The 144,179-nt window shown below is 37.4% G+C and overlaps 4 protein-coding genes and 1 pseudogene across 8 annotated transcripts; 2 read left to right on the top strand and 3 right to left on the bottom strand.

The window, feature by feature from the left end:
* Positions 1-39,288: 39,288 nt before the first annotated feature.
* On the bottom strand, positions 39,289-40,487 carry LOC149945689 (uncharacterized). The gene is made up of 3 exons (XM_090176679.1): positions 40,231-40,487; positions 40,037-40,186; positions 39,289-39,670 (listed from the first exon to the last, which is right to left on the bottom strand). The coding sequence occupies exons 1-3, from the start codon at positions 40,485-40,487 to the stop codon at positions 39,289-39,291; spliced, it is 789 nt and encodes a 262-aa protein (XP_090032805.1).
* A 63-nt stretch (positions 40,488-40,550) lies between these two features.
* On the bottom strand, positions 40,551-41,219 carry LOC149945688 (zinc finger MYM-type protein 5-like). Its single transcript, XM_090176678.1, has one exon. It carries the CDS (start codon positions 41,217-41,219, stop codon positions 40,551-40,553), a length of 669 nt encoding a protein of 222 aa, XP_090032804.1.
* A 22,506-nt stretch (positions 41,220-63,725) lies between these two features.
* LOC149945687 (cubilin-like) lies at positions 63,726-99,178 on the top strand. Its single transcript, XM_090176677.1, has 23 exons — positions 63,726-63,738; positions 63,921-64,178; positions 66,947-67,198; positions 68,143-68,268; positions 72,806-73,081; positions 74,358-74,738; positions 76,850-77,299; positions 79,572-79,743; positions 81,311-81,594; positions 81,680-81,805; positions 85,301-85,564; positions 86,086-86,202; positions 86,890-87,171; positions 87,911-88,039; positions 88,680-89,207; positions 90,260-90,433; positions 91,029-91,163; positions 91,576-91,730; positions 94,380-94,569; positions 94,636-94,776; positions 95,462-95,782; positions 98,474-98,722; positions 98,856-99,178. Exons 1-23 carry the CDS (start codon positions 63,726-63,728, stop codon positions 98,864-98,866), a joined length of 5,034 nt encoding a protein of 1,677 aa, XP_090032803.1. The 3' UTR covers positions 98,867-99,178.
* A 9,914-nt stretch (positions 99,179-109,092) lies between these two features.
* LOC149945686 (tubulin beta-2 chain-like) lies at positions 109,093-112,657 on the bottom strand (annotated as a pseudogene). Its single transcript, XR_016480880.1, has 8 exons — positions 112,560-112,657; positions 111,763-111,889; positions 111,378-111,497; positions 110,618-110,850; positions 110,207-110,560; positions 109,887-110,026; positions 109,602-109,744; positions 109,093-109,256 (listed from the first exon to the last, which is right to left on the bottom strand). The product of XR_016480880.1 is annotated as a tubulin beta-2 chain-like (transcript).
* A 10,085-nt stretch (positions 112,658-122,742) lies between these two features.
* LOC149945685 (uncharacterized) lies at positions 122,743-126,995 on the top strand. 4 transcript variants are annotated; one of them, XM_090175494.1, is made up of 6 exons: positions 122,743-122,769; positions 123,325-123,358; positions 125,811-126,000; positions 126,067-126,207; positions 126,278-126,667; positions 126,741-126,887. In XM_090175494.1, exons 3-6 carry the CDS (start codon positions 125,811-125,813, stop codon positions 126,794-126,796), a joined length of 777 nt encoding a protein of 258 aa, XP_090031620.1. In that variant the 5' UTR covers positions 122,743-122,769; positions 123,325-123,358; the 3' UTR covers positions 126,797-126,887. The 4 variants fall into 4 exon arrangements, with proteins under 4 accessions (XP_090031620.1, XP_090031619.1, XP_090031617.1 ...); XM_090175493.1 differs by having other exon boundaries at positions 125,811-125,976; positions 126,278-126,995; XM_090175491.1 differs by having other exon boundaries at positions 126,278-126,995.
* The last annotated feature ends 17,184 nt before the right edge of the window (positions 126,996-144,179 follow it).

Raw genomic sequence — 144,179 nt, 5'->3', positions numbered from 1 at the left:
TTTAGAACTTGAAGACGGCGCCGTATTTCTGTAGAGTTTACGTGACCCGTCACCCATCAGTAAGCATTTAAAGTGTTCAAAACCAAAATATTTAATTTTTGCAATTATCCGTCTCAGCAATTCGAAAGAGAGAAATAGGGTAATTTGTTCTTTTTCATACGTGTAGAAAAATGTAAATATTGATTGAATTGAAATGCGTCTAAGCCTAGTCTAAGAAAATTGTTTTGCGATAGCCGGGGTACATGAAATATGCAGTTTTCCCCCCATTTTCCAAGGATGAGTTAAAAGAGAGCCAGAGAGCTTCAAAGTAGGGCCTACCAGCCCCAGCAAGTAGGCTGCAACAAGCGCAAAAACAAACAGCTGGGAAATGCGAACATTAAGGTATGGGTTCGTGTGATAGATAAAAAAGGACTTGGTAAACAAATCGAGGTAACTAGCGTAAAAACGTAAGCTAAAACATTATTTAAAGTCCTTGCTGCTTGGTTTGCGCTTGTTGCAGCCTACTTCCAGGGGCTTATAAGTCACACTTTGAAACTCTGGCGCTCTTTTAACTCATCGTAGAAAAATGGGGGGAAAAGAGGCACACTTCTCAACTCCTTAAAATATTTGCCAAACCTTTTGAAACACCCTTTATAGCTGTAAGGATTTGCTAACCACACAATTGTCATCGTGTAACCGGGCTTTTCGTTAATGCTTTTCTTGTATGCTAACCACATTTTTTCTTAAAGTATACCAGATCTGAGCATGTTCAAATTTTCATACTCCAAAGAGTGTTTATAGTCGAGAAACGTCGCTTTATTTGTAAGCGAGTTATTAAAGACGTTCAGCAAACAAGTGAGCTTGCTCAATCTGAACAAAATTGCCTCCGAAGAGCGGGCGAGCCTTTTCTAAGCGAAGAAGCACGATCGGGATTTGGTCTTCTAAGCAGAGGATTCAGCATTATAAAAACACTAAGTGTCAGGCTGGACTCTAAGTGGCTCTATGTAAACTGAAAAGTCTAATTGACAATCTCGAATCGAATTTTGTTTTAAAATATGACCTAAATGGTTTCATAAAATTGTCAAATATCATATGGACTCTACTAGAATGCAATTGTTACCTTGAATTAAAAGCGTAAGAGTTGGATGTTCTTGTAGCCTTAGATAATGGTAACGGGTTAATTTTAGTAACGTAGCCAGAAAGTCGTCAGGGTGATGTCAGGCTTTGTAAGAGCTCACAGGTGGATCAAAGCTAATCTCAAGGGGCGGGGGGGGGAGTTAAAACGGAAACTCCCTTGTCTTTGCCACAGGTCTATCTCATGGTGCAGGAATCCATACCTCTACTTGGAATGCTTATCGCGGCATATATTCGTCTCGATGTGGCTGACGGTTTTTTGTACGTCACTATGTGAACTTAATAAACAACTGCGTGGGAGGAAAGCGCGAAGGGGGGTTTTTTTCTCTCGTAGGCGGAGCCAAACACATCAGAGTGATCTTACCATACCATATTCGATAGGATAAGCATTCCAAGTAGAGGTATGGATTCCTGCATGGCGTTAATACGCAGACTTTTAAGGCAAGGAATTTTGACGTCGATAGCGAGTTTCGGTGTATGGTTTATTTGAATAATGATTTAATGACGAGTGATAATTCGAGATATGTTTCGGGCTGCCAGTTTAAAATAACTAGCCTTTCCCTCTTTCTCAATTTTTTTAATTAAATAAGTAACTTACAATCGTAGATAATGAGTAAATAGTTTTTAGAAAGAGTATTTCCCACGAGACACAAATTTAAGACACATTGGAGCCTTTCAATGTCTCTCTCGGCAGTAATAAAATTTATATTAACTAAGTTCGTTGTGGAGTTAAATATCAATCTCAATCAAAAATTAAAGTCACGATTATTTTAATTCAACTCGAATTTAAACTTACAAGGAATTTTGATAATTACGGTGCCCAAAGTTATTACAAATATGACCGCAGCGGTGGTTAACATTGCGAAATTGAAACTTAAATGATTTGGTCCCCTGAACGTACCGCGTAGACGATAAATGACGTCATAAGTAATCATACTTATTAGGACCAAAAATAAACATTTCTTGTAAAATTTGCAGCTAATCTTTCAAATATAAAACTTTCGATTTATAATTTATTATAATTTTAAATTATTATTTAAAATTTTAAGTGTAGCCCCCGGTGATTTATTTTAAATTTTTTATTTCATTTTATTTTAAAATTTTTATTTCATTTTATTTTAAAATTTTTATTTCATTTTATTTTAAAATTTTTATTTCATTTTATTTTAAAATTTTTATTTCATTTTATTTTAAAATTTTTATTTCATTTTATTTTAAAATTTTTATTTCATTTTATTTTAAAATTTTTATTTCATTTTATTTTAAAATTTTTATTTCATTTTATTTTAAAATTTTTATTTCATTTTATTTTAAAATTTTTATTTCATTTTATTTTAAAATTTTTATTTCATTTTATTTTAAAATTTTTATTTCATTTTATTTTAAAATTTTTATTTCATTTTATTTTAAAATTTTTATTTCATTTTATTTTAAAATTTTTATTTCGTTTTATTTTAAAATTTTTATTTTATTTTTACTTTTTAAACTAATTTATTGTTTCTAAATTTCATTAACACTGGGAATTATGGGTTCTAGCGAAACTTAAAACTTTCTGGGAATTTACGGTTCATTTAGAACCTTACACCAAAACACTTTCTTAATTCCTTTATCGGATTTGGGTCTCCCGTGAAACATTTACTACTTTTACTTAATAAATTCACAAGGGGAAAAACTAAGGCGAATTAGGGATTAGTTCTATTCAATAAAATTTACATAACAACATACTAAGTCTGTCCATAACAATAACTGAGTCACTTATAATTCTTAACGAATTTACATAAAAATTTCATCTTACCAGGAATGTTGTGGAAGCAATATAGTTCCGGTGTTTAAGGAACTAAAACGGCCATTCTGGCCAACTGGAAGACAGTGGCATAATAGTTTTGGGAATCAATTAGTGAGTTAGTTGAGCCAGATTAAATTTATTCAACAAATGGAGGCTTTTTCCAGAATAGTCGAGACTTTAATGTAGTGTCCGATACAGGCAGAGTCTTAGGACACCCTCCATACCAAGGAAGTGCTTTTGCGGACATAGGGTTTACCTAGCTACAGAGTCTTAGCGGGCATTTTTTTAATTTTTAGTTTTGTGGTTAACGTTGGATTTAATTGGGTTAGCTGAAAGATTAGTTATTTTTCGTAGGGCGTCTGCTTATATTCTAGCTAGAAACACGATAAATAAAAGTCTTTAAGGAAGCCAGGACTAGTGGCCTAGTCCTGTAATCCCGAGCGTCTTAGGAGACAGATAATTTGGGACGACCACCAATAACCCAACGGGTGGTTGTCATACTTCTGCCACGGGTGTCCGGTCCCTATCCCCCAGTTGGCGTGGCCTTTACACATATCTCACCCCTGATTGATCAGATGGACGACCGAACTAATTTGTCACAATCACTCATACAAAAAGTCGTTAAGGGATTATTTTAAGTATAAATTTAACAAGGTAAATTTTTAATTAATAAAATTAAAAATATTTTTATGGGAATTTCAAAAAAAAAGTTTTAATAATAAACAATAACATGGCTTTGTAACAAAATTTAAAAAAGGATCTTACCGATACGAAATAAAACTGTTCAGTCCATTTTTCTTGATCAATACGATTTATATCTCCAATCTTCCTTTGTCAGGATGAAAAAGCCATTTCTGAAAATCCCAAGTTCCTTCTACGAACGATAAGGGTTTTGCGTACTCTACTATACTGCAGAGGTAACAGCGTAGCATGCAGAGAAGCAGACGATTCGAGTCTAATGAGGAATGACCTGCCAAAGAAAAAGCTTCCCAATCAGGGTCAGAAATAAGGATTTTTTTGGTATTATCAAGATAGAATATTCAACGTTCCGATGCTGCTGTTTTCTCGAAGGGAATGAGAGCATTAAAAATGCGTGTTTCATTTGGAAATCGGAATTTGAAATTTCTAAACGTCAAGCGCGGGCCGCAATACATTTATTTATCGATTAGTTTCGAGGGACGTTATATTCAACACGGCCCGTTGGCCATTAGTGGCTTTAAGGGAGCTCTAATAACTGCGAAGTAAAGATTAGTTGTAGTCGAAGCCACCGAGGTGGTCATGGTAGCTGGGGCAATCGAAGTGGTAGCACCGGTCACAAAAGATCAAACCCTCTTTAGCATGCAGAGAAATTGCACACTATAAGAGAGAATGTCCTAAATACAAAAAAATTATTTAAAGTTTATTTTTTTCGTTAATTATTGTTATTTTAACTGTTTGTGCAACCTTAAATCGTCGTTGTAATGGGGGAATAAATTGATATATAAGAATTTTACTTGATGAATATTTCCTTATTTTAGTATTGATAAAATTGTCATATCTCTTGAACAAAGTTCATTTCTTTTGTCTTGTGACTTGAAAACTACAGCCTTACGTCCAGCTTACTCATTTTACGGTGATTCTCAAGAAATGTTTTCGGTGTCAGAACTATAATAATGCATGGCCACACAACAATTGGAAACTATTCACACGAAAATCTACCAAGTAGCTTTTAGCGCTATAATTACTATACTTTTATAGCAGGGCTGCTCACAACAGAGCGATGACGTCAAATATAGCATTAAAGATAATATAACCTGCAAAGTAATCTTTATGGAAGACTCCTGCAATCGATCGTACAGTGGCGCTAAACATTTTTAAGCCAAAGGCAAGAGTGGGCAGAGCTGCAAACGTTGGTGTTCCACAAAAAATACCTGGGGTTATATTCCCTTTAACGTCTCTAAAATTGGCACAATGAAAATCGATATTCTTAAGTTTATATTAACTGTCAACCAACCATCTTTAAGGAATGCAATACTGGTATGATTTGGATTGGGTTTTACAGCAAAAACCAAGCTGAGTAGCTATATCTCTATTGTCAATCAACACTGTTTAATTAATGTTATTCTAGTAAGGTTTACTAATATTGTTAGCAATGAGAATAAAGTTACCACTTTCAAATGGTGACAGTTTGGGTTGACAGGCTATTGAAAAGGGAAATTGGAAAATTAAATATTTGAGCTGTCCGACTAGTTTTCTGCCTTTATAGCTTCAGAAAATTTCCCCGTTGAAACGTTCGCTGAGTCTTTAAATAACTGTGCCCTTTCCTTCATTAACCTTGCCTTCACTTATTGGTCACATTAAAATTGTGATAGAGACCGAAACCATCTGGTCCTTTTCTCACTTGGCTTTGGCCTTTTATAATATCTTACACTTTCCTAAAAGCGTAGACTTTTTCTCGAACTTACGGATTTTATTGACGGGCCGTCTAATGGTGGTCATGGCTTGTCGCATTGTTATGACTCACAATGTCACACATCAACGACTAATCTGTTTTCGCTTTTGAAGAGTAATTTTTATGACAATTGGAAAAAAATCGATATTTATAAATTATGGGGAATTGGAAGCCAGTGTACTGGACTGGGTATACTCAGTCATACATACTGGTGTTCTATTGGAGGTCTGTTGAATATTTGTTTCTTTTAAAATACGGGGGCCCTACAGCAGTAAGGGGGAAGGGTTTTTCAAAAGCATTACTAAATGTAACGGCTAAGGGGAATGGGTCACACCTTCAATGTTACGTCACATATTATTCTTTCCCTCAGCTTAAATTATCAATTATCTTTAGATACACTAACAGTTTAATATTTTTTTGTAATATGTAAATAATCCCTATCAGTGACTCCATTTGGTTAAGGTACAGGTTGGATAATTTCTCTAAGTTGGCCAAATGAGGTCCAGTTGGCGTAATGAAGAAACCATTTTATTTTCAAGAAAAATAAAAAATAATTAGGTAAGTGATCGGAAAAATTAGGATAGAGTAATTAAAATCACGGCTTATCCACCCTGAAAATAACTCCCTACAGGACGCGCCCCCCCCCCGCGCGCAATTTATCCAAAAGTGCGCACCTTATTTTAAAGCTACTAAAGTTTTACGACTAAAATCCTTTGAAATAAAATATTTTCATTGACCACAAGAACGCCTAACTTTTTCTGTTTTAATATTTATTTTAATATTTATAACTCTTAAATATATCATCTAGGTACTTCTATTCGTTACATCAGTTTAAAAAATACGATTTTTTAAACTCAGGTAACGAACTTCTCTTATAATTATACTTATTTATATTCAATCAAAAATATGTTTATTAAATCGTCAACATAAAGTTGGTCTTAAGCCTCGGTCATAAGACTTAACGTGTTAAATATTAAAGACTAGTACTTTAATGCGACGCCGGTGCCCCATGGCAAATATACAGCTTATATTTAGTCCCTTTGCGTCATCTTTGACAATCTCAACAAATCGGATAGGTGGCCAAAAACGACCTCTATAGTACCATCCAAGTACTACAATGGACCCAGCACTTGTTTTAAAAGAAATCGATGAAGTGGAAAATGCCGCTATGGCGAATGGTTCTAAAAAATCAATAACATTCAAAAATCATCTACTTGAACAAAGTCTTAAAACGTACATCTGTTGTACCTCTTTTAACTACATAATTCTATTGAGACCGAATAGCAATGATTGACAAAATATTTTCAAACTAATTTCCGTGGTATTTTATGTTGATTTGCCCGATTGGATTTCACGACAGTGGTGGAGTAAGAGGTATTCTACAGCTAATGTTTACTTGGGGCTAACAAAGTGACTTGTATGGGGCCCTGAATATTGTAGCGCAAGGCATCCCTACCTATACCTAATCAATAATACTATTTTGGAACTTGGAATAACTTAACACTACATTCGTCGAACAAAAACTGGCCCGGGTTCAGGTGAGCAATTTCATTATTAAGGTTGTCTAGGGGATTAATTGAAGGTAAATTAAGGTCAGTTCTGGTTTCTAGGAGTAAGCTTAAAATAGAAATTACAACTATTTGAGGTTTACCATGGAAGTAAAACATTTTATAACCACACTAAAACTGTTAAAAAAATAAAAGCATTGCCAAAACAAACTAAATTACTATAGACCTTGAATTTGAATATTGGGGTAGTCGGTAGACGGATAAAGGAAAGCTCCCATTTACGGGTAACTTAAGATAAAAGGGTCAATATGGTCCCATAATCACATTGCAAAGATTAAAATAAATATTGTAAAATAAAAATATAAAGAAAGATTTTACGACATTGTCCAACTGATGGCGTGTAACGCCGATGACTATGATCCGAAGACTGGATTCTGGTGGCGATGGTTTCGTATTAGCGACGTTTTTTGAGTGGATCCAATATGAGGTAAAAACACATTTTCAGACCACGTTCCTTGGTTCAAAGTTCCTTATTTTATTTAATTTTCGTCGATTCGGGGTTATCTCTCTCGGCGTAATGTTTTATATCTAGAAAAATATTCAAAATCCCTGAAAGCGAAAGGGGACAGTGGCCAGTAGTCCCAGACAGAGGGGGGCGCGTACTGAGCACCAAAGAGCAAAAAAGAGAAGAGCGCGAGCACGAGTTCCACTCTCGGACGAAAAGAGAAGGGCGCGATCCGAACATCTTTAAACACATTGTCCGCTGTGCCTCGCTCGAAGGGTCATTAAACCTTCCCCGTTCATGTAGTCGATTTTCCACAACTAATGGTCCATTCCGTTATAGTCCCAAATGCAAATATTTATATATATATATATATATATATTGTAGTTTAAATTATATCGATAGAACGAGATGGCGTGTGGTCTAGGATTCTAGAACTAACAGACTATACACATGACGCGGAAGAGAGCTTTGTATAAGATTTAATAACTAGCATGATAATAAAGTGTTATGTGTATTATATTTACTTACTCTTACCAGGAAACGACCCAAGGTGATTTTGTTCAAACTCGGGTATAATGTACAACTGCATGTAACTTAAAAAACCTGCAATGGAAAGTTGCGACGACCTTTCGTTTTGCCATGGCAACCGAAAAGTTTTTTGAAAACATGTTGAAAATAACATGGGAATCTCAAGTTTTTTAAGGCCGTGAAACGTTTTTAAAATTAAAAAAAAAAACACAAATTTCAAAAACTTTATTAAAATAAATTAAAAAAATTAAATTTTATGGAGTTTAAATGCAATTTCGTCAATTTAATCAGAATGATTAAAAAATGACAAAAATTAAAAAATTATTTAAAATTTTATGTAAAACAGTAATATTTTCAAAATTGCAAAAAAATTCAAAATTGATCAATTTTGATCACAAATTAAACATTTTTATAAAAAAGTTATGAAATTTGATAAAATGGATTGAACTTGACTATTTAATTAAATTGGGACAAAATGGATAAATTAAATTTATTCGTTTAAATATATATATATGTATATATATATATTTAATTTATCCATTATATATATTTATATCCGATTTCGTACTTTCCCCATTGTTCTCAAAGTCTATATACTTACAAGTGTCCGTTTTTCAAATTTAGTAATTTATATTTTTACAAAAGCACGTGAACAAACCCGAATTTTCGATACATTCTCCCGGATGTCAGCGAGCAAATTGTTCCAGGGTAAGAGGAAACCGATTTGTATGGCATCTTGTGTCACAATCCTCCCACCAAAGCCGTTTTAATACATTCGTAGAAATATTTTTTTCACACTCATAAATTTTCGTAGGACCCTTCAAACTTTCCTAGGCCCTGGACACAGTGCCCATTGTGCCCATTGGATAAAACAACTCTGCCTCACACTGGCTATAATCACCACGTTTGAGCCGGGTTTCGGCACCAAAACAGGCACGGAATTAATTGATAAAAACCAACTGAGTCTTCTGTCCATCTGGGAGAGTCTAAATGTTTTATAAACTGAAAGGCGAATATCAATTTCTTCTAAAAATTATAAATATTAATTAAGAAACAATTGTAATACAAATTATCCAAACAAATGAAAATACACAAAAGTAATACATTAATTAATATGCCACCAAATACCACAATCATTAGATAACTTGACGATTTGAGCGCCACCAATTGTTCTGTGACTAACACAAGAATAAAGACGGGGTCACGGGGGCCAAGAAAGGATCGTAAAAATCCTTCTCCGAGCAAGCATTACAATAATAATAAGCTTGACTAATACCCAGGACAACACCTTAGGTCAAAATTATCTCGCAACTTTAAATTCCTTTAAATCAGGTGGCCTAGTTACAATGCGTAGGACGGTGGTGGAAAGCCCTTCATGCCGCGCTACCCAACACCTACTACTAAAGTTAACCTTAACAAGTTTTTATGGAAAAAGAAAACCGAAGAGCTCGGAGAAAATCAATTTAACCAGTGGGGAGATAATTTGCATACTCAGAAGGAGTAGCTCTACGTTTTCGCCCAGTTTCTAAGCTGGGATTGATCACGGTCATAGGTCATCGCCAAGAGCTGGGCTCGTGCTCACCTCACTAAATTCGTATATGAGCATACGGATGATCTCGGGTTCACCTTGGTCTCACCAATTATTGGCCGGGTCTTGTGCTAGAGCTCACAATCTAAATTTCCCCGCCGATGTGAGGTTTCGAGCTCCGTAGATTTAAAATCTACAAACCGTCTTGGGCTCGGACTCACTGTAGTTATAAATATACGGCCATGCTCGGGCTCGCGCTCACTATAGTTACAAATAGACGAGTGGTCTCTGGCTTGGGCTCGCAAGAATTACAATTCATCACGTGATCTCGGGTTCAGGCTCACTATAATTACTTACAAATATAATGGTGGCCTCAAGCTTGGTCTCACTATGTTTTAAAACAACTAAAAGCTCAAGCTCGAGCTCGATCTTTCAAAAAATACTCAGACAAGCTCAAGCTCGGGGTCACTATACTGTAGCTCTGCTCAATATGATATAGTTAAACCCTTTCGACAGCTCTGGACTCTAGAGTTGCTAGAGTTGTTCAACCAGATTTTTCGTTGCGCAATTTATATATCAAATAGTCCAATTAGTGTTTTCGAGCTCCATTCCGGCATCACTGGCACAGCTGGAAGACATGCATCAGATATATAACCCAGTGTACCGGTAAGATTGAAACCACACCACCGGAGGTCCATCATCAAATGCCCTACGCCAGCGTCCACACGCCCGGACCGGTGACAAAACCAGCATGTGTAGCAGAACCCTACTACTGATGGTCGCACCTTCAACGCAAGCCGCTCAACCCAGCAGAAGGTGCAGCAATGGGCCGACCAACGCGCCACTTCGCACACAGCAGTGGGAATAAGAGCGGAAGCTCTGGCAACGCCAGCCGACACCCTACCTATAAAAGTAGAGAGCCAAGCCCATTGGAAAGAGCGCCTAAAGGGGAACGGCGGGCACACAGCAGCCCGCATAACCCGGCACAGCTGGCACCGGATATCCCGGCGGAACTCCAAAAGGCCGGGAGATGGGTCCACCGTGCCCTCATACGGAGGCCCGCAGCCCCACAGCAGGCAACGCAATCCGCCGAGACGGCCAGGTTGCCCGGCCCCTCTCCGTTAGCCTGGGCCGAAGCCCAGTTACCAGCCCACACCGGACCGAAGTCGGAGGTGGAGATAGGACCATTTGGACGGAGCTAACATCTCCCAGTGCGCCACCGCCCGTGCTGGGTTACAAGAGGCGGACCCCAACTCCCCGGTTAAGCCAGCAGTTATTGCACACTCCGACCCCTCGTGGGCCACACAGCTGGAAGACATAAGTATATGTATTTGTACCCCGCTGCTCCACCTTAGGAATCCAGATAGAGCTTATTGCGGATTATTGGCGCGAATAGCTTTGGGAGAGCTTAATTTTAATTGGGTTTAAACCGGCGGACTGAAACACCGACGTTAACTTTAGCACTTAAATTTTAGGGACCTAGCACGTAAATATCTCGCTGATAAATAAATAAATGGACGGAACACTTATTTAAAACATAACAAAAAAACTGATTTAATGGTAACGCACATTGTTACAAAATATTGAGGCGCACATTGCCTTAACCCGCACAGTTGGGCTTTTTCAAGAAATCTGAACAGGAATGCCGAGGAAAACACGATGTTCCCTTTCTTTTTAGTTGTTCTCCCCACTTTCGACGCCAGCCTGTCCCGCCGCTGGGACGACGGAAAATTTCCACCACGTCGGAAGATTTCGGGGAAACCCGCTCGCCCAACAACTATCGAAGGAGCCCCGGTGCGCTCCTCGCCTTCCTTAGCGTCACTCTCTTTATTATTAAATCTAACGCCATAAGTACATAAAATAAGTAATGAAACAGCAAATAAACGCGAACATACAAGAATACAAAAAATAATACACTAAATTAAAATACACTAAAATAGAAAACAAAAATACCCTAACAGAAATTAATTAATATACAATATACAACTGATTAAATTTATATACAGATAATTTGATTTTTAACAGAGCTAGGCCGTGCTAGCTTCTAACGCTTCAAATCGGTTTCGGCCCTTACGAAAATGGTGGATCAAAATTTGACAGATCAAACGGGGATCCAATTACAGACTTATCTGGATTAAATTTTGGATTCAACTATTATCTATTTGGGATCCAAGGGTCTTGATCCAATGATAATTGGTTCCGTTCTTGATCTAATGCGATTTGGATCACGACTGGATCTAAGGATATTTGGATCAGCTCTTAATCCAATGATAATGAGATCCAGTTGGGATCCAATGAGATTTGGATCCGGTCTTGATCCAATGAGATTTGGATCCAGTTGGCATTCAAAGAGATTTGGATCTAGTTTGGATACAATTAGTTTTGGAACAGCTTTTGATCCAAAGATACTTTAATCCGGTCGGGATCCAATTCTATTTGGATCCACTCTTGATCCAATTAGATTTGGATCAGCTCTTAATTCTATGAGAATTGGATCCAGTTGGGATCCAATGATATTTGGATACCGACTGGGACCAGCATTAAAAATACGGAATCTGAGCGGTAAACAATACTTTGAAAACAAGGTAATTTTAGTGTCAAGAATTATATTTAAACTACATTAACAGCAGATACTACACTCTTCACTTGGCCGTGAGAGTAACTCGCAGTTAAGCACATTGCCAATAATTATGGCCACAAGGACAAAAACATCACCAAACTTCGTGGAAAAATTTCTTACACACATAACAAATCATGCCAAGAAACGATAAGGTACTATAATTTTTATGACAAAAACCTAGGAAACCTACGATATCTGCCATAAGTAGTCTACTTTGGCCTAAAATAAAGAAACTGGTCAATAAACGGCACGTGCATCACGTATTCCAAGTGCTCAAAACGCGGTAATCGAAAATAATTGTGGTAAATATAACAACAAGTTAGCAAGCCAAAATATACCTCTCCTCGGAAGAGTTTTTAATATTCATTAAACCGTAACTGTATCCGTGGTTCTGCGGTAGAACGCTCACCTGTCGTTCAAGAGGGCTCGGGTTCAAATGCCGGCCGATTAAAAAATTATACTACACCCAATGACAAAAAGGGGGCGCTTTTGGAAAAACCTTTTCCCTGATTCTAAGAAACTGGGTACGCAGTGATTACGCTTTGTCCCGAAAATGCGAACGCGTTCACAGGCCTGACAGACAGACAGACACGTTGGTTGTATAACCCCTCCTAGGGTACAAGGTCCCCTCGGAGAGGTAAAAATTCACAAAAACTATGAATTATATCATCGCCCAAATCCCTTGTTTTTACCCCTGCTTCCGCTTAGATGGTAGATTAAATAAAACAAACAAATGTAATTGACCAGAACCGAGTGACGTCACTGTAACTTTGAGAAGGCTAACTATTAGAGAACCGACTAGATTGTAGAAGGCAGGGGACAGACTTAAAATAAGACGACGCATAAACCAAAATCACCCAAACGAGGCTACCTTTTATAGCATTTTTACTAACCTAGGGCGTTACTGACTAATCCGCCAGTTTCAAATCGGCGGGTGGTCCATTGCAAAAATCGTTCTAGTTACATTCTGTAGAGCAGTGTTGGGCATTAATCAATTAAATTTTCAATCTATTAATTATTTGACTAAAATATTATTGCAATTAAATTAATTGTAACTAAGCGATTATTTGCACATTGCAATTAATTTAATTGCAATTAAAATATTTACAATTAAACCATTAATTGCACGTTGCAATTAATATAATCGAAATTTCAATTAATTTAATTGCTCAATGCAATTAATTTAATTGAAATTAAACCATTAATCGTCCATGTAAATTTAATTAATTGGAATTAAATTTAATTGAAATTTAAGCATTAATTCCACATTGCAATTAAATTAATAGCAATTAAAATTAGTTGCAATTAAACCATTAATTCCACATTGCAATTAGTTTATTTGGATTAATACCTGTTAATTTACGTTTTGATTGTTAAAAGTATCAATTAAAACTACCAATTAAGTACCCTATTTAACATTACGGATATCAGATGAACACGATTACTATATATTTATGCATATGAAATTGCTCTTAGATATATTGCTTCATTCATAAAATTTAGCACTAATCCTTGGTAGGAAACATTACTTTCATAATATCAAAAGTGACATAATTACCTGTATTTTAATATGCTAAAGGTTTAATGAATGCTCGACTCGAGATCGACCACATAAAAGACTATTTATTTTGTCCTTCTGGATCTTTTTTAGTCTATGGTAGTATATCGTAGGTAGATGGCGAAAGCATCTCCACAGAACGACAAAAAATACAAAAATACACTAAGTTTGACAAGTGCTACTTAGTTCCTCCGTTCCTCACTACGAGGCGTTATTTGTTGGTTTTAGATTAATTCCCTCCCCAAGGCATACTTTCCCTTCTCCCCTTCCAACTTGTATTTCGCCCGTAACATTCATTAAGATATAGGTCCGATTGACAGACTTTTGGTAATTATGTCAATTTTGATAATATTCATTTTTTTAATTATTTTTTTGTGTGTCGTTCCTATTTCTTTAAATTGTCGAATGTAACTATAAACTAGCAAAAGTTACAAGTCGTGACGTGTTTGTTTGTTTTGTAGGCGGTTGGCACGGCACGCAGTGCAAAGGGTACTTGCCTTTCGCTCCAGATAGGCCAGATTAATTTTAAGGATACCGCACACTCCAATTGGACAACTAGAGCAAAATGGCGCTCAATCAAGCATCATTCTCTCCTCAATACAGCCAAATAAGATCACGCCTAGCGGCCCTCTGAAACAAATTAAGAAGTGTTGGTGATTTATCGCAATTTATTGAACGCTAATTGGGCAAAAATAAAGAGAGCAGTAAAATACTTCTTCATAAAGCATATAGTTTACATAATTATGATAAAAGCAAACATTGGAATCCTATATTGACAGCACCTCTCTACTACGTAGTTTTTTTTGCTTCAGTTTAATCATTCTGCGTCATTTTGTCTTTAAATATCATTATAAAATCACCCTAAAAACTAAACCGGATTAACACTAATGGGGGCCCTGTGCCAAGTATAATATAGGGCCCTTATTTTTCGACTTTTATAATGTGTAAACGCAAAACACCAAAAGAATAGGTACATTAGCTCTGAAAGCATTGTAGGGTCACGTCCCTTGGTTACTTTCCATCGATCTTACAAAGTCCGTAGCGCGCGCATTTATTTATGAACGTGGCTCGCGCAAAATCGCAAGAGTTTCTTTTGTCTAAGAAATTAGGAATTAGTCCACGGAACACCTCCGAGGCTCTGAATAAGCCCCAACCTCAGAGACCACTAAGTAAGCCCCAACATCGGAGGTCTCCAAATATAGCCCCAACTTCGGGGGCCCTGTACCATAGCAACCTTGACACATACCTTAATACGGCCGTGCCTCCGCCCGATTTTTTTCCCGCAACAAAGTGCCTTAAGTAGCCCAATTTGGCAGGAAATCACCCATCGGGCAACACTGTTTCGCTCCCACTTACTACGCTACGCATTTTCCATCGCTCTACACATTGGTTCGGACGCCACTCTCCAGTCCGCGCCCTTTACAATAATCTGTTTTAATTGTTAGTGTTTAATCAAATGTATTTAAAGATTGAAAATTGATTAGTTGTTACTTATGAAAAGTCACGATTAATAATTGGTTGGTTTTTAATTGTGAATACAGTATATAACAATTAATCAATTGTTAATCGTGAGTTTTCGCAATCACAATTAATTAATTGTTAATTTTTATAGTCGTGATTAACAATTTATTAAATGTTAATTGTTAATTGTGAAAAGTCACGATTAACAATTGGTTAGTTTTTAATTGCGACTACAGTATATAACAATTAATAAATTTTTAATCGTGAGTTTTCACAATTACAATTAATTAATTGTTAATTTTTATAGCCGTGATTAACAATTAATTAATTGTTTAGTTTTAGTTGCAACAGCAATTAAAATTTGCCCAACACTGCTGTAGAGTTTCATCAAAATGTTGCCAGTTTGATAAATTTAACCATTGAAATAAAAATATTTTTACTGAGATCGATATTGTTCTGACGGTCTCGCCAGACATAAAAAGTAGTCATCTAATCTCCTATCGCCTTCTATAATTATGTTTATACCATTGAGTTAGGAATATATACTCTAGATCAGCGGTTCCCAAATTTATTTTGCTATGGTACCCTAAATTATCCACCTAATTCTGGTGGAACCCCAACTAATTTATTTACTTATCTTAAAAGACTCTTGTCACAAACAAAGATGGGCGAGCTGCCAATTCTCGGAACCCCTGTGATCCTTCCCCGGAACCCTAGGGTTCCGCGGAACACCTTTTGGGAACCGCTGCTCTAGATTCTTGAACACTCAATTGATATCCGCTATGGTGTCTCGGTTGGGTCCACTTTCTAGAAACACTTACGGCGGCTGTCATTTATCATTATACGTTGTCGTCATCTATTTTAGAAATAATATATTTAAGCCACCGGCTTAAGTTATTCTCAGTGTTTCTAACCGCTGGCGGTAGATGACGACACCGTACAAGATTCCATATACGATTCCAAGAAAGTGTCCCGGCGAAATATCAATTGGTTCCAAATTTGATACAATTGTTTTTGATCAAATTAATTTGTATGAAACTTGGGTCCAATTCTTAATTAAAGATTTTTTGGATCCAAATTTGATACAATTTTATTTGATCAAATTAACTTGGATCCTACTTGGATCAAATTCTTAGTTAAGATTTTTTGGATCTAAAATTGATACAAGTTTATTTGAACAAATTAATTTTGATCCAAATTTTATCCAATGCTATTTGATCAAAACAATTTAGATAAAACTTGGATCAAATTCTTAGTTAAAAGATTTTTTTGGATTCACATTTGATATAGTCTTATTTGATCAAATTAATTTGGATGAAACTTGGATCCAATTCTTAGTTAAAAGATTTTTGGAATCTAAATTTGATACAATTTTATTTGATCAAACCTATTTGGATATAACTTGGATCCAATTCTTAGTTAAAAGATTTTTTGGATCCAAATTTTAGACAATTTTATTTGATCAAATTAATTTGGATCCTACTTGGATCCAATTCTTAGTTAAGAGTTTTTGGATCTAAAATTGATACAATATTATTTGATCAAATTAATTTTTATCCAAATTTGGATCCAATGCTATTGGATCAAACCAATTTTGATCAAACTTGGATCAAGTTCTCAGTTAAAAGATTTTTTGGATCCAAATTTGATAAAGATTGTTAGATCAACAAATAGTTGATCCTTATTTGATCCCTTCGGAATATAGCTTGATACAAATTGGATCCAAAATCCCAAATGGGATCAAGTCATTTTCGTAAGGGGGGCTCGGTCTCATTCGTAATCGTGAGTTTATCTCTGGCTCATCTCAGATATGAAAACTACCAAAATCAGTCTCGAGCTCGGGTTCAAGGTTGAGCTCTTAGTAGGTTAATTTAAAATATGGGATTGTGCTCGACCTCCAATGTGAATCATGAAAAGGGTTCAAGCTCGAGCTCGAAGTAATTTCTATTTTAACAGTGGCTCAAGCTCGGGCTCACTAGTCACAATATTCGTTTCACAATACCTCAGCTCGGGCTCGGTTTTAACGTGAAAACTTATCGGTCTCGTCTCAGGCTCACAATTTTAATTTAGAAATATCTGAGCTCGGTTTCAAATTGAGATCGGGCTCACGCTGCGAGGTGAAAGTGCCAACCTACAACTCGTAGCCAACATCCTTCAACTTTCAAAGAATTTTCAAAATACCTTAAACTATACTATCACACAAAATCTTTTTAAACACAATATTCAGCTTAAATTTATCATAACCTAGGTTTCTTATAAATAAAAAAAAAACTTATAATAGGTAATCCTTCCCTTCCAGACACAGCCTTACAATGGCTCGCCAATTGATAGCACATCACGGCTTAACTGATATTATTTCTTGAAATAAATTGCCGAAACAGTAACATACAAGTTCACATTAAAGATATGCTCAAAGTTCTAACTTTTATCTTGGGTTTATATCTTATCCTTCGAAAGGGTGAAACAATTTTCTTTATAAGAGCTTTCCGGTTAGTTGGATTTGGACATAAATCTAATTATTTTGGAAACTGATACTTTCCTTTGGATGACCCTATAGCCAGAGTCTTTAGAAGACAGATAATGAAACGGATATCCGCTTTTCTTCTGTACATTTTGAACCATCCTAAGATAAAACTAAAAACTAGAAACCGTCTCGCTATGTAAGTTTTATTGACTTTTTCTATTATTATCTTGATGCCTCTACGTTTACAATGATATTTTAAGAGAAGATAAAGGGTTTGAAGTGCAGGTTTTAAAGATATGTAGAGCCTTCACTTCGCAATATACCATCTTAGTCTTCTTTTACGAGTTAGGTTAGGTGAGGTTAGTGGCTGAGTGGTTAGCACTTTCACCTCGCAGCAAGAAGAGCCGGTTTCGATCTCAACTTGTGGAACTGGGTTAAAACTTGGCGCTACTCCTTCTGCGTAAAGCTTGCAAGTTCTCTTCCCTTTTCTATAGAAACTTTAGAGGATGGAGCTGTTGGCTCGCGTGGCATGATGGCTTTGGCCCACCATCCTACGCCCTACATTTATTTGAAAAGTTAATAGTTCTATAATTTGTATATGGTTTTGGGTAAAATGATTACGCGAAAAAGAGTCATTTTGAGTGAAATGGGGTAGGGAGATATGACAATTTTCAGACTTCAGTTCAATTTCAAGTCCTAGTCGGAGCCGAATTGTTCGAAATAGATTTGGGTAGAAAATTGCCAACATAGCAAAATAAAGTGTTATGCTTTTTTTATACTGTTATTTATGGTTATACGCTGCTGCGGCATTGCCAGACGTACGATAATTATCGTACGCATCGAAAATCTCGACAGTATGCTATTTTCGATAATTTGCCACATTTGTTTTTAATTTTAGTCAAGATATTTTTCAATATGCCCAAACTCGATTTACGTGGTATTAAAATGTTTTAAAGATATAACGGCAATAGTAAGTGTAGGGAGCTGTTGGCTCACGTGGCTTGCAGGGCTTGCCACCACCCTCCTACGCATTGTATTAAAGGCTTTAAAAGTCACTCGATGACTTAGGCCTAAGGTGGTGCCTTGGGTATTAGCCTAGCCTAGCTGATAATTCAAATATTCCGAAGAAATTCAATTTTACCACCACTTGTTAAGTAGCTGTCGGCTCTATCAATGCCACCTGCATTATGATAAGGCCCTTGTTATTAGAGATGGCAATGAATCTATCCGATTCTGAAAAAAAAACGACTTTACCGAAGAGCTTGTGGCCATCTATTAATGGCAAAGGAAGCTAAAATTCAAAATATCAAACAATAACGTCGTCAGAAAACCATTGAGGAGTACTATAATTAGACTCTACTTACAATTATTGGGGGATTTGAACCTAAATTATATAGCCCATATAAAATATATTGTTCAAAATTACTATAATTTAAGATATTGCCAAATTTAGAAACGAGCCAATCAAGCCGAGGGGTACTTAATTTAGCTGCAGTTGGTCTGCATTGAGTACAGTCAGGAGACTGTACAGTCTAATTACAGTCCAAAACGTAAACTGCAAAGTAAATGGAATTGTTTGGAATTACAGTTGAGATTTCCAAAACAAAATTGAGACTGTAATCGAGCTACAATTACAGATTTTTAACTGCAATAACAAAGTTTGTAATATGACTGTAATTTCGCTTAAAAAAGTTAAAAATTGCTATGATGAATTCTGCAACTTGACTGTACAATTGTAGCGACCGTTAGACGGCTTTCAATAGTTCGTGATATTCTTTGGCACAGACGATCGCCATCTATATTTACATTTTGTGATTTCAAAGCAGACGATCTTACACCAACATTGTAGGGTTTTAATTTTTTTGCACGATCTGACAACGCTTCTCTGTAGTTAGTGAGTCCTCGTGTCGTCGGCTTCTAATGCTATTAAGTGTCCTTTTATTAGTGTAAGATAACGTAATTCATATAAATAAAGTAGTAGGTTTATTACAACCTACTTTAGTACGTAAGCCATTTCAGGCCTGCCTTTTTATGAGCTATATAAATCATATTGGCAAATGCCAGCTGTAAAGTTCTAACTTCACAGCTCAAAGATGGCAACGATAGGCTATTACCTTTCCCTCTACAGTTTGGGGGTTTTGACCACGTACCTTTCTTTGAACTTCCCTAAGCCTTGGCGAGCCTCCTTTCCTGTTTCTTTGCCTGTAATTTTCTTACGAATTACTAATTTCTAAGAAAATTTAGTTTTCAAATAGTCATGCTTAAGCTGATCTGATCTTTGCCATTATCCAGTATCTCAATAGAACGGTGGCGTAGACACGGGGCGAGGGTTCGGTTTACCCTTCCATAAAAACTTGCTGAGGTTAACGGTAATAGTTAGTGTAGGGAGCTGTTGGCTCGATCGCGTGGCCACCACCCTCCTACGCATTGTAACCCGGCCACCTGAGTTAAAGGCTTCAAAAGTCGCTTTATGGCTTAGGCCTAAGGTGGTGCCTTGGGTATTAGCCTAGCTGATTATTATTATTATTAACCCCATCTTGGGCGTTACTTTGGCGGTACTGAAATTCCACCCACTTCTCGACCCACTCAGCTATTTAACATAGTTTGAAACCCTTCCTTGGAGGATTTCTGGCTACGCTTTTCCATAGCAGTCCCAGTTTCCAATAAGTAGGGCGGGTTCTTTTGGTAATTAGTCTAAAATGTCTTTTGAACATGGATCCTTATAGGCTTTTTTTTTCAGAATTATGGACATCTAAAAAACTAGCCCAAAACCCGGTAAACAACCTTCAAACTGACAAACAATATTCTTCCTTGAACCAAATGGTTTTATAATATCACCATCTGTCAGAAATCCTAGGTATGCCTCTCTCTTTAGCCTGAATGGTAGAAAATAAGGGCAATTGATCACCCACAATGTCAAACCACTCAGGCTAAATGGTGAGGCATACTTATGTTTTTTGCAAGATACTAAACCCGAGTTACTCGAAGACGTGTCGTTAAAAACCAGAAGGCACATGTGGTTTTTGCACCACGGGGCTCCAGCTCATTTTTTTCATGAAGTTAGAGCTCATATAGATGCATCGTTTCCTTAAAGGTGGATAGGTCGACGCGTAACAGTTGAATGGGTGGCCCGATGTCCAGATATAAATTTACGTGATTTTTACTCTAGGAGATATTGAAGGGTTTAGTGTACAAGACAAAAGAACATGGCATTGATTACTTGCAACAACGCATAATTGAAGGTTTTGAGACTATACGTAACACACCTTAAATGTTAGAACGAGTACTTGAATCATTTCTGTGACTGGCCCACGTTTGTATTAGAGCCACAGCTGGTTATTTTTAACAGTTCTTGTAAAAGTGTGAACTAAGAAATGCCTTTCTATCTTTAATATTATTATTTAAAAACAATTGTGACAAATATCTGACAAAAATAATTTGACTTTATTTGGAACAGTATTCATACTTTGAATTAGCTTATATTCATTGTCAGACGTATCTTACTTCTAAAAATCATTAATTAACGTTTGTCACTTGTTATTAATTTTATCGCTTCACCGATAAGAAAGTACTGATGACTTTATCCAAACAATTTGGTTCAAAGAAGAATATCGCTCATCAGCTTTAGGCTCTACCTGTTTTGGGTTAGGTTTGTTTGGGAGCACATAGCTCTGCAAAGAAGCACTGAAAGGGAAAATAAGCTGCAAATCCATCTTTATGGTGGACCAGTTCAATTTTTCAAATTACCATATACAGAGACGTTAAACATTTCAAAAGCCAAAGGCAAGAGTGGCCAGAGCTGCAAACGTAGGTGTTCCACACCAAATACCTGAGGTTATATTTCCTTTAAGGATTCGTGTTATTTAAAAGAAAATACTAATTAGGACACGAAGAACACGCCCAAGTGTTAACAACATAATAATCGGAAACACCCTGTGTAAGCTGAGTAAACGTTGAGTTCCATTTCTTACTATACGCCAGCGGCATAGGAACCGGGGGGGGGGCAACTAATGTTAAATGTTTAAATCTTAAAAAGGCTCAAATTTTCATTTAAAAGCATATACAGCTTATAGAACCTCAACTGTGTTTAAATATCAGTATTTTCCCGCTAATTTACAAAGTAGTAAAAAGTAATCATGCATTCGGGGAAGCTACACTCTATTAAAAAATCAAAACCATTCTTCAAACCCCTTTTCGTTTCTCCTTGCCCTCTTCAACTTCTAGAACGTTCCTACGCCCCTGCTTCTTCACGTTTTCGGTTTTAACATCACGTTGCTCATCTGTTGCTCAACGAAGTCAGCGGCAGTAAGAGCAGGTTTAATCATTGCTCAACTATAAAGTGACGTCACCAAAAGCAAAAAATGGCGCGTACATCAATTTAATATTCGTTAAACTTAATGTTTTATCATAAGACTATCAAGCCCCCCCCCCAAGTTTGAAACGAATGGGATTTTGACATTAGGCTAATGACTGGCCAAACTGGCTACATGAATCCATGTGGTGGTGAAAAGTTTAACCTTATGCACAATCCCTCAATGCATGCTACCGAATGGCAAGAGGTAGTGTAGGTGGTAGGGGTGGGGTGGGTGGCGAGGAGTGACTTTTTTCTCCGCCAGGTAGCGTAGATTCTATTATTTTTCTCACGCGCTTGTGTAATGCTGAATATATGCGCATTAATGCCCAATTCAAACTTAGTTGGGCCTTGATAGTTTTATAGTTTTATGTATAAAAATTAAAACGGAAATGTCTGCGCATAAGAGGTAGCCTCAGGTATATACGGCATCAAGGGGCTAACTAGTACGAATTTGCCTGTACACCGATTACGTAATCATTAATGAGAACAGATGAGTACACATGATTACGCAATGAGTACAGAATGAGTACAGAATGATAACGATGAGTACACAAGCAACCCAGAACTTAAAAATTGTTACAGATGAGTAATTGAGTACGGGATAATTCCAATGAATACACGTGATTACAGATGATTACGTGCTATTACAAATGATTACACGTGATTACAGACGAGTAGTCGTAATTTCATAGTGATTACGGTGATTACAGATGAGTACGAAGATTACAAATGATTACGGGATTAAGAATGAGTACAAAAGGTTACGTAATCATTACAGTTAGGGTGTACACCGATTACGGGAAGTGGCTAGCCCCTCGTACGGCATTTCGAAAAATTAGCTATGGCCAAAAATGTGTTAAAAACGATTCTGCATCACATTATAAAACTGTAGTCTGCCTATAGGTTGCGCTTAGTGTACATTTTTATACCGATTTTGGAATACAATTTATGGGAGCTATATCTTTTATTGCTAGATTTGTAACCTAGCTGGGAGTTCTCTAAGCAGACGACGCATTCTATTACTATTTTGAAATGATGTCTTGTCTGTTAGAAGACCACTAAAGCTAAGATTTCGATTACACCCCATTATCCCAATATCGGTTAGTAAAGGGCAACGGTCCCAAAACCAAATCTTCGATATGATATTTGCAAATATATTTTTACACAGGGATATGCGAGGGGTCCGCCACTTCAAGGAATCATGTACAGGCCCAGATTCCCCTATTCCGAATAACAGGAATCTGTCGGGGGATCTTACATTTTTCCGGAATCAAAGAATAATCTTCGGATCTGGAATGATAACCGAATCATAGAATCTTACAGGGTATCAAATTCGAATCGTTGAATCATCTCAGGAATCTGGAATCATACCAGAATCGTGGGTATCACCTCGGGAATCAAACTCTAGTGATGGAATTTTTTCCGGTTAATCACGGATGATATGAATCAGAATCGCTCGATCGCGGCACTGAATCTTTTCTTCTTCGTTTATTTTTTCTTTTGTTTGCTACGTAGTTTACAAATTCATAACGAGGTCGGCGTGGGGATGGGGCGTAAGCCTTCCAAGGCCGGTGGAGATGGGGGGGGGGGGGGCGGGGGGAAGGTGGCGTATGTCTTCCGAGAGAGGTGAAGTTTGACCCTACGTTTTATTTTAGGAAGTATCATTTTCAATTCTAATTTGCTGAAATTTTTAAAAAAATGGGTGTAGTTCGAATACGTAGTGAATGCTGAAGAAATTAATATACCGGTGCTGCAAGCGAATCAAAAGCCTACTACTCCGGTGGTCTCATCAGAATGCCCTACGCCAGCGTCCACAAGCCCGGACAGGTGACAAATCCATCATGGGTAGTAGTACCCTACTACTGATGGTCTCACCCTCGACGCAAGCCTCCCATCCCGACAAAAGACGCAGCAAGGGGGCGACCAGCTCCACTTCAGATAGAGAGTTGATGCTATAGCAAATAATGCCGACCCCCCCCTAACTACGTAGGTAGAGAGCCACACCCTTCAGAAAGAGCTCCTTAAGGGGAACCACCGGCACACAGCGGTCCACGTAACCCAGCACAGCTGGCACCGGACACCCGGTGTTGCCCCAAAAGCCCGGGAAAGAGGGACACCGTGCCCTCATACGGAGGCCCGCCGCCCCACAGCAGGCTACCCAATCCGCCGAGGTGGCCAGGTTGCCTGGACCCTCTCCGTTAACCTGAGCCGAAACCCAGTTTCCAGTCACTACCTGACCGAAGTCGGAGGTGGAGATAGGACCATTTGATCAGAGCTAATATCTCGCCGGTAAAGCCACCAGTTATTGCACACCCTGACCCATTAAGGGCCACGCTGATGCTGGTGGAGGGATACAAAACATCATCATCAGACGGATAATTTCAAATGCTGCAATAGGAATTTATAATTACTTGAGTTACATAAATTTGGCCGATCACATTTTTTTATTTACGTACATTTTTCACTAGTAAAATTAATAGTGGGCACCCAGATTTCGATTAATTTAAGTAGTCAAAGCATTTATTTTAGTAGTCTAAGGCCGTGTTTAGTGCCTTATGTCCAACCCTGTTCGGAGGTCGGTAAGCCGTTGGAATTTATTTGACAGTCTATACATACTTTTTCCCGCTATTTCGCTGGGCACGTCCATCTTTAGTTCCCCTATTTAGCCCTCGGACCAAAGACTAAAGCCTGAACTTTCCAAAGAGGGTGGAGGTAATGGCGAACGCGCGGGGGTCATAAAAGAGAGGCCCTGGGGATAAGTTGGTCATTTCCCCATTTTAGTGCTTTTGGCGATTTTCAACTTAAAATTGACTTTTGTTTTTTAAACTAAAATCGACTTGCCTGTAAGTTATATTTTATGTCAGTATTGGCCATTTCCGAACTACTTTTATTGTTGCATTAAGAAATTTTAATTTTAATTGAGAACTCTGGCCAATTCGCAAGACCCCACAACCCATATACGCACTATCGTGATATTTAAATTTTGTACCAATTCAAAATTCAAAATCAATCGCCATCTATTTCTTTTAAACCAAGGAATATATATATATATATATATATATATATATAATGATGTGTGTGTATATATATATCTCTCTCTTTATGTATATATATATATATATATATAATAATGACTGTGTATATATATCTCTCTCTCTTTATGTATAAATATATATATATATATATCTGCATGTATATATATAGCTATATGTATATTAAGAATGGCCGGTAGGCCCTTCTTATTTAAGGGGTCAGCGCGATTTCCTATGGCTAAAATTAATACAGCCAAGCGCAGGTGAATCAATAGTCGGGTCGCTAAAATTTTTAAGACTTTATTTTAAGCGATTTTCATGCCCAAGATGCAGTATTGTGGATGCCTACTTGCCTTTTAAATTTTAAAGGATTACGTGTACAACATTTAAATTGCTGAAACTCATTATAGAAACTAAACTAGTAAAAAATTCATCAATAAATGGATTTGCAATCAATTTAATCAAGAAAGTTATTAAAGTTAACAGAAAATTTGGGTGCAGCTATAGAGCCTCTATTTTCACCATCAACAGATGATATTCTCTTCCTATAGAGAGAGCCTGCAAGTGCAAAGAGAGCCATGTGTCTTGTCCTTTAGCTTAGAAAAGATAAGTCATGAATTTTCTTTTATTTAAGAGACTTTCAAGAGACCCTCTAGTCAATTTAAAATACGTAATTCAGTTGCCGTACATTGTGAACCCAAAGTTACGACTGAATGACTTATATTCAACTAGGTCGTTCTTGAAAGTCCCTTTAACAATTCAAACCAGCTACTGCAGTGTAACTGCACACATTTCATCAGGCCTTTCTAGAAAGAAATGTGGTCATTTTAATGTAACTCTAATGTCACTCTTTTTTACTACCAGCGGGTACTTGACTTGTGAGGATCTTCAGTTTTTCATGATGCATGCCAAATTTAAATACTGATGTATAATTCTACTTTAAACCAGAAGTTTAAAATAATAAGTGCAGACTTGAATAGATAGAATTTAGTACATGTCTTTTTTAAAAATTCATTAAGAGAATTAGCTTACATAGAAAGTTTCAAACTCCTTTGACCGTTTAATTTCATATGTATTTATACAAAATTTTAATTTAACATATAAAACAGCATATTAATTAAGCTTATAATATTTTGCGAGTAGTAGTTTGAAACACAAAACTGCAGAATCCAGTTACGACATAGCAGACGTCTATACAGGGCTTCCACATTTTATATCTAAAATTTTCCTCTTGCGATAATTTCATTAAATGAAAAAATCCCGTTTTTCTCATTTTTTACCTAGAAATTTCCATTTTTATCCCTCGCTCTTAATACTAATTTATATAGATATTCAGATTAATTCTGAAAATGAATCCAAATTTAAGGTTTTACTTATTACAAAATTACTTACATTTGAATAATTTTGCATAAACATATCCTCAAAATTATTTAAGATATTTAGATCGTGACTTTCATTACTTTTATAATGACCCTTTATTAAATTTCCATCGTTTTCCCCGTTTTCCCTCCTAAATTGCATTATTCCCTTTTAGCGTTTTTAAAGGTTGAAAAATTCCGGAAAAGGGAAAAATTCCCCGCATATGGAAGCACTGCGTCTATAGCATTGAAAATCAATGAAGAAATAAGCGTTTCAAAAATATGGTGTCTTATCAAGCAGCATAACTCAGCTCGTAGTATGTCTTTTTCTTTCGAATTTTTTTTCCCACAACCCTATTTTATATCCATGGCGGCCGATTTTTAAATTCATTTTAAATATTTCCATTAGAATATACATAATTCTGAACTAAACACGCGTACTCCTTTACAATTTAAAATTTTCTCAGTTAACTTTTACAGTTTCAAGGCTCAAATTTAAGGAAAGTGTTTTAAAATATATAAAAGGTGAGAAAAAATTGATGGAAATTATTTTAGAAATAAACTTTGCTTTTTAACATAATTCCAAAAAATAACTCTTGCATTCTAAAAGATTTCCAATATCTGTGCCTTAATTGATCCGAACTACCCCTTATATCAACCTTCCAACTGCTTTGATGAGAGCATTTTTTATTTAATATATATATGTATGTATATTAAATTATCTCATTAATATGACTACAGGCTATCAAGGTCCTGTTATAAAAAGTTGACTAGAAATGCTACGGCATCGTCAACAACGGGTGAACTGTATCCCGTCAATAAACAAACCCGATCGAGTTATTTATAAATTGGATGTCCGAGACCTGCTCTCTCGGGGTCTCGGTAGTCGAATGGCAGTGGCGTTGGGACGGTAACTCAAAGGTCGTAGGGTCAATGCCTGCTCGAGGTGATTTGACTTTACTCAGTCACTCTGGTATGGAATCATGGGCAGAAGTATTAATTGCATTAATTCCTGCGCATGGTATATATATATATATATATATATATATATATATATATATATATATATATATATATATTGTATAATTATCTCATTTATTTCTCCAAGTATTTGAGATTCGATCTTGGAAACCTGTACAAGTTGTGTCCATTTTCTTCTAAAGGGTGTTGGGTACTTTTGGCGTGCTTTTTAGGGAAGCACACGTTTGCTTTTCTACGTTATGCTATCATGGCTATAATTGCTAGATAAGGCTATGCTATTATACAATATCTTGGGTATTGCTATATTGAGTACTTTATGATTATGGGACCTCATGTATTTATTCCGGGTGTTTGATATTGATATTTCACTGGATGAATGACGAGGTGATTGGAAATGTTGTTAATGCATTAGGTTGGTGAGAAAGTGTTGCTTTTGGTTAAAATATTATTTATGTTTTTATTACAGGGTGATTGAGATATTGTTCCTAATTAATAGGGTGATTGATAAAGAATTGTATTTTTGTTTTTTGTTTTAAAATTAAACTTTTGTTGTTAAGAAATAGTGCCCTGATTATGTTATTGTATAGGGAGGTTGATATAGCACTCATTTTGGTGAAATTTACAATTAGGTGGTTATAAATCTCTTCTTCTAATGTACAGAGTGATTGAAATATTTTTTATAATTAAGGGGCAGGTTGATTAATAAATAATGGTCATGGATATTTCATCGAGGTAAAACATTTCTTGGGTGGTTTGTTAATGCTTAGTGCGTGATGTTTAGCTACAGGGTGATTGAGATCTTATTGAATATACAGAATGGATTAAAATAGTAGGCTTATTAATTTAATGTACTAGTGATTGAAAATTTGTCCACATTTAGATTTAATATTATAAATTGTTTTACTTAAATGTCTGTGACATCTTGTTAAGACATCGTAATCATACCATTCATTTTCCTTTTGGAATTAGACGGTAAAGTGATCAGAATTTTTGCTATTTATTTATACTTTTATGTTTGTCTTATACGATATCGTGTTATTTCGGTTATTACAGCTAGTTTAAATTGGTTCTATGATAGAAATGATGTATCATTTTAAAATTAAGACTTGGATGTAAATTAGCGTATTTCATCAAGACCATCGTTTCTTAGCTTGAGTAACTTAGCCTACTTACAACGCATGACGTCCTTGGTGAAAGGCTTAGTGAAGAATTTTATTATTGATCTGTCAAATTCTGAACGGGTGCTTCTAGAAGAATTTAAAAACAAAGTTAAATATTTCCCCTCCTCGATGACTTACTAGCACAGATCTCAAGAATCGAAGATTTATCATTCAGACGAATATTTCTTTTCACGTCGCCTGTTAAAATTGGAAAGTCTTGGAACCCGCCCACCAGAAATAATAGTCAGTTAGTCACTTTATTCTTCTAACTTAGGTGGCTTCGGGGATAGCTCGTTACCGAAGAGAAGACAAAGAGTCGTTGAAGCGAGACCAACTGGCTTTCACCTTCCCTTCGGAAAGCGGATAGCAAACATCCTATACATTAAGGCTATTTATGGTTGCTTGAACTCCGCAGCCTTTTTCACTGAATTTTACAAAGAGTCATCTTTATTCCTTTCTCGGCATTCAGAAACCAAAACAATGATATTCTGAGAAACAAGCTGGTTAAGACTAACAATATTTCCCAAAATAAAGAATTAGAAGGCCGAACAGTGTCTTAAATTAGCAAAAAGCCGATGTATTTTATATTTATTATTATATACATTTCTATTGATAATTTATGTAATCAGTCTAATATTATATAACAATAGTATGACGAACTAATAAATTTTAAAAAGATTGAAGAGTTTTCTTAATTAACCTTAGCATTACGAGTATTTTATTTTTAATAAATTTTACATGAATTATTTTTCAGGTATTACGTAAAATCATACTTAGCCCCGATTAATATTACCATTAGTATAGGCTTGTTAAAAATTAAAATTTTTGTATAATTTTCTTAATCTTTTCACTCGGCTATTACCATTAATAGTATATATTTTTTATACATATTTTGCATTTTTTCTTGAATTATTTTTCACGTGATACAAATTAAAATAAATAAAAGTTCCTAAGATTACTGATAGAACGACATATCACTAGCACCTTTTAGTTGTTAATAAAGGGCTTAGAAATGTTCAATAATTTAACAAATTTCCTATAAATTGGAGAGCATTATTAAATTCATTTTATAGTTCATTAGATTAAACTCTTTTTCGTTCTTAAATTTTATGTTTTTTATCTTTCCAATTTTTTGCCGTGAAAAATCCGATTCATACTATACTGCATTTTTATGAATTAAAAAATTAACTAACTATGTATCTACAGATTTCCAAATTAAATTTGTATCACGAATGTTTTCGAATTTTTTCAGAAGATTTTATTGTTTTTGTTTAGTTTTATTGATTTTATTTATTCATTTTGTGCACATTTCGATTCACATCTCATTTCAAATATTATAGATATAAATGTTAATGTTTTACCAAAACCATTTTTAGTTTATACATTATACAGTTGATGTTTTAAAACAACTTCTCGAGCCAACAACATGTTACGCCTTAAGTAGCTTGCAATTCCCCCAAGAGATGGTAATCAAATGACAACCATTACTAAAATTAAAACGAAAAGTCCTCCTTTTGTACGAGTGGGCTGAAGGTGATATTTGAAAAGCGTACTTTCCCTTCTTATTATTCCTTTTTGTTAATGATAATTTTGAATTTTTATTTCCTTAAAACGGAAAGAATTTACAAATGAGAAATTTTATAGTAAAGTATCATTTCAAAATGCTATACACACGAATGGAGTAAGCTTTAATAAATAAAATAACGCGTTTCAAATATTAATTTGACGAAAAGCAAAAAGAACGGACAAACACGTTGACGAAACTTTAACTTTTCGAAGAGTGTGAGAAAATCGCCGACAGCGTTCGGAAACCCGTCGGGACAATCTAGCTGGCGAATTTTGGAAGGGGCGTGTGTTAAAGGGGTCGCAAAAAGGGAGGGTAGACACCACAAACCTATCATCTGGCTTTGCTCGTGCTGTTATACTTCTTAAAATATATAAGAGATGCTTACAAAGTTTTCGGAAGCTTATTATACAACGGAAACTATGGCAATGAAGTCGACGCCGAATACATACAAGCGATTGGAATAGTCAAATATTTTCCAATCTTTATACCGCGATTTAAACCATTAATGAGGTGTATTTATAGAAGTAATTATATTTGAAATATTATAATTATCCGTTAGTTAAAACAATTAAGAAATTATTTTCGTGATATTTAAATTAAACGGTGATTTGGAGTGAAAATGAAGAACGGGTTATTAAGCGCTTTGCTTCGAGCTATTTTGGCAGGAATTGTCTTCTGCCAAAGCGATCATAATTCGTCGAGTCAATACACGTCGTACGTCACTATTTCGTCACAGGTAACTCTATTTGTTTATTTATTTAGTAAACATAGCGAATATAATATTTATTATAATATAATTATTTTTATAACGTACAAAACTATGCGTAAAAAAGGGTGCCATTTTATTTTGATAACTCTATTTCGATGAAACTTGTGAGCAGCGTTCAATGTCTAGGTCGTTTCGTTAAAAGGGCCTCGGGCAACGGGTCATCAACCACAAATGCTGATAGCGCCATTCTTTCATAGAAAGAAAATTGATTTGGAAAATACCTGTTACGAATATCACGCTTCGTGTCACTAGGTTGGGGTTCCGGAATTCATCCCAATTGTTGAGATAAATTATACACTCTTTAAAGAAATATATAATCATACGAAGGGTAAGAAGTTAAATCCTTTCGGTACCAGCATCTCCGAATTCTGAGACGCGTAGAGTTATAACGTCACTCCTAAATAACATCCCGTATAATAATATCAAAATTTGAAGACGTTCATTGTCTCTGAAGATGGCCAGCTAAGCTAGCCGAAACTAGTCAGACTAAGGCTTAAGCCTTATTAAAAGTTTTAAATATATGCAAATTTAACGAAGTTTTTATTTTAACCTACAATCCCGTATAATATTTTTATTTGAAAAATATCATATATTACTTTTATACTAGAAATTATATTATAAGGATATCCAATTTTCAGATATTTTTTAATTAAATGATACTACGAAGTATGCAATAATCTTATTGAACTCTACAACCAGTGACACTAAATTAAAATTGCATTTGCACTCATAAAACTAATGTTCATGTGGGATTTAAACTCTTGCCTAATGCTTTTAATAGTTGCGGTAATATGAAATGCTAAGATATTTTTATCGTAAAAACGTAACCACACCCACAGTAGGTTTAGTCTTGAGTTTTGACAGTATGCATACTATATTTTATTCACTACATTAAGTGTAAATTTAAAAAAATTGTATCTCAGGATCTATTTCATCTCTATCTAGAAAAAAATAATTATATTATATTATTTTATTATTTTTATCATCATTATTATATTATAATATTTTATTTCATTCCTATTATAATTATTACTATAATACTATAATATACGCTATCTATGTTATATTATATTATATTTTATATTGTGCATTATATATTTCATATGTTACATATTATAAATTTACGAATATAAAATAAATAAATGTAAAGGTGTGACACTAAAATTGAAAAACAATTTTCCCTCGTTATAGAAACCTTTAATTAATATGTTTTATTATCGGGCATTTTTCTAAATTAACAAGCCAATCATTTCGCGTTTCAAAATGACAAATTTCAAAAATATCTGAAATTTCAAAAACAATTTTAGGAACTACAGTGTAGTCAAGTTTTGGAATTTAGTGATATCGCTCCTAAAACGCAAATTTTACAAAAATCGCGGTAAAATTAAGAAACCTATTGATGTTTAGTATAACGTTTTTCGTATTGTTATCATCATAAGTCATATAACTGTCCGAAGAATAACACTTCCGAATTTTTATTTACTATCGAAAATAGCGCCGGTAGAAACTTTGTGCACTATATCGCAGGGAATTAATGATTAAATAAATAATTATTTTATATTTAACGCCTATGCTTAGTGAAATTTTTAACACTTTCGAAATTCACACTATCGCATATTTTGTAATACTCAAGCAAGCTAAACTTTCCGAATTGTATCGAATTTAGCTGAATTGGAATTTGGCGGCCCATACAAAATTAGAAACCCACCAAGAATACCTAAATTCTAAATTAAGGAATTAAATTATTTTTGTACTGTCAATATTTTTTTTTGGCGGAACAGGGTGGTAATAAGTAAATTTTAATTAAGTGTCATACTAATGGTTTTATCATACTTATGTTATCAGACTATTATCAGTACGGCATAACAGAACGACAGAGTCACAGCAAAATGAAATAAATCTGTTAAAAACGAATAAGACTATAAAATTAATATTCAAAATCTAATGTCGTTATTTCTAACATGTAGGTTAGTATATGCTCATTTTTTCCAAAGGGTTTATTAACACCGCGATCACAGTAACTACCTTTGGAAAAAATATCGAAGTCATTGTATCGTATATCCGGACTTCTTTCATAAAATTAACAAGTCATACAATCGAGAGTGTTGAGAGTTGTCATTCTCAAGTTTAAGATGATTAAAACTGTCTTTGAAGCGAGAGCAGTGGCGCGTGATTGGGATTTTGTGACGCCGAACTAACGAATACGTTTACATTCTTTCACAGAATCTGTATCCAACTGACCATAATTTTGGTGTATATAATAAAGCCATTAATAAAATAAGTGAAATTTTTCTAAAAATTACATAACATGATTATACAAGAACCAAGTTTTATTGGTTTGGAAATACAATATCTTCGAAAGCTAAGAATGATTTGGGGATTATAGGACAATATGATTATTCAATGAACTGATAAAAATAAAGCATTTCTAAAAGGTTGGAAGAAAACTAATTTATCATATCATCATTGAATGGTTATACTAAAGTTGCATTTTCAAATAAATAATTGCAATTATTATAGAAGAGCCAAAAAATTTATTTTGAAATTGTTGTTAAAACCAAATTTTTAAAATTTATTTAAATTCCTTCGAAAATGTAGAATGATGAAACCCAGATTGTATCGTTCTTGTAGGCAAATATCATTATTCAGTAAGCAGTCAAAAAATAACCATAATGTAATTTTTAGAAAAACCATGTAATATATCCTGTCATCTGTTAATGGCAATTTTTATATTAAAATAATATGGCTATTGTATACGCGGATGGAAAAATTAAGGATATAATAAAACTGATTTCGTGATTAATTGCATCACGTTGAAAACGTTACCCATTCCTAGAAGATTTAGACACCCGAGAAACGTGAAAGCCTAGTCTATAACTGTGCCTTATTGGTAGTGTTATAAACCCTTTACTGAAGTTTCCAATGAGTCGTTTACAGGGCTTTGCTTAACCTCTTGATTGTTTTATCTCAGGGAGGTATTGGTCACGTTTACCCTGAGCATTAAAGTTTCAAAAACGTCTACTATATAAAGAACAAACCCGAGGAATGTTTTATGGTGTTATACCATTCATATTGTTTCGCAATTTTGAACGAAATAGCCGCCACGAGATAATCAAGTCATTATAGACATGACCAGAACTTTGTGAAAAGTCGGGGAAAGTACCCAAAAAACTTGTCAGTCCGGTGTAAACACCCAAAATCTACGCGTAAGATGGTCACCTACATAAAACTAAATTACATTAAAATATCATCGATGCAAGTTCATTTCAATATTTCTTGAACGGTAAAATCCCCATGGCGTCGATAAATGGTTCTTGTTCCCTTCGATGTGCTACTGCTATCTACGTATATCCCATAATGGTAAGATAGACTACCACTTTTTTGAAAGACAGTCGTGAATTCATTAAAGAAACAGTACCCTTACCAATATCCACGTTAAGCGATTCGTAATTTAAATAAAACGCTTAACTTCCAAAATTTAAATTTTCAGAAGAATTTTTAAAAATTTAAAAGTTAACGATAAACACTTTTAATTTATTTTTAATTTTTTGGGGGTCTCAATTATCAAATCAAATCCAATTTATTTTTAAATTTTAAACATATATATAGTATAGAAGAAACGTGTTGGCCAAATCGTACTCAATTTAAAGGGGGACACAATATTTTGGATTTCAAGGGAAGGACTAAACAATCACGTGTTTTGAGACTCTGCTTTAACCAGCAGACTGATTCTAAACAATATGCAAAATAATGCATGGGTATTTTAGATTGTTCTATTAGTTTTATAACATAGCCGAGTAAGACGGATTTACTAATTGAAATTTGATCTCAAAACTCGTATTAAGGTTTTGCTAATATCCTGGGGAATTACTTAATTGGATAAAATAATGACAATTATATATGATTTAAAAGCAATCAATACTATTTTCTATCTTCGTCATTACAAACAATACTTTTCATTTCCATTAAAAATACATGATTTTAGCGAAAAAATGAACCCCGATGCTTTCTTAAGAAAATAAAACTTTCCCATATAGATTTATGCCTAAATAATTATTGCGCATTTCCTGTTATTTTCTTGGAATTTGATGAAAGTTTTACCTATTTTTGGTCTTTAAAAATTATGAAGAAACTTTTCAATTAAATATTTAAATATTTAAATCGACAAAATTAATTCAGAACAATTTATTTAATAAGGATCCAACTTCTATACTAGACGTTGAAAAACCATATCATATTAATTTTTTACCTTATCAGAAAGTGAAATGCATTCTTTATGACAAATTAGAAATTTTAATTTTGTCTTTTTTAAAAGTACAAGATATTTCAATGGGTTTAATTATACCTTGCGTAATTGCATATAGTATTCGTGAATTCCACGAAATAATAGTGAAATTATAATAATAAATTAATTGATACTATACGCGTAATTGCATTAGGTTCTGGCGAATTCCTATTGCTAGCTGAAGTCTTTCTAAAAAGTCTAGATATTTATTGTAAAAAGATAAATTTAATAAAATGCTCTGGACGAAATTAATTAAACAAGGGGTAGAGAATTTATAGAAGAAGAGCGATAAAATTAATTAATAAGCACTGAAATTATTAATAATAATTGCTTTTTAATATAAACACGTTTAACTTTGAAATTTCTGACAAGGAGAGTACCGGAGGTTTTTATTTCTGATTTTGTTCAAAGTCGGGCGTAATGTAGACTAATATGAGGTATGAAATTTCCCAAAAGTAGGCGTTGCACTACCCATTCGTTTTACCGTGGCAACCGAAAATGTTTTGGACCACTTAAACCAACAATAATATTTTTTTCTTATTTTAACCAAAAACTGTTATAATTTTAACCCAAAAATGTTCCAATTTACCCAAACTTGATGAAATTTACCTAAATGTGGTGCAAATGACCAATTTCGTGATTTTCATTTTTTTTTTTAAATTTTCGTAAAATTTTCCTGTAAAACCGAAAAAATCCTATCCTTTTTTAAATGGAGATTTTTTGTTTTAAAGTGGTCAAAACATTTTTGAATGGGTAGTGCAACGTCTCCTTATGGGAAATTTCAAATCTCATATGGGTCTACATCACGCCCGACTTGGAACAAAATCGGCAATTAAACAGCTTGGGTTCTCTCCTTGTGAGTGAATGATGAGAGCAGTGGCGTAGCTGATGGTCCGCAGGGCCCGCGGTGCGGGGGGGCCTCGAGCTTCGGGTGGGGCCCCCGCTAACCATAAAAAAATTAAAAAGGGGGGCCTCATAGAGATTTTTGTGGGGGGGCCTCTGAGTTCTCAGCTACGCCACTGGATGAGAGTACGTGATTTCTGTTCGTAGTGCTACGATTTTTTTTAATTTTGTCGGATAATGTTTTCCCATTTCACTTAAGCATAGTTTGAAAGAGATGACAACGATAAATTCTTGTTAATTAAATAATTTTCCCCGGATTTCCTTATCTACGTCAGTCACGCCAATAGGTCTAAAACAACGAGCAAATGTCAATCATGAGGAAACTTTAGTGCACGTGAGCGTAGAGCTTGCTAAAAATATTCCAACGAAGTTTTAGCATTCTTGTATTGTTGACAAAAATATTTTATACTTCTATTATTACCTACTATAATTACTTTTTTATTTTATGTTGGCATTCAGTACTGTTTTGTTCTCATAAAGTACCGCTTATTTATCCCTAAAATATTTCAAAGTATTCATTACAATAAACATTCTTGAATGTTGAAAGATACACTGTAATTACTGTGTATATATTAATTGTTTGAATAGATAGGTCTTATTCGGTGTAATAATTAGTTTTAATATAAAGATGGTTATTTACAAAATACAAGATTTAGATTTGATGAACAATTAGACATCATAATAACATTCCCATAAACTGCGTGTTCTGCTTAAGATATTACCTAACGAAATATCTTCGCAATTACGCCTAGTAGACCTTCGTTCTCACATAATTTGGGTGATAAAACAAATGTTATCTCTAGCGAATACAAAAAAGGGAGAGACTGACTCATCCAGAACGTCCTTGTCTGATATCTGCGCGAGGACGAAAGTAATCTTCCATGAAACGCATCAACTTCTTCTGTACGCTGCAGCGTCAATCACAGACTGGGAGAAGATTAACACCGTGGCTATAAAGCAGATAGCAACCCTTTCTTAGTAGAACGTAACCTTGTGAGACATGTTAAATAAAAGCTAGATTTAATGGGAAGAAATTAAGCGCACAACATCTATTTATAAATGATTTATATTACCATTACATTTCATTGTCCTTCAAATGTATGTTGTATTGTTGATATCAGTTTTAATTTGAGACCTTACATTATTTTTTAAATAAAAGAGATAAATAAAAAGGTACTTGGTATATTTTAAAGATGTTAAAAATAATCAATAGTTTGAAAGGAATATAACTGGCAGTATTAATGTCGCCCTGTCCAAAGGGTTCCTTTTTTGTCAGAACTCTCCTGTAACTTTTGGCATAATCGAAGCTGTTTAATGGTGTGTTGCAGGGGTAATCCCTCAAATTGTGGAGGTCTTCCGTTAGGAATGCATTGGATGTTTTATTCTCTTGGAATTTTCTCTATTTATCATAACAACATAATTACTTTAAACTTTATTGTTGTTATAGGTATAAAATTAACGAATATTATCTCAAAGAAGTCAAAGAAAAGTAGAAACGGTCATAAATAATTTTAGCCTTTGGAGTTGAGCTGCAGGTTATTTCTATTTGTTACGCTTCGATATAGCGAAATGTTGTGTAAATTGGGAAATAGTCATCAAACTATATTTTTGAATAAGGATCTATTAATGTATTTATACTTAAGAATAATGAATATGTAAAAATTATTTTAGTGTTTCTCCTGCAATCCACCTCACTGCTTATCAGTATACTCCCTTTAATTATAATCAAATCGACTACGAGCTGTGCTTAGGTTTTAAGCAACCCTTGGCAAAATACTTTTAATGACCATAGTAGTATTTGAATTTTTGCTTACTATTTAGGAATTTAAGTGTGGTATATTAATTTTAGAGTGATAAGCCGGTTTAGGTCGTGTATCAATATAGTACGACGGTATATAAAATACTTAACATTAAAATCTTTTAAGTAAAGTACTCTAAAACCTGACTTTGGTAAATATATCCAATATTTAGTGGCCTTTAAATTGTTTTAATTTTATAGACCCTAATAGGCCGCCTGGCTCGCTAACCACTAAGCAAAACCACAACGGTGCCCCGGGTCATCTCAACATACCCATTCTCCCTAAATATAAATAAATACATTAAATACAGAATTATTAAACGTTTGTGATGTTCTCAAATTCAACTTGTCAGCGTATTATTACGCAATGATTTTCTGAATTCAGTGGCCATTTTGGGGGTTCAAAATTTCCAAATCCGTTATTGTCTCCATCGTTCGACGGATATGTGAGATAACAGGTTTCAATTTTTTCAGATAATTTTTACGCACCTTTTCGATGAAACTACTTTCCATGCTTTTACGAAACTAGTATCGGCAAATATCGAAAGTTTACACATTACCTTAATATATCTAATCCTTTCATTTTCAGGACAAAACAAATGCATCCACAAATTCTAACTCACCGTCATCGTCCACGATCTCCGAGAGTGGTACGAGGGTTTTTAAAACCATCGCAACGGCCAATTATTCTGTGGAGAGTGGTAGCAAAACGGACATCGATGTCATATCATCGGTGACCATACCCATAGTGGCCACAGTAACCGCCACGGCGAAAACTAGCGTGGTCAATGATCTCATGCAAATGTCCAGTAGATTAACGAGAATCAACGAAACACTTCCTTCCAAAGTGCCAATTTATGGTGATGGTAAGTTCACTGTTTTCTCTCGCGCCACAGTTCATGGACATTTTTAAGGGCCCAGTTTTGAAAAAATATATCGTAAGTTCGCAATTGATACGTCAGGATTTCCATAGTACCCTAAAAACCTGGAATTCCCGGAAAAGTCAAATGGCTCTCAAAGTCAGGGAATTAAAAAAAAATTGTATAAACGTCAAAGAAAAATCAGGGAATTTAAGTTGCCAAAATGAAACCTTTACTAAAATAGTTGAAAAATAAATACGGAATGTCTATTTACCCCCAACTTCTGGGGGTAAATAGTCACAGACTATTTATCCCCAACTTTCGAGGGTAGATAGTTGATGCTCGGATCAGGGCTATTTACCCCCAACTTTAAGCGCTCATTCAATGTCGTGGACAAAGCTATTTTACCCCAACCAGAACGAAGGCCCGATAAATGGGGCTAAATAGTAACATCGAACGTTGCCGGCAGTGCCGGCCTTACGCTTTGCGAGGCCACATGCAAAGTCACCTTGCGAGGCCTTAGTTTTGGCCAATATTTTTGGCGCATTTTTTAAATAGTTTCGTTAAATGACGTTTTATTCTATTAATTATTAACACTTTTTATCAGTATGCATTTTTATTTATATTGAAGTATACAAATACAACTAAAATGCAATCTTTCTCACTTTTCTGGCGGTAAAATCGTCAATTAAGGTTGAAAAATCTAACGAATGACTTATTTAATTTTCAATTGAAATCATTGCTAATCCAGATAGTTTTTCTTGAGTCATGGTGGTTCGAAGGTAAGTTTTGTTCAGCTTAAGCTTAGAAAAGCTTCTTTCTGCACTAGCAACTGAAACAGGCAGTGTTAGCATAATTCGAAGAGCTACCATCAGATTTGGGAAAATTTCAGTCAACGAATTTTTATGTATATATTGCACAAGTTCTAAAGCTTTCATTGAATTTTTGGCTGATCGCATTCTAATAAGAGTTTTAATTTCTGAATATAACTCATCCGCAGTAATATCAGCTTCATTGGTGGCAGAATCTGTTAAAGCAAGCTCTAACTTATCACAGGATATTTTAAATTCTTCGTCTTTAAATTGTTCCATCTGCTTAGTGCTGCACAGGAAACCAAAGATATCACAAAATGTTTTCAAAAGTTAGAAACGTTCTTCAAGGCATTTAACGGCCACATCAATTAATACATTAAAAAATTCGATTTTAAATTGCTGTTCTCCACTAAGAGGCACGTCTGCAGCCTCATAATCGAATTGTCTACGTTTTCGGCGAATTCATTTTTCAGGAAATGTATTAGTTGTGTTTAGTGTGGACGCTACGACTTTAGCCTCTGCAATAATATAATCAAATGATCAATCACAACGCATATCTTGCAGAAACAATTTTGTTGCGGAAATTAATTTGGTGACTTCACTTACTACCATTGATGGATTTTGAACTTTATTAATTTCGAACAATATTTTATACCATATAATCGTTGATAGAATAAACTGAAATGAAGAAATTTCCTTAGCAAGACTTGTTGCCTCAGAAACAGCAACACGGTCATTACTACTATCAGCAACGTCCTGAAGTGCTTTTTGAACGTGAATCAGGTTTTCTTTGAGTACTTTAATGCTTTTTATTCAAACAAAACAGCACGATTGTTGATTTCCTTTAACCTAGCTTGAACGCCTTTGTACTGCCCTCGCATATTGGATCCGTTGTCATAGGACTGACCACGACAGTTTTCAATGTCCAAACTCATAGTTTTAAGAAAATCAAGGAAAACGTTAGCAAGTCCCAGTCCAGTGCTGTCGGTAATATATAAATAGCCCAGAAAATGTTCTTTAATTGCAACAGAGTCGTTTTGAATTATCACACATCGTAGGAATATGGAAAGTTGTTCTTTGTGGCTCAAATCTGGCGTACAATCCATTATAACTGCAAAATATTTTGAATCTTTTACGTTTGACACGATCTTTTTTAGAATCGCGTTAGCTTACGAATCAATTATTTCATTCTGAATTCTTTTCCCCAAGTAATGATCCATTGCTTCTTTGTTTTGTATACGGCGTACGTGTTCTGAAATAACCGGATCAAACTTGCTGATCAACTCTACTAGCGCCAAAAAATTTCCGTTATGTGGTGAAAATAATTTATCCGACTGCCCCCGAAATGCCAATGACCTTTCTGCCAAGGTCTGGACAATAGCAAACAAACGCTCCATAACAGATCGCCAATGTCGTTTTTCAATGTCTATAATTCGTTGATGATGATCATCTAGTGTAGACTCTTTATTTAATGCCACAGCCAAAGTTTTCCATTTCTGTAAGCTCTGAATATGATCAGAAGCGCTGTCATGTTCACATAAGGATTGAGATAAATGACGCCAATCATTATATCCGGTACTTGTAAGTTTAATATCACGGTTTGAAAACGACTTGCAGCAGAAACAGAACAGAGAGTCATTACTAATTGAATATACCCACCAACCATTGCTAATTCTTCGATAAAAATGCTGCTTTGAAAATTTTCTACCATTGGTATCTTCCGGAAAATCATGATCAGTGATTTGCACGGGTCCGGTTTTCACCAATTCAGTCCTCTGGTCATCCCTTAAATTAGTCGGCCACATAGCAGGGTCACTGGGCAAAAACGAAAGCGTCATCGTCCTTGGGGCTACTGTCTCTACTAATGACGAATTTTGTTGCCCAGATAATCCAGATTCATCATGGTCTGACGGAAATAGTTCGATTTCTGCTTCGTTAAAGGAACTAGAGCTTTCTGCAGAAATCCCTGCAGCAGACGAATCGATCTTTCTGGCAAAATAATTACTAAGGGGTTTGGTTTTTTTAGATCATCTTCGAACTTTTTACGCTACTTTAATTTTGATCCTCCGGACTCCCAAGTCCGACCAGAATCACGTTCTCGATGACTCATAGTAAATTAATTGTTAAAAATTACTGCTGTTTGTATTATGAGTACTTTTCATGTAATTCGAATTATCCTGTTTGGAAATTAATGGGAAACTACGTTACGTCCAATATTTTAAAACTTGAAGACGAAGCCACATTTTGTACGAAGCTAGCTTACCTTTTTTACCTGGCACGTTGTGTAATACTAAAGCAACGTTCAGACTATGTAAAAATATGACGTTTGCGTCGATCGTGTCGGTTCTTTCGATTTCTTACACCGTTCAGACTTCTCAACAGAGACTTTAATTTTTCGCGCGTGTCGTTTACATTTTTTCATTTCGTTGCGTCTCGGTTTAAAGCTCAAAAAGTTCGTAGCAGACAATTAGCCTTATGCCTCATCATTGCTGTCTGTAGGAAGTGGCGACCTTTAGAACCATCGAAATACTATAACTAATCAGAGGCAAAATTATTTCATTTTTTCCGCCGTTATTACTGAGCTTTGATTGGATGAACAATCACCTTTTATGTTAATCTCCGTGCAAGCTTGGTTCCTTTCTGAACAGTGAAATGAACGAACCGACGCGACCAACATAACCGAAACAACACGACCGACGCTAACGTAATATTTTCACATAGTCTGAACGCAGCTTTAAAGTATTTCAATAAAAATACTAATATTATAATTATATTATATTGTATTATAATTATTCAGCCGAAAGAATCAATAGTGAGTCATGGCAAGGTATTTTTTCTAGCAGAACGATTTTCGGAAAAGCGTAAATACTGTTCTAAATTGACGGCTTTTAAAATTCATTTTGCGCGTGAAAATACCTCTACATGTTATGGTCAAAAAAGCACGCAAAGAAGGCTGTGTGCCCAAGACATGTACCTGTAGTGTCTCGCGCTAAAACGTCATTTCAAAATCCGTCCATTGAAACGGGATTAAGCCGGGTAAATTTTAATTAGAAATCGTTACGAATATACAATGGTGGATATAGCGGATACACGAAACGACGAAAACACACATTTTTATTTTGACAATACTCAAAGCACGTTTTAGTTCATATGCGTGTGTACGGATAAACCCGGGTGCGCTAGGGCTCGACCTGAAATATATTGAAGGCCGCGAAGTTGGAGTCAAAAGTACAGAAATTGTGTATTATGGTTTTAGAAATAAAGAGCACTCCCTCACTACTTTTTGTGATAAAGCAGAATACATGAAGAAGAAAAAATAATTGAACGATACTACAGCAATGAAAAAAAAACCCCCCATTGAACTACAGTCCATGCTTAATATGACGATAATGCCGTCGTCATGTATCTCGCTGTAACAAAAAATGCACGACCGATTCGGTTTCGTCAATCGTTAGGGCGGCTAGGCTACTGAATGTCACTATGTATGTTATTTGATTATTTATGCGATGGTTATTGTTATAGTTTAAAAATTTTGAAATTGCTTGTTGTACTTTTATCGGCCCTAAATGGGTTAGAGTGTGCAATAACTGGTGGCTTTACCGGGGAGTCGGGGTCCGGCTCTTGTAACCCATAAGGGCGGTGGCGCACTGGGAGATGTTAGCTCTGATCAAATGGTCCTATCTCCACCTCCGACTTCGGTCAGGTTTGGGCTGGATACTGAACTTCGGTTCAGGCTAACGGAGAGGGTCCAGGCAAGCTGGCCGCCTCGGCGGATTTGGTAGCCTGCTGTGGGGCGGCGGGCCTCCATAGGCGGGCACGACGGTCCTGTTTCCCGGCCTTTTGGGGCCCACCGGGATCTCCGGTGCCAGCTGTGCCGGGTTACTTGGGCTGCTGTGTGCTCGTCGTTCCCCTTTAGGAGCTCTCTCCAAAGGGCTTGGCTCCTTACCTACGTAGGTAGGGTGTCGGCTGGAGTTGCTAGAGCATCCATTCTAAATCCCACTGCTGTGTGCGAAGTGGGGATTGGTCCACCCATTGCTGCACCTTCTGCTGGGTTGAGTGGCTTGCGTCAAAGGTGAGACCATCAGTAGTAGGGTTCTGCTACCCATACTGGATTTGTCACCTGTCCGGGCTAGGTGGACGCTGGCGTAGGGCACTATGATGATAGGCCTCCGGTGGTATGGTCTTTGTTACTAGGTACACCGGTCTATAAATTCTGACACACTGTTGTACTTTTATCGGCTTAGAAAATGAGATACTCGAGGTAAACGAAACCATAATTTTGGCTGCCAAGCGACAAGAGGGAAGAGGGAAAACTAGAAGACCACTAACGTTGACCAGAGACCTCGCGCGAGGCCTCTGGCTAACGCGAGGCCACGTGCGGTTGCACGTGTGGCACGTGCCTAAGGCCGGCACTGGTTGCCGGCTATTTCCCCCCAAAATGATAGATATCTCGGTTTTGGTGGGAAATAGCCTTAGCCGCGCGAATCATACTATTTACTCTCGCAAGTTGGGGGTAAATAGCAATGGCCAAACCGGGTGAGGTTCATTTAGCGAAATTTACGTGGTATTATCTTAATAAAACCGATATAATTATAAATAAATGTATCTGAAATGGAAAGGAAAGAGTCAACTGGTAAAATCCATATTTTTCAATGGATTCAGTATTCTATTAACCAACTTGACCAAGTTACTCTCGTTTTTTTAAATCAGCTAGGCTAATACCCAAGGCATCACCTTAGGCCTAAGTCAGCAAGCGACTTTTGAAGCCTTTAATTCAGGTGGCCGGGTTACAATTAACAAAAGTGGGATGTTAGTTAGTAAAATGAAGTCCAATTGACAAAACCAAGATATCAACGACATTTTTTTAGGAACTTGAACAAGTGTCTCGGAAAGGTTAGGGGATAGTTAATAAAATTAAGGCTTTCACTTCAAAAATTTTATTACAGTACACCTCTACATTAAAATCAACCCTTCACTTGCACTTTATCGCAATAGAACAGCACCTACTTTGAGCTTATGTTTATAGTTATCTACACTGAGTTTGAACTAATGTCTATAGATATACACACAATGCTTGAACTAATGTCTATCGTTATGTACTCTGTCTTTGAACTAACGTCAATAGTGATGCACACAATATTTGAACTAATGTCTATAGATATGCAGAAAATGTTTGTACTAATATCTATAGATATGTACACTGTGTTTGATCTAATGTCTATAGGTATGTACACTGTTTGAACTAATGTCTATAGTTATCCACATGGTGTTTCTGTAGTTTAGAGTAGCGTACTCTGTGTACGCTGTCATTCTATAGATTAGTTTAGTGTACTTGGTGTTTGAATAGATTAAGAGTAGAGTACTATGCCACACAATAGTTTAGTTTAGACTAAATTTATCTTTTCTATAGTTTTGATTAATGTTTGATTCTATGGTTTGAAAGTCATATTTTCTGTAATTTAAGATTTTCTGATTATTCATTTTGATTGAAATAAATCTTTATACATCTCAAAGAAGTTAAAACGACCAAATTTTTTTTAAAACCTTAATTTCATTTAAATTTCAAATTTATACATGTATAAAAATATAAATATAACATTATGCGCAATTTCAACGGCCAATTATACAACATTATTCAAATTAGTCGTAATTATGTTTCCGCAGTAGTTATTACGAGCGTGTAAAAACGTACAAGTTGTCATCGGCTGGGATAATAATTACAAACTTCCCAAAAGGATAAAATTTCCCCATTCGGCCGTCATACCCTTTTTTTTTTCTTACGAATAGAGACCTTGAAATCAAGCTCCGTATCAAACGCTGACGACCGCTTTAAATTCAGGTATTTTAAAAGATTCGTGAAAAATAGACTCCAGGGATTTCCCACACAAAGCGAGTCTCTTCGCCAGCTTATTAAAGCGAAGTGCAGATCCTGGCGGGAGAGTGAACGGAAGAGTGAACTCTAATTGTTTGGAGCGCACGTGAAAGGCATTTCTCGCTTGAGATAGTTTTCTCAGTCTTCAACAAAAACAACGGCTTCCTCGACGCTCAAGTGAAAACGAAATTAAGATTTCCCAAAACAGAAAACAATTACGAAAATGAAAAGGCACAGAGCCTCGGCTTCCGGATGCTGTAGCGCTCAAAAAGGAAGGCGTGACAATGACTTTTCCCGGCCAATATGGGATTTTTTTCTTAATTGGAGAAACGCCGATTCTGAGAAAACTGGGTTAGATAAACGCCACCGAGTCGTTTTCATTTCAAAACTTAATATTCTCGGGAGTTATAATGTTTTATCGTATAAAATAACTTGATAGCAGGAAGTAGACAAAATTAAAATCATTATCTCTTAGGCTTTACGCCAAAATTGTGACTTCCCAACGCTTTTAACATTTCCGACCTAAATTTAAATCCAAATAATACTCATGACCCCATAGTTCATATGAACTTTTAATGGTTTGAGAATAATTTGATTGTCAGTTCAAGTTGAAAGTCGAGAAATACGGGTGTTATTAAGGGGAATATAACGTTAACTGTAGTTTTTGACACCTTCTCGCGTAGCGACTTTCCACAAGAAATAAATAGATTTGAATCTGTACCTTGGTTGAGAATTTATCGATGAGTACTATTTAAGCTATTTCCACAAATGGAAAAGTGGGTAAAAGGTTTTTGCCCTTTGCCCTTCTTTTGGCAATGAAAAAGCGTGACCTTTCACCCTCTTCCCCATTGGTGAAAATAGCTTAAGTCCTCTAGTACTTACAATTTTTTAATTTTGTTTGCTAAGGAGACAATTTGCTTTTTCAAAACACAACGCGTCTGCTATTTTCATAAAGCGGACTTAAATCCAGTAGTTAAGTGAGCTACTGGGTGATTTTATGTTAAATGAAAAGGCAAGTTTATGCCCTTAATTATTATAAAAATATTTTAAATTAGCGTTTTTAGTTACTTGCAAAACGTAGTAATTTCCGTTTTTACACACAATCCAAGGGATTTGTCTGAAATGTTTTCTCGTACAGTGTAGCCGATGCCGCCGTGTCGTACATAACTCTTTACCAGTTAGGGTTATAAATTTCAACGATATCTACAGTTCGACGCTACATTTACCCGCCTCGGTATCCCAATATATATATTTTTTAAATCTAGCCCAAGAAGTTAATCATTTTTCCATTTTAGTGGTTTTGGGCGATTTTTGACTTAAAACCTACATATTTTTATTTAATTAAGAGCGACTTGGTTGAATATTATATTTTTAGTTAGTACTGATCATTTCTGAGCTACGATTTCGGTTGCATTATTTTTTTTTAAATTTTGGTGATAATTCTAGCCAGTTCAAAGGAACCCCACAACTCGTGTACGTACTATTGGCATATTTGAATTTCGTGCCAATTGATACCGGCAGTCAGGCACCATCTAACTCGTTCGCGTTACATTACCGTATTTCAAAAACCAGGAAACTCAAAATATTCGATTTGTCTAAAAATTAATTAAAATTAAAGTGTTCGTGTTTCACTACTTTATTTTCAAAACCAGATAACTCGAAAAATTTATTTTCCATAAAATTTATCTTGGGTTTATTAAATTAATGTACAAGATGATTGAAAATTTGTTGAAATTTAAATTTAATATTTAAATTATAGTTAATACTTCGGCAGGATTGTGTGTATTTAAAACTCCGTGAAATGTGGTTATCTTGTTTATAACGCATTCAACGTAGTGCCATACTGAGCAAGCTATTACCCCATCTAGTGACGGAAACCGATATTAACATTCATGGGATTTCACCAAAGATAATTTAAACTCGTACCCTAGATTCGAATACTGAGAGCTTTCCCATTGACGGTTTTGTTACGAAGCGTTTACCCTTTTCCGGCACGTGACCTCAGAAAAATCGGGCTCCATCGGTTGCGGCACGACCAACTTCGATCACGCGCGGCAGCGCGTGATCGAAGTTGGCCGTGGTTGCGGTAAGGCGCAAACCATGGAGCGAATTTTTTCTGAGTTCCGGCGGGAAGTGGGTAAACGCTATCGGCAACGCGCGAGAGAGTGATTTCGAATCTAGGGTACGAGTTTAAATTATCTTTGATTTCACCATTTACTATTTACATAAAACACGATTTCAATTCTGTCTAAAAATTAAATTGGTGAAAAAATATTCGCATTATAATAAGCAATCAAAAACTTTTTGGCTGTTAAGTATATTAGCATTATTTCTTAATATATCGTAACAAAAACCGTTTAGTGTCATTTAATTCGTTGTTGACTAGGTTGGACCGGGACATAAACTTAATAACGTAAAATGAAACGCGAAGAGATAACTTCCAAACGGTTCTTTTATTATTATAATTTTGTTCAAATTAGGAATTAAATAACTTGAATTAAGTCATGACGAGAGTTTAACAGAACAACAATCCTAAAACAATAAATAATGTAGTAAAAGTAACACTCTATAGGCGTTTTCCGTACGTGTTTTATCATATAAAGCATGCTTAATCTCTCTAATATATGTCGTAATTACAAAATTAAAAAACTGTATAAAATATCCAATAGAAATTTAAAGGCACCAAATGTAATGTGAACGTTTCTATGAGCCATTTTTCCAGATAGCTACTCGTGTGTGACACTTCCAATGTTTTAATGCTTATTTTCTTTCCAAACCTTTGTTCGACAACGACACTCTCGTCCAGCTACGACTTGGACTTGTAACCGAACTAAGTAGTGTACTATCGTCTTTGGCAGTAAAAATATTTCACATTGGGGATAATTAGAAAATAGCCTAACTAGGGGTTTCTCAAACCTTGATATCTCAATAACTCTGAAAATAAAATTGGCGATGATTTTTGCTAATTGTCACACTTATTGTTATTTTGTTATGATAATACTTTTATCCTGACATTGTGGACAATGACCTTCGGGGATTTCCCATTCACTTAGTATATATTGAATGAAAAAAGGTAATTGATAGGCAGCTATAGCAAACCTAGCACGTTGAATTCCCCTTTCCGGGGATTACCCTTATCGACTCGTACTTCAAAATGGCGGTTGCTCCCGGCATGTGTACATTTCTGGATTCGTTTTTAATGTTCTGGGACTATTGAACCGCGTCGAATTCTACTCTACCTTATTAAATTAAACAGTGGTTTTCCTTTCTTACCATTATTGAAGGTCAATATTTTTTGGACTGACCTACGAAAATATTTAATTATATAGTAAATTTATGATAATATAATTTGCAAAATATTTATTTTTCCAAGGTTCACTTTTCTTAGGAAACGTAATATATACATTTGGCAGTGGACTTCAATTAACAAATAAAACGTTTTTCGCAACGCTTCCTTAGATACATGTACGATAAATGTAATAAGTCAATAATAATATAATATGTTAGTGGTTATTTAATGCAAATTCAAACTCAAATTTTAAAATTAATATACTTATAATTGCATTGCTTGAGAGTAAGATTTTCAATACCGTATTGTCATCGTATTGCGTTGTGCTTGAATGTAAAAGTTCATTTTCGAACCGAGATGGTGGCAGTCCTTTTCATTGCGTAGTTCTTTAAGTTCGTGTTTCAATAATACTTGTTTTTTTAGTTTTATTAAAGATATTTTTTCTTTAGTCCTAATAATTGATAGATATTTGTTCCGTCACGCAAAAAGCAGTCTGCTACAAATAATCGTTAAAATGTTACAGAAGGGCTATAGAATTGTAAAATAAATGATCTATTGTCATATAAATTGAATTTTGTATCCATGGTTAAAAATTTATAATAAACTTAAAATAACACGACTTCATGGTTTTAAAATTTTTTTAATTGTTATAAACGTTAAAATTGCTTGACAAGGGGTCACGTACCCGAAAGCTCGCAATTTTAACGTTTATAACAATTAATTTTTTTTTAAACCATGAAGTATCAGTCGCGTTATTTTAATTTTATTATAAATGCTCTATTGAACGATATTTTCTAAATTATTTTAAATAACATTAATTTAACGTAATTTTGAAACGTGTAAGCAAACTTAGTCTGAAGTACCTCTTCCCACTGTTATTCAGGTTATTCAGGACGTAATTTTCAGATATCTAAAGATCATTTAGTCAGATCAAGTTTATCTTTTATGTTTCTTCCACTCAGAAATCTGATTTCCAATTATATCTGATTCCTTATACCAAGAACATGTAACCGATCTGCTATATTTCATCCCACCAGATTCAGTAAGCTATTTGACTTAAACGTTTAGTATATATATTCTTGGGAAGCAAAATAAAATGTATTAAAGTTTCGAAAGGAATTTGATCGGCGGATAAGTGAAACTGATAACTCCAGATGAGCAATCTTTCTGTCTATCGACTTTCAATGAATTTGAATTAGTTTCGGGTTTCAACTACCTGGTTTGCATTTCGATCCGTTACAACTGTATCTGATTATATAGGAACGAAATTGCAATTAATCTGATATCTGATTTGTCAAAATTCTTTTATCGGTACAAATAACGCACTTAACTTGTCCAATTAAATTTTAATGAATTTTTAAATCTAATTTCAATGATAATTTTGAAACGTGTAGTGGTTAACGGTAACAGTAAGTGTAGTGAGCTGTTGGCTCACGTGGCATCAAGGATTTTCCAGCACCCTCCTAAGCATTGTAACTCGGCTCTCTGAATTAAAGGTATTAAAGTTGTTAGATCACTTGGGACTGGTTTTATCATATATATTAATTTATCCACTATATTTTGTTTTAAAAATTAAAAAATGGAAAGATTTCTAAATCTTTGAACTTGTTTTAAAGATGAGTTAAGATGCTTAATTGTTAGTAGGACATACAAAGATAAATCCTAAATTCCAATTGGAAATCAATGTTGTACAGAAAGTGCGCTTAGAGTAAGAGCTCATTAAAAAACTTGCCAGCAGTACAAATTCGGAAACTTATAGGTCACGGACCTGAGATTTTGAATAACTACAAAAGAATGTGAAATGACTCCTTTCTTGAGATGTGACTCTCGATTTCTTTGGTTTCTTTCAACTTCTTTGTACTTCCCTAATCATAATCCCTGAGATAACTTCTTGTTACCGGTATTCGGTGACACAATGTGTCATTGTATTCCTCGAGACGGAAATAGTAATCATTGAATAAAATTAGCCTTGGCAAACATTTATCGCGCACGTATATAACAATTTTGAAATAATTTTAAAATGTGCTTAAATAGAGTAGCGATTGGAGGATCGTAAATTACTTAAACTACACTTTTAAATTTCATACAAATTGTGATCTTGTATAGCTACTTTAAATCTTTGCGCAAATTTGAACAAAAGCTTTTTCCGACCATGCATATCACTAACGAAATATTAATTTTTAGTGGGAATTATATGGAAAAATGTACGGCAACCAATTAAAATTAAATAATTTCAAAATTGAACAAATCGGAGCGACAAACATTTTCAAATTATTAATTTTTACCCACAAACCAATGAAAAACTTTACGCTACGAACTTTGATGCGACCACTTGGTAAAACTTCCTTTTTTTGCCCCCTTTAATCATCCAGTTGCTCCAAAGTTGGGGAAAAGCTTGAACTAAGCTACCGGCGAGCCGTTCCCTATATATTCGTCTAAGGTTGGCATAAGAGTATCCAATAGTTAAATATTTCCTACATATAATAGTTTATTTAACTGAATGCCAACCTCTAATCTTAAGCCGCGAATTTTTTTTATTATTAATTTCGTCTATTGGATCATTCCATATGGATTTACGTGGTCATACCACCGTGAGTAGTCAGATAATATTAAAAAAATTTGCACTTGTTTAAGTTGTTTCTATGCCTATAAAAAAGACTAATTTGATTAGGTTAAATATTAATTACTGCATTTTTGAATACGGTAAAACATATCTTTCCACAGCAATAAGATTCTTTTCTGGTATATGAAGTTTTCAAAATTATTTTTTTTCGATGTCCACCCAATGTAAAATGTCTAATTTTTAAAATGTTATTTACCAGAAACCAATCATATACCAGTTAAAAGAAATGTCTTCGGGTGTTCCTTAAATGCAAAAATATATATATTTTTTAAAAGTTGGATTATTTGACTTTATACCTCAACATTTGGTTACTTCTTACTGCCGCCCAAGTATAGAAACTATTCTCCACCACACTCCCCTCTTTTCGGCTTTCCGTTGCTATACGCTTTGTCGGTTTCAAACGAAAATGACGCACAGCGCCTCTCGTGGTGAGATCACGCGTAACTTGGTTAAAAGTTTTTACCCGCCCCCATTGAAATTAATGTAAAGTTGGTGATAATTAAACGTTAATTAACCTACCAAATGGTATATGAAATATTCCACTGAAAATATTTAATCGTTTATCGCTTTATAACGTTCAAAAATAATATTTTTAACGCGTCATGTAGATAATCGAACATCTACTCGTTTAGGTAAAGTTTGCGTTGTCAATTCGAGTATTAGAAAGCAAAATGATATTTTAGCAAGTAGGTTGTAATTCGGAACGATATTAATACTTTTCGCGAATTTTGTCATCAGTGAATTATAAATATGACTTGAAATAAGTTTCCAGGTTTATTTAAAAGCTAGTTTCATAACTTTTCATCCATTGGTTCGTTCACAATGTATCTTTAAAGTAAACGAAAATTTGAAGGCGGTGACTCTAGCCCAGGCTTAAGCCTCGGTTTAATCTACCGCGTATTTTGAAACTCAAAAACCCGAGTACTATATTTAAATGATGGCGAACTCTAATTGTAATACGAAACAAATAACGCGGGATTTTTGGCGTTTAATTTACTTAGAACGTATTTCGTTATTTGTTTCTTATTACAAGGAGCGTTTGGGTTTTTCCGTTTGAAAATACGCGGCAGATTAAACCGAGGCTTAGAACTGGGCAAGATTCACTGCCTTTCATTTGCTTTCTAATACGAGGGTTGACCACGCAAACTTTACCTAGACGAGCAGATGTTCGATTATCTACATGACGCGGGAAAAATAATATTTTTGAATGTTATAAAGCGATAAACGATTTTTCAAGACGATTTTATATTACATTTAGGTTCATATTAACGGGAAAAATTGTCAGTGGAATATTTCTGATATCATTTGGTAGGTTAATTAACGTTTAATTATCGCCAACTTTACATTAATTTCAATGGGGTGGGGGAAAACTTTTAACCAAGTTACGCGCGAGCTCGCCACGAGAGGCGCTGCACGTCAATCGCTCGCTCCCTATATGCAACGCGTTTTGAAATTTTTAATGTTTAGGCTTAGTTTATCTTTTAGATTTGACAGTCGCCAGCCAGATTTCCCGCACGGTACTGATGAGTTCCAAATAGAACGAAACCGGTCTACCGTTGGAATTTCTGGCTATTTTATTTATTTTTAATTTAGTTTATACTCCTTTTTGGCCAGAAAATGGGGCGGAAAAGGGGAAGGGACGTGAGCATGCGCCAAACATATTCTTGTTTCTTTTAGACGCCATATTTGAAATCGCGCCAGCTATTTTGTATGGGAAAAATTCAGGGGTAACTTTGAAACACAAGTTATTAAATTAAATATGGTTTGATGCACTATCTTTGGTTGTAAAAGTATTTATGGAGCTCAATTAATTATATTTAATCGCTTTCCAAAGAAGATAACTCGCCTTTAGGCAAGAAAAAAACACAAAAAATTGGAGCCCAACGCCGAATTTGAGGGTTTGTAGCAGACATTTTCGGAGCCCCAGGACTGGATTCCAACGCTAAATTTACCATCTAGTATAATAATACTCCAATCAAAACGTGAATTAGTGGGGAAGAAAGTCAGCTAGATAAGAATAAATAAATATGAAATTGGATAGTTACGAAATATTAAATGAAATTGGTTCCTTAACTTAAGCCTTTTTAAGTTTTTAGTAACTTAAATTTCTAGAGATAATTCGATTATGCCTTCTTTCTAGGAAGAGTATAAAGTTTTTATGAATGAATTGGTTCAGCAGCAAAGAATTGGTATATCACTAAATTTTCATAATAATTACTTGTCACTTGTAGAGATATAACCATAGAAGATAATATGGAAAACTATTCTAAAGAAATTGAAAACTCGTCCCACCGTACACCACCACAAGATAGTATTAAAAAGACAACCATATCACCAATAGATAATTTGCATGAAAATTTTATCCAGAAATGAATGGAAATGTGCCTACGGAAGTTAACCTATTACCCGAGGCTTTTCGATTAAAGTTTTGTTATAAAGGAACCCAGACAGACTACGGATGATTCAACCTGAATTTGAGAACCGAACTTTACGAGAGAGCATTAGAGCACTGAAAGAGGAAACATCACCCATGCTTTTTCCTATAGATAAAAAATTGCCCTCAAAATGGCGGCCATAGCCCAAAGCTACAGAGCGATACTACTCTATTGTGGATCAATTTATCACTGTCATAATGAGACTGAAAGTCCAATTCGAGTCTTAAATTTATTCCGAGTCTACAATTTGCAGTTGAGCCCAATCTGAGCCTTATATTAGTCAGAATCATTCCAAAAATTAAATCAGTAATTAAAATTTAAAATTAGTACCAATGTAGTTAAACATTTTTAAATATTACGAAGTAATTAACTAATTTTCTTTAAAAATGTTTTTTAAATTTCTAGATTTGTTGGTTTCTAACTTACAACAGGAGTTGTTTAATATTCACACGCAGGTCAGCAATATACCATAGAAAAATAGAATATATTTTACATTTCCATTTCACAAAATCAATGTTAGAAATCTCACAATTCTAATCTGAGTCAAATATTAATGTATAAAAAAACCTAAAAGAGCTTAGAAAGTAACTTTGTTTTAATTAGCTGTATAATTTTATACCACATTGAAATTATTTTTAAATTTCCTATAAAAATAAAGATACAGGAGTTTAGAATTTTCAATCTCTTAAAACTTAAATCCTTAGTAATCCTAATGAAGTGGTTAGAGTAAACCATATCAGTTATTTTTCCACTCCGGTGTACCTTTCCATGTAAAAGAGTAGCGAACCTGCATGACTCTGATATACAAAAAATATATAAACCATTAGAAAAATTTTAGAACTTGCTAATAAGTTACAGAAAATATAAGACACAATTATACCCAATAACCAAATCACAAGCCCCACCACAAATAGTTCTATAAAAATTGACAAGTCCGAGGCGTACCAGCCTGGGTTCAGGAGTACATTTTGAACCGTGCCAAAAACACTCCTATCTTTAGAATATCAAAGCTAATTATAATTTGTTTTGTCTAGAACCGGGCACCATTTACCCACAGTACGCCTCTGGGTCAAGTACCATAACCACAAGGTAACTGACGGATCTCATAGATGGGTAACATCTTGATTTGATGTAAAGAAACTGCCCATTAATTTATTTATTTAGAATGAAAAATTAGTCACGAATTAAAGCAGGAATAAATTAATCGATATCACTATCAACTCACCACACAAAAATTGTAGAGCTTCCTCAAATTTTAACAAAATACTAAATAGTTTAATGTGCTACTGCTTTCCAACTTCTGTAGAAATAGAAGGCCGAGCAACATCCACGTTTTCGTCAAGGCCTAGATTTTCATCATGATCTAAGTCCGGCAAACCGTACCTGTTACCACTTACATGTCATATTTTCTCGTGTTCGCTCTTTTTTTCTTAAATTCAGTAATATAATCACTTTTTTCATTTAAATTTAATTCCTAAATTTGTTATAACACTTTCAACGTTTTATTATAAGTTTCACTGAACATTCGTTATCCATGGTTAACATACGGAGAGATGGCGTCGTCTGCTTCTAAGAAACATTGGGCCGTAAGCGCATGCGCGTAATTAAAACCAAAAAGGTGTATTACTCGAAGATCTATTTGATCCGAGTTTTGCGTTTTTTGTTTGCCTACCCCTAGTTCAACTACTAGGGGAATCCATATGGAATGAACATAATGTATTTCGGTTAAAAATGTCTTAAGTTGAAAAAGAAAAAAAAACGTATATCTCGGTTCTTATATATGAATTGTTAAAGAAATGAGCACGAAGTAATGAATTAACGTTCCTTTTTATTTGTATACTTTAGGGCGCGTAGCCACATCAATCGTCAGTCCCAGAGGCGCCATCTGCGACTTCTGCCTCTACGAAGGCGAAGGGAACTTCACCAGCTACGGATACCCTTTGCCGTACAGAGCGGAACTCGACTGCACCTACCGGGTGAAGAGAGCAGCCGACGACGAATGCCTCGTAGTCGTCACCTTCCACGTGTTCGACCTTCAACCGGCGGAAGCGGACACCATCAGACCGTACGGACGCGGTGGTGGTCCCGATTCGGAACCATGCCGACACGACTACTTGGCTGTGGCCGGAAGGCGGTTCTGTGGCAGACAGCACCAAGGAAGAACAGGTATAGTATAGCCTCTGTTAAAACGTCATTGCCGCCATTTTACCTCATTATTTCCGCCTTTTCCCTACACTAGGCAATGATTTTAGGTGGTGGTTTTAAAATTTTATCCTATGTTCCTATACAAGTACGCCGAGGGTCATGGGCGCCCACAGGGGGGGGGGTGCAAATTCCCCCTCTTTTATGAGCTATAAATGCACTAATAAAGGTACTGTATGAAGTTCCTTGCCGCTTTTTACGAAGTATGAAGATTGCCTCCCCCCCTCCCGCCTTGAAAACCTTCTACGGTAAAAAATAAACCGAGGCTTAAGCGCGATGACCGTCGATTTTGGCGAAATGATGCTGCTTTTGCTAGAGTGCGTTCCCCATTTGAGTATATTTTAAATATGTAGCTATAGGTAATAATAATAATCAGCTAGGCTATTACCCAAGGCAAACAATTACTCATTTACCTTCGCAGACAGCGGACATATAACTCGGATACCTGAATTAATGGCATTAAACTTCGATCGATTGCTTGGGCCTAAAGTGGTACCAAGGCTATTAACCTAACTGATACACCTATATTTAAAGGTAGGTAAAAATAACGACCTACCCTGCGAAATTTTAGTTTATTTGTAAACGGTTTTCATCTTTTGCGTAGTTTGTTGTTTTCGGTTTAAATTTGTCTGTGTTTCAGACGACGTGTAAGGAAATAGTAGTTTATCATTGGTCTCTCTTTTAAATTTAAATTTTGCTGGGTAGGTCGCCATTTTTACCCACCTTTTAATATAGGCGTATTATTCTTAATATCAGTAAAATTTTAAAACAAATCATTGTATAAGGTTTAAAAACGATATCTCATTTTTATGTTATTATTTAGCTGAATAGAAAAACAAATTCTGGCTGAAGAGTTGGAATATACCAATTTAAAGAAGGAAATGAAATTTTTCTTGGTAAAAGTAGTTGTAAAGAAAATGTACTGCCTACTAAAAGACAACCTTGATAGCAAGATTGTTGGTCGTTGTTTGTTCATAGACATAGTGGTGTAAAACATTTGAGTTCATCATAAAAAAAATAAGTAACTTAATTTTAGTATTTCTTTATAATCAAGGATACCACTGCCACTGGTTCCATAACAGTCACTCTGGTATAGAAACACGCGGACGGGTATCCTTGTTATAAAGTAATCTCAAACGGAAGTAATTCCAGCTCTTTTTAAATATCATTCAGCTATAACTTAATGCTACACGGTTACACCGTATCTTGCTCAAGTACATGTACCTACCCTACAAAAAATTTATATATTTGCAGAGGAAGTTCCCTTCGATCGAAATCTTCAGGAATTGACATTTTACTTCCATTCTGACCATCAAGTATCTGGGAAAGGGTTTTGGATCGAAGTTCGGAGGAAACCAAACTCATGTCCAGCAGCCAATGGTAGGCTCTCACGTACCACAAACATTTCGGTGTATATGCATGCAACTCTAGTGTGTAATGAATATAAATTTTATGGGCTAAAATAAAACTTATTGAAGGACATTTTCACTAGGTTTAATCATATGGAACATAATGACTTATAAGTATGTCTCTGTATAATATTTCCATAATTTCCATAAGATAATTTCCAATGAAACTTTATTTCACAAGAAGCATAAAATTATTCGACAGTATATGTTCCATTATTATTTTCCTTGTGCTATTGAAAAGGTAACCATAGAAACAATATCTCATGATCGCGAGGCAGTAGCCAAACTAAATTGCCAAAGACAGAATTGCTTGTGGAATTCTTGGAGTTTTCAATGTCTACTACCCTTACCTACCGTTTCCCACTTCTGAAGTTGATGACGCTTATTTCGTCAACAGTTAAAAGCTACGAAACCCATCAAAGGTCTCATTATAGAAGATACTTCTATGGCACACTTATGAGTCATTTTGTTACATATGGTTTAATCAACAGAGTTATTCTTCGTGAAACGTCTTAATTGGATTGTGCCACTGAGCGTGCATGAAATGGAATTTGAAAGCCCCCTTATGTTGTAAAGCTCCATCTTTAGCATAATCTGAGTAAAAGTCTACCTCATTTAGTTACACGTGTTAAAACGATAACGCAAGATCTTACGTATTTTTACTAAAAACTTTTAGGAAAGCGCTCTACAAAACGGCTTACCCCTACTTCACCCAATCCCATTTCACCCATTGTTTTGTCGAGAATTTTACCGAATCTACAAAAAATGAGGTATGTTAGAAATACTGACAACATATTTCATTGATTGCAATGTACCAAGTATATAAATGACGAAAATTTCATTTGTTAACCTCACCTACCCTAACCTAACCTTACCTTCGAAAATATAAGCTTAATAAAGAAAAACAGGCAAATTAGGACTTATTAGGGATATAAAGGCTCATATGGGCTTAATAAGCTCAACGTTATTTACCTCGCCTAAATAGCACGACGAGCTGTTTTTTTCAGCACAACAGATACGACAGTTCGATCTTAGTCAAAAGGCAGAGAAACAACAACACTGGTTAAACGGTTATATTTAAAGTCGCATGATGACTTAGGCCTAAGGTGGTGCCTTCGGTATTAGCCTAGCTGATTTATTATTATTTACCCCTAAACGGCCAATTTATAATACGAAATTTAAAAGAAATAAAAACACAACCGGGCTTTTAACATGCAGCAACATATCTCCATAATACTTTCTTTGAAACAAACAACCGTTATTGTCGGTGTCATAGCAATAAAACTAATATGGCGTAATACGGAGTTTTTCCGCTTTCGTACAGTCCAAACAAAGAAATACTATGTCAGTTTTACTACCATACCCCATTTTTCGTAAATCCGTTAAAACACCCGACAACAAACGGGCGAAATGGGAGAGGGCAAAATGAGAATAGGGCAAAATGGGAAAAAACAAAATTGCTTTTGGGTGTAATAGGAAAAGGCGAACGGTTGTAGGCGAAATGGGAACATACCTACAAAACGTCGGGAATACCTAGACCAGCGCGTAAAAAACATTCCATAAAACAAGTACGGTTCTAAAAGAATTTTAACAATTTTAGGTTAAAACACGGTACAAAAAATACGCGTCATTTTTATTTCTGGGGTATTGCTTTCGAGTACCAAAGCGACCAAAAACTTCTCTCATTTGAAACTCGTACTGCGTGAGAAGAGCTTAATTTTTAAAGCGCCTCCTACGCGTTTCATTGAGCACGGCCACAGCCGTCTGAATACATCAGGCCATATAATACAAAATCCCATAGGGGCGGCATGGCGAATTTCATTTGTCAATACGCTAGAAAAATATAAATGACGTCAGCAAAACCCGGGAAATTTGATTTGAAATAAAAAAGATACTGAAAATGAGCTAGAGCCTATATTTCATAGCACTCAACTATAAATATATTTATTTTTTAATTTAAACCTATGATAATTTATTGGAAAAGCTCTTTTTTCAAATAATTATTTTTATTTCAGGAAATAGGTAACACTAATGAATCACAAGCTATACTTTTAATCAAATACTAGTAAAATTAATTAAAGCCATCTCAATTTTATTTTAGAAAATAGCTAGCATGAATATATCACAAGTTATGCTTTTAATCAAAACACTATTAACATTAATATTAGTATAGCCCTCCAAATACTTTTACTCAGACGGCTATGACATTAGTTATCACTGAAATCGCTTTTGGGCTCAGGTACAAACATATCACAGAGTTAAATACTTTCTGGACAGCGGTTTTTTGTTATATTTCTTCACTCTTTCTTTAACATCAGTTACGTCTTTGGCATAATTATCCAATAGAGGTCTAACATATTTTCTTAATAGCACCTTACTAAATTTTCATACTCATCACACACACACACACACACTTAATAGCATTTGTGAAATATGGTAATATACATTCTTCTAAGATTTACAGTGTGCTGTGTCTTGGTAAAAATGGCAAAGCGGCCATTACAAAATCAGTTATAGCTAACAATACATTTAGCAAAAAATTGCTAGGATATTTTAATCCTCCGCGGTCTTGGTAGTTGATATATGTTAATATTTGAGAGTTGTTCCTAGGCTGGTAAAGTAGTTTCACACACTGAGGACACGATGAATTTTCTTCGGAAACTCGTACAATAAAACCAGCTATCATGGCAATTGCTGTGTTTCACAACGTGACTGGACATGAATCTTACATTAACAGAAACATAGGTTAGAATTCATATTTTTATATGTATTCAGACCATTCTTACCATTAACATTTATTTTCTCTATTCGCTTGAGTATTCCCAATACACAATCTGGTAGTTTTTTAATTGCATAACCTTTTGACCACTCAGACTTCTTCAAACAAGCCAAACTTTGTATTTCTTTGAGCTGTTCACTAGAACTGCTTTGAAGCTCAAATTCTCTGGTGACATCTCCATATTTTTAATGCTTGATTATACCAATTTTAAGTGTTGACTTAATTGCATTAACCCAGCTCCGTACATCCATGCTATTGCTATAACCACCCATTTGACGAACATGGCTAAAAAAACATTTCTTTCGCATCGCTTGAAGCTTTGCTGGTTAGAATGTAAAAAAATCCAGAATTGAGAAGATTTCTAACCAGTAGAACAGTTGATTTGGTAGTCAAGAAAATTGCTTCGTATGTGTCTTGACTAAATTTGGACATTGGTGGGGTTGCATTTTGCTGAATCAGCTCTATAAATGGGAAAAATTCATCTAAAAGCCAATCCAAACGTTCATCATTGACATAAAAAATGGCAATTTGTTTTCATTTCTGATACGGATCGCTTTATTCGGGTTACAAATATCGTGTATCTCATACCACTTGCGAACCATCTCCATAAAATAAATAGTGGCTTCAATAGCACAATGGTTGATTCTTATGAGAGTTTTTAATGCGCTGGTGACTTCCGCAGCAAATAATCTAGCTGCTCTTTTAACATTCATCTTCTCAATATTATTCGGGTAGTCAAGAAAATTGCTTCGTATGTGTCTTGACTAAATTTGGACATTGGTGGGGTTGCATTTTGCTGAATCAGCTCTATAAATGGGAAAAATTCATCTAAAAGCCAATCCAAACGTTCATCATTGACATAAAAAATGGCAATTTGTTTTCATTTCTGATACGGATCGCTTTATTCGGGTTACAAATATCGTGTATCTCATACCACTTGCGAACCATCTCCATAAAATAAATAGTGGCTTCAATAGCACAATGGTTGATTCTTATGAGAGTTTTTAATGCGCTGGTGACTTCCGCAGCAAATAATCTAGCTGCTCTTTTAACATTCATCTTCTCAATATTATTCGGGTAGACATATTTTCGACTAAGAAACCGAACTACTTTGACAATACTTCCTTTCTGAACTCTGTAAAGCTTTCGTAAAAATTCAGATGATATGGTTAATCCTATGAAATCCATATCTCTGTCCAAATGTTGGTTTCTAATGTTTTTCATTATATGGGATTGATCGAATGCCAAGAGAAGTTTTCTGTTGGTGTTGCTTAAGTGTTCAACTTCAGGTAAAAGGTCACCATTTGCAAACATTTTTTAAGAAGCTACGTTTGTCTTAGCATTATCAGAGACAACTCTCACAACTGTAAAACCTGCTTTCTCAATTTTACAAATGACGTCTGATGTATATTTGTAAAGTTATGTGGCATCTAGCTTCGCTGTAAAAAAATACGCTACAGGAATTCGATAGTCACTAGATAATCCTTGAAACAGGAAACATAAAAGATGTGTTGCGATACAGTCCGTTACTCCAAGTTCAGATGCTGTTATGTCATTTTCACCAAAAAAATTGTCAAGCTTCCTGTCGTAAACGTATTTTGAATGAATGTACATTTCATCCACAATTACCGATCCAAATTTTTGATGCTCATTTTCTAGCTTCTTAAAATCGGAATTCAACCTTGCCTTTACCAATGTCGTTATGCCAGTGTCCCAAGTACTGGCTCCTAAATAGCTTTTCAGGGTTTTTGGGTCAAGCAAATGAAGAAATCCTAACTCTTTTGCATTACGATAGGCTGATGGTGACTTCGTACTCCAAATGCAACATACTTTTAAAGTATTTTCTTGAAACTTTTATTTTTTTCTTTCCAAAAGCCATAACTTGTTTTATAACGAACTTTGCTTTTAGACTACCATTTTTGCAACCATTTTGAATTTGTGTTAATTGACCATCAAGTGCTTTATTTTGTCTTTTCTTCTTTACTTCCATCGTGAGATCTTCAACCTTCCTTTGCAATTATGATTTTATTTCTTCAGTTTCACAATTATTCTTCCTTGTTTACGAGTAGAAAGTGATCTTCGGGTTGTTTTTGATTTTCCAGAACTTACAACTGATGCTTGAACTCCAACATCAACCTTAGATATTTGGCTATTTCTAATGGCGTAGTGAGATTCTGATATGTATTGCCTCGGTCATCTAATGACGTAATTATATTTTGAGATACACATAATAGAGTCAAAGGGTCTTGAAAAACTGACAGACTTGATGAGTTGGAATGTACCGCTTTAATTTGCTTAACAACAGATGTCTCAATATCACTGCTTGAAAGCAGTCTTTTTATGTAATTTGGACTCCGATTGATACAAGGCTCAGGTTCCATAAAAAGCTTTTTCCTTTTTAACTAATGTGGTTTAGAAGTGACTACACTACCCTGCATGGGTTCATTAATTGCCATAGAACTTGGACTTTCTATAATTGAAGTAGAACATATATTGGTGCTACTATTGTTGGTTTGAACTGTAAAGGGTTGTTTCAAAATACCAACTGCTAAAGGGCTTAATAGGGGGCTTATTCTCACTTAATTTTTTCAAATGCGATAAAACTTTAACTACATTCAGACCAGGACTTAACTTAGGTCTTTCTCTGCTTGAAGGAGTGAAACGTGTGTTGGTGCTGCAATTGGTTTGAGCTGTGTGGCTTTGACTAGAGCTGCCCTCTGCCATAGGACTTAATGGAGGTCTTTTACTAGTTGGACTTCCAAAATGCATCTTCAAGTTTCGGTTTTTTTAAAACCGGGGCATCTTCAAATTTTGAAGGAATAGCTTGAGGCAAAAGCCTTTTCCTTTTAGTTGTGCCTAATCTTATGTAGTAATCTGATTATGTAAAGTGTTCACTGCATAGGCGAGAGTTATGAGGTATAACAACACAATTTGGTTTATTTTCTTCATCCCCAACCATTTTGCTAATAATAGCTTTCGTCCAAGCTTTCCTCTGAGATTTATCTTGTGGAAAAGTGTAAAAACTAACCCCTTTAAGCTTATCAACAATTTCTTCTTTTGACTTTTCATCTCCAATATTTTTTCTATCGTTTGTTTTGCAGTTTTTTACAAAGCAATACATATACTGTGTACGACCCATTGCTCAAAATATCAGAGAATGCTTAATAGGAACTTTTGGTTTTATTGAATCATTAGAAAAAGCCTAGGCTTAGGCTCAGTTCAGACGCAATACTGAAAATAAAGGAGAGGAAATTGTATAAACTATCATGTTTTAATGTCATAATCCTATTGAATAACTTAGAAATACTAATCATTTATCTTTTACATTTAAAATTATAAAAGAAAAATTATTGATAAATAAAACCTACCTTTAAAAATGTTGTCCTACGAAAACTACCCATTTGTTATTGCTAAATTAGCAGATAATGTTCTTCGATCAAAAAGATAAAATTATGACGTCATTTACAAAAAAAATTCTAGCGTAGAGTCGGCCTCTAGCGGCGACCAAATGCGGAGTATCCGTTCCAGAATGTGTTTAGTTTTTTTTGTATTTTATGGCCTGATGTATTCTGACGGCTATGGCATGGCACTAGAAAATGAATAGCATACCTTAGAGTAGTTGCAATCCGTAGTTATGGCCGCCATTTTGGTCGCAATTTATTTATAGGAGCATGGGTGACGTACTAGCACGTCACAGTTCCATTACTCTATATTTTTCTCTTCTTCAGCTTGAAAATGGTAATAATAAGTAAGACATTTTATATTTTAAACACTAAGTATTCTACGAAATTTGACATAATCTCGACAGAAGTATAGCGTCGTCTTTAATCTCTAAAATTTTCGACATCGTCGAGTAAACGCGAAAAACAATCCGTCGAAAACTAGCTTCTAGCTTTATCTCTACTAACTGGCGCTATACTTATCTCTTAGAAAATGCTCCATCTTCGGAAGTGTGTGGGCCAGCTGAGTTCCACGAGAAAGAGAGCTTCGTGACCAGTCCACATTTCCCAGAAGACTACGGAGATGACGTTGACTGCCGATACGTATTCAGACAAGTTTCGCCGGACGTATGCGGTCTCGAAGTGACGTTCCTGAGGTTTGACGTCGAGCAAAGCGACGGTTGCGTGTACGATTACTTGGAAATTAATGGAGAGAGGATCTGTGGATCGTTGCCTCCTAACGCTATAAGTAATATCTTAGGCTGTTCTAAACACCTGCTCTAATCTATTTAAAAATATCAAAATTATAGATAAAACCGGGTACCTGATGATGAAATTCGTGTGTTTGGAAAATACTAGTTCCAATTCGCTGCTGCAGGATTGCCCAAATTTCAAATTTAAAGGATTACCATTTTTCACGGCCTAGATCAACCTGTTTATAGCAGTTATATTTTATTATAAGATTTAAGCTCATAAAGATATATAATTTGAAGGTCGACATCATAACTAAAAGAATTAGGTTCGATTCCAACTAGTGGCACTGGGTGAAAATTTCGAATTCCCACCTAGGTCGTTCACAAAATATATTTGGGTATATTGTTGTCGAAACACAAATGTTTCTTCGTCAGGTACCTGGTTTTATCAAATCGTGAATATTAAAAATCATCTTTACCACGGTATAATAAATCAAAAAAAGTTTTGAAATACGACTGTGACGTATAATTGGTGTCTCAAAAGACTGAAATATTCGGTTTACAACATCAGTATAAAATAAACTTCACTCTTTTAGTGATGGGCACTTTTAAAGAACCGTTCAGCTCGCACTCGCTAAATTTTGAGTGGCGATATTTTCGCTCCTCTCTTTTTGCTCTTTTTTGAGAGGTAAAAATTTCGCTACTCTCATTTCGCTCTTTTTTGAGAGGTAAAGTTTTCGCTGCTCCTTTTTCTTTCTTTTTGGGCGGATATATAAATGCTCCTCTCATTTCGATTTTGCGCTCTTTACAAAAGATATTTTACAGCTCAATTTTGCTAAAAATGACAAAAACCGCTCAAAATGAGAGGAACGCGCCCCGTCACTTCACTTTTTGAAACGATGAAATATCCGCCACAATTATATTTTTATACATTTTATCGATTTAATCAAATTTGATGTTTTGTAATTTGGGCAGGTCGTAAGAATTTTAAAGTAATTTTTAAAATGTGATAACACGATATTTTATTTCCTACAGAAGTGTTCATGTTTAGCGAATTTGAGAAATTAGTTCGATTTGTGACGGATCGGCAAACAACGCGATCAGGATTCAGCTTAAGGACTCGCCAAATCAGTGACTGCCATCCACAAAATGGTAAGTACGGATTTAGAAAACTGATTCTTCATGGAATTCTGTTTGGAGAGTTCCACTTAAGGTGAAGTACAATATCAACTCTGTGTTAAACAGGGGGACCATTCTCTGTTCACTCTTTCATTATTTTGTTTAAAAATCCCAAATATGTGCGAAATACTTTTATTTGGTTACATAAATATTAGACTAGTGTCAAGACGATTTATATTTTCCACTTAGGCCCTCATTCAACACTTTCCAAACTATTGAGCTCTTAACCCATCTAGTATAAAAGGGAGTATATTGCAAATAACAGGTAATTAGCTAGCACTCACTAAAACTTGTTTTTAAAGAAAATAGGACCAGTGAGCCGGAACCTCTGATAATAAGAACCTAAATATTAAATTTTAGACTCAATTTTCCGTTCGTTCGCGTCTTTTCGGTGAATGCGACAACTGGGTGGAAGACTATTGGTGAATTTTACGCAGGCAGTAAAATGGATTTAATGCTATTACAATGAATACCGACACGTCTCCCACAGTGAAGTCAACACCAAAATATCGTTTACTTATGAATTAATCGTTCACCCAATTGCCACATCCGCCATTGCCCTACATGTACATCAAAATATCCCTAACTGGAAAAGTGTCCGGCCAATGAAGGAAATTTTAAAGACCTGCCACCTTTTAGATGGCGCACTAAATACTAGAGTGATTAAGTTATTTCTAACAATGGGAAAGCGGATGAAAGGTTATTGCCTTTTAATCTTCTATACTATTGGGCAATGAAAAAGCTTGACCTTCGACCCGCTTTCCAATTAGTGGAAATAGTTTAACACCCTCATATTTAATGGAATTATCTAATTGGCGGCTGCTCTTAAAAATGTCCCTCATTATAGTGGACCTTCGAGTTTACTTCGTTTTAAATGGACCGAGGGGCCGAATAGTGATAAAAACCTAGCACAAATCTTACTCCATCTAGTGGCAGAAACTGGTCCTAATCATTCCTTGGGAAGTTGGACCGGGTTTCACCTTACAATTATCACTATATGGATCAAGTTAACGGTTTTTTCAATTTGTACCAAACATGGAATCCCTACCAGAATTGTCAATTTAGTCAGTTGCTACCTTAGAAAGAGAAACATTCTATTACACAAAGACGAAAGATATTGTCATGCATTTACAAAAAAAATGTCAGTCCACTTTTAAATACGACCCAATTGAGTATATACCACGATTATAATCAGGTTCTCAACTAATGTTACCCTCAAAATTACATCCGTAATTCGGTTAAATTGGAAATTCGCGCAGACAGTTAACCATAAATGCATGATAATATCTTTCCTCTTTCTAGAATTCATCCTTTCGATTAAGATCGCAACTGACTCATTCTGCGTTGAGTTTGCAAGTTCTCTCCCCACTGATTTAACCCGGCCACGTGAATTAATGGCTTCAAAAGTCGCTTGATGACTTAGGCCTAAGGTTGTGCCTTGGGTATTAGCCTAGTATTAGCCTAGCAAATTGGTCGTAGTTTCTTCGCTGTTCTTGAAATAAATTTCAATTTGCAATTAACCTTATTCCCTGTGTATAAGACCAGGCAATTGGGTTTTACGCTTTGGGGCAGCAAAATTGATGTAAATTATACCACGTATTTTCGATTTTACTTGATATTAATCGAGCAACGAATTTGCTTCCAGAATTGCCACCGCCGCCAGCCTGCGCCGTGTGCACCGATCGACCAGAAGGAGACATCAGCAGCTACGGATATCCAGATGACTACAGAAACAACTTAATTTGCACGTACACCATCGACCGCTTTAGCCCTCAAATGTGTCGAATTCAATTGGATTTCCTTGATTTCGACATTCACTATACGCCAGATTGCGAAGCCGACTACCTCATGATAGACGGCAGGCGACTCTGCGGTAATCGCTATTCCGGACAAAGACGTGAGTTTCATTCCAACCTTCCCATTTGTTAAAATAACGTTATAACCTTAAAAATAACACTTATAGCCCTGTCCATTAATTTTTCTATTACCTTTAGAAATTCATAGAAGGATTAAAATTTTCATAACCAATAAATTTAGTACTCTCTGTGGGCTTCTTTATTCCAGTTGCGCAGCCAAATTCTACTTCAGACTAGCTCATACCCGGAAAACGTTAGGTTGATAATGAAAAACTCCTCCAGGACTTCACGCCAAATGATTTTAGGTCTCAAATTTCAAACATATACAATTCAATTATTCTTGTCAGTAATTCATCATTGTTTATTAAAATAAGAGTAACTTTTCATTTTAAAATCGTTTTAAATTTCTGTAAGCCTCTGCATTAAATGGGAAGAAAACACTCGGAAACGATTACATTACAGAAAGTAGGGTTCACAAAGTGCCAACTTTGTAGAGCTCATTTTAGACGTTGCTTGTCAACACCATGATAAAAGTATTTGCCTTAAAATTTCCTTGTGTCATACTATGGTTTTTATTTATGCAATTATGGCACTTCGTAAATTAAAAATCTAAAACTTACATTTGATCAAAAAATAAATAAAAACCATTTAAATTAAAATTAAAAATGGGTAAAAAAAAGTTTTGACAACTAACCCAAAGTTCGGTAGGCCCCAAATAGTATTAGTCATGGGCCCCAAAAGTTAAGAGTAAGATAAGAGTCAACAAATTGTACTCAGGCCCGGCGTTACGCTGTGCGGGGCCCGAGGTAGCAAGATATGAAATAGGGGCCCAAAAATAGTTTTACAATGAAAGCGGGGCCCCCGGAAAACACTGTGAAGCGCGGGGCCCTAGGCAGTCGCCTCACTCGCCTTGCCCTAAGACCGGCCCTGATTGTACTTGGTGAATAAGCATTAACTATATAAACAGAGCATTTCTGTTTTTCAGAACTTTTGAACTTTGGAAACAAAGGAAGTATAACATTAGTTTTGAAAACTGACGGAAGTTCAGTGAGGAAAGGATTCCTGTTACACTACAGGCAGTTGCCTTGTTTTGAACCTCTCGAACCCACTGGTAAGATATCTTTTTAATCATATATTACATAATTACTTAGAAATGTACCTCTGTGCAAAATTCCCATAAACCAATTCAATGAGACCTTATTAATAATAATAATTATAACAAAAACAGTTCTTCGAACTGAAAAAACAGTTTAGAGCTCGTTAAATGTGCAGCCTTAAAGGGACATATATTTTTTTAACACAAAATCTTTGATCCAGTTTTTCCCACAAAGGTATCCATATTTAAATTTATTTTCTTCCCTACACATTTAACATAAAAATTTTAAAATTTATTCTTATTATTATTTTATTTTTGTTGCAGATTATTGCAATAAATAAATAATAAATAATAATAAATTTTAAAATTTTTATGTTAAATGTGTAGGGAAGAAAATAAATATAAATATGGATACCTTTGTGGGCAAAACTGGATCAAAGATTTTGTGTTAAAAATTGGAGGAGCAGTGGACTGTGATTTGATAGGCGGAATAACGTCATTATGTTGTTCACAGGAATATTTTTTAATACTTTCAATGAATTTTACATATTAATCAACAATAAAAATAATATATGTCCCTTTAAGGCTGCACATTTAACGAGCTCAAAACTGTTTTTTTCAGTTCGAAGAACTGTTTTTGTTATAATATATGCCCATTTATGAGACGTGGTGCTTTACAAGAATTACATCCCAATTTTATAATTTGTTAAAAAATTAGTGCTTTCTAAAATTAAAAATTAAATGTTTGTAGTGTCTCTAATAAAAGTGTCAAACTAAGGCCTGCATAGAAAAATAATTTAAAACTCAAAAAAATATTGTTAAATTAGTCCAACCACATAAACCCTATTACCTTTGCTGCGCAAATACTCAGCCCGTCGTTTTGCATTCAAAAACATTAAAAAAATACTGATAGTTTAGTTCAACCAAAGATAATACGTACCGTACCCTGTATTCGATATCACGGTGCTTTTACATTGACTATACGCCATGAAGCTGTTACCGAATTCCAGGCGAAATTCCGAAAAGTCGGGCTCCTAAATTATGGCAGTGATAATACCCAAGGCCCAAAATGTTAACCTAACTTTTATTTAAATCGATTTAGAATTACCAAATACCGTAAAGTGACAAAACTTAGGTTGAAATGAAAGCCAACTATCTTATTTACCTTTTATCATCGAAGATTTGTTCGTTTTAAATCATTATGTTTAAACAGGGCCGTGCTTAGAGGTCTCGCGGCCCCGGGCGAAATGCATGGGCGAAACTGACAATTGTGATTTTAGCGGCGCTTCGGTATATACATCCCTATGGGAAAGTTTTAGCGGCCCTGGGCGACCGCCCAGCTCGCCACCCCTAAGCACGGCCCTGTGTTTAAACATGTTAGAATATGAAAATTAACATTTCACGCGGGCAGCCGGGCACGCGGCAGCGGCGGCATTAAACCCGCCGTCAAAACGAAGCTGTGTCGGCAAGTTGGCAACTTTTTTCCGAAACCTTAATTTCCAGGTTTCAAAAACTTATATTTTCTCGGCGTTATTGATTAAATTATAAATCGTGAAAAGACGGGCCTATGAAGTGAAACACGCTGATTTTAAATTCGTTTACAGAATTAAAGTATGAGAAGTGGTTGAGGTTAGAGCGTGACCCAAAAAAGGCCTAAAAGTCACTCAAGCTGAGTTGACGTCTTCCACGACCAAACCGATAAATTGCCAATATACGCGCAGCAGAGGTGGAAATGGGGAAAAAAGATGAGCTCTAAATATACTTCGCTGCCGCGGAGTATAATAATAATCAGCACGGCTAATACGCGAGGCACCACCCAAGGCCCAAGTCATCTAGCGATTTTAATACCTTTATCCCAGGTGGGCGGTATTGGCCAGTCCTTGTTACGCAACATAAAATAAGTTGATTCAAATAAATAAGACTTTGTTTCACACGGAAAATGGAAAATTCTTATAATCTCAAAGAAAAGGTTAACATATAAACTAAATCACGTGATCGTGAGGCACGAGCTAAACTATGGATTTTCGAAGCCAGAAACCCGCTTCCCTAACTTACGTTTCCAATCTCTATCTCGGATATGGAAGTGACGTAATTTAAGTTAAAATAATAATAATAATAAAGTTTAGTGTGCGTCAGAACAGTACCAACAAGCCGGCGCACATGGTTGAGACCAACATGAAAAGGGAAAATAAATTAAGAAAAGGGTTAAAATAAATTAAGAAAGTGTTAAAATAAATTAAGAAAAGGGTTAAAATAAATTAAGAAAAGGGTTAAAATAAATTAAGAAAAGGGTTAAAATAAATTAAATTTACACATTTACACATAAAAATAGAATAAAAAATAAAAAATAATAATAAAAACGAAGACGATTTTTCATATAACACGTAACGTTATACATATTTAAGGTTGGAAATAAAATAAGGTTAGGAAGTTAACGTTTTATAAAAAATGAACAAGGTTTCATTAGGAAAATGCTTTTTGTCATACTTATGAGGGATTATCTTACGTATGATTTAATTGAAGATAAGCGTAGGCAAAGTAAATAAAATTAATAATAAAGTTTATTGGCGCACATGGGTTGCACCGGAAAAAAAGGAAAATAAGACAAAAAGACAACAATTATCGTTAATTAATTTAGCGATTACGTATAAAACAGATTGAAAGCAATCATAGTAAAAATTAAATTACAAATTTAGAAAAAAAAATGTAAAAACTATACAATTTTAAAATTTTGTTTTTTAAAACACGCACTATTAAGTAGTAAAAATTACCGATTCGAATGAAACTTGATCTACTGAGGATATTTATTGTAATGAGACCCCAAATTTTAATGATCCATCTGTGGTCTGATATATTTGAGTTTATAGTTTATAGACCGTTTTCGAAAGTAATAATAATAATAATTTAGTTCTCCCTACCTTTTGAAGAATAACTTTTCCCAGTGTCGTCACATCGTTTGTTCCTTTGCCTTGGCTTCCACTTTCCTATGTTTAAGGTATTTACATCGTTATATTTAGGTTTTAACAAGTTAACATTAAGGTTTTTATCGAGTTGATTTAAAGGTTTACAAAGAGTTGATTTTAAGGTTTACACAAAGTTGATTTTAAGGTTTACACAAAGTTGATTTTAAGGTTTACACAAAGTTGATTTTAAGGTTTACACAAAGTTGATTTTAAGGTTTACACAAAGTTGATTTTAGGTTTACACAAAGTTGATTTTAAGATTTACACAAAGTTGATTTTAAGATTTACACAGAGTTGATTTTAAGGTTTACACAGAGTTGATTTTAAGGTTTACACAGAGTTGATTTTAAGGTTTACATATAGGTGATTTTAAAAATATGCACAGAGTTGATTTTAAGGTTTACACAGAATTTAATTTAAGGTTTTACAGATTTGATTTTTTTGCGGGGTTACATTTAAAGTTAATTTTTATAAATTTGCATTTTAAGCTTGTTTTTACCAATTAAGTTTCCTTGAAACAAAATCTCTGGCTATTTTTTTAAATTGGTGTTCGTTGGGGAGTTCAGTTAAGCCCAAAGAATTAAAAAGATTTATTCCGTTGTAAAAAATTGAGTTTAATTTGATAAGGGTTCGGGAAGGTGTGTTTATTAGGAGCCTTTGACTTCTTAAGCCATGCGCTAAATTAGAATTATATTGGAATATATTAAAAGTTGTGTTTTTCAATGATTTGTAAATAAACAGCATCATATTATAATAATATATTTCCTTGATCGTCATAAGATTTAATTTTTTAAAGATAGGCGCAGTGTGTGCCAGATATGGGGCCTTGTCTATAGCTCGTATCGCTCTTTTTTGAAGTACCGCTAATCTATTTATATTGGTTGCTGAAGTATTCCCCCAAATAAAACTACAGAAAGATATATGTGTATAGATAAGTGAAAAGTAAAGTTGGCGAACAATGCTACAGTTAAATAATTCTCTATTTCTTCTTAGCAGAAAAATGTTAAATGAAATTTTCTTTACGATATTGTTAATATGTGTTGTCCATGTAAGGTATTTGTCGATCCACAGACCTAGATATTTGGCTTCAGATACTCTATTTAGGTTAACTCCATCCATTTTAATATTATATATACTGTTTCCCATGGGTTTATTTCGAGTAGTTATAATCATATATATAGTTTTTTCTTTGTTAACTTCAAGATGATTAGATTTAAACCAGTCATTAAAAATGGATATTTTATTATTTGTTTTTGCATGGAGTATGTCGAGGTTATTGGATGAATCTAAGTAGAGGGTGTCATTTGCGTAGAAGGTACGAGGCTGTAGTTACTGATTACGACACTGTTTACAGATTTAGTATAACCATACACTGTACTTAGTTTTGTGTGCATGTAGTTGTTATACAGCATTTTGGTACTGTTAATAACATTCGAGTTGACAATTTAGTGTTAATGTATCATAAGTTGTTTTCCTAGACTTCAATTCTTTCCGAGACCACAGCCTGCAAATAAATAAACAAAAAATATTTTGTTGTAATATCTAAATTTCTTAATAAACTTTTTAATTATTTTGCTTTTTTCTAATAGAGAGTTCTTCGTCGAGGTCCACCTGTGATTTGGATTACAAAGACTCGAGTTTCACTCTAGAAAGTCCGAATCATCCCGAAATGTACCCTAACGATATCGATTGTAAATATGTAGTGTCAAAGGTTTCGGATAGCGTTTGCAAATTAAAAGTGACGTTTGTCACTTTCGACGTTGAAGCAGCAGCGGACGACGACAACCAAATGTGTCAAAACGATTATTTGCTCATCGAGGATGAGAACGACCGGCTGTGTGGAACGCTTCCTGCTGAATTCACAAGTGATACTACATACTGCTTTGCATAATTATATGAAAATAGGCTTAGGAGTAGAGATATTAAGATTAAAACTTTATGTTTCGATTTACAAAATGTATGAACAATAAGCGAGTTTCAATAATATTCGACACATATTAGACGCAAAAGCAGACGACGTTGGTAGGTCATACCTCAGCGTGACCTCGGTGACATACGACGTCAGTTCAGTGTACTCTTTGTTATAAAAAAGTACAATTCTTATAGTTATTTTTAAAGCCAATAGATAGCGGTACGGTTATTGAAACTCGCTTATTAAAAGAAATATAATCAGAAATATATGCTAATTTTAAGTTTAAGGAATGTACTTTTCGCAGGTTCAATGAGGTGGTTTACTAAAATTGTAAAATATGCTTACGCACTTTAATTTCTAAATTTTTCACCGTTAGACCCTTCGAAAATAGTTGATAAAATGTTTTACCAAAAGTAGGGCAGATTCTAATTCTACTTTGATCAAAAATCGCAATCCAAAATGTGTTATATTTGATCAATTACATGTTTGAAATTCAATTTTTTTTTTATCCAAAGCGAATTGATTTAAAACTGGATTTGTCATGAATCCATTTGTAACCAAATTTGGTAATTGGAGGAAGTTATTTTGGTGAGGGATACCAGTGGTATGTTCAGTTTGGCTGAAATATCGCTTTGATATTTATATTGCTACGAGGGTGTTTTATTGTTGTAAGTTAGATGGATACTTCCTTCGTAAGAGATATATTATATACTTTTGCTATCATTTAATATAACTAACTGTCCCGTTCTGATCTGAACCAGTACACACAGACGCTTGCATATTTACGTTCATCTATAGCAAATTCCATATTTCTATATCTACTTATATTTCTTTGTCCATATCATAAACATAGTAGAATATCAAATAGTTAGTGTTCTGTTATTCTTAAGTTATACGCTCACGAATGGTGGTACCAGACGAATCATTCAGGGTTGATCCAATGGGTTAGCCGACTTTTCATTTAACACTCTCAAATCACTAGCTTTCCAAATGCAAATAGCTCCAGTTCATGTGGTCGAAATTGGGTGTTCGATACATCAATTGAAAGATCTTTCATTGCACTAAATACTGCAGTAACACGACATACTTTAATATAATTTATAAATTCTATTAGTTTGGTACCACACAGACTGAAAAATTTCACTGACCTAATAATAATAATAATAATCAGCTAGGCTAATACCAAAGGCACAACCTTAATTATAATGCCATTTCTATTTATCAAACAGAAACGTACGATTTCCGATCAGCGCAAAAGGTTCTACGTTTTCATTCGGATTCGACAACGGGTCGCCCAGGCTTTCTGGCCAAAGTGGATCAGATTGACTGCGTCGGTGAAACGACAACACCCGCCGAGTCAAAGAATTTGGTAGAATGTGATCAGACGATCGAAGACATTCATTCTGATATCTTAAGTCCTGGATACCCGACGCAGTACGAAAACGGCCTGAATTGTCACTACACGATAACGAAGGATTCCGCTATTGATATCTGTCGCTTACAAATCACTTTTGTGGATTTCACCATTCAAACAGGCGACGTCTGCCAGTACGATTTCTTGCAAGTCGATAACTTCAAACTCTGCGGGAGCACACCTGAAGGAACGCAAAGCAAGTATTTTATTTTATATCAAAACTCCTCTCAAAACTGTAACACTTACGTTATATAATTAGTATACCTTATAAACGACTGAAAATATTTCTACATTTTGAAATCTGGTTAAGGTGAAATACTTCGAAAATGGCGTTTTCTGATATTTTACAATCCATTTTATAGGCGCTTAAATTATTATTTTTCCGGAGCGCCAAATAATGTGCACTCTAGCTTTCACATGAAGCCAATTCTCTCATTCTTTGGGTTTAAAATCCAAATAATGGACGAAATATTAAAAAGCGCAATATTAGTTCATTTTATGGAAACTTTGTAAGGATAGAAAGTTGAGGTTTCGTTTATATTTTGAAAGAGCTCTTAGACCAGGATCACGGGCGATTACATTTTCCATTTAGGTCCTTAAAAAGGTTTTATAAAAAAGTTGATTTCTTAAAATATTTCCCTCGGTTGAATTTTAACAAGAATGGAAGCCATGCATAATAGGGTGGTTCAAAGAAATTCAAATATCGAAATGATTTGGTGCACATGGATTTTCTTGTTCATTTTGATGAGAACATGACCCAAAATATATATTTGGCAGAAAGCCCCACAAAACCAGGTCATAACTGCTGAAAATCAACAGTTAGGACCTGGAGTTATGGGGATTTCTGCCAATTATTTTATTGTGTACCGGTACTTATTACTATAATAAACCCTGTGTAAACTTAAATAAGTAATAAATATTAAATATTTCATTCAATTAAAGTATTTGAGTGACATAATTGGTAAAACTTCAGCTCGTTGAGGCAGACCTAAATATTTATGAATTTACGTACAATTTTTCGTGGGTCATTTTCCCACCAAAATGAACAAGAAAATCCATGTGCACCAAAATATTTCGATATTTGCATTTTTTTAAACACCCTAATGCATAAAGAACCACATGCAAACGAATGATTTTATATAAATGTATATACATTTTTTATAAACATGTAAATGGTCCACTTTAGCCATCTTTTTTGACTTTTTTTGACGCCAATATCACCCGAGAAATTATGTTTATATATTTTCTATAACATTACCCATACATGTATTTCTCTATGATTAATGAAGATGTCATGCTAGGCACGACGAAACTAGTCGGACTTTCATTGTAAATATCATAAATATTTTATTAAATATACAAATATAACGAAGTCGTTTTTAATTTCATTAATCATCAACTACGCATATTGAACTTGCAAACCTCCCAAGCCTTTGCAAACCTCCTAAGCCGTATTTCTCTATATGTTCAAAATATTTAATTTGAATTTACTTTGTTTACGATGGAGATACACAGTTAGAAAAAAGGGTTTCCATGGGTTTTATTAGGCTTTGCTTTGGGTTTAAAAAAGGTTTAGGAAAAGATTATAAACCCTTAAGGTTTGTTTTGGCAACTTGCATGGTTTGAAAAGGGTTTACATGTTTAAAGGAAACCACTTTAGGTCAGTGGAAAACCCTTAGGATTCCAATTTAAGAACCTATAGAAAAAAAATAATAATTTATCACTTTTTAAAACCTTTTTCAAACCCTGCAAGTTTGAAAACTATCTCACGCCATCTACGCCAAAATTTGATATCAAGCCGTATAATAATTTCATAAAACGTAAAGGAAGACGGACTTTCCCCAAAATGGTTTCTCTATAAACATCGTTGCAATCATCCATCTTTCGGTGGTTCTGTGGTAAAACGCCCACCTGTCGTGCTAGGGGGCTTGGGTTCGAAACGCACCCGTTGCAATCGCCAAAATTTGTTATAAAGTCGTAAATTAAATTAATTAATTTTAATTTAATCTATAAATACAAACCCTAGGAAGTGTTTAAAGGGTTTGAAAAGAGTTTAAATATAAACCGTGTTGTGTCGATTGTCTGTATTTACGGGGTTTTGTTGCAAACCCTTGGAAGTTTTTAAAGGGTTTCTAATAGTTCAATTTATAATCATAAAAGTGCTCATTGTGGGTTTGAAAATTTCCGTTAAAGGGTTTTGGAGGGTTTGAATATGTGGAATTTTTTTTAAGAACCTTGGGGGTTTATAATCAAACTCTTTTTTCTAACTGTGTATGGTTGTCCTAATCTTTCACCTTTGCAACCTAGGATCGTACGAATTCAAGGGTAACGAATTGAGACTTCTCTTCCATACGGATGGAAATATCACCAGTAAAGGATTTCACATTACCGTACGACAAATTCCGTGCCAAACTAGCACTAATCCGCCATTTCGAACAACCAATACGCCATACAGCACCACCGCGCCATTGATCACCACGCCATTGATCACCACGCTCTCATCTGGGCTTCGAGTTCCAGAATCCTGCGACGCCGTCTTCACCGAAAAAGAATTCATACTGCAGAGTAACTCTTACCCCGATAGCTATCCAGAGGGCATCGACTGCCGATACTTGGTGATCAAGAACTCTCTGGGTGTGTGCGCCCTGGAATTAACATTCGATGACTTCAAACTGGAAGAAGACGAGAACTGTGTCGCCGACTACTTCGAAGTTGACAATAACAGATTTTGTGGAAAGGTTCCGAGAAGAGCTAAAAGTTAGTCACAACAATTTGCATTCCAATTTTAATTTTTTTAATAAGTGTTCCCAACAATTCATACCTCTACTTGGAACGCATATCACTGCAAATTTTCGTCTCAGTGTGATTTTTGACGTCACTATGTTAAATTAACAAACAACTACGTGAGAGGAGAGCGCGGCCAGAGGGGATTTTTTCTTTCGTAGACGGGGCCATAATCGGCAGATCTTACTTTACGCGATACGGCTGGATAAGCATTCCAAGTAGAGGTATGGATTCCTGGTGTTCCGATTTTGGAAGACGTAATGCAGTGAAGGCCAATTGCGGACCGAAAGATGGCTCACCGAGTATTTATTACATTAACATGCATTTAATATTTTAGAAGGGAATAACGAATCGTAAACTATTTTAAATAAACACATTCGTAGGAACGACTCTTCATACTTCAGACATGTGAATATCTTGTGTGAATACTTACACAAGACATGTGAACATCTTGTGTGAATACTTACACAAGACAAGTGAACATCTTATGTGAATACTTACACAAGACATGTGAACATCTTGTGTGAATACTTACACAAGACATGTGAATATCTTGTGGGAATAGTTACACGAGACGTGAATATCTTGTGTGAATAGTTACACAAGACATGTGAATATCTTGTGTTAATAGTTACACAAGACATGTGAATATCTTGTGTGAATAGTTACACAAGACATGTGAATATCTTGTGGGAATAGTTACACAAGACATGTGAATATCGTGTGTGAATTGTTTCACCGAAACGTTGGTTTTTTAAACCAATTTTATTCTGAATCTAAACCTTTTTAAAGTAGGGTATAGCGGTAAATAAACTATAAGTGGGTGCACTCCAAGGCTAAGAAGCAGGAAACCAATAGGCTATAATCTTACCAATGTTTTCCGAAAACCAAAAATTACTTAACAAACTGACACATCCTCATCAAAGCTAGATAATTGACCATCTCCATGGCCGAGCTTAGGTCTTCAAAGGCTCTGGGCGAAAACTATTCAGAGGCACCACGTCCAACTTTGTTCTCTCGTGCTACAAAGCAAGGATTTTCCCCCTATAAACTGTACTATAACCTGTTGGAGTTCAGTGTCACACTCGTTTTTATATTGGCTTCAATGCAAAAACTATTTGAAAAATAATATTCCGCTCAAACCATGCACGTATCTTTTGCTCATAAGTTAACATAGAAACCTCAACGATTGGGTTGGCCGCTGTAGCGCGTGATCAAAGTTGGCCGTGGAGGCACTATTCATAGACGATTTTTAGTTTTCCATAGAATGTCAAATGATTTTAAGCATTTTATTCATATTTAGGTAGAGTAGAACACATTAATTATATAATGATAGCTAGACGATACTATAGATAGCTTAGATACATACTATACTACACATAGAAGTCTCAAATAAGATATATATAGATATAAACCTAAATTTACTAATAATACTATATAAAGAAATTTCAAAACCAATTTTAATTGCGCAATAAAAATTTAGCCTAATAAAGGAGTTTCAGCAACCCATTTCAAGGCGTAAACGCGAACGTCAATGCCAGATTCGAAAAAATATTCGACGTTGGGAACGTTGGGAACACCGGAATCCGGCATTTGAAAAAGCAGACGACGATTGAAACTACAAAGGTTATTTTCTTTAAACTAGTTAGGTCGTACGGCAAACAAAATTTTGTGTGAACCTTTTTTTTCTAAAAGTAGTTTTATTGGGTGCATGTGGCAACGTGGCCTTAAAAAATTTCAAACCATTTTTGCTGAACGAAATTTTGACCTACACGTCGGGAAGAGATGTAGACGTTCGCGTTTACGCCCGAAATGAGTTGCTGAAACTCTAATATTTTTAGCTTACTAATAATACCGGCCAGGGTCAATGTATATCGAGTAAATTGACAACTGGACCAAGCTTAGTTTTGTATGGATATAACGACGGTCTGTAAAATATTTTTCCTAAACGACCGAAAAACTGATCTATGACTCACGAATCTAAAATATTAAGCGCTTCTTAATTTCCCCGAATTTTACTTTCCCTGAGCGACCACCCAACTCTCCACCCCCTCAGAGTAACCATCCCTGATGTAAAGCTTTTTGAATTGCATTTCAAATAATTCACATTTATTAAATCGCTTCTCAAAATGTTTAGTTTAGATTTGAGTTTTTCACTTGTTCTAATACCGTTACATGACTTTTCTTTATGGAATATATCGTTTCGTGTCTTGATTTACGTCTTACTAAAATATCTCTATTCCAGGAACATTTAGTTTCGACTCAACAACGAAAACAATATACTTTCATTCCGATAATATGCACTACGACTTTGGATTTAAAATCCGCGCCCGGCAGATAGATTGCGAAGATGAAACGACACCCGAGCCCACCACCAAACCAACCAGGAGACCCACTACGACGACCAGCCGACCCAGGTAGGTTTTTTTTTGTTTGAGGTGGCTAAAGGTAGTATATTACTTCAAATACTGTCAAAAAAATCGAAACACTTAAAATATTTATAATAGTTTACATTTTATAAATCGTTGTTACGGCTAGGAATATGAAAGACCCGTATCCTGGAATGGAAAACTGTATTCCCCCAAAGCCGGCTCCCCGTCGCACCTACGCTAACGAAGCCGTCTTACGGCAGGCAGTGTTACTAGATTATCATATATTAAAATATAATTTCGTCTGCTAAACGTTCGAAATAAGATGTAGTAACGGGTTTTTCTTTGGTTTAGTATTGGAAACTGATTTTAATTAGTGGAGGAAGCTGAATGTTTGCTTTTAGTATCAAAATATTCTAATATCTAATTAATAAATATATATTTACCATTATTTGTCTCTTTTTTTACTTTTGGAAAAAAACAGTAAGGAAAATTAAATTGAATCTTTTTCCGTGTTTCATTGTTAAAACTATAAAAACACGTGGCATGCCAACTAGCAGATGAAAATATTTTCTTAAGTTCAAACTATTTCCAAGAATGTATTTATTTATACTCAGGGAGAATGCATATGTCGAGATTATTTTTAGCGTTTCTCCAATTCCACCCGTTGGTTTGCTCCTCCGCTTTAATAAAATCAAATAATACTGCGATCTCATTGGTTCTTAAAAATTAAATTTTTCGACGCGATGAACGCTGCTGCGAGGACGCAAAAATAAGACCGCCAACCCCCCCCCCCCCCTTGGCGTAAAGTGGTTAGGGCCTCAACGTGTCCGTCGATAGTTTCGACACAGTGCGCTTAAGCATTTTTAAGAACCTTGGTCTCGAAATATTCATTCTCAATTAGTATAAATAAATACATTCTTGCTATTTCCGCTATATTGTATTAAGTTCAATGGTTTAACTTCGCCAAGTCTTAGTACCTAGTCTACTCCATAATATCCATCCTCCTAGATTACGGTTTCCAGTTTACATCGATCGAGGTGACGGGCAATGTGATAAGCTCAAATACTGGTGGATTTTTGTCTTTTAAAGCGGCGATAAATCACAAAGCCTCTGCTAAAAAGATGCGAATCCAGCTGTATAAGAGCTAATTATCGTGTAGACTTCTACGTTGTTCTTTCTTGTTATCGCAGATTAAAATATCGCTATTCTAAATTGAAATATTTATAGTTAGGTGCCATCTATGATGCGTAGGAACTATACTCTTATACAAAGATAAATTTCATAAATTTCGTTAGGTTGACAAAATTGCCAAATTTAGAACGGTCCTTGGATATTTACAAATTTGCGCCCAGGTTTAGCATGACAGTAATTAGAATGTTTTTTCGTTGTTTGTTCTTGGAATTCGGAGTGAGGCTAGAGGTTAAACTTAATAGCGTAATTTAAGAATGAAATTAATATATAAAACAATAACAATTAATTAAATGAATAATAAATTATTGAAATTACTTGCCAAATATTCGGTTGAACGAATGTAGATGGCGTTTTAAGCTACCGACTATATTTCGCCTTTGGTCACTAGTTTAATTGCGTTACTTAACACTTTTATTTGTAGACCTACGTACACGCCCCCAACGACATACGTTAACAAACCACCACCGAAGGTGTGTCGTCAGTACATCAGAGACAGAGAAGCCGAAATTAAGAGTCCCTCGTACCCCAGGAAATACCCGAACAACCTGAACTGCAGTTTCGTCGTCATCAAAGCGTCACCAAACATCTGCGAGCTAAAAGTGCAACTTGTCAAGTTCGACGTGGAGTCCAGTTCCGGCTGCGAATACGACTACCTCTTAATCGAAGGAGAACGACTTTGCGGCACTCTAGCGACAAACACCACAAGTACGCTTGTTATTTTAAAAAATAAAAAATTGCAGTTAATTTATTTCTGGTTCTTTTGTTTGTAAATCTTAACGTTTATTTTTAGGAATATACGATTTTAGAAACCGACAGAAAGTTATAACTTTTCATTCGGACGCTGCGTCTTCGAGGGATGGTTTTCTTATCAAATTGAAGCAACTGTCCTGCAGAGGGACTTCGCCGGGACCATCGGGTGAGATTTAAATTGCAATTCGCAGCTTGCTCGTAGCGTCGTAGCCTCGTAGGCATTTGTCGTAGCTAAGCCCGGCCTTAAAATAGCTACCATAACATTATTCCGCGTCATATTGATCACGAGGCAAAATGTCATGTCCGATTATAAACTCGTTATCATGGCAACGAAAATATTCTACGCCAGCTTAGAATAAATGATTGTACAAAAATGCTAACATTTCAGTGTATCGATTTGACCCAAGGGTGGGTCATGAGAAGGGTGGCGAAGTGATGGGAGAGTTTCGTTCGGCCGACTTCTCATATGGCCGACCACAAAATACACGTTACGCCGACTGCTCATTGGGCCGACTGCTCATTGGGCCGACTGCTCATTTGACCGACTGCTCATTTGGCCGACTACTCATTTGGCCGACTGCTCATTTGGCCGACTACTCATTTGGCCGACTGCTCATTTGTCCGACTGCTCATTTGTCCGACTGCTCATTTGGCCGACTGCTCATTTGGCCGACTGCTCATTTGGCCGACTACTCATTTGGCCGACTGCTCATTTGGCCGACTGCTCATTTGGCCGACTGCTCATTTGTCCGACTGCTCATTTGGCCGACTGCTCATTTGGCCGACTGCTCATTTGGCCGGGCCCTAAATGGGTTAGAGTGTGCAATAACTGGTGGCTTAACCGGGGAGTCGGGTCCGGCTCTTGTAACCAATGAGGGCGGTGGCGCACTGGGAGATGTTAGCTCTGATCAAATGGTCCTATCTCCACCTCCGACTTCGGTCAGGTTTGGGCTGGATACTGAGCTTCGGCTCAGGCTTACGGAGAGGGTCCGTGCAAACTGGCCGCCTCGGCGGATTGGGTAGCCTGCTGTGGGGTGGCGGGCCTCCGTATGAGGGCACGGCGGTCCTTTTTACCGGCCTTTTGGATTCACATTGGGATCTCCAGTGCCAGCTGTGCCGGGTTACTTGGACTGCTGTGTGCTCATCGTTCCCCTTTAGGAGCACTCTCCAAAGTGTTTGACTCTTTTCCTACGTAGATAGGGTGTCGGCTGGAGTTGCTACTATCCACTCTTACTCCCACTGCTGTGTGCGAAGTGGGGATTGGTCCACCCATTGCTGCTCCTTCTGCTGGGTTGAGTGGCTTGCGTCAAGAGTGCGACCATCAGTAGTAGGGTTGAACGATACTAGGTGCGTTTAGCTAGGTACTGTCTTCTAGGCTGCGTTCTAGAAGGTCCAGCTTGGTTATAGAGAACGGGGCTGGGGGGCGCCGGTCCGGCACCCCAGCGCTCGAGCGAAGCGAGTGCGTGGCCTCGTTACGCGCCAACACTTAGAATACATTTCCCGTTCTTTAAGTCAACCTAACACTAAAGACATAGTATGGGACTGGCTATAGTATAACAGTCGACCAAATAAGCCTTTCATCTGACCGACTGAGCAGTCGGCCCAATGAGCAGTCGACCCAATGAGCCGTCGACCCAATGAGCAGTCGACCCAATAAGCAGTCGACCCAATGAGCAGTCGGCCAAATGAGCAGTCGGCCAAATGAGCAGTCGGCCCAATGAGCAGTCGGCCCAATGAGCAGTCGGACCAATGAGCAGTCGGACCAATGAGTAGTCGGCCAAATGGGTTGCTCATGTGGCTGACGCAAATTTTGGCTAAAAGGGTAGTCGGCCAAATGAGTAGTCGGCCTAATGAGAAGTCGGCCAAATGCACCCCACCCGAAGTGATTACCATTCTCGCCCCTCGATCCCAGCCTTTGGGGATTTCACCTGAGCTCTTTCTCTTTTCATTAAAATTTTGTGAGTTTATCGGTAATTGGAAGTGTAGAGAGCTGAGCTCTGGCTCATGTGACTTGAAGGACGTGTCACCATCATCCTACGCAATTAATCCCACCCACCATTAATTTACTTTAATAATAATCAATAATAATAATCCGCTAGGCTAATGCCAAAGGCCCACCACCTTAGGCCCAAGTCATCCAGCTACTTTTAATGCCTATAAACAGGTGGCTGGTTTACAATGCGTAGGAGGGTGGTGGCAAGCCCTCCATGCTTGCTATTACCGTTAAATTCTACAAGTTTTATGGAAAGGAGAAACCGAAGTACTCGAGGGAAAACCCCTTTACACAGTGGGGAGAGAGCTTGCAAACTCAACGCAGAAGGAGTGGTTCCCAGTTTTCACCCAGTGCCACATGCAGGGATCGAACCAGGCTCCTCTTGCGGCGAGGCGAAATTGTTAACCACTCCGGCACCCCACCAAATCACTAGCTGATTTAATCCTGTGTGGTTCCTTGGGTATTAGCTTAGCTTATTAATTTGAAATGAACAAGATGTCACTAACATTGAAGTACACACAATCCCACCCCCGAGGAATTTACGACATTTTAAATATTAATTTAAAATTAGAAAAAATTTCCAATCATCTTGTATAAACCCAAGAGGAATTTTATCAAAAATTAATTTAAATTAACGTGTTTGCGTTTCGCTACCTTACTTACAAGACCTGGTAACTCAAAAAATTCGTTTTAACTAAAAATTAATTTGAATAAACGTGTTTGCGTTTCACTTCCTTATTTCCAAAACCAGGTATCTAGAAAAATTCATTTTCGATCAAATTGATCGGGGGTTTATTCAATTAATGTACAAGATTATTGAAAATTTGTTTAAATTTAAATATAATAATAAAATATAATTAATACAACAGAAGGGTTGTGGTGTACCTAAATGTCCGTGACATCGTGTTAGTAATATCTATCCATAAAGCCACTATAGGGCTTTAAGGATTTTTTACTATAGCCATATAAAAAATTAGATTATCCATCAACGTAGCCACTCTCCAATAAATTAGATGCTGAAAATAATTAGACTTTGGATGAAATTTGATTCATTTCCATCTTGTAGATTATCCATCAACGCAGCCACTCTCCAATAAATTAGATGCTGGGGTGGCGGAGTGGTTAGCACTTTCGCCTCGCAGCAAGAGGAGCCGGGTTCGATTCCAACTTGTGGCACTGGGTGAAAACTCGGAACAACTCTCCCCACTGGTTTAAGGGGTTTTCCCCCGATATCTTCGGTTTCCCCTTCCATAAAAACTTGTTGAGGTTAACGGTAATAGTTAGTGTAGGGAGCTGTTGGCTCGCGTGGCTTGCAGGGCTTGCCACCACCCTCCTACGCAGTGTAACCCGGCCACCTGAATTAAAGGCTTTAAAAGTCGCTCGATGACTTAGGCCTAGGGTGGTGCCTTGGGTATTAGCCTAGCTGATTATTATTATTATTATTAAATAATTAGAATTTGGATGAAATTGGATTCATTTCCATCTTGTAGATTATCCATCAACGCAGCCCCTCTCCAATAAATTAGATGATGAAAATAATTAGACTTTGAATGAAATTTGATTCATTTCCATCTTGTAGATTATCCATCAACGCAGCCCCTCTCCAATAAATTAGTTGATGAAAATAATTAGACTTTGAATGAAATTTGATTCATTTCCATCTTGTAGATTATCCATCAACGCAGCCACTCTCCAATAAATGCGACCGTGTCTACACCGGACAACGCTTCGCCATAAGAAGCGAAGGCTACCCGCGTTCATACCGTTCGAACTTGGACTGCGTGTACACCATCAGGAAGTACTCCGCCAACATCTGCGCTCTGGAGTTGGAATTCGCCGCATTCTCTATTGAAAGCAGCGACCGCTGCCGGAACGACTACTTAGAAATTGACAATAAGAGATACTGCGGAACTTTACCAAGAACGGCAAAACGTAAGTGAATAAGAGACACTATGAGATAAAGTGGACCTTTGGGAAGAATGGTAAATGTAAGTAAAATCGAGACCATAAGAGATCATGAAGAACTTTACCAAGAACGGCATAAAGGGAGTAAATAAGTCACAGTAAGACCAACAGTTCAACTTGGCATAAACCGTGTTCACACTTAACACTTTGGAACCGTTTTTAAACGGTTTCGAAAGATAATATTGAACATTTTCGTTGTTAACTGTATTAATAGCCATACGATAAATACTTGAGAAAGCAAAATTTTACAAATTAATCGTTCGAAACCGTTTTAAAACGGTTCCAAAGTGCCTAGTGTGAACGTGGCTTAATAAAGGCAAAAATTCAGTAAAAAGATACGATAAGAGATATTTCGTAACTTAACCAAGTACGACAATTACAAGTGAGACAAAATTCAGTAGTTCTTCCGCTAATAATATTAAAAAATGCAGTAAATAATTGAGTTGACGATGACAATCACATTAAAATATTCGAAATTTTCCTTCCAGGGACGTTCGAATTTCTACCGTACGAGAAAGTGATCAGATTTCATTCTAATTCGAGGAAAAATGGACCAGGCTTTCTTTTGAGAATCCGACAGATTGATTGTTCGAGCACACCATCAGGTAATAGACATTCATACTAAAATTTCTCAAACTTCGTCTGCTATACCTACAAAAAGAAATATTCTAATGCAATTTGCAAGACATCCCAAAAATTAGAAAAAAGGAACGTGTTTTTTTCAATAAATCAGATCAAAGAACATATAGAACTCCGTACCCTAGATTTGAATTCAGTGAGCTCTCCGATTGACGGTTTAGTAACTAATCTAAAACCCACTTTCGGCACGTGACCCCCGAAAAATCAGCCTCCATCGGTTACTGTAGGGCGCTCTAGGATCATAACCTGGCCCCTCCCCTTAAAATTCAATCAATTCCAAGTGGCGCATTATTGGCTCCCTAAATATTACGTCCTCTTGACGCGATTGACGTAATATACGTGTATCGGCATGAGTGACGCGTTAAATAAGAAAGCCTATTTTTCCATTTCCTCCCCCCTTCGTTGATTCCCCTGGTTCGTGATGCGTCGTGACTGACGGAAAATAAACATTATCTCTATATATAAATAGATCAATTCTTGGTCAGATAGACTGCCCCAAAAACTGATTTGAAAGAAATGAAATGCTTTATACATATCTCAAATTTGGGAAATTTTATTTTCAAAAAAGTAATATGAAGTTCCTTCATATAATTTAATAGTATTCTATAAAGCACCATTTAAATTATTACAGCGAGCTATCTTTTCGATTTCAGTGAAACCGCAACCAGCCATTCCTGAAATTCCAACGGCGCCCTGCATTCACTCGTTTAGACGGGAAAGTGGCCGATTCAGCAGCTTGAATTATCCGAATTCGTACCCTCCAAACACCATGTGCAAATACAAAATTGAGGCTCTGCCGGAATTCTGTAACGTGGAGCTGACCTTCACGACCTTCGAACTAAAACCATCAGGCGGATCTTCGCTCGTTTGTTACGAAGATTACGTTGAAATTAACGGAGTTCGCTATTGCGGTGATCAGCTCGAAGGACACACGAGTGAGTATATTCAAATTGCTTTGATTCTGCTTTGATTCTAGGCAAATAACGCCTAATTTTACGCATCTATTATTGAGAGGGCAATTACTTTAAATGATCCCTAAAAACCGTGAAAATATCAACAAATACACCAATTTTCGAAGAATTCCACAAATACATAGAAACATCAAAAATCCAAGATGATGAAAAATTCCGGGTTGACAACAAAACAACAAACTCTAAAAGAAAATCTACAAATCCACAAAATTTGTTAGAAAAAAGTGAAATCCAGTAACCCACCAATCCCAGAGATGAAAGAAACAATAAATATCAATGGATTTTTTTATTAAACAGTCCAGCCAAAATCTACAAACACGCAAAAAAAATTGCAAATCTGCGAAATGTATTTAAAGTTTTAATAAGGGACTAACCACATCCTCAAATTCAGTACACCGATCACAGCGAGTACAGCCTTTGTTAGTGCAAAGTTTGTATTTGATTACGTAATCCCTTAAGTACAGTCAAACCTACAGGCCAGTTGTACACCGATTATGGATAGTGATCAGCCCTTCGTTTTATAAAAAAAATCCGCAAATTAGCAAATCCGGTACATTAGGTTTTCTCAATGTCAAATCTCTCTTTCCCTTTACTACCGTTTCAAAGCTGACAAGGTGTCGTAACCACAAGATATCTTCCGATCAATATAAAAAGTTTGACATTTATTTAAAGGTACTTTCCTAATTTTTTTTGTTTGATGTAGAAACCGTGGTTTTTGAAGACAAGTGGAACGCAGTAGTGATACAGATGGTCACTGACAACAACGACGAAGGCAGGGGTTTCGACGCGACATTTAAACAAGTTCCTTGCAACAGCCATAGGCCCACTAAACGTAATTTTGTTTCTTAATATTAATATTATTAATTAGCCAAATGATGCGCGGCTTACTTCTAGACTCGAAATCATTGTTTTAAGTGCCACTTGTGTAGGTAAATGACTTAACCATGGATTAATTTATGTATTGTGCTTTGCAGTATAGTTTGTCAGGGCTATTTTGAGTGGTTTTGTAACTAAGTGGGTTACATTGAAAAAGTGACTCTCTTTATAAACGATTTTGGAGAAAAGCGAATATTAGTGTAAAATAATTGAATTTTAAAATTGGTCAAAGTCATGGTTTTTGCTAAATTAATTAAAATAATTTTAGAAGACAAGATACTTCATGACTAAAAAGTCATTGTTTTTAAATAAGTATTTTTATTATAACAATCACATTTTAGTCATGAAGTATCTTGTCTTCTAAAATTATTCTAATTAATTAGTGTAAAATAATAACATTTCAAAATCGATCGAATTTGAAATGACGATTGTCAGTCCAACACTACTTCGATCATAAAAGCAAAATGATTTTTCAAAGCCACCAATTTAAAATTTGCCAAAAGCGAGTGTTCTAAGCTAAAAATCATATTTAATTTATGTATTATAATAAGCAACGCATGATAATATTGATATAGCTATCCTCTCTGCATTTGTAGCTTACGACGTGTCTACGACCACTCCTCGACCAGAGATACCAGAAATCTACTGCGATAGATTTTTGGGCAGTAATTCCTTCGAAATAAGTAACCCCGAATTACCAATCCCCGATGGCAGCGACAGCATCGGACACATTATCGACTGCCGATACACCATTCCTCAGAGCTCCACCCGATTCTGCAGAGTCCAACTCACCTTCGAACTCTTCGACATTGAAACGCAAAACGGCTGCGAGTACGACTTCTTGGAGATCAACGACAAACAACTGTGCGGAAGATTACCAGCGTCCACTGTCCGCGAATACGAATTCTCTAACTCCCAAATACTGATTCGCTTCCATTCGGAAAACGCCTACAATTCCAGATTCCGTATCAGAGGAGAACAAGTAGATTGCACAACACGCACGACGCCAACACCAACTTACCCCATTACGTATCCAAGACCCACAAGCCAAACTGGTCCAGGAAATTGCGATAGAAAAATTACAACGAATACGTTTGAAATTTCTTCGGTCAATTACCCTAATGGTAAAATATTTTTTTAGTATGAATATTGTCGAAATAGTACAACGTGCAATGGGGAAAATTATTATCATTTGAGAAATAACGAGAAATTGGTTTAGTTTTTAACACGTCCAATATTGATATTATAAAAAGTATGAAATTTAAATATATTTCCAAATTTATATCAGCAAAAGCTTTCAATCAATATTGAATGGCTAGTATCGGTTTTAACGCTTTAACGATTAATATTTTCTAAACGTTTTTGTTCCGCATTAGTAACATAAAATGTATAATTATACACTTCGTGTTTTTAATGATACTTAGTTCCGCCAATGATCATAGAATACATTACGTGGCTAAGTATTATATAATTTCAGGGAGCTACGTATTACTAGTCTGTGGAAGTGTTTGGTAACGGAGCCCGACAATTTGATAAAGTAACAGCCAAGGCTTATTGAAAATTGAAACGCTTTTAATAATATATATAAGGTTAACTTTGTAAAAATAATGAGAAATTATTCCATCACAACATAAAAATGACTATTTTAAACATGACCTCTGATTCGGATACCAAAAATTTCTTTTAATTTTGAAAATTGTTAAAAATTTAAGATATAAATAATAAATAAAGTAATAATAATAGCTAGTCTACTACCCAATGCACCAGCTCAGCCCAAGTCAACTAGCGACTTTTAAGTCAATTTATTCAAATGAGAAAGTTATACTGATTAGGAATTTAATGGAAAGCCACTCGAGCCAACAGCTCCCTACATTCATTATTACCGATAATCTCAGGTTTTTATGGAAAGGTAAAGCCGAAGACCTTGGGCGATAATCCCTTTAAAGTTTATCTTAACTTTAGTTCGATACATTATTAACACACCATAAAACTTAAAATTTGGGGGGAAAACACTTTCAGAGCAAAAACACCATGTATAAAAAGAAAAGCTAGATTTACTTTTAATAGCTTTGAAATATTTAGCAATTTTCAAATGCCACCTTGAAAATGAGGTTTAAATAGGAAAATAACCATTATTATTTATATACGAAATTTTAAAGGTTATTTCATTTCGTAGGGTATCCTGAGAGCTTGTTTTGTCGTTACATCATCGAAAAGATTGATAAAAACGTGTGCGGACTAGAATTAAACTTCGTTCGTTTCGAGCTTCAAGGCACGCCCAACTGTCTGGGAGACTACTTCAGCGTCGAGGACCGAAAACTGTGTGGAAGTTTACCTCCTCAAACGACTAGTAAGAACGCACCCTATTACTTTAAGAAATCTTAAATAACTTTGAGCGTAAAAACATTTTATCACCATTTCTTTTTAAGGCGAGTTTTAGGAAACGTAAAAAGCGGTTAAAGTAAAGTAACTCGCCCTATTGTAACTTCCACTGTTTTTGACATGTTTACTCGAGAACACGTGACTAAAAGAGCCACTAGAATTTCTCTAAATTTGCGCCCTTCTCTTAAAAATATTACTGGCCTCCAGATTCTTCTGAGTAAGAATTTTGGGCCTATTTTATTTTGATAATGTCAAATAAGTGGTAGTTGGGTACGTTTTAGTTAAAATATGAACTATTTAACTATGAAAATCAATATCTGCTTAAAATCCTGTCAACACTCGCAGGTTTAGTTTTAACATATTAAAGCCTTATAATGAAGCGAACTACTTTATAATATAAATGGTTTTTTTCTCGCTGTAATCAGCAAAATAGTAAAACCAATTTATCCATCAAATAGCTCGCCGTGCTAGGATTTTAGATTCTTATTTACTTTTGATTTAAAGAAATAACTCTTTCCCGCCAGCTTCAAGTCCATTGATATTCCATTTTTCCTTATTTTTAGGAACATATGACTTTTTCGGGCACGAAAAGTTGTTGTATTTCCGTTCAGATGGCGATATCAGCGGAGCGGGCTTTTTCGTTCAGGGTAGACAAGTCAGTTGCCGAAACAGTCCTTATATTCAACCTCCAATTGACAGTACGTATTTCGCTCATAGACAAGACGCATAGACTAAGTCGCCATATAGTGACACCACGTAATGTATTAATAATAATCAGCTAGGCTAATACCCAAGGCACCACCTTAGGCCTAAGTCATCAAGCGACTTTTGAAGCCATTAATTCAGGTGGCCGGGTTACAATGCGTAGGAGGGTGGTGGCAAGCCCTGCATGCCACGAGATCGAGCCAACGGCTCCCTACACTAACTATTACCGTTAACCTTCACAAGTTTTTATGGGTCTCACGTTTGATATTATTCGTAGTCACGCGCTTTTATTTCTTTTCAAATAGTGGGTGACGTCATTCGTGAAAAAAGCAAACATTTATAATGATAGCTTACATTTGGGGTTTTATAGTTTTTCCTTGTAAAGTAATTGTCTTTGTGATTTAGATACTCCGCCATTACCGAGCACTCCTCTGTTTCCGGACAAAACTCTCCCCAACATCGGAAGTTGCGACCGATTTTTCACCGAAGAGGAATTTGTCATTGAATCTCCATTTATGCAAAGTCGACCCTTTCCAATGCCTATGAACTGCAGATATTCTGTAAGCCTTTTCATGTTTATTAGTTTGCATAAAAAATATAATATTCAAAGCGTAAAACCGATACACAAGGCAAAAGGTGTAACGTCATTAAAGGTTGATTTTTAAATACGTCAAGTCTCAAAAGATGGCGCCGCTAGTCTAAAATACACGAGAAGCTAGACCGTACACACTGTTTCACTTTTTAATGACTGATTTGAATTGTTCAAAAATCGTCGCACATTTAGTGACTCGAGCCCTCGTGCTATATTTTACGGACCATGCACCGGTCTCGACCTAGGCGCCAAAGGTCTGTTAATGATAAGAATTATATTGGATTTAATAAATTATACATGTATTATTGTTGATTATTGTACATATCACCCAATTTTATGGTTTCACCCCTTTTTAAAATACGCGAAGTCTCAAAAGATGGGGCTGCTAGTCTAAAATACACGTGAGTCTATACCGTACACAATGACCCACTTTTACTTTTTTGGGCTGATCTGAACTGTCTGCTTCATTTAAAAAATCGTCGCACATTTTGTCATTTGAGCCCTCGTGCTATATTTTAAGAACCATGAACCGGTTCGTATAATCATAAGTGTATAATAGTTTACATAAGTGCAAACGTTTTACTGAGAGCTATTCACAAGACGGACTGCATTACGGGCTTCATCGCCGTTTTGCGTCCGCTTGCTAACGCGGCACACGTAGCCTTTGACAGCGCCTCGCTAAGGGGAGATCTTCTTCTTGTGATGACGTCACTCCGTTACTAGCTCTCAGAAAAATATTCCCCAAAATGACAAACTTATAGAATTATATTATAGACTTATGGTATAATTAATTATATTGTTGTTGATTATTGTACATATCACACAATTTTATTATTTCAACCGAAGTAATTAAGCAATGACATATGCCGCTCGGGGATAAGTTTGGTCAGTGGCGTAGACAAGTGGGGGTTTCCGGGTCCAGACCTCCCCCTTGGACCTACCTTTGACTGTACTAAATTTCCACCCCCTTCTCGACCCCCTCTTAACATTCACATACTTCGACCCCCCTTGACGAATTTCTTTCTACGCCACTGAGTTTGGTAACGTTTACTGAAGTTTGTAAGAATATTTTACGAACTAAAAATTCATCAAAACTATACGATTTTGGCCATTCAAAATTAATCAATATAATAATTAATCATAATATTATTGGGTGGAGTAGGCTAGACGACTTCGCAAATTTTTATAGGGTCAATAGTTCATTGAAATGTAAGTGAATATATTAACTCTGAAATATACCATTTCACTAGTTACCATACAATTTCCACCGTGATCAGCCCCCTTATAAGAAAATTACCCTACTCTATCAAAATCAGCTTAATTTTAACTTCCAACATTTATTTTCAATTTATTAACTGACAATGACAGTAAAAGATTAAAATGTTGTTAAATATTGATAAATAATAAATTTAAAGTCGTTTTGCACAATCTGAAAACACAAAATAATTGATTATCATACATAATTAACTAAATAATTTTTAATGGGTACAAACCTTATGTTTGTCAACGTTTTCACCAAGCTCGACGAGGCACCGTAAATATCTTAAGTGTACAAAAGTCGGCCGTAACAATAGACTTACTAAATATGCTAAGTTAATAAGAGCCACCTATTAACCAACGCAGCAGTTATCGTTTTTAAACTGGATTAATGTGAAAATCTCGACAGGTATCAAATATGCGATATTTAAAATCAGAAAATTAGTAGTACTAGGATTAATATTTGTAGTGGAATAATTATAACTAACGGCATGGAGTAAATGTCGAGAGTCGTGTTGTATTAGAATTTTAAAGCTGGATTAAATAGGCTGACTAAAATGGAGGTTGACATTTGCAAGAGTGAAAGCAAATAATTCCCTAGAGGGCGCCTTCACGCACCAAAGAGACCCATCGCTTTCCCCTTGTTTTGCCAGCGCATCGTGGTGCCCCGTTTGAATTCTATTGCAACGCGGCTCCTTAGCTTTTCTCCATGGTTACGAGTGGGAATACTAATTGTAATATCGACGATTGTCAAAAGTTTTATAACCAGAAGTAAATTAAATTATTTGGTTATTATGGAATTAAGTAAATAAATATCAGCTCAACTTTTAAAACTATCAACTTTAGTAGCAACAAAGACGGGTTAGTTACAAAATGAGCTAAACGTTTGTCAGAATTAAATACCACAATACAGAAAATAAATTAACTGATAAATCACCAAATCCCACCCGATGGAACGAGAATATCCAATCCAAACAACACTACCACTTCGGCAGGTGGGCAAAATCCAAATATTTCTTTGAGAGCCGGTCGTTTTAGTACTATTTAAATCGGCGGGGAAAGACTGTGAAATTTAAACATAGTTGAGGTTCAATAAGCTTTTAAAATGAGAATTTGAGATACTTGAATATTTCAACTGACCAAAAGTTGGAGGGGGCAATAACATTAGTTGCCCCTCACACCAAAATTCTAGGAGGGGAGCATTGCACCCCCCCCCCCGGTTCCTACGCCACTGGCCGCGAGGGTACTATGCTCACCTGACTAAAGCGTCGCCAGTCCGCTTCTGATTCAACTCCTCCATCTAAAAGTCAGAACGTCTCGCTTTCTGTATATCTTGGTTAAGAATAGTTCTTTTCGGCAGGTACGAAGACTGAACAACAACATCTGCGCCCTTGATTTGACTTTCATTCGATTTGACCTGGAAGACGAGATGCCCAATTGCGGCAGAGACTACCTCGAGATTACTTCGGACACGATGGGCGCTGGTCCTTTCGACAGACGCCCCGTCCGCCCATTTAGAATTTGCGGCAGGATGTCCGAATTTGCTTTCCGTACGTTGCTTCCTGGTCAATTTGCCAATTACAACAGCGCTGTCTCTAACCATTTTATCATTGTAGGTCGAATTGAATTCCTCGTACCCGAGAGGGAAAAGATCTTTATATTTCACACCGACAGAGCACTCGAAGGTAAAGGATTTGCCGTCAGAGTTCACCAAAGTGCCGATTGTGGGCCTCAAGATACTCTTTGGATGCCACTAGGTAGGGTTCCACAGAAAGCGATTCGTGAAAACAAGAACGTACAAATTTGACTAATAAATATATTTATATTTGGTAATGGATGGGTTAAATCACCCTCTTGTGTAGGGATAACTTCTAGGAGATAAGATTGTATACACTGAACCTACGTCTACCTGTTTTCTAGTGGTGGTTTAATCCGTCGATTGTAAAATTTTTGTGTCTTTAAGTAATACCGTTTAGACAAACAAATAAGAGATTACAGGAAACTCAATTTCAAACCAGCGTTTCCAAATGACAAAGCGTAGTGTGTTTCCTCTGGTAGTAGAAGTTTAAAATATATCCAATCTGAAAAATTTATATCGTTATTTGGTTTGAGTAGACACGTTCCCGAAGGTCGCCGCCAGAGCACCAGCTTCAAACGTGGTTCGAAGCTTACATTGTTCCCTATTGAAGGAAACCGTCCCGTATTTGTTGGTCTAAGGTTACTTCACTGGAAATAGTCCAAAAGTAGACTAATCAGTGAAGAAAATGGAAACATTGTAGATTTGGCCCAAAAATCTTTATCCAGTTTAATATGGTTAGATAAATAACATATTGACGTTAATACTATTCCTCATATTTCCTTCATTTTATTGAAAATAGCACAATACAATAAATTTCACGCAATTGAAAAATTTGACAATCCACTATCTATTTCTTATTTCAGTTCCACAACGATTTCCACCAAGAAACTTTCAATTTAGGGAACCATTTGACTCGAGTCGGCTTCCTTGCGAAGTATGTAGAAGACAGCTCGAAGGCTCGCTAGAATCTCCGAGATATCCCTCGAAGTACCCGAACAACCTCTACTGCACGTATCACATCGAACGACTTCCAGGGTTCTGCGCCCTAGAAATACATTTCATCGATTTCCAAATCGAAAGGAATGAGCCCAAAGTGGGTGAGCCTTCGTCAACGCCATGCCAAGGAGACTATCTAGAGTTTGATGGAAATCGTTTTTGCGGGTTCATGCTAAATGGCGTAACCAGTAAGTAACTTTATTTAATGGACAAGGCAATAAACACGGTATCTGCCTATTAGCGCAGTTCCCGTTAGCGCAGTTCCCATTTGCGCGGTTTCCCAAAAGCGCAGTGTCCCAAAAGCGCGGTTCCCATTTGCGCAGTTTCCCAATAGCGCGGTTTCCCAAAAGCGCGGTTTAATTATCCAAATTTCAGTGTATATAACTTTGAATATGGAATGACTAGGTTAGGTTAGGTTAGGTTAGCCGGGAGCACCGCAGGCGCGTAGGCACTGTAGGTTAGGTTAGGTTTTTTCAACCCATTTGTTGAGATAGGGAAAGTGCGCAAACGGGAAAGTGCGTAAACAGGAAACCGCGCAAATGGGAACTGCTTCTTTTATCATATTTCGTCACCTAAAAACCATAAATATGTTTTTTAAATTTTAATATTTGAAAGAGTAGGCGATAATTAATAAAGTTATTTTTTAACGGATATTTGCGACAGATGCCATTTTAGAATTTAAATAATTAATTAATGACCAAACCACTTAATTCAAGTTACATTATTTTGCTTTTGCCGGTGACGATTTCGTAAAAAAAAAATAAACTCGCTAAGGTAATGTTTTAGAAATTATTAACATTTCTCGTTAGGGGCACAATTAAGAAAAATAAATTTAAATGCATGCATTTCCAACTGATAAGTTTACGTACATATCAACTTGCTAAGAGGAAATAAAACTCCAGGTCAAAAAATGCAAAAAATAATATTAGAGGTGTGCAAATACCATTTTTTGGGGATCGAATCGAATATCAAATATTTCATTTCAAGGCACGTCAAATACCAAATCGAAAATTTATAACGTCAAATAATTTGGTCGAATATTTTTATAGCAAAATTTTAAGCCAGTTAACTGATCAAATACCAAATAGTTTTTCGAATACCAAATAATTCGACGTATTTGGTTTTGAAATAACCAAATAGTTTGCATATTTGTCAAAAAAAATCAAAAAGTAATTAAAATCACTGTTCATTTTACTTGCAATAGTTAAATACTTAACCAAATGTGTAATTTATATTTTATTTTATTTTATTTTATTTAATAAATTTAAACTATAAAACTAAACTTTTTCAAAGAAAACTTTTACAAACAAAATTTAAAATACACATTTTTAAAGTTTAACTACCCCAGGTCCAAGTCAGCTAGCGACTTTTATTCTTTAGTAGTAAAAACGCGAACAAGTAAAGAGACCAAGAAGTGGGGGAGAAAACTAAGCTAACTACAATTAAAATCAAAGGATCTGTTATATTTTTCATGCTTTGCAAACACTTCATTAAAATCTCGAGTTTTTAAATATATGTAAAACACGAAGGAGCAGATCTTTTATTACAAATAAAAAAAAAATATTAAATTTAATTTAATTTATAATAATTTTAAACCAATAATTTAGTGAACTCAAAAATTCAAAACGGAAAAATCCAAAACGTTACTTACTTCAACCTTTCTCCCAGTTATTAGTTTTGTTTTGAACTTGGTTTACGTTTTAGTTTTACTTTGCTATTCTAGAAAATTCCATAACAAAGAGCAAGCGAATAATCTAGCCAATAGGCGCTAGAATAAACAGCTTGTGCCTTTCACTAAGAAGTTTTAATACACACGGTACGAATAATGGACATGCAAGTTACTCTTTATATGGTCCTTTCCGCTGTGGCCTAAAGAGAGGTGCCAGAAATAAGCACTAGTTCGGAAATTTCACAGCGTTATCCTCTTATGGCCTTAAAACTCAACAGACCCGCGGTTATTCGACCAGTTTGCAAACTATTTGAAAATACCAAATACTTTTTTCCTATCTTTTCGAATATTCGACTATTTGATCAAGAAAAACGAATATTCGCGAACTTTCCCAAGTGCTATTCGATTCGACGAATCGAATATTCGATTTGGTATTCGATCAAATTATTTGGCCTAACCAAATATTTTGCACACCCCTAAGAAATATATATTTTTATCCATACCATATCTCAATATCTGTTACTTGGAAGAATTCAATACCTTAATATTCAGTTGTATTATAAATATTTTCTTTTAATACCATGGCGAATAATATTATTCTATTTACTAATAAACAAAAGATCTGCTACTTCATGGTTTTAATTTTTTTTTAATCTCTGGAGCTTTCGGACCGAGGTAATTCTTCAGCTGAAGAAGGACCTTGGTGAGGGGCAGATGACTTTGTGTACTAATAATCATAATTAAGTCATGATTTAATCATTTTTAATCTTTATACAGAAAAAGCTACAGATTTAATTTTAATACAATCTAATCATGATTTAATCAAACGAGGGTGTAATAATCATTGGAGTGATCTGCCCCTCGGGATTTAAAAAAACCATGAAGTAGTAGGTCTTTTGTTTATTAGTAAATACAATAATTCAGTAGTATGCCTGAAGTTCTCCGTACATAGCGCTACCTTGTTTTCAAAATTATTATATTTGACTTTTCAGATTAGCTAATGGCATTTCGATTTTTCGACATAAATACAGTGGATTCCCCTTAAAAATTTCTGGTTTAATATAATTTTGTTTTGATTTCTTTTGATATCATTTAAATTCTGTGTGAAGCACTGGATAGAACCGTTAACCATCAAAGATTAAAAACATTTCAACTGTTCTAGTGGCACTTTCTTTTCTGGAGATTTCACCTACTTCTGCTCTCATTTTAGGAACGATACCGTTTCCAGCTGGTGAACCGTCGCAGGTGGATCTTGTGCTCTCCAGCGATCAATTAGCAGGAGGACGTGGCTTCAAAGCCGAGTATAAGCAGTTGCCCTGCAGAGGCACCAGGGACCTCAACTCCACCACCAACGCGGCCTACACAACCGTCCCGTTAAGCGCAGCCACTCTAAATAATTACACGAGTGGCGACGAAGGGAAATCATCCACTTACCCTGTGATAAGGCCAAGAAATCATAGTTAGTTTTAAAATGTATTTAATACCATAATCTCGTGTCTTCGAATCGTACACCTTTTTCATTCGCATTACTTTTAATAACGCGTGTAAAATGGCAAACAATACCGAGAATTTCGCGAATATTTTTTATGTAGAATATTTCTGAGATCGAGTTCATGAACTAGTATACTTATGTAGGAAGGTTCAATTGATGAGAACCCGGACGGTATACATTGCAGCTATATTCCGCCATTTATAATCTAGCAAGTAGTGTAGCATTAAGGAATTACTTAAGATTTGGTTCCAATTTATGCATAGTGATAAAAAGTCCGCGACCAAAAAAAACTAATCCTTGTTTGTGGTTGAAATCAGCAGTTGATGCAAAATGTTACTGGAACGTCACTGTCTGTTGTTAATCAGGTTTTATCTGCCTGGTTCCGAAATTTCATTTCGCGATTAAACTTAAAGGTAAAGTGGTAATAACAAATTACAAACTTTGTTAAATTGATATCGAAACATAATTTGGTAACTTAGAAACATCGTAAATTACCATTTTCCAGTTTATATATGTGGTTTAGAATATCTTTAAACAAGTAAAAAGAAGGTTGTGATAAATTTTGAGATGAGTTTGCGATTTCCTAAAATCAGCTCGATTTGATGAGTTTGCTTGTTTTTTATCGTATTTGGCAAATAAACATTTTTATATTTTTCATAAAATAGTTGACATATCTTTGCCTGGACAGTTTTGTTTTTCTTATTTTAAATTCATATAATGAGCATCCGATTTGATTCAAGGGTTTTCATTGAAACCAAGTCGTGGTGAGACCTAGTAAAGTGATTGATAGTTGTCTCGGATATACTTTATGCTAAAGGGTTTTTTCCCGAGTTCTCGGTTTTCCCTTTTCATAAAATTTTGTTGAGGGTAATGGTCATAATAAGTAGGGAGCTCTTGACTGGCGCGCCATGTAGAACTTGCGTCCACCATCCTACACAGTATAACCCGCCTCCACCATCCTACACATTATAACCCGCCTCCACCATCCTACACAGTATAACCCGCCTCCACCATCCTACACAGTATAACCCGCCTCCACCATCCTACACAGTATAACCCGCCTCCACCATCCTACACAGTATAACCCGCCTCCACCATCCTACACAGTATAACCCGCCTCCACCATCTTACACAGTATAACCCGCCTCCACCATCCTACACAGTAAAACCCTCCTCCACCATCCTACACAGTGTAACCCGCCTCCACCATCCTACACAGTATAACCCGCCTCCACCATCCTACACAGTATAACCCGCCTCCACCATCCTACACAGTATAACCCGCCTCCACCACCCTACACAGTATAACCCGCCTCCACCATCCTACACAGTATAACCCGCCTCCACCATCCTACACAGTATAACCCGCCTCCACCATCCTACACATTATAACCCGCCTCCACCATCCTACACAGTATAACCCGCCTCCACCATCCTACACAGTATAACCCGCCTCCACCATCCTACACAGTATAACCCGCCTCCACCATCCTACACATTATAACCTGCCTCCACCATCCTACACAGTAAAACCCGCCTCCACCATCCTACACAGTGTAACCCGCCTCCACCATCCTACACAGTATAACCCGCCTCCACCATCCTACACAGTATAACCCGCCTCCACCATCCTACACAGTATAACCCGCCTCCACCACCCTACACAGTATAACCCGCCTCCACCATCCTACACAGTATAACCCGCCTCCACCATCCTACACAGTATAACCCGCCTCCACCATCCTACACAGTATAACCCGCCTCCACCATCCTACACAGTATAACCCGCCTCCACCACCCTACACAGTATAACCCGCCTCCACCATCCTACACAGTGTAACCCGCCTCCACCATCCTACACAGTATAACCCGCCTCCACCATCCTACACAGTGTAACCCGCCTCCACCATCCTACACAGTGTAACCCGCCTCCACCATCCTACACAGTATAACCCGCCTCCACCATCCTACACAGTATAACCCGCCTCCACCACCCTACACAGTATAACCCGCCTCCACCACCCTACACAGTATAACCCGCCTCCACCATCCTACACATTATAACCCGCCTCCACAATCCTACACAGTATAACCCGCCTCCACCATCCTACACAGTATAACCCGCCTCCACCATCCTACACAGTATAACAAGCCTCCACCATCCTACACAGTATAACCCGCCTCCACCATCTTACACAGTATAACCCGCCTCCACCATCCTACACAGTAAAACCCGCCTCCACCATCCTACACAGTGTAACCCGCCTCCACCATCCTACACAGTATAACCCGCCTCCACCATCCTACACAGTATAACCCGCCTCCACCACCCTACACAGTATAACCCGCCTCCACCATCCTACACAGTATAACCCGCCTCCACCATCCTACACATTATAACCCGCCTCCACCATCCTACACAGTATAACCCGCCTCCACCATCCTACACAGTATAACCCGCCTCCACCATCCTACACAGTATAACCCGCCTCCACCATCCTACACAGTATAACCCGCCTCCACCATCCTACACAGTATAACCCGCCTCCACCACCCTACACAGTATAACCCGCCTCCACCATCCTACACAGTATAACCCGCCTCCACCATCCTTCACAGTGTAACCCGCCTCCACCATCCTACACAGTATAACCCGCCTCCACCATCCTACACAGTATAACCCGCCTCCACCATCCTACACAGTATAACCTGCCTCCACCACCCTACACAGTATAACCCGCCTCCACCATCCTACACAGTATAACCCGCCTCCACCATCCTACACAGTATAACCCGCCTCCACCATCTTACACAGTATAACCCGCCTCCACCATCCTACACAGTAAAACCCGCCTCCACCATCCTACACAGTGTAACCCGCCTCCACCATCCTACACAGTATAACCCGCCTCCACCATCCTACACAGTATAACCCGCCTCCACCATCCTACACAGTATAACCCGCCTCCACCACCCTACACAGTATAACCCGCCTCCACCATCCTACACAGTATAACCCGCCTCCACCATCCTACACAGTATAACCCGCCTCCACCATCTTACACAGTATAACCCGCCTCCACCATCCTACACAGTAAAACTCGCCTCCACCATCCTACACAGTGTAACCCGCCTCCACCATCCTACACAGTATAACCCGCCTCCACCATCCTACACAGTATAACCCGCCTCCACCATCCTACACAGTATAACCCGCCTCCACCACCCTACACAGTATAACCCGCCTCCACCATCCTACACAGTATAACCCGCCTCCACCATCCTACACATTATAACCCGCCTCCACAATCCTACACAGTATAACCCGCCTCCACCATCCTACACAGTATAACCCGCCTCCACCATCCTACACAGTATAACCCGCCTCCACCATCCTACACTTTATAACCCGACTCCACCATCCTACACATTATAACCCGCCTCCACCATCCTACACATTATAACCCGCCTCCACCATCCTACACAGTATAACCCGCCTCAACCATCCTACACATTATAACCCGCCTCCACCATCCTACACATTATAACCGCCTCCACCATCCTACACAGTATAACCCGCCTCAACCATCCTACACATTATAACCCGCCTCCACCATCCTACACAGTATAACCCGCCTCAACCATCCTACACATTATAACCCGCCTCCACCATCCTACACAGTATAACCCACCTCCACCATCCTACACAGTATAACTTGCCTACACCATCCTACACAGTATAACCCGCCTCCACCATCCTACACATTATAACCCGCCTCCACCATCCTACACATTATAACCCGCCTCCACCATCCTACACATTATAACCCGCCTCCACCATCCTACACAGTATAACCCGCCTCCACCATCCTACACAGTATAACCCGCCTCCACCATCCTACACAGTATAACCCGCCTCCACCATCCTACACAGTATAACCCGCCTCCACCATCCTACACATTATAACCCGCCTCCACAATCCTACACAGTATAACCCGCCTCCACCATCCTACACAGTATAACCCGCCTCCACCATCCTACACAGTATAACCCGCCTCCACCATCCTACACATTATAACCCGCCTCCACCATCCTACACATTATAACCCGCCTCCACCATCCTACACATTATAACCCGCCTCCACCATCCTACACAGTATAACCCGCCTCAACCATCCTACACATTATAACCCGCCTCCACCATCCTACACATTATAACCGCCTCCACCATCCTACACAGTATAACCCGCCTCAACCATCCTACACATTATAACCCGCCTCCACCATCCTACACAGTATAACCCGCCTCAACCATCCTACACATTATAACCCGCCCCCACCATCCTACACAGTATAACCCGCCTCCACCATCCTACACAGTATAACCCGCCTCCACCATCCTACACATTATAACCCGCCTCCACCATCCTACACAGTGTAACCCGCCTCCACCATCCTACACAGTATAACCCGCCTCCACCATCCTACACAGTATAACCCGCCTCCACCATCCTACACAGTATAACCCGCCTCCACCACCCTACACAGTATAACCCGCCTCCACCATCCTACACAGTATAACCCGCCTCCACCATCCTACACATTATAACCCGCCTCCACAATCCTACACAGTATAACCCGCCTCCACTATCCTACACAGTATAATCCGCCTCCACCATCCTACACAGTATAACCCGCCTCCACCATCCTACACATTATAACCCGCCTCCACCATCCTACACATTATAACCCGCCTCCACCATCCTACACATTATAACCCGCCTCCACCATCCTACACAGTATAACCCGCCTCAACCATCCTACACATTATAACCCGCCTCCACCATCCTACACATTATAACCGCCTCCACCATCCTACACAGTATAACCCGCCTCAACCATCCTACACATTATAACCCGCCTCCACCATCCTACACAGTATAACCCTCCTCAACCATCCTACACATTATAACCCGCCTCCACCATCCTACACAGTATAACCCGCCTCCACCATCCTACACAGTATAACCCGCCTCCACCATCCTACACAGTATAACCCGCCTCCACCATCCTACACATTATAACCCGCCTCCACCATCCTACACATTATAACCCGCCTCCACCATCCTACACATTATAACCCGCCTCCACCATCCTACACAGTATAACCCGCCTCAACCATCCTACACATTATAACCCGCCTCCACCATCCTACACATTATAACCGCCTCCACCATCCTACACAGTATAACCCGCCTCAACCATCCTACACATTATAACCCGCCTCCACCATCCTACACAGTATAACCCGCCTCAACCATCCTACACATTATAACCCGCCTCCACCATCCTACACAGTATAACCCGCCTCAACAATCCTACACATTATAACCCGCCCCCACCATCCTACACAGTATAACCCGCCTCCACCATCCTACACAGTATAACCCGCCTCCACCATCCTACACAGTATAACCCGCCTCCACCATCTTACACAGTATAACCCGCCTCCACCATCCTACACAGTAAAACCCGCCTCCACCATCCTACACAGTGTAACCCGCCTCCACCATCCTACACAGTATAACCCGCCTCCACCATCCTACACAGTATAACCCGCCTCCACCATCCTACACAGTATAACCCGCCTCCACCACCCTACACAGTATAACCCGCCTCCACCATCCTACACAGTATAACCCGCCTCCACCATCCTACACAGTATAACCCGCCTCCACCACCCTACACAGTATAACCCGCCTCAACCATCCTACACATTATAACCCGCCCCCACCATCCTACACAGTATAACCCGCCTCCACCATCCTACACAGTATAACCCGCCTCCACCATCCTACACAGTATAACCCGCCTCCACCATCTTACACAGTATAACCCGCCTCCACCATCCTACACAGTAAAACCCGCCTCCACCATCCTACACAGTGTAACCCGCCTCCACCATCCTACACAGTATAACCCGCCTCCACCATCCTACACAGTATAACCCGCCTCCACCATCCTACACAGTATAACCCGCCTCCACCACCCTACACAGTATAACCCGCCTCCACCATCCTACACAGTATAACCCGCCTCCACCATCCTACACATTATAACCCGCCTCCACAATCCTACACAGTATAACCCGCCTCCACCATCCTACACAGTATAACCCGCCTCCACCATCCTACACAGTATAACCCGCCTCCACCATCCTACACATTATAACCCGCCTCCACCATCCTACACATTATAACCCGCCTCCACCATCCTACACATTATAACCCGCCTCCACCATCCTACACAGTATAACCCGCCTCAACCATCCTACACATTATAACCCGCCTCCACCATCCTACACATTATAACCGCCTCCACCATCCTACACAGTATAACCCGCCTCAACCATCCTACACATTATAACCCGCCTCCACCATCCTACACAGTATAACCCTCCTCAACCATCCTACACATTATAACCCGCCTCCACCATCCTACACAGTATAACCCGCCTCCACCATCCTACACAGTATAACCCGCCTCCACCATCCTACACAGTATAACCCGCCTCCACCATCCTACACATTATAACCCGCCTCCACCATCCTACACATTATAACCCGCCTCCACCATCCTACACAGTATAACCCGCCTCCACCATCCTACACAGTATAACCCGCCTCCACCATCCTACACAGTATAACCCGCCTCCACCATCCTACACAGTATAACCCGCCTCCACCATCCTACACAGTATAACCCGCCTCCACCATCCTACACATTATAACCCGCCTCCACCATCCTACACATTATAACCCGCCTCCACCATCCTACACATTATAACCCACCTCCACCATCCTACACAGTATAACCCGCCTCAACCATCCTACACATTATAACCCGCCTCCACCATCCTACACAGTATAACCCGCCTCAACCATCCTACACATTATAACCCGCCTCCACCATCCTACACAGTATAACCCGCCTCCACCATCCTACACAGTATAACCCGCCTCCACCATCCTACACAGTATAACCCGCCTCCACCATCTTACACAGTATAACCCGCCTCCACCATCCTACACATTATAACCCGCCTCCACCATCCTAAACATTATAACCGCCTCCACCATCCTACACAGTATAACCCGCCTCCACCATCCTACACAGTATAACCCGCCTCCACCATCCTACACAGTATAACCCGCCTCCACCATCCTACACATTATAACCCGCCTCCACCATCCTACACATTATAACCCGCCTCCACCATCCTACACAGTATAACCCGCCTCCACCATCCTACACATTATAACCCGCCTCCACCATCCTACACATTATAACCCGCCTCCACCATCCTACACATTATAACCCGCCTCCCCCATCCTACACAGTATAACCCGCCTCCACCATCCTACACAGTATAACCCGCCTCCACCATCCTACACAGTATAACCCGCCTCCACCATCCTACACAGTATAACCCGCCTCCACCATCCTACACATTATAACCCGCCTCCACCATCCTACACATTATAACCCGCCTCCACCATCCTACACATTATAACCCGCCTCCACCATCCTACACAGTATAACCCGCCTCAACCATCCTACACATTATAACCCGCCTCCACCATCCTACACAGTATAACCCGCCTCCACCATCCTACATAGTATAACCCGCCTCAACCATCCTACACGTTATAACCCGCCTCCACCATCCTACACAGTTTAACCCAGCCACCTGAAATAGAAGAATTAAACGTCGCTAGATGTGTTGGGCCGTAGGTGGTGCCTTGGGTATTAGCTTAGGTTATTATTTATTGTTAAAATAGTTTGATTCCGAAAGTAAGTGGAAGAGCTTTTATCTTTTAAAAAACACTTACCTTATGTCAAAGCCTCGTGTGTTACGTCGTTCGGGCCAACGACGTAATGAAAGTGAGCCTTCACAGGAGAAGTGAAATGCTGCCCCACTGACCTACAGAATCGATCTGTAGAGAGCTGTAAGAAACCCTTCCAGGTCCTAAGCGCTACAGCCTGAATAGCTACTCCAGAACAGTTACACCCGAACAATCATTAACGACTTGCCTTCGCTGTGATATCCTCTTGTTCTGGTCCTTCTCTTCCATTTGTTGTCACAATTTCAGACTGACCCAGCATGGAATTCGTAAAGAATTGAAAAGGCGGCAAATGTCTAGTTCACGACTTCAGGCTTCATCTACAGGAAGTACAAGCAGCGTGGATACAAATCCTACTGGGTGTGTGTCAAGCACGAAGGGGAGCATTGCAGAGGCCGTTGCAAAACAGAGAATGAAATCGTGGAAGTCACCAATGGAAATCATAATCACGTAGTCGACACATCTCATGCGGAGGTGTAAAGGAGACTTGCAACCATGAAGTCATTGACATACTGAAGCAGGAGCAGAATCACCCCAAATTCCGTTTGAATCAGACTGCAGCAGGTACTCCACCATCGGCTTGACGTCTCAAATCTCAAATACCGGAAATTGGAGACGCGGTTAACTAAAGTTGTGAATCAGTACGGAAAGAAGCCATTAACTGACTATTTGACTGGTATTGCCTTAAGCATTTCGTTCCATGTTAAAAATATAATATTTTAACGCCATTTGCTAACTTATAACTAATTAATAATAAAAAATTAATAAAGTTGATTTTAGGTTGAAATACGTTCATGCTAATTTTTGCCGCAACTATCCGCGTTTGTAGCAGTTTGAGCCAGTAGCAGTTAATTACTCTGTAGCTGTTTGGGTGTAGCTGCTCAGGCAGTAGCTAATCAGGTTGTAGCGATAAGGACCTGCTAGCTTAATCAACAAAAGTCTATGTATTTGTACCCCGCTGTTCCGCCTAAGCGCTACAGCGGCCTACGAAACTAACCAGGCCGGGACAAAAGTGCGCTTTGCGAAACAACGTTCGGCCAGTGAGACAGCGATCGTGACTGCCACACATATAGCAAACAAACGCCCCCATCAGGGCCCAACAAAAGGCGACACCATGGGCTGCCCGAAACCCACCCTCGCACAGCTGAGGACTAGAGTGACTTCTTCTTCCACTGCAAACTACCCTCCTTGGTAGGTTACAGAATGACGAGTATGGAACACCCATGATGTTCCAGTGACCCAGCATCCCGATCACAGGACCTTGAGAGCCGGGTATGGAGCCCCCCACAGGCTCCAGTGACCACATCACACCACTATATAGGGACAGTGGGAACTAGATAGGGACAGTGGGAAGCAACAGTAGGCCTATATCCGGCCGTGCATTTTTCTAAACGCCAAGTTTAGTAATCGATATACCTAGAGCTCGAAGGAACAGATAAATTAGCCGCCCAAAATTTAGATTATTCATAAAAAATTCAGTTAACTATTTTTTATGGGTATTATTCGCGGTCATAAAATGATTTGATGTACCAAAAATAAGATTTTATTCAAATAAATTATTGATAAAAATAAATAAAAGGGAATTTTCTAATCCAAACCCCGAGCTCTAGATGTAATATTGTAAAGTTTCATTTGGAACTTCACTTTTTAGTTTTACAAATGAAATAAAATATAAACTATTCGATAAGTGAAGTTTAATTTGTTTTAGCTTACTCGAGATTTATTTGTATTTTAAGTAAATCAGTATAACTAAGAAGTAATTAAGGTACATAAGAATATTGGGCATCAGCATTAGCCTCCTCTGGTATCTCCCTCGCATACTTCGTTCCAATCTTAAGCTGTATTGAATATTGAAGTGTATTTTACTGAGCTATTAGACTCGGATAGCATCAACATCTACAGCTGTTCGGATGGACAGCGTGATTTCAACGATACTCTCGCTGCTCTTCTTGACCATGCACTGGCATTCGATAATGGTTGATTATACTTTGGATATAGAAAATCGCGCACCAATAAACCTTTGTAGAATATAAACAAGAGAACGGTAAATTCATACTAATGTAGATTCCCAAATGGGAATACGGTTCAACATGGGTACATTTGCAAAAATCCCCAGGTCAATCATTATAAGCTGAAAAACACCTAGACAGGCTAGTTTTCTTGTAAGTTCAATATGCCTTTAATCGGTTTGCTTATTTTATGAAGTGGCTAGGCCCTTAGCCGGATCATTTTTAACACGAGACTTTTCGTGTAACATGTGATTTTAATTCGAATAAGAATAAATCTAAGGGGATACAATGTAACGCCTATTATAAAGAAATGATCAGCCCAATAAACTCATTTAAGGTTTCATAAAATCGTAAAAGTTTTAATATGTGTTTTGATTTAAAATAATTTAACAGTAGCGCGCATTAGTTTTAAAATTGATAAATTTAAGCTTCAAGTTCCAAATCCCCTTCGTCCTCTACTGTCGCTTCCTGGCATTGCTGGTATTCGCATATTAAGTCGTTCAAGTTGGACTCTGCTTCGGTGAACTCCATCTCGTCCATTCCTTCGCCTGTGTAACAGTGCAGGAAGGCTTTTCTTTTAAACATGGCTGGAGTTAAGAAAAAAATCAAACTAAGCAAAAGTCTAATGTACTTCCATAAGGGTGACACCATTTACAGAAAGAACCCTGCGAGTTATATATAACAAAACTACAGCACACTTCCAATAAAAATTCTTTTGGGGTTTAAATTCATATTGCAAGCAGTGAGTTTCGTACTTAAGAACACCGCCTTTAATATTGGAAAGAGCTCAATTTTTAGTTCAACCGTAAAGAATAGTTTCGGGAACAACGCTGCGCGAGTAAATAAGAAAACCTAGTTCAGTATATCTTTTTTATGAAGATCCGCGCGTTTCAAACATTAAGGTATAATAAAAAGGAAATATTTGGATTTACCAGAAAATTGTTGACCAATACGCTTAAATACTTCTTGTATGGCTGTAGAATTTCCGACAAATGTTCCAGACATCTTAAGACCTTTCGGGGCAATGTCGCACACCGCCACTTTTACGTTACTCGGAATCCACTCGACGAAATAGCTACATAAAGGTAGATATATTAGCGCAAACGACTTCGTCAGGAAACATTAGCGCCATTCTACACAAATTCTCCGAATCCAAGTTTCCAAAGCGCAATTTTGGCGCCAATTAGTCTACAACGGCAAAAGATATTTTGATGTACCTGCTGTATTTGTTCTGAATATTGAGCATTTGGTCGTCGACTTCTCTCATGCTCATTCGGCATCTGAACATGGCGGCGCACGTTAAGTACCTTCCATGTCAAGGATCGCAAGCCACCATCATGTTTTTGGCGTCGATCATCTATGTGTTAAATTAAATGGTCAACTAAATATCACATTTTAGGCAGTAGATTACACAAATTACGAAACCAAAACCTTCAAGTGGGATAGATCAAGATATCTATGGTTTTAACAAAGGGATGTCTAGGTAAATATCTTAATATAATTCCTTTTTAAAAGCCACAGTTTACGAACAATGTACCTGTAGGGTTAACTCTGGAACCGACAGAGTTTTATAATCTTGACTTGTTCTCGCTGTCAGAGGAGCAAAGCCCGGCATGAAGAAATGGAGACGCGGGAAAGGAACCATATTGACTGCCAACTTGCGCAGATCCGCGTTGAGCTGGCCGGGGAACCTCAAACAGGTTGTAACGCCCGACATGGTATGCGATATCAAATGATTCAGATCTCGGTAGCTGGGGTTGGACAGTCTTAAGGTACGGACACAAATGTCGTAAAGAGCTTCGTTGTCAATGGTGAAAGTTTCGTCCGTGTTTTCCACCAACTGATGCACGGACAGAGTTGCGTTGTAGGGCTCCACCACGGTATCGGATACCTATAAACAAGTAACACATTCTATTTCTGGAGATGAAGTAAGTTAAATAAAACCTACTTTTGGAGACGGGACCACCGAAAACGTGGCCATTATTCGATCGGGATATTCTTTCCTCATTTTTGACACAAGCAGCAGAGTCCCCATTCCGCCTCCCAATGAGTGGGTCATTTGGAACCCTTGAAGACAGTTGACACTTTCAGATTCTTTGCGAACAACGTCCATTACGCTATCTACAAGCTCCACTCCTATGTAATGACCTGTAGCCCAATTGTTACCAGACCCTTTTTGACCTTTAGGAAATGAAAATAATAGCTATTAGAAATAGCTTTTGCAGCGACCTTTTAGTCACGTTGCTCGTGCAAGGATTATTGGCTGAGAATATATTTCTTATAAAGGACTTAAAAGCCACCTAACTTGAGAACTGAAAACGGTAAGAAATTTTGATTAATAAACCATGGCATTTTCTGTTTTATCAAAGAGTCACTGAACTTCGTAATTTCGAATGTCTTTAAAGACACGGATACAATTATTGCAATCTCCATATTTCACAGCACTCCTAACTCTTGCAATGTTTCTCAATTATTCAAATTAGCACTATTCACAGATTTTAAATTAAACGCCTTGTTAATGAACACTAGGTATACAAATTTAGAAGATACACCATACAGTATCAGCTTCGGATTATGAATTAACTTTGAGGCACGCTCTAGAAACGAGTGGTAAAACAAAATAATTTCTCGTATTTATTTTTCCGAATTAGCTTCTTTGGAATCTACCTCAAGGCCAGAAATTAGGTTACCGTTGCAAATTAACTAACCATATATGAAGTTGTCTAGTCTGAAAAGCTGCCCGAAGACTCCGGAACGAACAGAATCCATGGTTCCAGGCTCGAGATCCACAAGAACGGCCCTTGTACGAATTTTTCAGCTAATTTGTTGTTTAAATTGATTTGGTTATAACTGGTTTCGTGGAAAATTTATTTTAACACTATGACGTTTCGTAGGAGTCTAGGAGACAAGTGACAATGAACAAAAATGCAGTTTTTTTTTGGTTTACTTTAAAAATTGACGAACAGAAGTTATTTTATAGTTATAATTCGCCATAAATATAAAACGAATTGAAAACTCCGTTGCATATTTAATAAATAACCAGCATTTAAACAGATCCATATTTAAAAAATTTCTTAAAAATGGTCAATGAATTTAAAACGGCACAGTTACCAGAGGCCTCGTTGTAGTAGACGTTGATCATCTCCCGTTGCAAATCCGAAGTGCCCTTGTACAGGCCATGAGGAGTTATACCGTGTTCTTCCGAGATTACTTCCCAGAACTAAATTTAGTAACAATAAAATAAATGTAAAGTATGGCCTTTAAATAGAATCAAAATGAATTCGCGTCACTGGAAGTTTCTTGTTGAAAAGATGATACAATTCTGTTCACTCGAATCAGATGAATATTAATTGCAATTTGAACTAGGCATTAAGAACTACGATCTTAATCCATGTTTTTTTAAGACATGTAAAGGATCCTTTTTTACAATATAAAACATCCGCGAAGTATTGAATTAGTCAGCAGAACAGAAAACAAGTGCAGCCGATTACGTCAAATATATTACCTTATACCAATACTTAATAGACTACCACGAAACCACTTTTAACGTCGGTTAAATTGTAGATTTGTAACTGAAATGAAGGATCACGGAAATTCATAATTTAAGGACGCATCACGATATCGGGCTTGCTTTAGGGAAAACAATTAGACTGAACGGGCCAAGAATAAAAATTGGGCTCTTCCTACTTGGTCTTGTTAACCCAACTCGTAGCATAAATGACGTCGTGTGACGTAGCACGGCCAATATTGTAGATTATATTATATCCCGTCTCTAACTTTTTTCAACCCTTTCAACTCTAATTTCATCATTTACTAAGGGAATGCTGGGATATTCAGGTTAAGGTAGCCTAAGCTCCAGGTGATTATATTTAACAACGACATTTTCATACCTCCGATCCAATTTGGTTGCCACACTGTCCAACTTGCACATGCACAATTTCCCTCATTTTCGAACAGTTAACGGAAAAATGCACCGAGATATTTTAAAATGTATTGATCGTTGTGCGCGGAAAGCAGACTGAAACGAACTGGCAATAGAAAAAAACTTATATACTGTTCATAAAAATTAACTTTAGGTGGATTTTTTATTACTAATGACGGAGACCTTATTTTTTGTGATAGTCAAATCAAGGTAAAGACTGCAAAGTGGAATTAGACATCATGGCCCGCCAATAAACGTTTCAGTCGCCGTTGACCCATTGGTCAAACCAGTAGCCGAAATTTTTTTTGGAATCCTTATTTATCCTTTTTTATACGCGTCCTTGTGTAGTTCTCAAACTTTAACCCACAATCTCAATTTACTACCCCCTAAAGGCGTGAACTGGGGGTCGAAGGTCATGGTCGACGAAGATCAAGTAAAGGACATAAAAACGCGCGAAATAGATTGTATTCTTCGGGCCATTTTATTAATTCAGAGTTGAGCCGCAAGGATTATTTAAAAACATTATTCATCATTTTCATAAGAATGCGAATTTTTTAAATTTAAACTCTTTAGTTTTGTTACTCTTGTATTTTTGTTGGTTTCTAAGACTCTAGCTGACACCATATCGTGTGACTCTCAAAAAAAACTGTTGTATTTTTGTGAACGTCAAAGTCAGCTAATCAAAAGAATAAGTACATCGATGTAGCCTTTGTTCTTAGTGTTAGCAGTAAGTGTATAGCATAGATATAAGAAATGTATATAAAGGTCTAGATAAATTTCGGGGCGTCTAAGCCTAACATAAAATACGGAATTGACACCTAGCAGACACCGAGGAGGCACGTGACCAAGAGCGCGAGCTATTTTAGCATTTTAGTACTAAGCGCTTGACCTTTCCGCATCTGTTGGTGACTTTTAGTATAATTTTTAAACAGGAGACAATGGCTTTCGCGACGATAGCACGAGCTTTCTTACGCGTTTCTGCTAGCTGTCACCTCCGTATTCACTCCCTTTGAAATATTTTATCTAGACATTTATATACGTTTCCTATATCTATGGTGTATAGTATAAAGAGTCGTCACTTCCTTTTCACGTTAAGTTAAAATTTTGTACACGGTTTTTGAACTATACGGTAATTGAAGAGAAGTTCAGGATCCCTATAAGCGAATACGCTAGTGGTAACTTTCCATAGTATTGAACGTCTAGAAATTGTTACCTATCATTTTAAAATGTAGAATTATTTGGTTAAAGAATTAATTAAAAGTTAAAAGCAAAATTTCATTGGAAATATAAGAAGAGAGTATACAGCAAATTTGACTAGTTTTTAATATTTCAATATTGAATGTCATTTTTTTTTATAATTAAATAAATTTATGGAGAACAGCCTAAAAGACCAAGGCCTCGAAACCAGAGATGTGGAGAAGGTAAAATAAAAATTCAATTTGGAGGTAACAAATATAAATATCAAATGTAGAAATATTAGGAAAAAAATGTTTCAGATCGCTTGTTTTTCTTGGTATTTTTAACATGTATCTGTCTTATCTTTAATGTGATTTAATGTAAAATCATGGTGTATATCTGGTTTTTGGAGGGTATTTCGTATGCTTAAACCAATAAAGAAATGTATCATGTTTTCAAAGACGATTTCAGAATCATGAAACCAAATTCCTTTGGCCGCTTGATGTATCGTTGCAATTTCCTTTAACGTTTGTCACGTAAGAGAGCAAATTAAAACTCGTGTCAAAAACCTGATTTATTTCTGTTATAAATTTCAAGAAAGAATCAGTTGGTACTAAGATGGTTTGAAACGAGTTTGTGGATTAGATATACTGATATATAACTATATTTTGTACTTCTATTTAATATTAAGAAGGAATTTTAAATGCTTCTGGAGGTGTTTCTTGTTTAACCTTGATTAGAGTAAAAACATTGTTGGCGCAGCTGGATATGTTTCCCTGAGATACAACATCCCATTGCTAAACCTTTACATTGTCTATAAAAATTGTTATTAAACGCCAAATATGTATTCATCAAACATAAGCTTGCTAAACCCATAATTGTGTCTATATTTAAGGATGATCTATCTTTTAAAATTTCTAACGCTTTCTCTACTCGAATGGAAGGGTACATATTGATAACATCTAAGCTAGCTAGTTCATCATCATCCGATAGTTCAATATTTTTAATATTTTCATATAATTTATACGAGTTTTTAATTGCTCTGTTATTATGACCAATCAAAGGTTTAATAACTTTATATAACATTTTTTTTAGTTTTCGAAGTTACGCTGTTCATTGACGCTACAATCAATCGTAGCGGCTTTGAATCTTCATGCAATTTTATTAGTCCGTATATATGTGGGACTTTTATGGCCTCACTATAAAATGCGAATCTTTTCTTATTTTCTTTATTTTTAACCGCTTTATTTATTATTAATGCTAACTTCCTTTCAATCGTCTTTGTGGGATCATTTTTTAACCTTTTAAAATTATCACTATTTAAATGTTCTTCCATTTTTTTATATAGTCTATCATGTTCATGATTACCAATTTTCCTCCTTTATCTGCGTTGATAATGTTTGGGTTTTTATCTTTAAGAATGTTCTTTAGCGCTTTACGTTCTAGGTTAGTTAAATTTTCTGCACGAGAATTATGTCTCAAATGGTTTTTTATTATTAATCTTATATCTTGCTTTGTTTCTTCTTCTACCAATAACTTTGCTGGTTGATATTCCGTTTCTGCACATACCTCTAATAAATCCGCCGACTTATTTGTTGGAGCAAAGCTAAATCCTTTTTCTAATAGTTGAAGCTCGACTATATCAAACGTTTTTGTCGATAGATTCACCACTGCGCTATTCTTAATTTCATTAGACTTCTAACTTTTCCTTATATTGTCTAGTCTTAATGCATTATATTTTTTAATTAATTTTTCTTCGGAGCTCTCAAATTCTTTCCTTAACAGAATCTCAATTTCAGTTATTAAAAAACTTGCAGTAGGGAAATCTATATAATCTAAGAAATGTTCTTTTCTATTGCTGTACTCACTCTGTAGTAGAGCTTTCTTTTTATGGGCCTCTCTTATTGCTTCTTTTAGGACTGAGTTTTCCACATTTTTCAACAACTTGACGGTTCTTGTAGAACATAAATTTTACCCGGCACTTAAACGTCTTTGGAACCAAATTATCACTTTTGCCACTATGTTTTATTAACCCGTTTTTGTGGCCAAAACTCTAGATGGCACATAGATAAATTATTTTTATAAAATTAGTTCCCTTATAAAATTAAAAAATTTTGAAATCAAAAATTATTTTTATACGCCACCTAGCGGAAAAGTTAGCCTTGTGTTACTTTTTTGAGCAAATCAAGCATCGAAATCAGTAATGAATTAGTTCCGTATCTTAAATAAAAAAATTCATTGCATTATGTCATTTACTTTTGAAGTTATCGAACAAAAACCACTGAAAAATGCACCAAATCCGCCATTTTCGTTTGGGTTTAACTTGTGAACCCGCAGGCTAATTTTGATATCGTTTTTGTTAATTGATAGAAAACAAGTCATATTACTATTATATTTTGAAAAAAAACTTTGCGATCTCTGACGCAGTAGCGGCAATTAGTTTTATATTTCAGTAAAACAATTTCTGGTAAATAGCACAAATATAGCCAGAAATTGGGCTATTTTTGTTCTAGAAACTCAATGCTAGAAACTAAAGTAGTTGGCGAAAAGTTGAAGTATAAAAATTAAGAAACGGATAAATGACCAACAATTTTCACTTACATCATTGTTAAAGAGATATATGTGAACTCGCGAAGAAACTACTAAGATGTTGAACTAAACTCAAAAGTAAGTTCCTTTCGGAATGTTTATAACATTTATCTTATAACCATAAAATCTTTAACAAAATTAAAATTTAAAATATAATAATGAATCACACAAATTTAAAATATAATAATGAATCACACAAATTTAAAATATAATGATTCACACAAATTTAAAATATAATAATGAATCACACAAATTTTAAATATAATAATGAATCACACAAATTTAAAATATAATAATGAATCACACAAATTTCAAATATAATAATGAATCACACAAATTTCAAATATAATAATGAATCACACAAATTTCAAATATAATAATGAATCACACAAATTTAAAATATAATAATGAATCACACAAATTTAAAATATAATAATGAATCACACAAATTTCAAATATAATAATGAATCACACAAATTTAAAATATAATAATGAATCACACAAATTTCAAATATAATAATGAATCACACAAATTTCAAATATAATAATGAATCACACAAATTTCAAATATAATAATGAATCACACAAATTTCAAATATAATAATGAATCACACAAACTAATTACAATTTGATTTGAATACATTTTAATTAGAAAACTAAGCACAATTTTTAACATGTTCTACCTCATCATATCAACTGTATTTTAAATGGGTTTGATTTTTAACTATATGAATACATCAACTGAACGCACGTGTACGTGTCAGTATAATAAGTAATTGTTCTAGGCAACATAAAAACATAATTGGTAAAAGACTAAGTGAAACGAAAAATATGGTTAATCAGGAGTCAAAATCCAGTCAACCAATTAAAAAGTCCGATTTATTTAATATATTTAAATCAAAACCAAATCTATCTGAGTGCATCGAAGCAGTGCTTTCTTTGTTAAGAGCTCGAAACTCTCTAAGAGATAATGTTTCTGGTGACCAAATAAGCCGCTTGAAAGCGGTTTTACTAAAGGAAAGATCTTGCTTCGACAAATGGTAGAAAGGTGCCAGTAGAAATATTTCCACATTTAAGAAGAACCACGCTAAATGGCTGGATTCAGAATTCAAGGTGCCAAAGGACATAATTAATCAGTCCAAACATGGACAGCTACTAAAATAACCATTAGTAAAATCAAAGGCGAAAATACTTTATCAAAGATTTTGAAGGATTTGTCAAAAAGTCCGAGTCGAGCCCAAAATGTTATTGAACGCTCTAAATATAGAAAAACCAACTTCTTGTTCTCCAGAGGAAGCTTTAGCTTTAGTTTTTGATGGAAATATATCTGTAGCTACTTATCAAACTGCCATTGCTCACGGGTCTAATTTATTTCCTCCATATCCCAAGGTCCTTGAAGTGAAGTCGGAGTGTAGGCCTAAGACGATATAAGTGACTGACATCGCCGCATTAGTACCCTTACAAGCTCTTTTAGATCACACAATTCTTCGAATTTTAAAACTACAAGCCGAAGTTTTAACAGATCTCAGAAAGGACAATGACTAAGTAAACTCTTATGTTTGATAGTGATGAAAGAGAATAAAAAATGCAATTTTATATTTTTTGGATAACTTATTTCTTAAGTCAAATTTCATTAAAACCAAAATTTTAAAGTCTACATTTATTTAAAATATATGGAACTTAAACTCAAAAACAAAGAAAAATATACATTATTTTAAAAAAACGATGGGAACTTTTGAGAATAGTTTAACATCCAAGTAGTTTCTTCGCGAGTTCACATATATCTCTTTAACAATGATGTAAGTGAAAATTGTTAGTCATTTATCCGTATTTAGGGCAATACGGTTCTTCATTTTTAGGCTTCAACTTTTCGCCAACTATTTTAATTTCTAGCCCAATTTCTGGCTATAATTGTGCTATTTACCAGAAATTGTTTTACTGAAAATTAAAACCAATTTCCGCTACTGCGTCAGAGATCGCAAAGTTTTTTCAAAATATTATAGTAATATGACTTGTTTTCTATCAATTAACAAAAACGAAATCTAAATTAGCCTGCGGTTATCAAGTGAAACCCCAACGAAAATGGCGGATTTGGTGCATTTTCAGTGGTTTTTGTTCGATAACTTCAAAAGTAAATGACATAAAATGACATGAAATTTTTTATATAAGATATGGAACTAATTCATAAATGATTTCGATGCTTGATTTGCTCAAAAAAGTAACACCAGGCTAACTTGTCCGCTAGGTGGCGTATAAAAATATTTTTGATTTAAAAAATTTCTCATTTTATAAAGGAACTAATTTTATAAAAAATAATTTTTCTATGTGCCATCTAGAGTTTTGCCCACAAAAACGGGTTAATAAAACATAGTGAGCTTTGTAGAAACTTAAGCTGATTTTTAATTTTCACGAGTTTTAATCCACAATGTTTTAATTTATAAAAAATGGACACGTATCTTCTGTCCGAGATATAATCTTTAACTTGAAAAGTTTTATATGCCATGGCATTAGAATTTAAAATAAAATATTTGGTATATAAAACTTTTCAAATTGAAGATTATTTTAAAAATTCAAAAAGTTAAATTGTGCTTATTTTTTTAATTAAAAATGAATAAAAATCCTATTTTAAATAATTTGTGTTATTCATTATTATATTGCAAATTTAATTTTGTAAAAGTTTTTAAGGTTATAAGATAAATGATATATTCTTTCCAATGCGAACTTACTTTTGAATTTAGTTTAACGTCTTAGTAGTTTCATCGCGAGTTCACATATATCTCTTTAACAATGTTGTAAGTGAAAATTGTTGGGCATTTATCCGTATTTAGGTTAATAAGGTTCTTAATTTTTCTGCTTCAACTTAACGCCACCTACTTTAGTTTCTAGCCCATAAATGGCCCAATTTCTGGTTATACAGGGTGTTAACTGAAAACCATACAGAGCCAATTACTCAAAATGTGTTTTATGTAAGAATTTGAAATTTGCAGGTTACATCGAGGGGGCAGGGGACAAATGACAATGAAAATTTCAATGACCTTGAACCAGGTCTTCAAGGTCATTAAAATTTTACCTCAAGAACCGTTAGGATTAGAAGAATAGGTCCAAATAGAAATGTGTTCTACGTTTAATTTTAAGTCTAATCAGTTTTGACCCGATCTAATTTGACCAATGGGAAGCCGAGAAAAGTTAGACCAAAAACCATAAGGTCGTGTGTGGTATTCTAATCAAGACACTACTTAATCGACATTTAAGAGCTTATAAATCGAAAACTACCAGATCTAATGGCTCAAAATTGTCGTGACACTCTAAACTGAGTAGGGGAGTTTGAAATTTGTAACTTATGATGACCTTAAAACATTAATACTTTATAGCGGTAAATGTCTCTCCACGAGACATTTACCGCTATAAAGTCTCTCCACGAGAACAAATTTTTCACCATAACGTCTCTCCACGAGACATTTACCGCTATAACGTCTCTCCACGAGACATTTACCAACATAACGTCTCTCCACGAGGCATTTACCGCCATAATGTTTCTCCACGAGACATTTACCGCTATAAAGTTTCTCCACGAGAACCAATTTTTCGCCATAACGTCTCACCACGAGACATTTACCGCTTTAACTTCTCTCCATGAGAACAAATTTTTCGTCATAACGTCTCTCCACGAGACATTTACCGCTACAACGTCTCTCCACGAGAACAAATTTTTCGCCATAACGTCTCTCCACGAGGCACTTGTAACTCAAACATAATTCTATCTCGTTCGGCGTGCCATAGGGAGACTTATTACACAGTTATTATTATTATTTGGTAGGGTTCAACGGGGGCGCATCTCTGATACTCGTTTTTGGAGAGAAAGTCGAAACGCAGAGAGAGAGAGGTAGCGAGGCATCTGACCAGTGACGTCACTGGCTAAATTTTCAAGATAGTGATTTATAGGGTGGCTACGTTTTTCTCTATCTTCGTCTGTCTCTCAAGTCGCGTTTCATTCTGGTATGCGATGTATTATTAATTTTGTAAATATGTGGAGTTAAAAAAAATTCCTTTTAAGTTGGAAATTTATTTATATATCTATATATTGTTATATATAAAAGCGGGGAAAATCTAGACAGTTCCTAAACTTTTTAAAAAATGGTCAACTTCTTAATGAAAATGAAGATATCGCCCTAGAATTTGCGAACTGCTTTTACAACATAGCACACGACAACTCAGATGCACATATAAACTCAAATTCACTGCCTGAAATACTACCTAATAACTTCTTCACGCTACGTATACTTGAGACCGATATTGAGGACGCTATAAAAAACTGAAACCCACAACAATATCTGGTAAATTATAAATACTAAAATTTTGTTCCATGGTCGATATATATTAATGTAAAATTTAATAAAAGTTCTGCTACTACATGGAGGTCAAATAAAAGAAAATAAAATTTATTATCGGTAGCTTCTGGACCGCGGTCCTTCGTCAGCCATTATTACAAACCCCGTACACTGGCTAGCAAGGTCACCCGATCTGACTCCGTTGGATTTCTTTCTTTGGGGCTTCGTCAAGGACAAGGTGTACGCCACTCAGGTTGAGACCCTTGAAGAGCTGCGTCAACGAATTGTAAGCGCTTGCCGGGAAGTAACCCTGGAAATGATTCAAGCCGCCTTCGACAATATGATTGTTCGCGCCCAAGCCTGCATCGCAGCTGAAGGTGATATTTTCGAAACGTACTTATACATTTTGTTTGTAAGTAGATAAATAAAATGTCTCTTTGTTTTTTCAAAAAATACGCATTTTTCATCCTACGAAATTAAATCGTGTAATACCTTCTTCGCCATTGTCTCCTCGATTTTTCAGCGGTGTTTATTGCATTTAACACCAGATTAATAAATTTCTGACTTTCATAAAGGTACACTACTCTCCCAAAGGAATTTAAAAAAGTTATTTTAGTTTGGCCAACTTGTTACGTTTTCAAGTCATATTTTTTCAGTGAAAAAGTGTCTATTTTTTTCGCGCCAACGCTATTTGTCCGTTATCGGTGACGCTCTACAATTTTCTTATTGACAATTTTCATATAGTACCTAGCGGTTAAAATTTAAATTTTCAAAAAAAAAAAATATATATATATATATATATATATAAATATATATAAATATGTAATGTAACTGTTTTTGGCACAATAAACCACTATTCTATTCTATATATATATATATATATATATAGATTGGTTCCAAGCATTATTCATTGTTCAACCTAAATGATGTAGGGTACGTGACGGTACTTAGACAAAACTACATCGAATATCATATCAGTGGCGGCGCCAGGGGTAGGCTAAAGCCTACTTTTATTTCGCTTGTAGGGGCCCCGAAAAATGATATGCGAAACTAGAAATATCAAAATCCGTATTAAAAGCCTGCTGTTTTTAAGTTGCGAACACTGAACATTGAGATTTCTAATATTTTTTTCGAACGCAGCCTTGATTCGTTGTAGTTGCTAAACTAGCTACTTCAAAAAGTGTTGCATCGTTAGACAGATGATAAACTGCGCGGTTTTCCAGCGTTGCCAGATGTGCGATAATTATCGCACAGTGCAATAATTTCATCGAAAATTTTAGGTGGTACTATAATTTTCATGGCATGCGATATCGTACCATTATTACGATAATTCGGCCTCAACGTGCGATAATGTACGATAATTTTGAGATTTTTTTGAGCTATTCAAATTTTATTATTTATGTATATAACTTCTACTTGAAAATGAGTGATATGCATTTTCCGGCGAACGTCCCTTGTAGCACAAGCCATTTGGTTTTGTGTTGGCTAGTAGTCGCGCGGTCGGTATGGTGTCGTAGTTGGTTAAAAGTCGTAAGCCAACTCAGGCCCGACTAAAAGAAACCTAAAGCCAACTTCAAAACCAAATAACGCCCAACTTGATACACACGCATTTATTGGGGACAAATTTCAATCTTAGCGACCTAAAAACTATGAACCCTCATATTTATTCTGCATAAACTAAACATTAATGAACAATTATTTCCAATTTAAATAATCCTAACAATTTTAAGGAGTATTGGAAACCAACTCCTACCCGACTCCAAAACAGCACTTTACTTAAATATATCAATTTATTTTCGTAATTCCTGTTTATTACTTTAAAAAAACTCTGCACTTAAAGATATTTTGTCCGCCTTAAAAAAATATAAATGTTTTAAATAAATAAAACATTTTAAGAGTTATAAAAAGTTGATGTATACAGATGGGGTTTATTCCTAGCCAACAGGCGTACATTGTACCTAGAGTGGGAGGGGGCGGGTGCCAGTAACAAAGGTCGAGAAAATTCCAAAGCCTCGTGGTAACGCGAGATTCCGAACAAAGGTGGACCTCGGGTTTATCATCGCCATTTTCCGTTCTATGATTAAGGTAAGCCTAAATATATTTTTCAATGTTAAATATTATAGTATTTAATTGAAAACTACTACTTTTTAACTTTAAATTTGTAGTAAGTTAAATATTTTGGGAGTTTGAGATATTGTGGAAAATTATGTAATTTTAAATACTCAAATATTTTAATAAAACGATAGATTTTAAAATAAACGTGTTTGAATATACCCAAAAATATCAAGAACTTCAAGTGTTTTCTATTTCAATGAAAATAAATTTAATTTTTAATTATGCTGTCGACGAGTTATCCACCATTTCCTATAGTTACGAGATACGATATCCACCCCCATTCAAAAACTAAAAAAAGAATACGGAGTTAAGTCCAGTTCTTTTTTTACGTTTTAGTCAATATTAAATTCCCTAACTTTAAATATTTTTTGTATATTCAAACACTTTTAATTTAGTTTATATTCTATTGAAGTGGACATTTCCCTTAAAGATATTTAAGTCTTATATATAATTAGTTTTCATTTTTTATACTATCTTACTTTTAGGCTGAATTTTAAATGGAATTCTTATTCTTTCTCTATTTAGGTTACTTGATTGATTGGTGCTATAATTTAACACGGTAATGTAATTAACCTTTTTTACTGTTTGCTACTCTAATTTAATCATAATATTAGTTAATTATGGCTAATAGTAAAGTTAAGAGAGTTGGTATGAACTATGATAGAGACGTTTCTGATTTAAGTAATAGACAAAAGCGAAGAAAAAGAACCAATTATTTAAATACCGTTATGGAACGAGTGTCAGAAGAATGTGATTTATTAGACGCTAGAGGTGTAGTGGATTTTGACTTAAATAAAGATGGTGTATTAGGCCCTTGTAGTGATGAGGCAATTTGCGATTCAGGTCAGGTTGAAATTAATCAAAATGGGATGCATTTCTTAGATGCACAATGTCTAAATAACAGTGATTCTGATGAGAACATAACTGATAGTTCAAGTGATAATATCGAGAGGATTAATAGCAATTTATCAAGTTATAGCGATACTAGTTCGTCGGAACATGATGTACGTGATATTTCCGAAGATATTAGGAGCTGGGCATTGACCCATAACATAGACACTGTTAAGCTTAATAGTTTGTTATGTATTCTACGGGTTCATGGACATGACACCTTACCGAAAGATTCGCGAACACTTTTGCATACCCAAAGAGATGCTATAGGAATAACACTAATTGCAGGTGGGGAATATTGGCATATTGGTTTTACCCAAGGTATTAAAAACTTTTTAAATTCGCGACCTAATTACGATGACGATATTTCTTTTGCCATAAATATTGATGGGGTGCCTCTATTTAAAAGTTCAAACAAATGCCTTTGGCCTATTTTGGCCTCAGTTTATAGTTTTTCGGAAGGGATAATTGGGGAGGTTTTTCCGGTGGGAATATTTTGTGGAAACAGCAAGCCTGCATCCTTAACTGAATTCTTGGAGCCTTTTTTAAATGAACTAACAGCTTTGTGCAGTAATGGTTTTCAATACGGTGGGAAAATATTTAACTGCCGATCAGATGGTCCTTTTATATTAGACACACCAGCTAGGACCTTCGTAAAAAATGCTAAAGGGCACACTGGTTACCATTCTTGCGATAAATGTACCATTAAGGGTTTTCATTACAACCGTCGCACAGTTTTTTTAGAGCTAGATTCCGATGAGCCAGTAACTTTACGGACAAATGAATCTTTTCGAAATCAAATTAATGAAGAGCATCACCTTATTGGACCCCCTTCCCCTCTAGAAAATTTGGATATGGATATGGTTAAACAATTTCCCCTGGACTACATGCATCTGGTGTGCTTAGGGGTTATGAGAAGAATTTTAACAGCCTGGGTTAAAAAAGGGAAATTTGTAGTAAGGTTAAGCAGCCAGATGATAACCGAATTCTCCAACAAGCTGGAAAATATTAGAAAATACATTCCAAGTGAATTTGCTAGGAAACCTAGAGCGTTAAAATATATAGATAGGTGGAAGGCCACAGAGCTACGGCAGTTTTTGTTGTACACCGGTCCAATCCTAGGCGAGGATATTCTATCTAAAGATGTTCTTAACCATTTTAGATTGCTTTTTTGCGCAATCTACATTTTGGCATCACCAGTTTTTAGCAAAACTCTGTGTAACTTCGCTGGCCAACTTTTAGAAAAATTTGTTTTATCAAGTCCAGACTTTTATGGGAAAGAGTTTGTAGTCCTCAATGTTCATTCCTTAACGCATCTAGCACATGATGTGAAAACATTTGGTCCGTTAGACAATTTTAGTGCATTTCCTTTTGAAAATCATTTGCAAAAGCTTAAAAAGAAAATGCGATCTCCCAATAAGCCCCTTCAGCAACTGTTTAAAAGAGTATATGAAAACCAACTGCTTCCAAGTAAAGAAAAAATCAACCAATTAGTCCTAAAGAAACCGTTTAAAAATAACAGCCCTCTAGTACCAAAAAATGCTAAATCTTTTAAGAAAATTCAAACCACTTCATTTTGTATATCTCTTAAATCGGGTGATAATTGCTTTAAAATGACTTCTGGTGACGTAATAAAGGTTAGACATATTTATCAGTTTGGCATTAATGACATAATGGTTGTTGGAAATTTGTGTAAACCTTATGCTGATATTTTTGATTACCCTCTTCGGTCTTCTATTTTAGGCCTTTTTGTTGGTAAAATTTCAAAATTAGCTAAAACTTATCCTCTCTCTTCAATAGAAAGCAAGTGTTTCATTTTCGAAAACAATGAAAATTCTTTAGTTAAAATTGTTCCAATGCTTCATAGATTTTAAATAAATAAAATAAAAATAGTTTTTATTTAGTCAACTAATTATATTGACTATTTTACTTTGACTTAAAATTGATTAATAATAAAGTATGGAATGGGAATATTTGGAAAATTTTAATTTATTCGGTTAGAATTTAAAAAGTTGGTTATTTTTCTTCAGATTTTGGTGGGAGCCCTAGTGAACAAAACTATAATTTTCCTTTTAACCTTAGTTTTCAAGTTTAGATATTTTGTATTGTTTTTTTTTCAGATGTTTGTAGTGTTTAGTTTCGAAAACGAAGGAACTGTTGAAGTAGTTCCATTAAAATGGTGTCCCGATGAAACTTCATGCTACTGGCCACCATCGTCTTTACATAATGAAGTAACAAGTTTAATTACAAAGTGTGCTTCATACGACGAACATTGGACCATTTACAGTGGGAAGATTTTATATAAATCAAGTAGGACTACATTTTTAGATTCTGTAACAACAACAATAATGCTGAACCATTTTTCTGTGATTGCAGTGATTTACACAAGAGCCAGGGAGCAATTAAAAAATGCGGAACTGACCTCCGACTTGGCCAGCGAAAAGGAATATGGAAGAGGACGGAGAAATAAACGGCAAAAACAAATGGATATCTCTTCAGGCCCTGATTCTACTTCTGGTAATTATCGTAATTTTATTAACCTGTAAAGTATTTTTCGTAAACTAATGGCTTACAAATTTTGGAGTAGAAGATGAAAATGGTAAAACAAAACGTGGAAAAAATCGTAAAATGGTTAAATTACCCTCACCACCGCCTTTACCGTTGATGCTCAATGAATCACAACCAGCAATAGATGCGAGTCAATTACATTCCAATGAACAGCGTAGTACAATTACATCAAAAAAATCGATGGACAAGACACCTGTTTTATCAGCGGTATATCAAAGTAACCAACATTTGGAAAACCAACTTAACACCAAGGAAGGATCTAGCGCTTTACTCTCAAAGAAAACGTTTGACAAAACCAGTAAAAGCCCTCAATTGGAAAAATCAGGAATCGCTAGTCAACAATCTCGATCAATTGTTAAACCAAACAAGAAAACAAAGTCACGATCTACGTCAAGTAGCATTTCACATGGTAGGAAGGAAACTTCAAGAAGTCAAAGCTCTCATTGCTCTCAATTTTCACCAAGTCCTATTCCACAACATAGAAAGGAGAATTCTGATTCAAGTTATCGCCGTTCATTTTCTACAAATCAACCCGTAGAGGAAGTTAACTCCAGTCCAAACTCCATCAACTCTGAATTTTCTACAATACGGCCACAAATAAGAGACGAAACATTTATGCAACATTCTTTTGGATCTGAATATTCTTCAATCGGAAACCACCAAAATCGCTATATGGAAGGTAACATTAGTTTTTACTGATTGTTTTTATTTTATAGGCCAACTACGTAGTTGTTCGGTTTACTGTCTTATATAGTTTATTTTAGTGGTGTGCGAGTACTCGAAAATTGCGAGTACTCGTTATCGAGTCCGAGTCCGAGTACTCGGACTCGGACTCGGAATACGTAATTTTATTACTCGCACGGGTACCCGATTCCCACGAAAAGGGTACATAATTACTCGAAGCGGACTCGAGTAAATAGATAATTTGAAAATTACTCGGCGAGTCCATTATTACTCGGCGAGTCCATTATTACTCGGCGAGTCCATTATTACTCGGCGAGTCCATCATTACTCGGCGAGTCCATCATTACTCGGCGAGTCCATTATTACTCGGCGAGTCCATCATTACTCGGCGAGTCCATCATTACTCGGCGAGTCCATTATTACTCGGCGAGTCCATTATTACTCGGCGAGTCCATTATTACTCGGCGAGTCCATCATTACTCGGCGAGTCCATCATTACTCGGCGAGTCCATCATTACTCGGCGAGTCCATTATTACTCGGCGAGTCCATTATTACTCGGCGAGTCCATTATTACTCGGCGAGTCCATTATTACTCGGCGAGTCCATTATTACTCGGCGAGTCCATCATTACTCGGCGAGTCCATCATTACTCGGCGAGTCCATCATTACTCGGCGAGTCCATTATTACTCGGCGAGTCCATTATTACTCGGCGAGTCCATTATTACTCGGCGAGTCCATTATTACTCGGCGAGTCCATTATTACTCGGCGAGTCCATTATTACTCGGCGAGTCCATTATTACTCGGCGAGTCCATTATTACTCGGCGAGTCCATTATTACTCGGCGAGTCCATTATTACTCGGCGAGTCCATTATTACTCGGCGAGTCCATTATTACTCGGCGAGTCCATTATTACTCGGCGAGTCCATTATTACTCGGCGAGTCCATTATTACTCGGCGAGTCCATTATTACTCGGCGAGTCCATTATTACTCGGCGAGTCCATTATTACTCGGCGAGTCCATTATTACTCGGCGAGTCCATTATTACTCGGCGAGTCCATTATTACTCGGCGAGTCCATTATTACTCGGCGAGTCCATTATTACTCGGCGAGTCCATTATTACTCGGCGAGTCCATTATTACTCGGCGAGTCCATTATTACTCGGCGAGTCCATTATTACTCGGCGAGTCCATTATTACTCGGCGAGTCCATTATTACTCGGCGAGTCCATTATTACTCGGCGAGTCCATTATTACTCGGCGAGTCCATTATTACTCGGCGAGTCCATTATTACTCGGCGAGTCCATTATTACTCGGCGAGTCCATTATTACTCGGCGAGTCCATTATTACTCGGCGAGTCCATTATTACTCGGCGAGTCCATTATTACTCGGCGAGTCCATTATTACTCGGCGAGTCCATTATTACTCGGCGAGTCCATTATTACTCGGCGAGTCCATTATTACTCGGCGAGTCCATTATTACTCGGCGAGTCCATTATTACTCGGCGAGTCCATTATTACTCGGCGAGTCCATTATTACTCGGCGAGTCCATTATTACTCGGCGAGTCCATCATTACTCGGCGAGTCCATTATTACTCGGCGAGTCCATCATTACTCGGCGAGTCCATCATTACTCGGCGAGTCCATCATTACTCGGCGAGTCCATCATTACTCGGCGAGTCCATTATTACTCGGCGAGTCCATCATTACTCGGCGAGTCCATTATTACTCGGCGAGTCCATTATTACTCGGCGAGTCCATCATTACTCGGCGAGTCCATTATTACTCGGCGAGTCCATCATTACTCGGCGAGTCCATCATTACTCGGCGAGTCCATCATTACTCGGCGAGTCCATCATTACTCGGCGAGTCCATTATTACTCGGCGAGTCCATTATTACTCGGCGAGTCCATTATTACTCGGCGAGTCCATTATTACTCGGCGAGTCCATTATTACTCGGCGAGTCCATTATTACTCGGCGAGTCCATTATTACTCGGCGAGTCCATTATTACTCGGCGAGTCCATTATTACTCGGCGAGTCCATTATTACTCGGCGAGTCCATTATTACTCGGCGAGTCCATCATTACTCGGCGAGTCCATCATTACTCGGCGAGTCCATTATTACTCGGCGAGTCCATTATTACTCGGCGAGTCCATTATTACTCGGCGAGTCCATTATTACTCGGCGAGTCCATTATTATTGGGCGAGTCCATTATGATTGGGCGAGTCCATTATGATTGGGCGAGTCCATTATTACTCGGCGAGTCCATTATTATTGGGCGAGTCCATTATTATTGGGCGAGTCCATTATTACTCGGCGAGTCCATTATTATTGGGCGAGTCCATTATGATTGGGCGAGTCCATTATTACTCGGCGAGTCCATTATTATTGGGCGAGTCCATTATTATTGGGCGAGTCCATTATTATTGGGCGAGTCCATTATTACTCGGCGAGTCCATTATTATTGGGCGAGTCCATTATTATTGGGCGAGTCCATTATTATTGGGCGAGTCCATTATTATTGGGCGAGTCCATTATTATTGGGCGAGTCCATTATTATTGGGCGAGTCCATTATTATTGGGCGAGTCCATTATTATTGGGCGAGTCCATTATTATTGGGCGAGTCCATTATTATTGGGCGAGTCCATTATTATTGGGCGAGTCCATTATTATTGGGCGAGTCCATTATTATTGGGCGAGTCCATTATTATTGGGCGAGTCCATTATTATTGGGCGAGTCCATTATTATTGGGCGAGTCCATTATTATTGGGCGAGTCCATTATTATTGGGCGAGTCCATTATTATTGGGCGAGTCCATTATTATTGGGCGAGTCCATTATTATTGGGCGAGTCCATTATTATTGGGCGAGTCCATTATTATTGGGCGAGTCCATTATTATTGGGCGAGTCCATTATTATTGGGCGAGTCCATTATTATTGGGCGAGTCCATTATTATTGGGCGAGTCCATTATTATTGGGCGAGTCCATTATTATTGGGCGAGTCCATTATTATTGGGCGAGTCCATTATTATTGGGCGAGTCCATTATTATTGGGCGAGTCCATTATTATTGGGCGAGTCCATTATTATTGGGCGAGTCCATTATTATTGGGCGAGTCCATTATTATTGGGCGAGTCCATTATTATTGGGCGAGTCCATTATTATTGGGCGAGTCCATTATTATTGGGCGAGTCCATTATTATTGGGCGAGTCCATTATTATTGGGCGAGTCCATTATTATTGGGCGAGTCCATTATTATTGGGCGAGTCCATTATTATTGGGCGAGTCCATTATTATTGGGCGAGTCCATTATTATTGGGCGAGTCCATTATTATTGGGCGAGTCCATTATTATTGGGCGAGTCCATTATTATTGGGCGAGTCCATTATTATTGGGCGAGTCCATTATTACTCGGCGAGTCCATTATTACTCGGCGAGTCCATTATTACTCGGCGAGTCCATCATTACTCGGCGAGTCCATCATTACTCGGCGAGTCCATCATTACTCGGCGAGTCCATCATTACTCGGCGAGTCCATCATTACTCGGCGAGTCCATTATTACTCGGCGAGTCCATTATTACTCGGCGAGTCCATTATTACTCGGCGAGTCCATTATTACTCGGCGAGTCCATTATTACTCGGCGAGTCCATTATTACTCGGCGAGTCCATTATTACTCGGCGAGTCCATTATTACTCGGCGAGTCCATTATTACTCGGCGAGTCCATTATTACTCGGCGAGTCCATTATTACTCGGCGAGTCCATTATTACTCGGCGAGTCCATCATTACTCGGCGAGTCCATCATTACTCGGCGAGTCCATCATTACTCGGCGAGTCCATCATTACTCGGCGAGTCCATCATTACTCGGCGAGTCCATCATTACTCGGCGAGTCCATCATTACTCGGCGAGTCCATCATTACTCGGCGAGTCCATCATTACTCGGCGAGTCCATCATTACTCGGCGAGTCCATCATTACTCGGCGAGTCCATTATTACTCGGCGAGTCCATCATTACTCGGCGAGTCCATTATTACTCGGCGAGTCCATTATTACTCGGCGAGTCCATTATTACTCGGCGAGTCCATCATTACTCGGCGAGTCCATTATTACTCGGCGAGTCCATTATTACTCGGCGAGTCCATCATTACTCGGCGAGTCCATTATTACTCGGCGAGTCCATCATTACTCGGCGAGTCCATCATTACTCGGCGAGTCCATTATTACTCGGCGAGTCCATTATTACTCGGCGAGTCCATCATTACTCGGCGAGTCCATTATTACTCGGCGAGTCCATTATTACTCGGCGAGTCCATTATTACTCGGCGAGTCCATTATTACTCGGCGAGTCCATTATTACTCGGCGAGTCCATTATTACTCGGCGAGTCCATTATTACTCGGCGAGTCCATCATTACTCGGCGAGTCCATCATTACTCGGCGAGTCCATTATTACTCGGCGAGTCCATTATGATTGGGCGAGTCCATTATGATTGGGCGAGTCCATTATGATTGGGCGAGTCCATTATGATTGGGCGAGTCCATTATGATTGGGCGAGTCCATTATGATTGGGCGAGTCCATTATGATTGGGCGAGTCCATTATTACTCGGCGAGTCCATTATTATTGGGCGAGTCCATTATTATTGGGCGAGTCCATTATTACTCGGCGAGTCCATTATTATTGGGCGAGTCCATTATGATTGGGCGAGTCCATTATTACTCGGCGAGTCCATTATTACTCGGCGAGTCCATTATTACTCGGCGAGTCCATTATTATTGGGCGAGTCCATTATTATTGGGCGAGTCCATTATTATTGGGCGAGTCCATTATTATTGGGCGAGTCCATTATTACTCGGCGAGTCCATTATTATTGGGCGAGTCCATTATTATTGGGCGAGTCCATTATTATTGGGCGAGTCCATTATTATTGGGCGAGTCCATTATTATTGGGCGAGTCCATTATTATTGGGCGAGTCCATTATTATTGGGCGAGTCCATTATTATTGGGCGAGTCCATTATTACTCGGCGAGTCCATTATTACTCGGCGAGTCCATTATTACTCGGCGAGTCCATTATTACTCGGCGAGTCCATTATTACTCGGCGAGTCCATTATTACTCGGCGAGTCCATTATTACTCGGCGAGTCCATTATTACTCGGCGAGTCCATTATTACTCGGCGAGTCCATTATTACTCGGCGAGTCCATTATTACTCGGCGAGTCCATTATTACTCGGCGAGTCCATTATTACTCGGCGAGTCCATTATTACTCGGCGAGTCCATTATTACTCGGCGAGTCCATTATTACTCGGCGAGTCCATTATTACTCGGCGAGTCCATTATTACTCGGCGAGTCCATTATTACTCGGCGAGTCCATTATTACTCGGCGAGTCCATTATTACTCGGCGAGTCCATTATTACTCGGCGAGTCCATTATTACTCGGCGAGTCCATTATTACTCGGCGAGTCCATTATTACTCGGCGAGTCCATTATTACTCGGCGAGTCCATTATTACTCGGCGAGTCCATTATTACTCGGCGAGTCCATTATTACTCGGCGAGTCCATTATTACTCGGCGAGTCCATTATTACTCGGCGAGTCCATTATTACTCGGCGAGTCCATTATTACTCGGCGAGTCCATTATTACTCGGCGAGTCCATTATTACTCGGCGAGTCCATTATTACTCGGCGAGTCCATTATTACTCGGCGAGTCCATTATTACTCGGCGAGTCCATTATTACTCGGCGAGTCCATTATTACTCGGCGAGTCCATTATTACTCGGCGAGTCCATTATTACTCGGCGAGTCCATTATTACTCGGCGAGTCCATTATTACTCGGCGAGTCCATTATTACTCGGCGAGTCCATTATTACTCGGCGAGTCCATTATTACTCGGCGAGTCCATTATTACTCGGCGAGTCCATTATTACTCGGCGAGTCCATTATTACTCGGCGAGTCCATTATTACTCGGCGAGTCCATTATTACTCGGCGAGTCCATTATTACTCGGCGAGTCCATTATTACTCGGCGAGTCCATTATTACTCGGCGAGTCCATTATTACTCGGCGAGTCCATTATTACTCGGCGAGTCCATTATTACTCGGCGAGTCCATTATTACTCGGCGAGTCCATTATTACTCGGCGAGTCCATTATTACTCGGCGAGTCCATTATTACTCGGCGAGTCCATTATTACTCGGCGAGTCCATTATTACTCGGCGAGTCCATTATTACTCGGCGAGTCCATTATTACTCGGCGAGTCCATTATTATTGGGCGAGTCCATTATTATTGGGCGAGTCCATTATTATTGGGCGAGTCCATTATTATTGGGCGAGTCCATTATTATTGGGCGAGTCCATTATTATTGGGCGAGTCCATTATTATTGGGCGAGTCCATTATTATTGGGCGAGTCCATTATTATTGGGCGAGTCCATTATTATTGGGCGAGTCCATTATTATTGGGCGAGTCCATTATTATTGGGCGAGTCCATTATTATTGGGCGAGTCCATTATTATTGGGCGAGTCCATTATTATTGGGCGAGTCCATTATTATTGGGCGAGTCCATTATTATTGGGCGAGTCCATTATTATTGGGCGAGTCCATTATTATTGGGCGAGTCCATTATTATTGGGCGAGTCCATTATTATTGGGCGAGTCCATTATTATTGGGCGAGTCCATTATTATTGGGCGAGTCCATTATTATTGGGCGAGTCCATTATTATTGGGCGAGTCCATTATTATTGGGCGAGTCCATTATTATTGGGCGAGTCCATTATTATTGGGCGAGTCCATTATTATTGGGCGAGTCCATTATTATTGGGCGAGTCCATTATTATTGGGCGAGTCCATTATTATTGGGCGAGTCCATTATTATTGGGCGAGTCCATTATTATTGGGCGAGTCCATTATTATTGGGCGAGTCCATTATTATTGGGCGAGTCCATTATTATTGGGCGAGTCCATTATTATTGGGCGAGTCCATTATTATTGGGCGAGTCCATTATTATTGGGCGAGTCCATTATTATTGGGCGAGTCCATTATTATTGGGCGAGTCCATTATTATTGGGCGAGTCCATTATTATTGGGCGAGTCCATTATTATTGGGCGAGTCCATTATTATTGGGCGAGTCCATTATTATTGGGCGAGTCCATTATTATTGGGCGAGTCCATTATTATTGGGCGAGTCCATTATTATTGGGCGAGTCCATTATTATTGGGCGAGTCCATTATTATTGGGCGAGTCCATTATTATTGGGCGAGTCCATTATTATTGGGCGAGTCCATTATTATTGGGCGAGTCCATTATTATTGGGCGAGTCCATTATTATTGGGCGAGTCCATTATTATTGGGCGAGTCCATTATTATTGGGCGAGTCCATTATTATTGGGCGAGTCCATTATTATTGGGCGAGTCCATTATTATTGGGCGAGTCCATTATTATTGGGCGAGTCCATTATTATTGGGCGAGTCCATTATTATTGGGCGAGTCCATTATTATTGGGCGAGTCCATTATTATTGGGCGAGTCCATTATTATTGGGCGAGTCCATTATTATTGGGCGAGTCCATTATTATTGGGCGAGTCCATTATTATTGGGCGAGTCCATTATTATTGGGCGAGTCCATTATTATTGGGCGAGTCCATTATTATTGGGCGAGTCCATTATTATTGGGCGAGTCCATTATTATTGGGCGAGTCCATTATTATTGGGCGAGTCCATTATTATTGGGCGAGTCCATTATTATTGGGCGAGTCCATTATTATTGGGCGAGTCCATTATTATTGGGCGAGTCCATTATTATTGGGCGAGTCCATTATTATTGGGCGAGTCCATTATTATTGGGCGAGTCCATTATTATTGGGCGAGTCCATTATTATTGGGCGAGTCCATTATTATTGGGCGAGTCCATTATTATTGGGCGAGTCCATTATTATTGGGCGAGTCCATTATTATTGGGCGAGTCCATTATTATTGGGCGAGTCCATTATTATTGGGCGAGTCCATTATTATTGGGCGAGTCCATTATTATTGGGCGAGTCCATTATTATTGGGCGAGTCCATTATTATTGGGCGAGTCCATTATTATTGGGCGAGTCCATTATTATTGGGCGAGTCCATTATTATTGGGCGAGTCCATTATTATTGGGCGAGTCCATTATTATTGGGCGAGTCCATTATTATTGGGCGAGTCCATTATTATTGGGCGAGTCCATTATTATTGGGCGAGTCCATTATTATTGGGCGAGTCCATTATTATTGGGCGAGTCCATTATTATTGGGCGAGTCCATTATTATTGGGCGAGTCCATTATTATTGGGCGAGTCCATTATTATTGGGCGAGTCCATTATTATTGGGCGAGTCCATTATTATTGGGCGAGTCCATTATTATTGGGCGAGTCCATTATTATTGGGCGAGTCCATTATTATTGGGCGAGTCCATTATTATTGGGCGAGTCCATTATTATTGGGCGAGTCCATTATTATTGGGCGAGTCCATTATTATTGGGCGAGTCCATTATTATTGGGCGAGTCCATTATTATTGGGCGAGTCCATTATTATTGGGCGAGTCCATTATTATTGGGCGAGTCCATTATTATTGGGCGAGTCCATTATTATTGGGCGAGTCCATTATTATTGGGCGAGTCCATTATTATTGGGCGAGTCCATTATTATTGGGCGAGTCCATTATTATTGGGCGAGTCCATTATTATTGGGCGAGTCCATTATTATTGGGCGAGTCCATTATTATTGGGCGAGTCCATTATTATTGGGCGAGTCCATTATTATTGGGCGAGTCCATTATTATTGGGCGAGTCCATTATTATTGGGCGAGTCCATTATTATTGGGCGAGTCCATTATTATTGGGCGAGTCCATTATTATTGGGCGAGTCCATTATTATTGGGCGAGTCCATTATTATTGGGCGAGTCCATTATTATTGGGCGAGTCCATTATTATTGGGCGAGTCCATTATTATTGGGCGAGTCCATTATTATTGGGCGAGTCCATTATTATTGGGCGAGTCCATTATTATTGGGCGAGTCCATTATTATTGGGCGAGTCCATTATTATTGGGCGAGTCCATTATTATTGGGCGAGTCCATTATTATTGGGCGAGTCCATTATTACTCGGCGAGTCCATTATTACTCGGCGAGTCCATTATTACTCGGCGAGTCCATTATTACTCGGCGAGTCCATTATTACTCGGCGAGTCCATTATTACTCGGCGAGTCCATCATTACTCGGCGAGTCCATCATTACTCGGCGAGTCCATCATTACTCGGCGAGTCCATCATTACTCGGCGAGTCCATCATTACTCGGCGAGTCCATTATTACTCGGCGAGTCCATCATTACTCGGCGAGTCCATTATTACTCGGCGAGTCCATCATTACTCGGCGAGTCCATCATTACTCGGCGAGTCCATCATTACTCGGCGAGTCCATCATTACTCGGCGAGTCCATCATTACTCGGCGAGTCCATCATTACTCGGCGAGTCCATTATTACTCGGCGAGTCCATTATTACTCGGCGAGTCCATTATTACTCGGCGAGTCCATTATTACTCGGCGAGTCCATTATTACTCGGCGAGTCCATTATTACTCGGCGAGTCCATTATTACTCGGCGAGTCCATTATTACTCGGCGAGTCCATTATTACTCGGCGAGTCCATTATTACTCGGCGAGTCCATTATTACTCGGCGAGTCCATTATTACTCGGCGAGTCCATTATTACTCGGCGAGTCCATTATTACTCGGCGAGTCCATCATTACTCGGCGAGTCCATCATTACTCGGCGAGTCCATCATTACTCGGCGAGTCCATCATTACTCGGCGAGTCCATCATTACTCGGCGAGTCCATCATTACTCGGCGAGTCCATCATTACTCGGCGAGTCCATCATTACTCGGCGAGTCCATCATTACTCGGCGAGTCCATCATTACTCGGCGAGTCCATCATTACTCGGCGAGTCCATCATTACTCGGCGAGTCCATTATTACTCGGCGAGTCCATTATTACTCGGCGAGTCCATTATTACTCGGCGAGTCCATTATTACTCGGCGAGTCCATTATTACTCGGCGAGTCCATTATTACTCGGCGAGTCCATCATTACTCGGCGAGTCCATCATTACTCGGCGAGTCCATCATTACTCGGCGAGTCCATCATTACTCGGCGAGTCCATCATTACTCGGCGAGTCCATCATTACTCGGCGAGTCCATCATTACTCGGCGAGTCCATCATTACTCGGCGAGTCCATTATTACTCGGCGAGTCCATTATTACTCGGCGAGTCCATTATTACTCGGCGAGTCCATTATTACTCGGCGAGTCCATTATTACTCGGCGAGTCCATTATTACTCGGCGAGTCCATTATTACTCGGCGAGTCCATTATTACTCGGCGAGTCCATTATTACTCGGCGAGTCCATTATTACTCGGCGAGTCCATCATTACTCGGCGAGTCCATTATTACTCGGCGAGTCCATTATTACTCGGCGAGTCCATTATTACTCGGCGAGTCCATTATTACTCGGCGAGTCCATTATTACTCGGCGAGTCCATTATTACTCGGCGAGTCCATTATTACTCGGCGAGTCCATTATTACTCGGCGAGTCCATTATTACTCGGCGAGTCCATTATTACTCGGCGAGTCCATCATTACTCGGCGAGTCCATCATTACTCGGCGAGTCCATTATTACTCGGCGAGTCCATTATGATTGGGCGAGTCCATTATGATTGGGCGAGTCCATTATGATTGGGCGAGTCCATTATGATTGGGCGAGTCCATTATGATTGGGCGAGTCCATTATGATTGGGCGAGTCCATTATGATTGGGCGAGTCCATTATGATTGGGCGAGTCCATTATGATTGGGCGAGTCCATTATGATTGGGCGAGTCCATTATTACTCGGCGAGTCCATTATTATTGGGCGAGTCCATTATTATTGGGCGAGTCCATTATTACTCGGCGAGTCCATTATGATTGGGCGAGTCCATTATGATTGGGCGAGTCCATTATTACTCGGCGAGTCCATTATTACTCGGCGAGTCCATTATTACTCGGCGAGTCCATTATTATTGGGCGAGTCCATTATTATTGGGCGAGTCCATTATTATTGGGCGAGTCCATTATTATTGGGCGAGTCCATTATTATTGGGCGAGTCCATTATTACTCGGCGAGTCCATTATTATTGGGCGAGTCCATTATTATTGGGCGAGTCCATTATTATTGGGCGAGTCCATTATTATTGGGCGAGTCCATTATTATTGGGCGAGTCCATTATTATTGGGCGAGTCCATTATTATTGGGCGAGTCCATTATTATTGGGCGAGTCCATTATTACTCGGCGAGTCCATTATTACTCGGCGAGTCCATTATTACTCGGCGAGTCCATTATTACTCGGCGAGTCCATTATTACTCGGCGAGTCCATTATTACTCGGCGAGTCCATTATTACTCGGCGAGTCCATTATTACTCGGCGAGTCCATTATTACTCGGCGAGTCCATTATTACTCGGCGAGTCCATTATTACTCGGCGAGTCCATTATTACTCGGCGAGTCCATTATTACTCGGCGAGTCCATTATTACTCGGCGAGTCCATTATTACTCGGCGAGTCCATTATTACTCGGCGAGTCCATTATTACTCGGCGAGTCCATTATTACTCGGCGAGTCCATTATTACTCGGCGAGTCCATTATTACTCGGCGAGTCCATTATTACTCGGCGAGTCCATTATTACTCGGCGAGTCCATTATTACTCGGCGAGTCCATTATTACTCGGCGAGTCCATTATTACTCGGCGAGTCCATTATTACTCGGCGAGTCCATTATTACTCGGCGAGTCCATTATTACTCGGCGAGTCCATTATTACTCGGCGAGTCCATTATTACTCGGCGAGTCCATTATTACTCGGCGAGTCCATTATTACTCGGCGAGTCCATTATTACTCGGCGAGTCCATTATTACTCGGCGAGTCCATTATTACTCGGCGAGTCCATTATTACTCGGCGAGTCCATTATTACTCGGCGAGTCCATTATTACTCGGCGAGTCCATTATTACTCGGCGAGTCCATTATTACTCGGCGAGTCCATTATTACTCGGCGAGTCCATTATTACTCGGCGAGTCCATTATTACTCGGCGAGTCCATTATTACTCGGCGAGTCCATTATTACTCGGCGAGTCCATTATTACTCGGCGAGTCCATTATTACTCGGCGAGTCCATTATTACTCGGCGAGTCCATTATTACTCGGCGAGTCCATTATTACTCGGCGAGTCCATTATTACTCGGCGAGTCCATTATTACTCGGCGAGTCCATTATTACTCGGCGAGTCCATTATTACTCGGCGAGTCCATTATTACTCGGCGAGTCCATTATTATTGGGCGAGTCCATTATTATTGGGCGAGTCCATTATTATTGGGCGAGTCCATTATTATTGGGCGAGTCCATTATTATTGGGCGAGTCCATTATTATTGGGCGAGTCCATTATTATTGGGCGAGTCCATTATTATTGGGCGAGTCCATTATTATTGGGCGAGTCCATTATTATTGGGCGAGTCCATTATTATTGGGCGAGTCCATTATTATTGGGCGAGTCCATTATTATTGGGCGAGTCCATTATTATTGGGCGAGTCCATTATTATTGGGCGAGTCCATTATTATTGGGCGAGTCCATTATTATTGGGCGAGTCCATTATTATTGGGCGAGTCCATTATTATTGGGCGAGTCCATTATTATTGGGCGAGTCCATTATTATTGGGCGAGTCCATTATTATTGGGCGAGTCCATTATTATTGGGCGAGTCCATTATTATTGGGCGAGTCCATTATTATTGGGCGAGTCCATTATTATTGGGCGAGTCCATTATTATTGGGCGAGTCCATTATTATTGGGCGAGTCCATTATTATTGGGCGAGTCCATTATTATTGGGCGAGTCCATTATTATTGGGCGAGTCCATTATTATTGGGCGAGTCCATTATTATTGGGCGAGTCCATTATTATTGGGCGAGTCCATTATTATTGGGCGAGTCCATTATTATTGGGCGAGTCCATTATTATTGGGCGAGTCCATTATTATTGGGCGAGTCCATTATTATTGGGCGAGTCCATTATTATTGGGCGAGTCCATTATTATTGGGCGAGTCCATTATTATTGGGCGAGTCCATTATTATTGGGCGAGTCCATTATTATTGGGCGAGTCCATTATTATTGGGCGAGTCCATTATTACTCGGCGAGTCCATTATTACTCGGCGAGTCCATTATTACTCGGCGAGTCCATTATTACTCGGCGAGTCCATTATTACTCGGCGAGTCCATCATTACTCGGCGAGTCCATTATTACTCGGCGAGTCCATTATTACTCGGCGAGTCCATTATTACTCGGCGAGTCCATTATTACTCGGCGAGTCCATTATTACTCGGCGAGTCCATTATTACTCGGCGAGTCCATTATTACTCGGCGAGTCCATTATTACTCGGCGAGTCCATTATTACTCGGCGAGTCCATTATTACTCGGCGAGTCCATCATTACTCGGCGAGTCCATCATTACTCGGCGAGTCCATTATTACTCGGCGAGTCCATTATGATTGGGCGAGTCCATTATGATTGGGCGAGTCCATTATGATTGGGCGAGTCCATTATGATTGGGCGAGTCCATTATGATTGGGCGAGTCCATTATGATTGGGCGAGTCCATTATGATTGGGCGAGTCCATTATGATTGGGCGAGTCCATTATGATTGGGCGAGTCCATTATGATTGGGCGAGTCCATTATTACTCGGCGAGTCCATTATTATTGGGCGAGTCCATTATTATTGGGCGAGTCCATTATTACTCGGCGAGTCCATTATGATTGGGCGAGTCCATTATGATTGGGCGAGTCCATTATTACTCGGCGAGTCCATTATTACTCGGCGAGTCCATTATTACTCGGCGAGTCCATTATTATTGGGCGAGTCCATTATTATTGGGCGAGTCCATTATTATTGGGCGAGTCCATTATTATTGGGCGAGTCCATTATTATTGGGCGAGTCCATTATTACTCGGCGAGTCCATTATTATTGGGCGAGTCCATTATTATTGGGCGAGTCCATTATTATTGGGCGAGTCCATTATTATTGGGCGAGTCCATTATTATTGGGCGAGTCCATTATTATTGGGCGAGTCCATTATTATTGGGCGAGTCCATTATTATTGGGCGAGTCCATTATTACTCGGCGAGTCCATTATTATTGGGCGAGTCCATTATTATTGGGCGAGTCCATTATTATTGGGCGAGTCCATTATTATTGGGCGAGTCCATTATTATTGGGCGAGTCCATTATTATTGGGCGAGTCCATTATTACTCGGCGAGTCCATTATTACTCGGCGAGTCCATTATTACTCGGCGAGTCCATTATTACTCGGCGAGTCCATTATTACTCGGCGAGTCCATTATTACTCGGCGAGTCCATTATTACTCGGCGAGTCCATTATTACTCGGCGAGTCCATTATTACTCGGCGAGTCCATTATTACTCGGCGAGTCCATTATTACTCGGCGAGTCCATTATTACTCGGCGAGTCCATTATTACTCGGCGAGTCCATTATTACTCGGCGAGTCCATTATTACTCGGCGAGTCCATTATTACTCGGCGAGTCCATTATTACTCGGCGAGTCCATTATTACTCGGCGAGTCCATTATTACTCGGCGAGTCCATTATTACTCGGCGAGTCCATTATTACTCGGCGAGTCCATTATTACTCGGCGAGTCCATTATTACTCGGCGAGTCCATTATTACTCGGCGAGTCCATTATTACTCGGCGAGTCCATTATTACTCGGCGAGTCCATTATTACTCGGCGAGTCCATTATTACTCGGCGAGTCCATTATTACTCGGCGAGTCCATTATTACTCGGCGAGTCCATTATTACTCGGCGAGTCCATTATTACTCGGCGAGTCCATTATTACTCGGCGAGTCCATTATTACTCGGCGAGTCCATTATTACTCGGCGAGTCCATTATTACTCGGCGAGTCCATTATTACTCGGCGAGTCCATTATTACTCGGCGAGTCCATTATTACTCGGCGAGTCCATTATTACTCGGCGAGTCCATTATTACTCGGCGAGTCCATTATTACTCGGCGAGTCCATTATTACTCGGCGAGTCCATTATTACTCGGCGAGTCCATTATTACTCGGCGAGTCCATTATTACTCGGCGAGTCCATTATTACTCGGCGAGTCCATTATTACTCGGCGAGTCCATTATTACTCGGCGAGTCCATTATTACTCGGCGAGTCCATTATTACTCGGCGAGTCCATTATTACTCGGCGAGTCCATTATTACTCGGCGAGTCCATTATTATTGGGCGAGTCCATTATTATTGGGCGAGTCCATTATTATTGGGCGAGTCCATTATTATTGGGCGAGTCCATTATTATTGGGCGAGTCCATTATTATTGGGCGAGTCCATTATTATTGGGCGAGTCCATTATTATTGGGCGAGTCCATTATTATTGGGCGAGTCCATTATTATTGGGCGAGTCCATTATTATTGGGCGAGTCCATTATTATTGGGCGAGTCCATTATTATTGGGCGAGTCCATTATTATTGGGCGAGTCCATTATTATTGGGCGAGTCCATTATTATTGGGCGAGTCCATTATTATTGGGCGAGTCCATTATTATTGGGCGAGTCCATTATTATTGGGCGAGTCCATTATTATTGGGCGAGTCCATTATTATTGGGCGAGTCCATTATTATTGGGCGAGTCCATTATTATTGGGCGAGTCCATTATTATTGGGCGAGTCCATTATTATTGGGCGAGTCCATTATTATTGGGCGAGTCCATTATTATTGGGCGAGTCCATTATTATTGGGCGAGTCCATTATTATTGGGCGAGTCCATTATTATTGGGCGAGTCCATTATTATTGGGCGAGTCCATTATTATTGGGCGAGTCCATTATTATTGGGCGAGTCCATTATTATTGGGCGAGTCCATTATTATTGGGCGAGTCCATTATTATTGGGCGAGTCCATTATTATTGGGCGAGTCCATTATTATTGGGCGAGTCCATTATTATTGGGCGAGTCCATTATTATTGGGCGAGTCCATTATTATTGGGCGAGTCCATTATTATTGGGCGAGTCCATTATTATTGGGCGAGTCCATTATTATTGGGCGAGTCCATTATTATTGGGCGAGTCCATTATTATTGGGCGAGTCCATTATTATTGGGCGAGTCCATTATTATTGGGCGAGTCCATTATTATTGGGCGAGTCCATTATTATTGGGCGAGTCCATTATTATTGGGCGAGTCCATTATTATTGGGCGAGTCCATTATTATTGGGCGAGTCCATTATTATTGGGCGAGTCCATTATTATTGGGCGAGTCCATTATTATTGGGCGAGTCCATTATTATTGGGCGAGTCCATTATTATTGGGCGAGTCCATTATTATTGGGCGAGTCCATTATTATTGGGCGAGTCCATTATTATTGGGCGAGTCCATTATTATTGGGCGAGTCCATTATTATTGGGCGAGTCCATTATTATTGGGCGAGTCCATTATTATTGGGCGAGTCCATTATTATTGGGCGAGTCCATTATTATTGGGCGAGTCCATTATTATTGGGCGAGTCCATTATTATTGGGCGAGTCCATTATTATTGGGCGAGTCCATTATTATTGGGCGAGTCCATTATTATTGGGCGAGTCCATTATTATTGGGCGAGTCCATTATTATTGGGCGAGTCCATTATTATTGGGCGAGTCCATTATTATTGGGCGAGTCCATTATTATTGGGCGAGTCCATTATTATTGGGCGAGTCCATTATTATTGGGCGAGTCCATTATTATTGGGCGAGTCCATTATTACTCGGCGAGTCCATTATTATTGGGCGAGTCCATTATTATTGGGCGAGTCCATTATTATTGGGCGAGTCCATTATTATTGGGCGAGTCCATTATTATTGGGCGAGTCCATTATTATTGGGCGAGTCCATTATTATTGGGCGAGTCCATTATTATTGGGCGAGTCCATTATTATTGGGCGAGTCCATTATTATTGGGCGAGTCCCATATTATTGGGCGAGTCCATTATTACTCGGCGAGTCCATTATTATTGGGCGAGTCCATTATTATTGGGCGAGTCCATTATTATTGGGCGAGTCCATTATTA

Source organism: Leiobunum rupestre, chromosome 5 (genome assembly GCF_980474605.1).
Source record: "Leiobunum rupestre chromosome 5, qqLeiRupe1.1.hap1, whole genome shotgun sequence".
NCBI classification, from domain to species: domain Eukaryota; kingdom Metazoa; phylum Arthropoda; class Arachnida; order Opiliones; family Sclerosomatidae; genus Leiobunum; species Leiobunum rupestre.
The sequence above is the reverse complement of the archived record's forward strand: the minus strand, read 5'-3'. Positions and strand labels throughout refer to the sequence as shown.

Coding starts and splice junctions, on each gene's coding strand:
- LOC149945689 (XM_090176679.1), bottom strand. CDS start 40,487: ATGGATTGTACGCCAGATTTGAGCCACAAAGAACAACTTTCCATATTC. Junction 40,187..40,230: donor TACAAAGGCGTTCAAGCTAG/GTTAAAGGAAAT, acceptor TTGAATAAAAAG/CATTAAAGTACTCAAAGAAA. Junction 39,671..40,036: donor ATTCTATCAACGATTATATG/GTATAAAATATT, acceptor TTTCCTGTGCAG/CACTAAGCAGATGGAACAAT.
- LOC149945688 (XM_090176678.1), bottom strand. CDS start 41,219: ATGACGCTTTCGTTTTTGCCCAGTGACCCTGCTATGTGGCCGACTAAT.
- LOC149945687 (XM_090176677.1), top strand. Junction 77,300..79,571: donor GGTTCCGAGAAGAGCTAAAA/GTTAGTCACAAC, acceptor TCTCTATTCCAG/GAACATTTAGTTTCGACTCA. Junction 90,434..91,028: donor TTTACCTCCTCAAACGACTA/GTAAGAACGCAC, acceptor CCTTATTTTTAG/GAACATATGACTTTTTCGGG.
- LOC149945685 (XM_090175491.1), top strand. CDS start 125,811: ATGTTTGTAGTGTTTAGTTTCGAAAACGAAGGAACTGTTGAAGTAGTT. Junction 126,001..126,066: donor GAAGATTTTATATAAATCAA/GTAGGACTACAT, acceptor CTGTGATTGCAG/TGATTTACACAAGAGCCAGG. Junction 126,208..126,277: donor AGGCCCTGATTCTACTTCTG/GTAATTATCGTA, acceptor ATTTTGGAGTAG/AAGATGAAAATGGTAAAACA.